The 144,179-nt window shown below is 39.5% G+C and overlaps 3 protein-coding genes, 1 long non-coding RNA gene and 1 pseudogene across 12 annotated transcripts; 4 read left to right on the forward strand and 1 right to left on the reverse strand.

The window, feature by feature from the left end:
* The first annotated feature begins 408 nt into the window (after positions 1 to 408).
* On the forward strand, positions 409 to 11,435 carry LOC122080867. Of its 2 annotated transcripts, XR_006140935.1 has the most exons (5): positions 409 to 752; positions 854 to 982; positions 4,130 to 4,281; positions 6,213 to 6,284; positions 11,198 to 11,435. It is a non-coding gene; the product is annotated as an uncharacterized LOC122080867 (long non-coding RNA). The 2 variants fall into 2 exon arrangements; XR_006140934.1 differs by having other exon boundaries at positions 412 to 982.
* A 4,604-nt stretch (positions 11,436 to 16,039) lies between these two features.
* On the forward strand, positions 16,040 to 72,909 carry LOC122082492 (cell division cycle 20.2, cofactor of APC complex-like). Of its 6 annotated transcripts, XM_042650098.1 has the most exons (12): positions 16,040 to 16,706; positions 16,910 to 17,173; positions 17,330 to 17,599; positions 17,706 to 18,290; positions 18,413 to 18,591; positions 19,022 to 19,055; positions 20,614 to 20,712; positions 20,811 to 20,850; positions 23,213 to 23,387; positions 23,761 to 23,794; positions 25,708 to 25,815; positions 72,401 to 72,502. In XM_042650098.1, the coding sequence occupies exons 1-5, from the start codon at positions 16,635 to 16,637 to the stop codon at positions 18,542 to 18,544; spliced, it is 1,323 nt and encodes a 440-aa protein (XP_042506032.1). In that variant the 5' UTR covers positions 16,040 to 16,634; the 3' UTR covers positions 18,545 to 18,591; positions 19,022 to 19,055; positions 20,614 to 20,712; positions 20,811 to 20,850; positions 23,213 to 23,387; positions 23,761 to 23,794; positions 25,708 to 25,815; positions 72,401 to 72,502. The 6 variants fall into 6 exon arrangements, with proteins under 6 accessions (XP_042506032.1, XP_042506031.1, XP_042506033.1 ...); XM_042650097.1 differs by lacking the exons at positions 23,761 to 23,794; positions 72,401 to 72,502 and adding an exon at positions 72,660 to 72,909; XM_042650099.1 differs by lacking the exons at positions 23,761 to 23,794; positions 72,401 to 72,502 and adding an exon at positions 72,751 to 72,885.
* LOC122082046 (pectinesterase inhibitor 10-like) lies at positions 33,837 to 34,971 on the reverse strand. The gene is made up of 2 exons (XM_042649546.1): positions 34,761 to 34,971; positions 33,837 to 34,306 (listed from the first exon to the last, which is right to left on the reverse strand). Exons 1-2 carry the CDS (start codon positions 34,969 to 34,971, stop codon positions 33,837 to 33,839), a joined length of 681 nt encoding a protein of 226 aa, XP_042505480.1.
* LOC122082494 lies at positions 70,870 to 72,880 on the forward strand (annotated as a pseudogene).
* Positions 72,910 to 103,467: 30,558 nt separating the features above from the next.
* LOC122082318 (ADP-ribosylation factor-related protein 1) lies at positions 103,468 to 129,397 on the forward strand. 3 transcript variants are annotated; one of them, XM_042649804.1, is made up of 8 exons: positions 103,468 to 103,751; positions 103,845 to 103,914; positions 114,143 to 114,329; positions 119,363 to 119,503; positions 128,156 to 128,264; positions 128,386 to 128,447; positions 128,707 to 128,810; positions 128,999 to 129,397. In XM_042649804.1, exons 3-8 carry the CDS (start codon positions 114,237 to 114,239, stop codon positions 129,045 to 129,047), a joined length of 558 nt encoding a protein of 185 aa, XP_042505738.1. In that variant the 5' UTR covers positions 103,468 to 103,751; positions 103,845 to 103,914; positions 114,143 to 114,236; the 3' UTR covers positions 129,048 to 129,397. The 3 variants fall into 3 exon arrangements, with proteins under 3 accessions (XP_042505738.1, XP_042505736.1, XP_042505737.1); XM_042649802.1 differs by having other exon boundaries at positions 103,493 to 103,751; positions 128,994 to 129,397; XM_042649803.1 differs by lacking the exons at positions 103,468 to 103,751; positions 103,845 to 103,914 and adding an exon at positions 106,943 to 106,964 and having other exon boundaries at positions 128,994 to 129,397.
* The last annotated feature ends 14,782 nt before the right edge of the window (positions 129,398 to 144,179 follow it).

Genomic DNA, 144,179 nt, shown 5'->3' on the forward strand with positions numbered 1-144,179 from the left:
TAGATCCCAAAAATCGACAAGATCTATAGATTAATGGTTCCAAATCATTCCTTTTTTATTTATTAATTTTTTTGATAAAATCTAAACCATCCCCGAGCTATAGAATTTTGCTTTATTTTTTTATAACAGGTCTATAGGGAAATTGTACGTTGCTACAAATGTGAAGTCCAAAATGGTCATTCCCTCTCTTTTGTCCCCAGCTAAATATGAAACACTTTTTCAGCGGGAAGTGAAAATATTGCGGGAAGGCTATTTTTCAGCTCCCAGTTCTCTCTCTCTCTCTCTCTCTCTCTCTCTCTCTCTCTGTATAGATATATATATTCCCTCAACTCTCTTCACGACCTCTCTCTCTCTCTCTATATATATATTCCCTCAACTCTCTTCACTACCGACCCTGTACCCTTGGTCTCAAGAGTGTTACAGGAATTAGGTAGTTGGGCACAGTACAATCTCTTTGAAGGATCTCATCTTTTCAGCTTGTGTGCCCAACTACTTGATTCCTAAAATACTCTCAGACCATATGAGATTGTCCTAGCGATGACACTGTCTGTTGTTGGAATCTTATTGCGGAGATGAAGGTTTCAATTATTTGGTGGAGATCCCTGAGATGAATTTTAGTTAAGTAGCTGTCCACTGTCAACAATGATAAGGTGGAGTATGTTGGATTTCAACACGGATTGGGACTGTTCCTCGAGATGAGAGATGAGGGTTTAGCGTTTCCTTGTGATCTGGAGATCTTCTTCCCCTATAAGGTTTCGTTATTCTTCTCTGCTAAGGCTCTTCTTTGCGATGGATGCTAACCTCGCGTGAGGGGTAAAAGGCAATCTTTTTTGTGTTTCATCTGTTTGTGCAGCGACGTTTCTTGCTTCTACATCCGGATCAGGCAAGGTTGCTTTGACCATTTCGATCTCTGGTCCTGGGGTTAGCTTTGTCTGTTCATCGGTGAAGCTCCAGTAGGCGTTGATCCTCACTTCCTTTGTTGGTGCGCATTGGTTTTCTTTTCTTGTTGCTTTCTGTTGTTTGATCTTCGTTTTGATTTGTATTTCTGGTTATCTCGGGGATGGAGTTTGGGTTTCCCTTAGGGTTTGGGTGTGATCTTCTTGCGTCCTCACCATTGCTAGGATTTCTTTTAGTTTCTTCGGCTAGGTTGATTTAGGATTATTTTAGTCTTGTGTTCTGATCTTTTGTTTCTTGCAGTGCTTCGACCGATTCAGGATCTTCTCCTGGAAGAAGTTGTGTTTATGTTTCTTATTGTTTCTTATGATCTAGATTTTGTTCCTGTGCAGGTCAAAATGGCTGGGGATCAAGGGGAATTTTGTGTTCCAAGACTCTTCTGGTCAATCCCAGTTATATAGGGGTTGGGTGGCTACCCTAAACCAACTATCCCAGTAATCATGAGTCTACTTTTCTGGGTTGGGTAGCCTTTGTGCTACAGTTCTACCAGACTGTTTTTAATCGATTTATCTAGAACTCATCAGTTGGTTAGCATCTTGTTGAGTCCAGCACAATTGGAATCCCTAATGGGGGCATCCTTAACTTGTATGTTGATCAATTCATTCTGGGAAAAAGGTTAGCTCCAACTGCCTCTTAAGGAAGTTATTACGGAAATTTACGGCGCCACTCCCTGGAGAATGTCAATATTATAGGAACATCCCTTCTCTTTCATCAAATTAGACTTAGACCCTTTACTTTTAGGCACTTTTAAGTGAAGAGGTAAAATGACCGTTATACCCTATTCATTAAAACTCATTTTGACTCAATCCCTCTTCACCCCTACCTATACTCACCTTCACCTGAGATGATAATGGGATTCTCTGATTAACCTCCGAATTCTTTCCGCCGGAGAATTTGAAGACCCCAATACCAATCGGTTGGGTATATAAAGTGGTGTCTCTGTACCTTGAAGGTGTGTGGACTGGATGATGAGAGGGGAAGCGGTTCCCTTGCTGCGTCGAATCAACACTGGGCACAAATGACGCAATCGAAACAAATTCCGCTGCCTTCCAATAGACTTACGAAGCAGAGCTGAGTTTAGAAACTTACTCGAATTTTGGTGGAGGGGAAGGATCAGAAGATTGCCATCAGAATGATCAGGGCTTCTTGTTTCTGAAGCCTGAAATAACTTCCTTATGTGAACCTTCAAGCCCTGAACATCGACCGACGCCCAGGAGATTCATCGACGCGTGGTCGACCCCAGCAAGAAATAGCACCAGAAATGAAGGGAATAAGTTTTCAATTTGTTCAGACGGGAAGCTGCCACCGTCTGCCCTTACATTGTTCCGACGAATTATTCTCCATCCCTTTTTTCTTTTGGTGCTTTGATCATTTTATTCGTTGTATTTACTGGTTTGTGATTGCTAGGTCAATATTTGAGGGAATTGGAACTTGGAAGGGATTTTGATATTGGGTTCAATGCGTTTCTAATTTTCAATCGGTGGACACTTGACCCAATTAGAGTTTTTGTTGCAAGGTTTTACTTAAGAATTTTAGGGAAAAGGGTTTTCATTGATTTGGGTGTTACTGGATTTCATCATTTTGGTGGCAATTGATGGAGGTTCCTCCCCCTCCCCCTTTTCTCTTCAAGGTTGTTGTCTGAAAATTGAAGCTCCTTTGATTCACAGACGCAACGGCAGCAAGGATGATGAGGAGGATGAGAGGTATTGCAGGGGAAATATAGTGGAGCGCTCCCTCTCTAAGTCTTGGCAAGAGCTGCGGAGGGATGCCAATGGAGATGCTAGAGGGGCCTTCAACAAGGTCTTCCGCAGCAATAGCAGTGTCAGCTCCAGGAGTTCCTTTAGCACCGGTGGTGATGGCAGAGGCGGCTTACTTGGTAGGCTCATCCGCAGTCTAGAGGATGAGCCACTGCCGATGGGGTGGCCTCTGGTCCATTCCATGGTGGATTGAAGGAAGCTTGGAATTGGAATTGGAATTGGAGGAAACAGAGGAACGAAGAAATAAAGTGGGTTTGGGTATTTTAGGTACTTCATATTTAGTAAGGACATTTTGGTATTTAAAATAAAATATAGTAGCGGACATCAGCATATATGGTATATTCTTTAACGGTGACTGACGGTAGGGGGTCTAAGTATAATTTGGTGAAACAAAGGGGGTGTCCTTATAATAGTGACATTTTCAGGGGGTGGCGCTATAAATTACCCAAATTATTATTGTTAGTAATCTGCTTACCCTGCTTCCTTTTTGGTATTTGCCATTTTAATGCTGAATCCTCAGATTGATGTCTCTATTAGAAGCACTGACTGAGATCCAATACTAACATGATCTTTAGCACTCAATGGGGAGCAGTCATTGCCCAATGGTTATCCGTTGGTCTAAGGGAGAGGGAGAGACTTCTTCTTACACATGCCTACCTTTGATACCCTTCTGGGGTTCCTCAATTGATTGACAGAATTCTGTTTACCATCCACCCTCCCCTTCTTTTGATGTGTGAAAGACACTTAAGTTCTTTGCTAGAAAGTGAAAAATATAAAATATGACATTCAATCGGGCTAGTCTTGTTTTGAAATGTTTTTTGAACTCTAAAAGACTTACTCAATTTATGACTGAAGAGTGAAGACATGCTCCATGATTCGTAAAGCTTTGATGAGGAACATCCATATAGAAGCATGCATCCAAACAAGGATTTTGTTGATGCTCTCTAATGCTTTATGCAATCTACTCCACATCCATTGGAGCAGACATTTGGCAAGGGAATATGCATTTGGTTATTTGTTATTGACGGACCTGTTTAAGAATAGAGTTGCATGGTTGCCTTGCAGTTTTCTTCTTAATTCTTTGGAGGCTTTAGTATACGATCTAGTTTTTTGCATTATTGTGATTTTGCAGTTAACCCATTGTTTTCCCTTTCCTACTCTTATAATTCAAATGATTCCTTTGAGGCTATATTCTCCTAGAGCTAGAAGTTCTCTATGAATGTGTATAGCCATACTTCTGATTATATATACCATTTTGATGGTGAAAGAGCACAATTTTTCACTGCACTTCAACTTTATACCTGTTTTAAATTTAATGGTTTGCTTTTGCTTGCTCCAAGGAGTATGCTTGAAGGTTCTATATATTATACCTAATAGAGACAATTGCTACTCAATTTTTTGTTGCTGCTGCTTTTCAGGCAATAGAATAAGCTCAAATGCTGGTCCAATTGGTATACCAGCTTTATCCTTGCCTGGAAGTAGATCTTGTAATCCAAAATCTTTTCAGGTTTACAGTTTATTTGGTGGAAAGAAGGATAATAATGAGAAGGGTGATGATGGCCAATCAAAGGTAAATTTTGCTACACTTCTGCTCCAATTGATAGATGCATTTAGTTCGTAGCTGCATTCATCTTCTAATGTTACTATGGCATTTCAAACATTTTCATGTAACTTAAATCAGTACTTGCAACAACAAACTCAACATTGTCTCAACTTAATGGGGTTGGCTATATGGATCTGTGCAAAAGCAAAATAGGAGAAATGAGAGTAATTATACTCACATGCATAAGTAATTAGTTACGGTTTGGTCTTTTAAGTTTCTTGTCATTTTCCTTGTATGCTTTCTGCCATAACTGTTATGGTATCTTGGCGATCCTAGGTTGGAGGAAAAAAAATCAAGGTGATACTAACAAGGTGTCAAGGTATCGCCTTAGTCACCTAAGGCGCCTTCCAGCAAAGGGTGCCTGGATGCCTAGCTGATGCCTTTACAACGATGCTTTCCACTTCATAATTTTTTTTTTGAATCCAATTTTGCCTATACTGCGGTATTTTGCATGAGTAAGTTTTCCAACCACAAATAGTCTTTGAGATAATTTTTTTGGGCATCACAATATTCATTTTGATGACTAGTCCCACACAGGAGGAAGCAGAAAAGCAGAAAAAAATAAAAGAGAAAAAAATAAAAAATATTATATTTAGATATATTTGATGCCGTATTTGTGAACGATGTTTCAATTTTACAACAGTAAGAGTCAAAGAGTCTAAAATCAACAGGTGGAGAACCTATCCAGTAAAGGCTCAATCATGAAAACTGTAGGGTTGGGGTGTTGAAAGTGTAAAGTAGAGGATTAGGATTTAGTAGGCATATGAGTAGGACACTTGTGGGGAATTGAGATAAGCCAGCTGAATGATATAAGAATGGTTTAAAGAATTGAGTAAGCCAGCTGATTTATATAAGAGTGGTTTAAGTGTTGTTCTATGGTTGATCATTGGGTGCATTAAAGAGTTATATGTATGGGTGGAGGTTGGATGTAAATTAGGATTTGAATGGTGGTTACATGGATGGTATGACTGCATCAGTTAAACTGCAGAAATAAAGAGGAATAGATTAGGGAAAGGTATAGCCAATTTTGATGGTTGAATCAATTTTTATTGGGCGAAATAGTGGATATCTCGATTGGAGGAGAGTAATTATCTTGAAATATAGATGGAGACCTGGGAATCATTCCAAGAGTGCAATGGGAGCTAATGCCTAGCAGGTAAGCATGGGAACAAACATCACTTATTTGAGAGAAAATCAATTTCTAGGCTCTCATATAGTTTTCCACCTTTGGACCCTCACCCAGTTCTAATTTCTGTTGAAACTTTGATTATTTGATTCCTTATCAAATAAATCCAGGGCAACTGATAACAGTTCTTAAACAACAGTGGATAACCATAGTTGTATTAAATTTGATGAGATCCAAAATCCAATTGATGCAGTTTGATATCCAACTCTTGGATTTCACACTGCTCACAGGCCCCAAGGATTGGTGGAAAGCAGATCTGAACTAATATAGAATGTCGGACTGATAACCATGGTTCTTAGTTTTGGTGAAAACTGAAAATTTTGACTGAGACAACTTGGTTTTGACCTTGTCCGAGATGCAACCAATGGTCAAAAGACTTGAAACTGGTTTGAACCAGGTTTCGACCTTGTTTGACAGGTTTTGCAATTTTTGCAAGTTTTGAAAGTTTCGATCGATAGCTCTGGGGGTTTCTTAAGTTTCGACACTTCTAAGGGGGGTTTGCCAAAAATTCCAAGTTCTTGGCCAAATCACTTGATTTCTTCCTAGTTTTTGGTATTCTTCTATTCATTCAACCCTTCTATAGTTTGGATTTGCATGATTGGAGCATGAAGGTGATGGTTTTTTCTTAAATATAATTTTTGGAAGAATTAGTACATGGACATAGTGCTGGGTAGAAAATATCTAATGAGATACATATGTGTTGCATTCAAAGGAACGTCAATGACATCTTCAATGGTACGAAGCTCGTGGATTAGATCCACCAAGAAACTCCATGAATTGAGTGGTGAGTGTTGTATATTTGTATTTCCTTGTAACGTATGTTTTCATTGCTTTAATTGCATGTTTACTTTTGGGAGTGTCTGAATGGCACCTCTATAGGTGTATTTAGAACTTGACACATTCTCTTAATTGCCCCCTTGTCTTATTCCCAAAAGGTTTGTAAGATAGGGGTATAAAGGGGTTTTAAAAAATAAGTTGAAAGTGACATATCAATGTCATTGTTATGCAGGTACACATGTAAAATGACATTATTACCTTATTGGAAAAAATTGTCACACCAAAAGGGAAAAAAAGTGTGGTTATAAAAATTTGACATCTTAAGGGTTGTCAATAAGAAAATCCCTTTACATTTCTAGTAGTTAAATTATCTGTAGTCGGTGTTTATTAGAGTGCTAGTGTACAACAACATTCAACGTACACTGGCAAACTCGAGTCTAAACTAAAAGTACCATTCTGATTTTTTTTTGTTTGTTTGTTTGTAAAAATAATTCGTAGAACAGCTGTAAAATGCTTTAAAAGAAAAATCTAGGCCTCGAAACCTAGGTTTTGAATTTAGTTCAGCAAGTCCCAGATTTCGGTCAAAGCCTGGGAAGTTTCGGTTTTGGCCAGGGTCGGAACTGAAACCTTGATCCTTGCTGATAACAGATTTCATTTTCAGATCTGAAGTCAGAAAAGAAGTAATAATAGAATAGAACAGTAGAATTCCAGATCCAGGAAAACATAATAGAATATAAAAAGTCTATTTTTAGATCTAAATAATGTAGAACTAGAAATTGACAAGTCAACCTAGTCCCAAAATTGCAGGATACTATCAAAGAACAACCTCAATCAAAGTAGGACAATAGCACAAATAGATCAGACTAAAGAGAAATCAGATCTGGACAGTTGAAGCTATTGATTCCAATACTAAGATTTCTCTGATCAGATCAGTAGTACTGATAATAGGGACTGACAATACTTCAAATAGGTCCAAATCAACTTAATACCATGAACCACAGTCCAAGAGAATAATAGGAACTGAAACAGATCTACCGATTTCAGTTCTAGATAGCACAGGCCACTAAAAGACAAAAAAATAGAGATTTTGAATATCTCAACAACCAGGGATCAGAAGAGGCTCAAGTATGGATCATGTTCCTCCCTAGGAGAGTGGAACCTTTGATTAAAATTCCAGCCCAAACTGAATACTGGACTGGTCTGGACAGAACCAGAAAATAAGCTCACTGAATCTCTTTCTCTGGACAGTACTGAGAAAAGAAATTACTGAATACCTGTAACAGTGGATCAGCTCTGTAACACCTTGAGTTCTATGGAATAGAAGAGAGAAATAACTTGAAGGGAACCTCTTGAGCTTCACACCGCAAAGAGTCAATTGGATCAAACACCAATTCCATCAGTCTTGATCAAACACAAGACAACTCTTCATGGAGAAGACAATAGCAGCAGATATTAATTTTTTTTTATCAAAATCATTCTTGCTTTAGGAGTCTCCTCTTCTTTATTTATAATGTTGGAGGAGGGAATTATAAAATAGAAGATTCCTTAAAAGGAAACCTTAATTTACTCTCCTAGTACAATACTTACTAAAACCTGAAATTAGAAACTAGTTGAGAAAGGAAACTAACTACTAATGACTTGACTTAATTAATAACTTGACTCCTAAGAAAATAAATATAACTTAAATTAAATCCAACTAAAAAAGGAAACAAACTAGTAATCCCGTATGCAACCTTAAAGCCTCTCTTTTAGGCCCATAAAAGTTGCCTATTACACTCAAAACACATGGGATCAAAGGCCCAACATGTTTGAAACCCAACCCTAGGTTTATTCCTAATAAGACAAGCCTAGTTTGGTGAAGAATCTGTATCACTAAAACTTACTGATGTAGCAGAGAGCCAGAGATAACCAATCAATGGAGTCTGACTTGCTGGTTCTGTAGGAGACTGATAGGAGTAGAAACATAGAAGAAAGAAGAGAAAGAAGAAGAGAAAGAAGAGAAGAAACAGAAGAGATACTGGCTGTTCTGAACATTACCTTAGAAGAAAAAGAAAAGAGAGAAGAGAGGGGTAAGGGAAAGAACTCACAGCCTGCACATATTTTTACAAATAAATTCTATTCAGCTGTGTAATTTGATAGGATTAGATCCTTATTTAATAACACAAAAGTAGAAACCTAGTAAACTTCAGACACTTCAAAGTTCAAACAAATTCTAACAGAATTGAATGACCAATGAGTAACCTGATGGACTTAAAGACTAATATTGATTAGATTGGCATTAATGAGACTAATAAGTGGGCTCCACATATTAGAATACTAATTAAAAGACTAAATTCGTATACTCCCCATGGACCTAAAATTTGGGTCTTATAATTGGGCCTCTTACAGATAAAAACACAAAAACAAAAACCCATAAACTAAGTACTCTCAAAACAAGCCCTAATGTTGCACCGTAATTGCATTACCAACACGAAATAGAATTTATAGAACAAGATATAGGATATACGTTGAACTTTGGATCTGGAGATTTCTGTGTATTTCAATCTTTTAAAAAGGGCCATTACCCATTACTGGTTCTCCACTTATGTGGGTCTTAGGAGGGGTGAGTTTGAAGGTGGTCCTAACTTTGGCATTTTTTGTGCAAAGTGGCCGCTTTCAAGACTTGAACCCGGGCATTTACCCTGGCAGCCCGAACGTTTTACCATTGCTCCAAGCAATGGGCCCTATGTGTTTCAATCTTTTCTCTTACAGTAAATTGTTAACCACCCAAAAAAAAAAGCCCCTTGGATAAGGAGATCTAGAAAAACTTCACCAATCATTAGCGTGTTTCATTAGAGATAGAGAAAAACCAACAAAGTGGCAACTTTAACCTTTCTTCATTTCTCTGCATTTGTAGATCATAGGCGGATTTTCTAATTGGGAATTCTAATCATCTAAGGGTTTTGGGTTAAATCCCAAAAGTGTCAAGAATTGCAGGAAAATGGGAAACCAGATTTAGGTGCAAAATTGTTAATGCAGTTAAAATTGATCATATAGGCCAGGTTTTAAGGTTGATTGATCTACCGAATTCAGGAGAAAACTTGTTAATGCAGTTAAAACAGATCAGATAGGCCAGATATCTTGGCCAATTGATCTATTAAGTAGAATAACTCATCAAAGTTTTACAGAAATCCGATGGTTGGATATCTTCCCAATCATGCAGCCGAGAAGAAGCTTGAGAGGAGGTATCATGATCTCTAAGATTCAACAACAAATGGAACGGAGAACATAAATTTAACTGCTTCACCAACACCATAGAGAACATAAATTTACGCCCCTGTCCCGCTGTAACTTTGCTATCAATAATTCTTTCATCAGCATATGTAAGCATTTCTTTCTCTCAACCTTTACCAAAGTAATAATTGTTCTGCCTTTGCTGTGGTTTCGGTTTCTTATATGCATTACTAAAAAATAGCCTCTTTTATTTTTGGGTTATGAGCAATTAGACTAAAATATTATTATTCTGCCTCTGCTGTGTTTTTTTTCCCCATGACACCCCATTGGATTATTTTAACTCTATAAGCAATTATACTCTGCAAATCCATGGTGTAATCCACTGAGAAAAATACCATATCCTACCCTTCCATGTATGAAATGATGACAAGTAATTTGAAAGGTAGGGTGACACAAGTTTGAAAAGCTGCAAATTACCGGCCTTTTCACATCTTGTCTGCTTTGTGTTCTTTTTAGACTCGATGGATTCATCTTCCTGTGGGACTCATGCATGTACAACTGTACAACTTAATACACTTATTTGCTGCTTGATCGTGTGCTTAGTTCATATTTTGAGTGAGGATTTAATTATTCAATGGGGCTTAAAAATGGTTTGATACTATGGATTCTTCATCGTTCCCTTTGTTCACAATGGAGAGACTAATGGAATAACCCTAGATGACATAGATTCGGCTTAGGCCATTTGTTTAATTTTGATGTTAGGACTCATTCATGAGATTGTGTTAGTTTGGGTGCATGAAAATTCATCTGAATTTCTGGAATAATGAACTAATGTACAATGTAAATTAATTGTTTTCTAGTGCTTATGAAGATGGATGGTTATAATGATCTGAACTAAAGGTTGACATTATGTTATGATACTCGTACAGACATAAGAGTGTAGATCACAGAACATGGAGCTTGGGTATTAAGGTCTTTTCTATCCATGAAATTGCATTTTTGATTGATATTATTTGTGTCTTTAACTAATCTAAAGTATGAAGTAGTGAGAGGGAAAAGAAATATACATAACAACTATCCAGAAAACTATGGGCGGATCTTTTTGTTAGTGTAAGCAGAATAACGATTTCTGTCAGATTTCAGGCAATGTTTCAAAATCTGGTGAATATTTTTTGGAAACTCCACCAATTAAAGTTCTCAAATGTCTATCCATTTAACACCTGTGATGCAGTCCACAGTTCCCTCATCCTTCTAAGCTCTAATTTCATGCTTTTATTCTCAGCTGATTACCATTACCTCAGCACTATCGTGTATGTGCTCCAAGTTAGGCTCATACCTCTTGAAATTTGGTAACTGGATGGTCAGCTAGTTTAAGATCTGACATTCTTTTGTACGTATCTGGATGCATGCCAACGAAAAGCTCATTCCTGGTGATTAAAGTCACGTCGTTAATTTTGCCTAAATCTGTACTTTTCTTTGTATGAATTGATTTAAACTGTACCTGTTTCCTAGTTACTCTTCTTAAAGCTGTATTTGGGATCAAACAATTTTGATCCAAGGGTAACATGCATTATTTTGTTTATGCAAAAGCTTTCACTATTAGTTACCGATGCATACAAGGACGCACACCAGAAAAGTGTTCAGTTGAGGAACCATCTGCTCATGATGATCTCTCTACCTGACTAATATGGGCCTTGTTTATTTTAGTCTATGAAGGAGAGGATGAGTAACCTCACAGAGAGTTGAAGGATGTCTCCAGGCCTTAGTGAGGGATTGAAGTGACACTACTATTCCATGGTGCTGATGATATGCAAGCTTCAATTTTGTATAGTACTTGAGCAGAGGTGGTCATTTACAATGTTATACCATGCCAGCAGAATCTGATCAAATGTACTCATGGTTTATGAGATGGTAGAAGATTCAGATCTCTTTGTTACTAAAATAAGCAGGTTAATCTATTTGCTGAGCAGCCTATCAATAATACCCAACTTACGTGATTGACTTCAGCCAAACCCAAAATGTTAAAAGTTCTGAAGCAGATAAGCCAGATATGCACCATAAAATCCAGCTAATCATGGGAGGACCACCATAGGACTAAGATTTGCATCAGGTAAGCTTCAGGAAAGAAAGAAAGAATGACTGGTAATCATATTATGGCGAAAAGATTGGACATTTTTCAGACCCCCGATTGATGGTAGCATACAGATTCCTTCCCACACCAGCAATGTGGAAAATCCGCTCCTTCATCTTATATACTGTTGGTTTGATCCAGTGTTTGGTTGATTTGATCCGTAGGACCCACTCCTGAAAACGGTTCTCTGCCATTTCAATATCTTTTATCGATAAAGCTGGATCAAGAGCAGAGGCCATGCACCTCCGTGAATGGTAGCTCTAACTAATCAGGATCTGGATCGGACCCGACAGATTCCATTTCTAAATTATCAAGATCTGGATCGGACCCGAACAGATTCTATTTCAGATCGGATCTGAATCAGCTAAAATATACCCCAACTCTTTATTTTGGAAGGGGATTGACAAGAAATGTGACCAGGCTGGGCCGATTCTGATCCGAACAGCTAATTTGGCTGATCCGATCCAGGTTCTTTAATTCAAGCCCCCACCATTTTTGGTGAAATTTTTTTGGGAGTGGGGTTTAGCCATTCAAACCCCTCCAATCATGGTGAAATTTTTTTGGGAGTGGGGTTTAGCCATTCAAACCCCTCCAATCATGCACTTAATAATTACCACGGGACAAGTTTGCTCAACATGATCTATTAATTGTTAAATGTTAGAACTATCCTTGCACAGTTTAAAAAAAATTGAGAAGTCAAGAAACTGATTTCAATCAAGGGAGCATGCACAAACATGGTGAATCATACAATAGAAATAGGTCACCATAACTTATGGGAACATTTCTGTGAACTTCTAATGATTTTGATTATTGAATTTCATTATACACTTTCAACAAAAGAAATAGAGATGAAGAATGTGGGGAAGAACATAAATTGAATTGAATGTAAGCTTCCCCCCACCCTAAAAAAAAAAAATGCCCAACCAACTAGGAATAATAAGGTTAGGAGTGTCAATCATAGGCCCTGCCCGATTAATTGTAGCTTGACACATTTATTAATAGGCAGTTCACAATGCAAGGGTGCTACCTGATGGGTGCTAAACCGAGATCAACCAATTAATAGCCCTACAATTTAACGCCCATTTATAACCCACTTAGAGTTCATTTAGAGCTCGACAAGTTTAAAGATTGATTATAGTCTGTTTAGAGCTTGATTATAACCTGTTTAGAGCTTGATTATAACCTGTTTAGATATAAATGTGTCATTACTTTGTTTAAAGCCTGACACATGTCCATTTAGCCAGAATATTGGTAGCCCGATTAAAGACCGCTACCCAACCGGCTATTTATAAATGGGACCATGCCTATGAGGACCGATTACTTAAATGAGACGATCATGGTGCAAGGTCCTCAAGTGGCGAAGCCCGATTAGGTTTGATCGAAACTGGCCTGACTCGACTGATTGACACCCCTAATTAAGGTGATACGACTAATATTCATTATTAGTTTTGCACTAAGGCTATGTTTGTTTTGTTATAAAATATTTTTTGGAAATATAATTATAATTTCTGTCATTTGGTTGTCTATTTTTATTTTTATTGAAACTAATAATGCTATATCTGGACTAGAGTTGCATATTGTAACACCCCAACAGTACAACGATAGAGTTGTGAATAGGATATTTAGGCCCCGTTTGGTATCATTTCTGTTCTAGAAACGTCGTTTCGTGTCAAAAACGAAAATTTTAGTTTCTATGTCAAAACGCAGTTTTTAAACGAAAAAATGGTGTTTCAAAATTTCAGATTTTTATCGGGATTTTTTTTTTTTTTTTTTTTGTAAAATGGAACGAAACTGGGAAGACGGAACTCCATTTTGGAGTTCCGTCCAATCTCGTTTTTTAAGTTTTTTTTTTTTTTCACTTTTTGTTCCAAAAAAACAGAAACGGACCATAAGTGCACCAAACAGAAGATTCCGTTTTTTCGTTTCAATAGAACGAAAAAACTCCAGAAACGTTTTTTTAGAATGATACCAAACGGGCTCTTAGTGTTGCAGAGATGAGGATGTTGAGATGGATGTGCAGCAAAACTAAGAGAGACTGGGTGAAAAATGATCAGGTTAGAGCTAATTTGGGAGCCGCTCTGATTCAAGATTAGCTTAGAGAATGTCACTTAAGGTAGTTTGGACATGTTCAATATAAGCCTTTAAATGATCCTGTAAGGAGGTGTAATCAGATCTAGATGGAAGGAGCTAAAAAAACTAAGGGCAAGCCAACCATTGAAGTGTTGGTAAGGAAAGACCTGTAGAAGTTAGGTCTAGTGCATAATATGACATCAACAGAATTGTTTGAAGGGTAAAGATTCATGTTGCCTATCACATTTAGGTGGGATGTTCCAGAGGTGTTGCCTTGTTAAGTTCTTTTCTTTTTCTTTTCCCCCTTCTCCTTTCTTTTGCTTTTTATCTTGCAATATTGTATTTCCATGTAGCCGACCCCATTTAGTTGGGAAAAAGGCTTTGTTGTTGTTGTTGTTGCATGACGATATCACTAAACGGTAACTGACAAACGGACATGGAATGGAGTTGGGTACTCTACAGGGAATCAGAGTTCGGTATCGAGGTCCTCCTATCACACATTTACTATTTGCCGATGACTGCCTTCTATTTTCACAGGTAAGGCTGGATGAGATTACTACTCTCAAACAGTGTTTTGGAGTTATATTGTAAAACAACCAGCCAATTTGTAAATCTGCAAAAATCTAGCCTCACTTTTAGTCAGCCAATATGTAAATCTGCAACACTACACTCCCATTGAGCATCTCTAATTAAATCCATATTTCCCAACTACTGATTTTCTTGGTGCAAGGTTGGGCAATAAGCCATTTTGGGGATGACGAAGCTTACTATAAGGAAGGAACGTCCTAAAAGTGGAGTTGTTAAAGCAAATAATATTTGGCTAGATGGTTGGCTGCCATCCCTTTCCTATTATAAATTACAGCAACCAAGGCCACCGAATTGCAATCTTGAATATGTCTAGGATCTCATAGACCCAATATCCAGATGTTGGCGGTAGGATTTGTTGCAGAAATACTTTCAACGGCCAATGCGGGGAGCAATTTTGAAAATCTCTGAGTCTTTTCCCTGGTGAAGAGAAGCAAGTTTGGGGCCCTTCCAAAAACGGTATGTTTACTGTGAAATCAACATATACTATGTTATTTAATACCCAAAATGATGAGCTTGCTGTTAGTGCTTTTTCATCACATGTGCATAAATGGAACCAAATTCCCGATTCCATGTGGAAGAGGATTTGGTCTTTACATACTCTCCCAAAAATTAAATCAGTCATGTGGAGAGTTTATGCTGAAAGGATTGCATCAGGTGTGGGATTACAATTGAGAAGGGTGCCAATAGATCCAACTTGTAGCCATTGTGGATTGGGAATTGAAACAAGAAGTCATATACTGCCGGAATGTGACTTTGCAAGGTTAGTGTGGTTCGAAAGCTGCCTATCCTACACCCCCACCTAGTGATCAATCTCCTAAATTTTCAGACTGGTTGGATAGTTGGGATAATCTTTTTAAATCTGATAAGAGATTAGCTCGTGAATCCATCTCGAAAGCATCCTTCTTGTCCTGGTATCTGTGGAGGGCGAGGAATAATAGAATCTTCAATATTAAAGTTAAGACCCCATAAGAAGTTATAATGGTTGCTGAAAATGCTTTCCAAGAATATGCTATTGCTAACCAAGTTTTTCTCAACATCAGTAGGTGTTAGGATCAGCACATGCTGCTACTCAAAATCGTTGGAAGGCACCTACTACAGGCTACATTGAAGTTAACTGTGATGCAACTTTGTCACATGGATCATCTAAGGGAGGTTTGGGATTGGTTTTTCGTGATCATAGGGCCTGCCAATTAAAAGCTATTTCTATTCCACATCACTTCTCTACAGCTATTCATGGGGAGATTCTTGCTATTCGCACAGCTCTGTCGTATGCATGGTCTTCAGATTACACCAAATTGCAAAATGAATCAAATAGTATAAGGAAGCTATAAATTGTAATCATGCTCAAAAGGAAAATCACCCTTTAGAGGTAGCATTAATAGTTGGCAATATTAAAAGCACATGAGTATATCCTTTGATTATGTATCTTTCTCGTTTTTACAAAAAAAAAATTATATATTTTTCTCTTATATTTCACGGGATCTGAACTATGTAGCAGATGCCCTGGTTAAGAAGGCTTTGTCTAGCATGTGTATGACAGATTGGCTATGTTCCATTGGCTGGATGATCTTTGTATGTCTAATGCCACTACTTATATGCATGAATCTAATAAGTAAACTCTTTCTTCATAAAAAAAAAAAAAAAAAAAAAAAAAGAAGAGGTAAGAGTTTCTAAAGTAAATTTAAGCAATTAGGCCATAGGGGGTTTCAAGTAATTAACTTTTTTTTTTTTAATAAATCCGATGGCGCGTTTTAAAACTTCCGTCGAAACTACTCGAAAGTCACTCCTTCCCGGAAATTGAAAAAGCTTCTAAAACCTTCTCAAGTCTCAACGGTCGTTTAATCTGAAATTTGAAAGCGAAAGGATTTCTCACAGCAAAAGAAAAGAAAAAAGGATTATTTGTGTTCAATTCTGATTGAGATTTTTCTGCTGGCTTGAAAATCTCTGCGTTCTCCCTGTCTTGAGAATCTGAAACCAATCTGCGTTTCTCTGCGATCGCGAAAGGATTTCTCACAGCAAAAGAAAAAAAAGAAAATGATTATTCGTGTTCAATTCTGATTGAGATTTTTCTGCTGGCTTGAAAATCTCTGCGTTCTCTCTGTCTTGAGAATCTGAAACCAATCTGTGTTTCTCTGCGATCGCGAAAGGATTTCTCACAGCAAAAGAAAAAAAAAAAAAAGGATTATTCGTGTTCAATTCTGATTGAGATTTTTCTGCTGGCTTGAAAATCTCCGCGTTCTCTCTGTCTTGAGAATCTGAAACCCATCTGCGTTTCTCTGCGATCGTTAGCCATTATCATTCTAAAGTTTCTGCTGTTGTTTATTCTGTTTTGTTTTACTTATTTTTTCATTCACCATGGATGCAGGTGATCGGTATCGGTGCCTTATTAAAAAGATTATGGTTCGGAGGAAAAATTACGGGGAAAATGTAAGTCGGTCTTCCCGGTAGCTGAAGAAGTTGCTTTCCTGTAATTAGGGTTTAGTAGAAATTGTTGCTTTCCCGTAATTAGGGTTTACTAGAAATTGTTGCTTTCCTGTAATTAGGGTTTACTAGAAATTGTTGCTTTCCTGTAATTAGGGTTTCGATTCTTCCTATTTGATGATTTTTGGATTTTCCTTTGTGTCACACAGTTGGATAGATTCATCCCCAATAGAGCAGCGATGGATTTCGACTATGCTCGATATATGTTGACAGAAGGGAGGAAGGTGAAGGAAAACCCTGCAGTGAGTTCTACATCTGTTTACCAGAGGGAACTCGCAGAACTTTTCAACATGAACGGGAGGCGAATTTTAGCTTTCAAAGACAAGCCTCCCACCCCTGTAGAGCTGTTTCCTACTGAATTCTTCTCTGCTCGACAATTGAAAGCTGTGAAGCGTCAAAGACACATTCCTCAGGTGGATGTCTTCCCTTTGTTGATTATTTACACTTGACAATGGTGTCATTTTATTCTGAAACTCTGTTTGGTGGTTTTGATTTATGAAATTCTGATGGTATTTGATCCTGAAATTCTGTTCTTAATGTTAATTGTATTGGTTTGTTATTCCATACAGAGTTCTGAGAGAACATTAGATTGTCCTGATATATTGGATGACTATTGCTTGAATCTACTGGACTGGGGAAGCAGCAATATCCTGTCAATTGCCCTTGGAAGCACTGTACATCTATGGAATGCTTCGGATGGTTCTTCTGATGAACTAGTGACAATTGAGGATGATTATGGTCCCGTTACAAGTGTCCGTTGGGATCCTGATGGTCAACACATCGCTATCGGCTTACACAATTCTGACATCCAGCTTTGGGATGCCACTGCAAAAATAAAGGTCAGTGATTTTTTTGAATGTAGTGCTTCTTTCAGGTATTTATGATAAGTATTTTGTTGTGATTTTATTTATTTATTAATTTATTTACTTTGATTTGTTCTTACAGTTGAGAACTCTTCATGGAGGCCACCAAGCTCGAGTGGGTGCCCTGGACTGGTGGAACAGTCACATCCTGACAACAGGAGCAAAGGATACTCGCATCATAAACAATGATGTGAGGATGAGGTCTCACATTGTTGAAACCTATAGAGGGCACACCCAAGAGGTGTGCGGGCTAAAATGGTCAACCTCAGGCAAGCAACTAGCAAGCGGGGGAGATGATAACCGTATACATATATGGGATCGGGCAATGGCTTCTTCGAATTCTCCAACCCAGTGGCTGCATAGATTTGAAGATCACACAGATACTGTGAAAGCTCTTGCTTGGTGTCCCTTCCAGAGTAATTTGCTTGCTTCTGGTGGGGGTGTAGAAGACCACTGTATAAAGTTCTGGAATACACGCACAGGTGCTTGCTTGAATTCAGTGGACACTAGGTCACAAGTTTTCTCTCTGCTCTGGAGCAAGAATGAGCGGGAGCTTTTGAGCTCTCATGGGTTGACAGAGAATCAACTAACTCTCTGGAAATACCCATCTATGGTAAAGATGGCGGAGCTTACTGGACATAAGTCAAGAGTTTTATTCATGGCTCAGGTATTTATCTAAAGAATCTGGAATATATATATCTATATCTATATCTATATATATATATATATTTTGGTTCTGATAGTTTGGACTATGGTTGGTTTCCTCATTCATTTCTTAATTCCTTTCAGAGCCCAGATGGTTCCACTGTGGCATCTGCAGCAGCAGATGAAAAATTAAAATTTTGGAAAGTTTTTGGGAGTCCACCGCCTGCCCCAAAAACGAATCCAGAGCCATATACAAATGTAAGGCAGATCAGATAGAGCTTCTCGGAAGATGTTTCAATTTGCAAGAAATCAGCTTCAAAGAGGTATTTTGTTTGCCTTCCATTTCATCATTTTCTTAATAGGGAACCATAAAGCCTGTTGACAGCCAAAAGACTCATATAATATTAAGTTTCACATTACAATAATACCCTGAAGTATGGACTAATAGCCAGATTATCCCGTACCAAATCAATGAATTTCTTGAGCCTACAATATGGACCAAGCAACCCTGTATTTTGAAGCACCATGTTTGGGCTTAGGCCACCAAAGCCTAACCTTTTAACGGAGCCAACCTATGGCAACTCCATCAGTGGACTTGTGAGGAAATTCAGTTGCTTTATACTGTTTGCTTTTATGTTTCCATGTCCATGATTACAAATGTAATATCGAAATCACAAAAATAAACCATATTTTGTTAGCAGCTTATATCTCACGAATTCTGTAACTAACTATGACTACTTAATGTTCTTGCAGAAGTGGGACTTGCACTAATTGTAATATTATGCTGGTACTACTACTCTCACATCCTTATTATATATGATGATATGATTCAATGCATAACTTTGCAAGATTTGTTATCAACTTCTACTTTTTGTTTGGATCCACTGATTAAGATTGTCATTTTGTAGAAGTTGAGATCTCATATGCCAATTTGTTGTTTCTTGCAATTATAAGAAGACAGGAAATTATATGGTGTCTGCATGTTTGAGTATTGTTGTCTCCAATGCACTTCTGTTGTGGAAAATATGGGTAATAATTATAATAAATACCACCACCATCTCTTCAAGAAAGGTGTGTAACCATTTTTGTCTCCCTTTTGGGGAAGAGATTTATGATGATGCTTTTTAATCTTGCATTTACTGTATTTGGTAATGGATTTGCATGGACCTCCATTATTCAGTTTTTGTGTTTATTTTTATTTCTTACATTTCAATTGTCATGGCTAACCAGTTATTTACAAAAAGCATGAGGCAAAAAACAGAAATAAATCTCTTATTACAGGTTCCAACTTCCACCTGCTAATGTAGGAGCACCCTAATGTCCGAATCAAGTGTTCTGGATATGCGCCATAGAATGTTAGATTGGTTCTTTTGTGATTTGGTGTGTTGCATTATAGGAAAATAAGTTGCTTCTATGACATTCTTAGAGCTTATATTTGAAAGGTAAAATACATTGGTATTGTTTGAAACATTATTGGGGCATTGAACTATGTCCGGTTTCTAGTTTGGGAAATCCATTTAGATTATGACTTCTTTTCAAGTCATTTTCTTTAATTAGTAGTTTATTTTAAGGGATTGAGCTCTTGTTGGAGTTGCCATAATGAAGCCCTGCTCAGACTTGGTTGTTTGTAGCCGGAAACCATGTAATTCTACTAAGATCAGAGTTAGAAGCCTTCCCTCCTAGATTTATTTTTTGGGGGGGGGGGGGGGTTTGGTGGGGTGGGGTGGTAATGCATGGGGACAACATAGAAATAGAACATCTTTTTGTATATAGAATATGAGGTTGTTTTATATATGTAAAATGGGCTCACCCAGAAGCTGTGATTGGAATTGAAAATGTCTATTATATTATCTAAGCCATTGAGGGCAACTTCAGACTAGATCTGTCATGAAGTGAGTTGCCTCAGATAATGTTGTTCATGCAGGTGGATAAAGAACTCTGATTGGGTGAAAAGGGTGTGACGTTGTGAAGCTCTCACCTTTTCCATGTGTTGAATTATATGGAAAGATAGATAGTTGGGTTCTTGGAAATTAATTATTATTCCAACAGGTGGAGCTTAAGATTAAGTTGGTATTAATGCATTAGTCCTTTGTGTTAAGTAAATTTCAAGATGTAAATCTGTGGAAACTATTTCTTTTGATTGGGGGCTTTGTTTTTTCCTTTCCCTAATATATGTGGGTTTTGATGTGCTACTTTTAGGTCAAAAATTCTTTTTTCTATAAAAATATTGGTAATACCCCTTGATATCTTTACTTATCAATCTGTGCTTATGTATTACAAAATTTTCAAAACTCTTCACTGATTGTTGAGAAATCTAACCTTTCCATCATTTTACTTGTATATAGGCAGGGATATTAGGAAATGTGCAAAATCTATATGAAACTGTTAAGAAGCCACAGATGGTTGTTTAAATTGAAGCAGCGCGTGTACAGAGAAATTGCCGTGTGAGTACTGTTTACAACCCCCTTTTTCAACGTAATCCTTTTGTTGTTGGTTTTGAAAATTTTAGTCTGGTTTTTTCTTTCTTCCTTTTGTTTTGTAGAGCTGAGTTTGATGGTTACTATGAAGGTGAACTAATAAAGGTATGCAATATTATATCATGATTTTAAAATTGGTTCAAACAAATTTAGATTTAATTAGCCCATGATTCAAAGCCAATTGAGAAGAGTTGGTCTTGATCTTATTTTGCCCTATATTATCTCAGATTTGCAAAATATTCTCGCAAGAAGGGAGAAGAATATTATCATGATTTTCACTATGTTTTATTTGTCTCCAAATTCCAAGCTTTTCATTTGTGCTGAACAAATTTAATGCCCATATAGATTTTTTTTTGACGGGGGGTGCTTGATGGTTGGGGAATGATGGTATAGGAAAGCGTGACAACTGTCTATAGGTCTTTGAAAGTTGACTAGTTTGGATACCTTGGGTGGCAAAAAGCACATTCACTGATAAAAGCCCTGTCTCCTCTGATGTAGATAGGGCTGCCAAGAGGAGAGCTCGAGCTGACCAGATCATGGTCCATCTCTGCCCTGTATCTGGCCTTGGTTCAGCCCATGAAATCAGGCGAGATGGCATGCTGATCTGGCCCTCCTATGGCCCCATCTAACCAGCCCAAATGCTGGAAAATACTGTTCATGAGCTACTGTTCACGTAACTCCTGCAATTCTGCCCTCAAAAGAATCTTCTAGAAGACCCCTCTAGCTGTCCCTTAATGTTGAAAAATTGAAGCTTCAAAGGAGGAGTCGAGCAGCCATCAAATTGCCCAAGTAGAGTAGGATTAGGATTTGTTTTAAATTGTTTTAATTAGGTCCTACTTCAATTAGGATTTGTTTTTATTGCTTTATTTGAGTCCTACTCTATGTTGAAGTCTTAGATTTACTTTTGGAAAGTCTTAGTTAGAGTTAGACTATGCTTTTAAGTTGTTTTTTGTTGGACAAAGTAATTAATTAGTTAGTAGCTTCAGTACTAAGTTAAGTAGGTTTCCTCTTTTAAGTTGGAGTCATAAACCTCTATAAAAGAGGCATTGCTGTTACTTTGAGATAGAAGTTGAATAGATGAAAAGAGATGTTATTTGAGAGGGTGAGATGTGTACAGTTTAGAGAGGGTGAGATACCCAACCCAACCACTTCTTCCCCCCTTCTAACCCTCCATTCGATCTTCTTTCTTCTTTTTTGTTTTTCTCTTTTTCTGATTTGTGAGAGTAGTGTTTGAAGATCATCTTGAAGACCAGCAACCACATATCTTTCCAACTTGAAGGGACCTTGAGCCATTGTTTGGAGATTTTCTTAAGCATCATCAACCCTGCACTCGACCTGAATTTGAGCTCCATGAGAGCTCCCTACAACCAACCGCAGGAAGCCCTAATTTTGCCCTGGTTTGAGACTTAGATTTGAATCTGATTTCCAGATTTCTCCCTTATTTGTGCTTTGTTTTATTGGAACTTTGGGGAACATTGGGGGTTATTGATTTGTCAATTACCCTTACATTATCCTCTGTTTTCCCTCCCTCAAAGGTCCCCTCAAAATTGATCTGATTTGATGGAAAATTGAGGAGTTGGGTAACAGTAAAAATTCCCAGCCTTCCATCTTCTCTCTCTCTCTCTCTCTGCCCTTCACCGGGTCTGAAACCCAGTTCCTCTGCAACTGTCTTGCCAATGGAGACAAATAGGGGAACAAATTGGATGTTGACATCAGTCATCTGAACATCAAGATCCCCCTTCGATCAGCAACTCTCTCCCACCACCTCAGATTTGCAACACTCTCTTTCCCCACCCAATCTGCAGAACTCTATCTCCACTGGTATGCAACTCTCTCTCCCATCCGATACTGGTGTTCTCTAAGTAAGCAGTGATCAATTTTTCTTGAAACCACCTGTGTTTGCATTTTTTTTTTTTTAAATGATCGTAGTGTCTGCTGTAAAATTAGGCTTTAACGGTTGTCTCTGGGGTTTCCTTTTGTAGACGGGCATTCAGCATTTGCACTGAGTTCAATTGGGCGGCCTAAACGAACTCCTGTCCATCATCTACGATCAACGCACTCCATTTTTCTTTCTTTGGGCAGTCACAGGCTCTGTGAGGTCCTCCACAGATGAAAGAACCCCAATTCTCCTTGTTAGGTTTACTAGGCTTGTTCCTTGTTTTCCAAAGGCCTGAGCACTATTGGGTATGATTTCAACAATGTTTGTATCATGTATACATTAGGGCATGGAAATCAAAGATGTTTGTATCACGAACACTCCACGACATATAGGGCCCATCTTTCTTACCAACCGGTCGGAGCCTTAATGAAATCAGATTAAAGCATTTTATGGTGATGTTGTATTTGAACGTTAAGGAAAGCATTTTTTGTAAAACTGACATGAGACATAGTTGGCAATCTTTTTTTTTGGGTTCCGATAATCTGGACTATGGTTGATTTCCTTGTTCAATTCCTCAATTCCTTTCAGAGCCCAGATGGTTCCACTGTGGCATCTGCAGCAGCTGATGAAACATTAAAATTTTGGAAAGTTTTTGGAAGTTCACCGCCTGCACCAAAACAAATCCAGAGCCATTTGCAAATGTAAGCCACATCAGATAGAGCTTCTGGGAAGATGTTTCAATTTGCAACAAATCTTCGAAAAGGTATTTTGTTTGCCTTCCATTTCATCATTTTCTTAATAGGGAACCATAAAGCCTGTCGACAGCTAAAAGACTCTTATAATATTAAGTTTCAGATTACAATAATACTCTGAAATATAGACTAATAGCCGAACTATCCCACACCAAATCAATGAATTTCTTGGGCCTACAATATGGACCGGCAACCCTGTATTTTGAAACACCATGTTTGGGCTTAGGCCACCAAAGCCTAATCTTTTTATGGAGCCAACCTACAGCCAACTTGGCAACTCCATCAGTGGACTAGTGAGGAAATTCAGTTGCTTTATACTGTTTGTTAGTAGCTTATATCTCACGAATTCTGTAACTAACCATAGACTACTTAATTTTCTTACAGAAGTAGGACTTGCACTTGTTGTAATATTGTGCAGGTACTACTGCTCTCATATACTTATTATATATGATTATTTGCTTCAATGCATAACTTTGTAAGATATGTTATCAACTTCTACTTTTTGTTTGGATCCATTGATTAAGATTGTCATTTTGTTGAAGTTGAGATCTCATATGCCAATTTATTGTTTCTTGCAATTATAAGAAGACATATATTATATTGTGTCTGGGTGTTAGAGTATTATTGTGTCTTCCCATGCACTTCTGTTGAGAAAAACCTGGGTAATAATTATATGAAATACACACCCTCCTCAAGAAAGGCGTGTAACCTTTTTTGTCTCCTTTTTGGGGAAGAGATTTATGTTGATGCTTTTTAATCTTGCATTTACTGTATTTTGTAATGGACTTGCATGGACCTCCATTATTTAGTTTTTGTATTTATTTTTACATTTTACATTTTAATTGTCATGACTAAACAGTTATTCACAAAAAGCATGAGGCAAAAAACAAAAATATATCTCTTATTACAGATTCCACCTGCTAATGCAGGAGCACCCTAATGGCCGAACCAAATGTTCTGGATATGCTTTTATTAGTTGTTTTTTGATTGGGAGTTTTGCGTTACCGGCAAATAAGTTGTTCATGTGACATTTCTTGGGGCTTATATTTGGAAGGTAAAAAGTAGTGGTATTGTTTGAAACATTATTGAGTTTCCTGTCCAACAAAACTAAGATCTTGCTATCTCGAGCTATATTGGGAAATTCATGACCAATTTATTGGGTGTTGAACCATGTCTGGTTTCTTGTTTAGGAAATCTATTTAGATTAGGACTTCTCTTGAAGTCATTTTCTTTAATTGGTAGTTTGTTTAAGGGACTGGGCCCTTGTTGGAGTTGCCATAATGAATCTTTGCTCAAACTTGATTGTTTGTAGCCGTAAAACCATTAATGGATTGAGCCCTTGTTGGAGTTACCATAATGAAGCTTTGCTCAAACTTTGGTTGTTTGTAGCGGTAAAACCATCTTAATTCTACTTAGATCAGAGTTAGAGGCCTTCCCTCTGGATTTTTTTTTTGGGGGGGGAGTGGGGCTGGGGGTTGGGTAGTGGTGCATGGGGCCAACGTAGAAATAGAACATCGTTTTGTATATAGAATATGAGGTTGTTCTATATATGTAAAATGGGCTCACCCAGGAGCTGTGATTGGAAATGAAAATGTCTATTATATTATCTAAGTCATTGATGGAAACTTCAGAAGACATCTGTGATGAAGTGAGTTGCCTCGGATAATATTGGTCATGCAGGTGGATAAAGAACACTGATTGGGTGAAAAGGATGTGACATTGTGAAGCTTTCAGCTTTTCCGTGTGTTGAATTATATGGAAAGATAAATACTTGGGTTCTTGGAAATTAATTATTATTCCGAAAGGTGGAGCTTAAGATTAAGTTGGTATTAATGCATTAGTCCTTTGTGTTAAGTAATTTCAATATGTAAATCTGTGCAAACTATTTCTTGTGATGGTTGGTTGTAATTTGGGGTATTTTTTTTTCTTTCCCTAATATAATTGACATTGTACATTTCTTTGGGTCATAATTCAGTTTAAATGCAGATTTTTTTTTTGGGGGGGGGGGGGGCGTAATAAATAGTCTAATTATCTATTTTTTGTTCACAATAAGATACTTTTAATCTTGAAGAAATGAATGTTTTACATTGAACAAGAATAAGTCCATGGGCCCTCCCAACTCAGATGCATGTCGTTATTTTTATGTCCTCTTTTCTGTTTCCATGTTCTGGCGTCAATTATTTTATTCTAGTTATTTGTTTTTGGCATTATGGTAATTATTATTTAGATCTGTTTTCAGGCCTTCCTTCAGAATTGTAATTTCTCAGCTTGTGGATGGTTTATCTCTGATAAAGCTTTTTGATGAAATACTTTTTGGCTACATTTATGCAGCCTCTACGGAAAAACATTGCCATGATTGTGACAAATGTGTTCTTCAGTTTGGTCATCACCGCGGTTGGCTTAGGACATGTATAGGCCAGGGTACAATTGCCGGTTTTGGTGAGTTTTGTGCAATCTCACTCTTCAGCATTGTATATTATATTATGATGACTGCACAAAATTAAGGTTTGGGTGTGGGTGGGGGTGGGGGTGGGGGTGGGGGGAGGGGAATCAAATACTTAATATAAAAGTAAACTGCTAGGAAGCCAAACCTAAACCCCTTAGTGATTGATGCAGATAAGCCATTTAATGGGCTTATTTTATTGGATATAGCTTTGGGTGGGTTATGTATGTGTTGGGCGTTTGATCCATAGGTTTTCTTTGTAATAAGATATTTTAATGGGCCTAAAATATGGGTAGAAAGTAGGAAAACGAGATTTAATTCATTAGTTTAGTTAGAGTCATGTTTTGAATCTATTTTCTTTGTTATTTTAGTTTCCTAGTCAATTTAGGTTTCCCAATTAGTTAAGGATTGAGTTAGGCCTTTACTTTTTAGTGTTTGAGTATGTTTTGAGTCTTCTATATGAGTTTGTGAGGGGCTACAGAATTATACACGAATTTATTAATGAAGTTACAGTTTTGTGCTCTCAAAATTCTGGGAAAGAATTCTTCAACAGCTGAGATGGCTATGGGTGAGAGGCCTAGGCTGAGATAGCCATTCCACCATCCCACCCACATCTATCCCATGTCAATGCTTGTTCTTTACTTTATTATTGTTTCATCATCTTCTTCGTCCAACAAGAAGTACGTATTGTTCTTCAAGTCTTCTTGGATGTCACACGTTTTTTCGGATTAAGCAGTTCAGCCATCTAATCAAACTCAAATTTTGACTAGACATTCAAGAATCCTAATTTGGAGATCGATTCAAATCTGAGCTCTTTCTGATGGCTTAATCTTGAGATTTTTTTTTTTAAAATACCAATTCTACCCTTCCCTTCTCAAGATTTAGAAAAGTTACTGTTTTGCTTCCATTTGTTGATTCAAGTTAACTATTGAAATAAGATATTATTTGTGCTTTATTACCCTAATTTCTAAACTCTAGTTTTGGGCTGAAAATTACTGTTTTGCCCCTCACGGTTATTGTTTTGTTTTTCCTCCATAGTTGTTGTCTTATTTCACTCATAGTCTTCATTGTTTGCATCTGGACCATCCTTTGGGTATAGATCCTTGTTAACTAGCTATTATTTTGATTTTCAAATATAGTACTACTACATTAGAGATTTGTTGTGAAACTAGCAACAAACCTTGTTTAAGTCAAGTTCTAATTGACAAATTTTTGTTCATCCAGTATCCCGCTTGAAGTAAACGTTACTTAAAAATAGCCATCGGAGTACTAGCTTGGTCATTTGGAGGCATACCGATCGACCCCCACTTCGGTCGGTTTCATCCGGTTGACTGCTTGGCGAACCGGATGATGGCAGCCTCTAGAAATGAAAATTGATTTCCTATTGTGAAGTTAGTTCTGTGAAGAACCGGTTGGCTGCTTCACCTTTCCGGTCGGTTTGGTAAAGAAGCTGGATTCGGCTGACCAGTTCAAGCACCCAGATGGTTGAAATTATCTGATATTTAGCTTCATATTTTTTGGGACTTTTACCAACAAAATTCCAACATTATTTGGGTCTATTTGAGAGGTCATTGGGCATCTCCTAAGGTCCATCTAAGTTAGGAGAGACTTGAGAATGCCATGATATGCAAATTACAAGTATGACATGATATGCATGCGTACTATCCTAAGTGAGTACAATTCTTCGATCTTCCTTGAACCTCCCTGGTATGGCGTTCCTTTCCACAATAATCACATTTCACAGGTTATTTTCAGTTGTTCCACAGGGATTTGTTTGAGCGCCATCCCTGGATCGAGTCCCTGATCCAGAGTAAATGGTAGAGTGATCCAATATGATAGGAGAAAGTATAACAGTGCAACGGTATCCTCAGATTGAACTAGGGCATAAGCCTTTTCTAGAGATGGGAAGGGAAACCTACTTAAAATATGGGCTCGAGTCTGATCGAACTCAGTATTTAGTCCAGTAAAAAACACATGCACACGAATTTTATCCTTTGTTTCAATGATAATCGTATCAGTTTCACATGTAAATGCAGTTTCTTCATAAAAATCTAACACTTTCCACATACCTCGTAAAGTAGAGTAGTACTAGGACAGAGAGAGTTCCTTCTGTTTATTGTCATGAATCCTCTTTCTCAACTTTTAGCATTGGGCATTATTGCCAACTTGAGAGTAGGTATCATGGCAGCTTTCCAGATCTTTGTAGAAGTATCCAGTAAGAGGTACCCTCGAGTAATATTAGGATCCATGGAATTGATAAGATAGGACATAGCTAGATAGTTGTTTGCCTCCCATTTCGTTTGAGTTTGATTGATAACAGTAGGATTTGGTATCGCCACAGTGATGTATCCAGAACAGCCACGGGCACCAATAGCCAAGAAAGAAAAATGAGACCACTTCAGGTAGTTACTCCTATCAAGTTTAAGGATATAGGAGGGATTGAAGGAAAATGGAGATGAGAATTCCCTTCATATCTAGTAAATGCAATAGTTACTTCAGACATAGTTGCTAATCAAGAGATGAGTCTTAGACAATGTCCCTAGGAAATCATTGTAATAATCAACAACAAAGGTACAGATTCCTAGTACAGATCATCTAAAAAAGGAAACAGCAAGGCATCAATCCTCGGTGGGAAAGATCACATTCAACAACAGAGGAGAAGGTGAGATGCGGAAGTGACGACATGAGGTGGAGAGGCACTAGAGGTGCTAGAGGAGGTGAGATGAGCGGCATGAGAGGCACAATTGATGCTAGCAGTGGTGAGAGGTGCCGGGATGTTAGCAACACAGAGAGGTGGCAACATGAGAGGCGCGGTGGGCTGGACATTGTGTAGGATTGAGTAGAGAAGAAGTGAGAGTAAGTGCGGCGGTAGTTAGGGTTTTTCTCTTCCTTAATCAAGGCATTAGTTTTAGGATCTCAATAGTGATCCTAGCTCTGATACCATATTGATTTGGGGATTTAAGCTTGTGTCTCATAAAGACCAGCCCTTCTTTATTTATAATGATGGAGAGAATATCCTAGAATATTACAAGGACCAACAAAACCCTAAAGGACTTGAGGACCCGTTTGGACTCTAAAGCATCCCATAAAACCATTATTGCAACAGCCCGATTGGTGGCCGAGGGTTATGATGAAGTATATAGCATTGATTATTTAGAGATGTTCTCCCCAGAGGCTAGATTGGTCTTTGTTCGCAACTTGATATCCTTTATAGCCTCCTATCACTGGCCTCTCTATCAACTGGATATCAAGAATGCTTTCCTTCATGGTGACTTACATAAGGAAGTGTATATGGAGCACCCTTTTGGGTTCATTGCTCACGGGAGTCTGGTCTAGTGTGCAAACTCAAAAAGTTGTTATATGGACAAAAAAATCTCTTAGGACATCGTTTGGCTTGTTCACTGAGGTAGTTCTAGAGTTTGGAATGTCACGGTGTAAAAGTGATCATTCAATTATTGGAGATGATTGGAGATTCAAGAGTTTGGAATGTCACGGTGCAATAGTGATCATTCAATTATTGGAGATGATTGGAGATTCAATATCCGATTCGGTATCTAGTGTCACTAGGGCTGCTTGACACAATATGGTCTCTCACTATGACTCTTCAATCTTAATGATGCAGAAACATTTTTATTTAATTAAGCCTTTTCTTTTGCACGAAAAAAATCCTTAGTGAATAATCCATTATTACTAGATTTCTGAAGAAAACTATTTAAATTTTGGGTTTGGATTTAGTTTCCAAATAAATGCCAAAGCATTTGTCTCTGATGAGAATCTTCTATATGATACGTTTTATCGCGATAGAAAGCGCCTCCGTTTTCATGATCAAATCCCCGCTGGGTTTAAGAAAAAAGGCAGAATATGACTATGGAATCTCTCATGTGTTCAGGGACACCTCCAGATTTCTCTACCCCATTTGTTGGTCTTCTGTTTGCCTTCCCAAATCTAAAAGAGGGCTTAGGTTGAGGAAAATATGAGATGTTTTTTCTTTTGGATGAATAAATAATTCATTTAAAAGACAAGAAGAATATACAAGGGAAGGGGGGGGGGAGGGAAGGCTTAAGCCAACAAGGAGAAGCCAACCCAGGGGAAGCAAAATTAGAATCAAAACAAGACATTAAAGCCTAAAGGGGAAACAACAAACCGGAGGGGGGGGACTAAAGAGCCATTAAGAGGTGGTGGGGATGAGATCGACTTATGAGTTCCAAGAAGCTACAATGTGGGTGTTCTTAAGGGAATTAGGGACAGGACGAGCATGGAGGCCCTAGGCTTTGGAAGTTACATCAAAGTAGATAGCTTTCCAAATCTTATTCGGAGACCGAGATTTGGAGGTCCATCTACGAATGTTACATTCCATCCAGAGGTAGTTAATGGTAGCACAAAAATCTAATTTACCAACGGTGTCACAGATTATAGTACCAGAGAAGGTCATATCTATCCAATTCCATTCTCTATGGAATGGGAGGATGGATCTCCTATCTGACCAGCACTTGGCAAGGGCAGATTTCCAAACAATGGAGGAGAAGGGACATGAGAAGAAAAGGTAGGGGATGTCCTCCCTACTCTAGGGATAGAGGCAGCATGAAGGGGTGGCGGGGATATGGCGGTGGATAAGGAATGATTAGGTAGGGAGATAATTGGACAGACAACGCCATAAAGTGAAGCTTTGGCGGGGAATATGGTCTTTGAATCAGACTAGGTTATACCACGGAACCACTTGGGAAGAGGGACGAATGAAGGACCAAGCAGAGGCTGAGGAGAAGATCCCATTTGAGGAGGGGAGCTAGATGCATTTATCTTTCCTTCCTCGATAGCCAAGAGGAATAGGAGGGAGGGTGGACCAGAGATCAAGGAGAGGGGGGATAGAAGGGAGGGGACCAACCATTTGGAGAGAGGATAGAGGAAACATAAGCGTTGGTAGGGAGCCCGGAAGAATATATGGTTTTGTGAGAGATCAGTTGGGATAAGATGCCCGAAGGGTGCGAGGAGTCCTTCTAAAGAGAAGTGGTCCTACCATTGCCAATGGAGAAGGAGATGGCCAGGAGAGCAATAGGCCTGTGGCTGAGGATCTTCCTCCGAATCCATGAGGCATCGGAAGTGAGAGGGGGCAGTCCAAAGAGAGTTATGCTTAGGCAACCCAGAGTAGACCTAGTCTTCCCAAATGGTTTTGTGCTTGGAAACGATTTTCCAAATGAGCTTGAGGATACCCACAGAATTGGCCTCTTTGATTCTCCGGATTCCCAGACCTCCTTGGGATTTGGGGGGACCGACCTAATTAAGGTAAGATGGCTAGAAAAAGAGAGGAGTTTTCCTTTCTAAAGTTGGAGCTTTTTCCAAAGAAGATCAAGCAAGGGGTTACAATTATGGGAGGAAAGCCTGGAGGGAAGGAGATGGAGACCCAGGTATTTGGCAGGCAAGGATCCTAGTGGAAAACTTGAGATTCCAAAAAAGATGTTTTGGATATCAGGCGGGATACTAAAGAGGAAGATGTTGGATTTGAGGAGGTTAATGTTGAGGCCTGGGAGAGATTCAAAGGTGCAAAGAGTGGACATGATGTTGGTGATCGAGAGGGGGCTAACCATATAAAAAATCATGATATTATCAGCAAAAGCTAAATGGGAGAGGAGGGATTTGCATTTGGGGATGGGGGAATTGAGATGAAGATCAGTGGCAGATTGAATGGAGCGGGAGAGGATTTCCAAGGATAGGGAGAAGAGAAGAGGAGAAAGGGGGATCCTTAACAAATACTTGGACCCGAGGGGAAGTACCCAGCTGGGCTACCATTCACTAAGACGGAGAGTCGGGAGGATGAGATACAAGAGTGAAACTAATGGACAAAAGATCCGGGAAGGATATTTGGAGAACATTGGTAATGAAGTCCCAACTAATCGTGTCGAAAGCTTTATGGATGTCAATCTTGAGGAGGGCAGCCGGAGTATGGGACTTGCCGTTAAACCCATGAATAATCTCGTGACAGAGGATAATATTATCCGAAATGGATTTTCCCGCAATAAAGGCAGATTGGTTGGGGCTAAGGGAATCAATGACTTTCTGAATCCGATTAGCAAGGATTTTGGCAATGAACTTGTAAAGAAGATTCCAAAGAGAAATGGGACGGAAGTCATTCATAGAAACAACACCTTCCTTTTTGGGGATGAGACGAAGGAAAGTGTGGTTGATCCCTCCAGTTTGATTGGGGTTGAAGAAGAAACTGCGGACCACAAGAATAAGATCATTGCAGATGATGTTCCAATAGGCAGAGAAGAAATCCATGCTAAAGTCATCAGGCCTAGGGGCTTTGTTGGTTTTGTGGGAAAGGATGGCTGAGAGGATTTCCTCACTGGGAATGGATTGAAGGAAAAGGAGCTCATCAGGCACAAACTTATTGAGGATATTGGGGGGGATAGGGGGAGGAGGGAGAGGAGAAGGGAGGGCAAAAGAGCCCTTGGAAGTGAGAAACAACTTCTGACTTGATGAGGTCAGGAGAGTAAAGCTTGGTAACTGTGGAGGAGATAAGCTTAGCGATGGTGTTAGCATTGTTCTTGCTTTAAGGGAGTGATGGAAATAGGCTGAGTTAGTGTCTCCCAAATCGAGCCATTTAATGCGAGCTTCCTAGTCCAGAAGCAAGGAGAGATTTAGAGTGGTAGCTCTCTGTTCCTCAGCCAAAACAGGGTTAAGGAGATCAAGCTGGAGTTTGTATTGGATGGTGTGTAGTTTGTCCCTGCATGAGGAAACTCGGGAGGATATGTTCTCGAAGGTGGAAGAATTCTGAAGCTTTAATGATGCTTTGACATTCTTGATTAGCGAAGGCAAGAAGAGGAGAGAGGGAGTGAGAAATCGAAGTGCTCCTGGCATTTTGGACTAAAGGAAGGAAATCAAGATGGGAGATCCACATGTCAAAAAATTGAAAAGGTTAGGACCAAAGGAGCGGAATGGGAGGACATGGATTGAGGGCTATGGTGTGAAATCCTAGGAAGGCTAAAGCACGCGTGGGAGGAAGGGTAAGCATCAAGCCAAGCTTCATTTACCATGGCCCTATCAAGCTTGCAAGCTACGCGAAGGTTGTCGTGTCTTCTATTATGCCAAGTTTGACTCCCGACCATCTTAGATCAGTGAGATTGAGGTCATCAATGCAATTATTGAATGAATCAACAGTCTAGGAGTCAGTGGGGTTGGCCCCATACTTCTCATGGCTAAAGCGGATCACATTGAAATCTCCCACAATCCCCTCAGGGCTGGACCCAGCGTAGGGGGTAAAGGAGAGGAGATCGGACCAAAGGGGGAGCCTAAGAGGCCCGATTATGGGCATAAATGATTGAGAGAGCATATGAAAGGACTAGAAGGGTGGGAAATAGAGATGTGGATGGCTTATGCAGATGAGGATTGAACAGAAATGGCTGGGAAAGGGGGTCCCAAAGGATCTATATTCTACCATTAGAGCTGTGGAGGTAGTTAGAAGCAAAGGACCAAGAGGTGGCTATCGAGGAGACAATCCGGGAGGCATTAGCCTTTAGAACACAGGTTTCCAGGAGACAGCAGAGATTGGACTGAGAGGAGCGAGTATGGGATCTGATGTTAGCTTGTTTGGCCGAGGAATTGAGACCTCGAACATTCAAAATAGTCCAAGGGATCATTAAGTACCAGGGGTGGAGGGCGTCGACCGTTTGGACAAGCTAGGAGGTCTTGTCATCGGCTTTATCCAATGACTGGGGGAATAATGGGGATGGGGGTGGATGTGGATCGAGTGTTGGTAACAGATGGGTTGGTGGAGGATTTTTTTTCCTGTGGATGGATATGAGAGCAGTGCTGGTGATGGGGATAGAGGTAGTATTAGAGATGATATTATTGGAGGGGGTGGGAGTAGGAAGGTTTACAATGATCTTATTAAAGGAACCAGTAAGGGGAGCTTGCAAAGCGTCATGCAGAGCTAGGGGCTAGAGCATATAGAGTTTCCCTAAATGATTTGAGGATTGCTTCTGTTCTGATGAAGAAGAACCAATATATCATTGTAGATATCCTAGGAAGGCTCAGAGCCAGCAAAGGGTGCTCTGGAGGGCCCTGAGGGATAGGGCAAAGGAACCTCTGAATTATGTGCAGGACTAGTGAGGGGAATTGTCATGATTGGTGGTGTGGAAGTAGCAATAGACGACGACGGAGTGGTAGCAGCAGCGGACGGTGGGATATAAGCAGTAGCAGAAGACGGTGGATTGGTAATGCACATGACTGGCAAGGTGGAAGCAGCGGCAGCGGCAGCAGGCGATAAGGTGGAAGTAGTGGGAGCAAGCGATGGTGAGGTAGTAGCAGACGACGGCGTGGTAAATGTAGAAGTAGACGGCGGAGCAGATAATGACGTGGAAGTAGCAAAAGCAGACGACAGAAAGGTAGCAGTAGCAGATGTCATCTTCAGGGTCAACGTCGAAGGAACAGCCGAAGGGGAGGCAATGGATGGGGGCGCGACCAGAGCAGAAGTTGACGGTGGGTGATCATCTGTGTTCAAGCAGTGAAGGCAGTTGATAACTGGAGCAATAGCGTCGGGCAAAGAAGAAGGATGGCGATGGTTAGGATTTGATGGGTCGGGTTGGCCAATGGAAAGGTTAGTAATGGATGGGTCGGGTCAAGTGATGGGTGGGTTTGGTTATTCAAATGGGTCGGTCGGGTTATAGAGGTTGCCAGTGTAAAGCGGGTGGTCTGATGGCTGTTTGGAGAATTTATTTAAAAGATGGACTAATAGGAATTGGTTCAGAGGAATAAAAGGTGGTTTAGGGTTGGACCGGTTTGGCTGGTTGGGATAAGTGTCATTTAGGGTTGAGGAAAATTGGTTAAGGAACGAGGAAGGAGTATTAGTTGTAGAGGCGACTAGAACAGGGAGGAAGAAGAGGGGGAAGACAGGGATTGGAGCTATTGGGCATGGGATCCGAGGGATCAGAGGAACTAGCCTGACAGTCTAGAGGGAGGGAGTCCTCAAATGGAAGAACAGAGGTAGCAGAAGTCGCGTGCGACTGGAGACGAGTGAGGTCTTCATCTTCAACAGCATCAGACGTCGCTAAGACCGAGAAAGGGTTTGGACCAACAGGTAAAGACTTTGGAGGAAGACCAGTGGTCTCAGAGGCTGAAGCTTCAGTCGGTTGGTGACCAGAGGCGGATTCCGGCATCAATACTTTAGTCGTTTGAGCCTTCCGATTCTTTTTTTCTTATTTCTTTTTGAAATATGATCCTGGAAGCTAGGATTCTACAGTTGATCATCGGATGGAGCTTGTTCTTCGATTGGAGCTTAATCTTCGTTGGCAGCTTGTTTAATAGATGGCATTTTTAGACAGAGAGAAGTATTATGACTGAAACACTTGCAGAATGAACACGAGGGGGGCAACCAATCATATTTGACTTCTTGAATGAAGGAGTGTTCTCCTTCTAAGATTGCAATCGAAGATGGGAGTTAACGGTCAGCCTGAACTTCGATGCAGATTCTTGCGAAAGAAAGTCTGTCTATGATCTTAGTACGCTTATCAGAATAGAGGGGCTTGCCGATGAGGGATCCGACGAGGTTGAGGCCCTTTACACACCAGAAATGAAAGGGGAGGTTGGGGAAGACAACCTAAAGAGGGATGGATGAGGGCTCAGTTCGGTTGAACGAAGTGTGGACGTCTCATTGCCTGAGGAAAATGGGTTTTTTCCTAGCATACCAAGCTCCCCCCTCAATCGCACAGGCTTTGTTGGAGTTGGAGTCAAAGCTGAATATGAATGTCCTCTTATCAAGCATGTTAGTGGACAGGGAGCAAGAAGTTTTCTATTGTTTTATAAGGGAAGCTTTGACAATGGAGAAAGGGGGGCAAAAAGGAATCAACTACATAATTCTTCCATTTGAGAATCTCAGAGTCAAGAAGGCAGGTAGACAGGCCAGTGGGGAGGGGAAATATGGGAAGTTGGAGGGTAGAAGAAGAGGGTATGACCTGCAGAAGAGGGGACGAGTGAGGGGACAGTGGAGGGAGATGAGGAAACAACTGAGCTCTAGGGGAGGAGAGGGGGAGGAGGCTGGGGGGGAAGGGGAGAGGTGGGAGGGAGTTCAGAGGCCAGGGAACAGTCAGAAGTGTGCAGTTGGTGGTCGGGGGACGAAAGGCTGACGGCAAAGGCCACCATAGGGGAGGTTGGCATAGGGGTCACGGCATAGGTGTAGAAGGGAGTTTTGTCGCTAAGTTCCTAAAAATGTGCTCAGCTTCCGCACTTTCAATCAGAGATGTTAATTTAGTTGGTATTCTCCAAATCATTTGGAAACTTTCCTCCAGGCACAACTCCATCTAGGTCTCTTCGTTCTGCTCCCATCTTTTTAGAAAAGATTCCCTTTGGACTCTCTCCTTCCTCTAATGCTTCTTGGGTTTGTGAAAAATTCTTGATTCTTGTCCTCTGGCTCTCCAAGCCATCTATTCTTCCATCTTTGATGGTTCCTCTACCTCTCTTTGGCTAAACATTTGGCACCACTCTGAAGTTTGCTTCCATGCTATTGGAGTTAGATCAGTGTATTCTTCAAGGCTTTCCAAAGATTCCTTAATTCCTTCCATCATTTTCCATAGTGTTTGGTCTCCTCCTCTTTCCCTCCCCCCCTTTCGGACCTCTGGTTTGCACTTTCCCTCTCCCTCCTGGCCATCATTGAATTTGGAAACAAATTCATATGGTCCCCCTCCCCTTCTGGTGTCTTTTCCTCTTCCTCGGTTTGGGATTTCATCCGAATTCGATCCTCCTTGGAATATCCCGTCCCAAAATTTATCAATAAAATATATTTTGTGATGAACCTTATAGGATCGACCCCAAAATTTCTCTCTTTCAATGGTACTGCGGGATTTGTGAGGTATGGACAACATAGGTAATTGAGAATTATCCTTATATATTTAATTTGTGTACATGTGTTATATATAACTGTTGTAGGATTTTATTCACCAAGTTATTAAATGGCCCAATGGTTGCATGGTTACTTATTAAGCCTTTGGCTTTGGTTGTGGGATCAAGTCTCCTTGGGTGCAGATCTAATGTTTTTCACCTATTTTTACTTTACAAATTTGTGGTGGGCTCCGCATGTAAATTCCAAGTTAAGCTAAGGGCAAAGCAGTAAGTCCACATGATGGGTGACCACTTGATGGGATGACAAGTGTCACCCATGTAATTGTCCAAAGAGTCATATGATGGGATGACAAGTTTCATCCATGCATTTGGCTTAAGAAGGTGGCAACCATGCATGGGCCTTATAAGAGAGGTGGTCAGGGGGTTGGGAATGGGATTTCACAATTGCCAATCCTTTTTTGTGTAAATAGAAGAACTAGTAGGGGTAAAGATGGAAAAGCACATAGTAGGTGAGGTTTAATACCTTTATTTATTTTAAAAATCAAAAGCTATTATAATAAAGGGGGGAGAAGCCAACGAATTCATCCCTTCCCCAATTTCATTTGTGGCTTTGAGAGAAAGAAAAAAAGAAGGAGAAAGTAGGAAGAAGAAAAGAGAAAGAAGGTTCCCTCTTGTAAACCCTCCATTTCCTAGCTAAGATTCCTAGATTTTTCATATCCCCATTTAAGTTGTGTACAACTAAGTTACTGTTTTTGTGTTCTATGTGAGGGGGTTAAGAGCTAAAGTAGAAGTGTCGGAAGTCAAGAATTAAAGGACAAGAAGGTAAAGGAGTAGGGTAATATTTAGATCATCCATGTAAGGTAGGCTTTACAATCTTTTGTTTTGTGAAGTTTAATTAACCTTGTTTTCTATTTGGGAGTAGGTTATGTGAGGTGTTGTGACCAGAGATCCGTTAGCAATGGGATGTCCACCCTGCACAGTGAACAAGCGGTAAGAGGCCGAGACCGGAGTCCGGGATTAACCCTTTAACGCCAAAGTCAGGGAACTGTGCAACAACAATAAGGTAAGGTGAGTAATAATGTGAGGGATGGTGAACTTACCTTTACCTTGGCTCCCCCTTCTCTTTTATAGCACCAGATTAGGTAGATTCCTATTAGGAGATGTCCTCTTATTTCGATTAGGTGTGCTTGGCCTTGGCCTGAGCCCTAACTAAGGGTGCAAAGTAACTTCTCGATCAGGTTTGCTCGGCTTTGGCTAGAGCCCCTAACCGAGATTGTAAGGTGATCTTTCTGTCAGTAAAGTGACCTTTCAGTCAAGACTGCTCGGCCATGGCTTGAGATCCCAACTGATGGTGCAAGGTGATCTTTCAAGGACTGCTCGCTTTAGCATGAGCCCCCACCAAGGGTGCAAAGTGACCTTTGGCTGAGCAAACTAGGCCGAGAGTCCATCGTGCCTTGCAATTGATCAAGGTTGTTTGTGCGTGTGATTTTACCTCGGGATTTGTGTGAGGTTACCTCAAGAACTCCCGTAACCACCTGACGTGGCAAGTCTTAAATGCAAAGGGAAGTCGGATTGTCCCTGCTTCCTTTATATGTAGGGTTTTCTCCTTCTTTTGCAATATTCCTCCATCCCTTGGGTCTCGTAGAGCTTCCTTACTTTCCTTCGATTGTCTTTTCTCCAGTCGACTTTCGGTTTTCTTAAAAGTAAGTTTCTCCGTCGTTGATTTCCTTATGTCTATTTATTCAAGTGGTGAGTCGTTCATAAATGGACTTACTCTGATATAAGGGGCACAACCCCTAAAGTGTTCAAGGCATGTCCTCGGGTTCATACCCGAAGCTCTTGTCGTCTCGTGACTTTTCTTCCTCGTTGTCTCGGTGTGGGGAAGAGGCCATGCCCATCCCTTGCTCATTCGAGAGGGGTGTGGATGGCAGGATTTTAAGGGAAGGTATTTTCGACGCCAAGGTTCATAATGACAATGCCCTCGAAGTTGATGCCTGGGAAATAGTATCTGTTATGACTAAGTTTGAGTTAGAAAACCTAACCATTTTTTATGAGGTTCCAGAATCTTTTACTTTGAGGGACACCGCACCTATTGATTGGGCCAGCTATAGGAATCATGAGAGCAGTTCCTTTACAAGGAGGTTTTCAAAGCGGGGCTTCGGCTTCCTTTTTATAAGTTTTTCACCTAGGTGTTTCGGCACTATGGTATCTACCTAACCCAGCTTACGCCTAACGAGTACCGGTAGAGATTAAGTTTTATTCTCTTTTTTACATTGCATCTAAGGCCTTTTACTTTGCCTCTTTTTGCCAACTGCTTCACCCTTCATGTCAACCAAGGGGACTCAGGCTGGTATTATTTTTCCCTCGTATGGACATTAAGTTGTTGAACTGATACCCCTCCTTGATCCATGGTTGGAAGTTTTTTTAAATTCTTCTTCGTGAGATCGGCAGAGGGGTTCCCTTTCAGTACTGTCTGGGACTTTCCTAACCTAAAGAGAGAGTAAACTCCACCCCTACGCTCCTCGGGACAAACACATGATGGAGATGGCCAAGCGTAAGCTGTTGTATCCCCTGGTTGAGTCGAAACGTCTTCAGTCCAAGATTGTTCTTTTCATATTCGGGCTTAGCCCGGGTGAGTCCTAGTTGCCCCCAAGATCCCCTTGTCCTACTTTTTTTTCTTTAACATTGACTTACATTTTCTCCTTTTGCTCGCAGTGGAACTCTTCAGGGACGAGTACAAGGCTGCCGCGCCTTGTCGTGAAGAGTTGATAAACGAACAATAGCTACAAAAGCAATAGAAGAAGCAGAGAGAGAATAAGTGTTCTAACACCAACTCCCTGAAGGAGAAAAAGCGAAGGCTACAAATCCTTCTTCGACGGCTGTTCAGGCACTCACTATTCTTGGCTGGGATTGGTCTTATCCTTTAGAGGTCCCCCTTGATATTAAGACTCAATTTTGTAGCCCTTTGGTGGTCAGAGGTAGAGCTAAGGTGGGCTTCTACTCTGGATGGTCCATCAAGGCATACGAGACCTACGCCGTCGGATGGGTGGCTCGTGAACTCGTCCAGAAGGGGCCTTTTGAAAGACGTGGCTTGTATTCAGGGCGAAGCTACTTCATCCATGGTTACCAACACTTGCATCATATTGGTAGGGTTAAGGCTAAGTATGGTTGTGCTTCACAGACCAATAATTGTGTTGCCCAACTCACACGTCGGGCCGAGGAGCTGGCCAAGGACCTTGAGAGGTCCAAACGCGAGTGGTCCATACTTGAGAACGAGCGTATCGTCTTTCTGGAGAAGGTGGAGCACTTGGAGTCTAACCTGGATCGGACTCGTAAGGAACACAACCACAAGCTTGGGGTGTTGAAGATCAAGATTGCGGAGAAACTTAGGACTATGGAGGTTGACACCATAGAGAAGTTTAAATAGTCCAAAGAGTTGAAGACTATTGTGGCTGACAAAGCGGCCCCCAGGTAAGTGGCTGGGGCCACGAAACTGCGAGACTAGCTCCGAGAGCATTATCCAGAGGGTTCCTTTTGAGGGAATCGACCTTGTCATTGATGATAACAAACAGATGAACCATGCTCAGACAATGACTGAGGTGGCTGAGGACCCAGCTGATGATGATGCCGAGCAATCTCGGGATCTGCCAATCACCCTTGACCATAATGGTTCTGATTATCAAGGTCTTGCGAACCCCAAAGAGGCCACTTTACCAAGGCAGGGGATGGGAATTGACGTTGGCCATAGTAGAAATTTCCCTTTTCCTTTTCTTTTTGTAGTTTGGCTTTAGCCGATCCCCTCTGTAACTTCGCCCACTGGGATTTTTCATGAAAATATTTTATGTTGGCCTTCGTTCTCTCTTTATGCTTTGTGTCTAAATATTATTAACATCTCCTACTTTGGCTTTGCCCTAAGTCTATAATGACTTCTTGACTAGGTTTGCTCGGCCATAGCGCAAGACCTCATCGAAGCATGCAGTGAGCTCTTGGTAAGGTCTGCTCTGCTTTAACTTGAGCCCCTACCGAGGGTTTATTGTCGAAGCACAAAATGACCTCTCGGTGAGGTCTGCTCGGCCTTAGTTTGAGCCCCTATCAAGGGTCTATCATGACCATTCGGTCAGGTCTGCTCGTCCTTGGCCTGAACTCCCACCGAAGGTCCATCGTGACCATTCAGTTGGGTCTACTTGGCCTTGGCTTGAGCTCCCACCGAAGGTCATGTATTCTTTTTGTGCCACCATCTCCGTGCTCATATTTTATCGAAAAAACAAACTTCATTAAAACTACTCAGAGTTCGAAAGGGACAACTATTGCGTATGGGAATGTAAAAAGAACTACAAAACAACTTAAAATGGGAATGTAAAAAATCATAAAATAACTATTGGTAGTACTTTCAAATCTTAGAGTTCCATAATCGGGGTATCCTCTCGCCTCCATACTCTCCAGGTTGTAGGAGCCTGGTCAAACTACCCTGGTGACTCTATATGGTCCTTCCCAATTTGGCATGAGCTTTCCTTGGTGCTTTGGTTTGATATCTTTGTCCTTTGAAAAGGTAGGTCCCTTGGCCGAAGATCTTTGTTTTTTTCCTTGGATTTATAGTACCTCGCCGTCATCTGCTGCTAGGCTTCCATCCTCTCTTGTGAGCTTTCCCTCACCTCATATAACAGGTCGAGGTTGGCTCATAGGCCCTCGTTGTTGGTCGTCTCGTTATATTTTTTGTACCCTATGGTTCATGGCCCTGATTTCAACTGGTTATACAACTTTAGTGCAATATACCAAGTTGAAAGGTATTTTTCCCATTGCAGATTTGTCCTTCGTTCATCTGCCTATCGTCCCTTTGCCTTGTTGAGCCTCTTCTTTACTCCTTGGAGGAGGGTGCGGTTGGTGACTTCGGTTAAACCATTAGTTGGGGCATTGTCCAACTGAGGTTTTCCTATGCTCGATGTAGAGGGAGTCACAAAATGCTTTGAAGGTAAGGTTAGCAAATTGCGTCCCGTTATCAGTGATCACTATCCTTGGTATGCCAATCCTATAAATTACTGCTCGCTAGAAGAAGTCTCGGACATTCTTCTCGGTTATAGTTGCCAATGTTTCAGCTTCTACCTATCTTGTGAAGTAATCTACCGCGACTACCACAAACTTCCTTTGCCTACTAGCCAACAGGAATGGTCCCAATATGTCCATTCTCCACATGGAGAAGGGCAACGGGTGGAGAGAGACGACAGTTTGACCGGTGGTTGTTGTGGCACTGGTGCAAAGATTTGGCGTTTCACACATTTCTTCACGAAGTCCTCAGCGTCTCATTGCATCTTCGGCCAAAACAAACCTTGTCGTAATATTTTATGGGCTAATGCTCTGGCGCTTAAATGTTACCCACGGATTCGACATCTGTAGGCCCGAGTCTTTTGAGAAAAGGTGTTGTGAAGCCTATCTTGTATTGTGTTTCGCCATCTAGGATGAAATGGGCTGACCTGAACTGCACCTTCTTTGCTTCGTCACTATTTTCGGGTAATGTTCCTTCTTTTAGATACCCAATTATAGGGTCCATCCAGTATGGTTCCTCCCTCTCTATTGGAAACACTTAAGTTTTCTCTTCAGTACTCAAGTGGGAAAACACTTCTATGTAAACCATTTGCCCGAGGTCTGCAAAATCTGTAGTGGCTAGTTGTGACAGATCATTTGCACAAGCATTTTCTACGCATGGTATCTACCACACCTCGAATTCCTCAAAATACCCAGCTCTTTCCTGCACCTTTTTCAAGTACTCCATCATTCTTGGCTCTTTGGCTTCATATTCATCATTCACCTGATGTCCGACCAGTTGGGAATCGCTATAGACTGCTAACTTCTGCGCCAACACTACTTTTCCAAGGTTTATCCCAGCTATCGAATTCCCCATATTTCGCCTTGTTATTCCAACTTTAAAATCGGATTACTGAGCATATTCTACTATCAAGTCAGCTAAGGGTAGGCCTTTATCGTCGTCCTTGGCTTGTACTGAATATCAAACTCCACCAGTTCTATAGTCCAATCAACTAGTCACCCGAACGTGTCTAGCTTTTGCAGTACTTTCTTCAGGGGTTGATCTTTAACACAGATTGTGTATGACTGGAAGTAGAGCTTAATCTTCCTAGTAGTTATCACCAGTGTTTATGCAACCTTTTTCGTTTTTCTATATCTCGTCTCCGAGTCAAGCATTGTCTAACTAATGTAATATATTGGCCTTTGCTGCTTATGTTTTTTGGCAAGACGACACTTATGGTTATAGTTGACATTGCTAGATATAGCCGTAGTATGTCCCCTGTGTTTGATTTTGTCAGTAGAGGCGACGAATCCAACTACCTTTTCAGCTGTACGAAAGCCTTTACGCGCTCCTTGATTCACTCGAACCTTTTCTACCCTCTGAGGGTTTTGAAGAAGGGGAGGCATTTATCGGCCAAACGAGGCATTTATCGGCCAAACGGGACATAAGGCGGCCCAATGCTGCCAACCTTCCTGTTAGTTTCTAAACCTCTTTGATAGTGTGCGGGGAGGACATTTCTTGGAAGGCTCGGATCTTCGCAGGATTTTCCTCGATTCCCCTTTTTGACAACGTGGCTTCGAGAAACTTCCTGGATGTCACCAAATATGCAGTTCGTAGGGTTCAGCTTCATGCAATACCCCTAAGCACCTAAAAGGCTTGATTCAGTCGGAGATGTGGCGCTTGGCTTCTAGGCTTTTGACTATCATATCGTCAACGTACACTTCCATGCTTTTACCAATCATATCCTTGAAGATTTTGTGGACTAGTCTTTGGTAGGTCACTTCAACATTCTTCAGCCCAAAGACATTACCTTGTAGCAGTATAGACCTTTATCCATGCTGAAGGCCATCTTTGGGATGTCGGTTTTGCACATATTTATTTGATTATATCTCGAGTAGGTGTCCATAAAACTCAGCATTTCATGCCCTGACGTTGCATTCCGTGAGCACGCCCTTGTTCATGTCTGTGAAATCTATATATATTTTCCATTTCCCATTTGCTTTCGAGACCATTACCATATTCACAATCTACTCGGGGTACTGAATTTCCTGAATGAACTTCGCCTTAAGCAGCTTGTCGACCTCTTTGTCCATCTTCTCTTGCCTTTCAAGGCAAAGGTACTTTTCTTTTACTGGATATGTTTTTTCGTGGGATCAACGCTCATCTTGTGCTCTATCACCTCCCTTACTATTCCTAACATGTTTGTGGCTGACCAGGAAAGGACATCCAAGTTATTCCGGAGGAATTTGACCAGCTCATCGCATTGTGCTTCTTGTATTAGTGCCCTAATTTGAATCTGTCTGCTATCGTCTCCTTCCTCGACATCGATGAGGCTGAGGTCTTCCGTAGGCTCTCCTCTCCTTTGGCTTAAGTCGTTGCTTAGGTCCTAATGGACAGTGCCTCGCCTGCCTTTTCCTTTCCTCAGAGGGCAGTTGCATAACACTTTCAGGAAAGCTCTTAGTTGACTCCCTTCTTTGTTAGGAACTTCATTTTGAGGTGTGGAGTGGATACAATGGCTTTGGGTATGTTCAGGCCAACTCTCTCGAGTATGGCATTATAGGCTGAAGTGATGTTGACTACTAAGAATTGATCATGACTGTGACTTGGCTGCCCCCCATTCCAACTTTTACAGGTGACTCGATCGATCCTTCGACCTTTACTGGTACTCCGGGAAAACCCTTGTAAAGGGTGACCGACCTTCTTTAGTTTCTCTTTGCTCAGTTCCATTTTCTAGTAGGCTTTGAGGAGTAGGTTGTCAGTTGAACTATCGTCATCTACTAAGATCCTCTCTACCTTGTAGGCGGCCATAGACATTGTTATCACTAAGGCATCATAATGCGGAGCTTTGACGCCTTCTAGATCTTCATCCGAGAATGAAATCGCATATCTTGTATTGGGTCTTTTACTATACCACTCCATCACATGGATGCTTCGGCCTTGTGGGCCGAGAACGTACTTTCTTTTTCGGCTAATCCCCCTCTAATGCTTGCTATTACGAGGGTCGGTGTGCCTTGGTCGTCTGGGTGGTGAAGCTTGGCACGATCGGGTGTCTGGCTTTTTGCTCTATGTTTGTCCTCCTGGTCATCTCTACGTCCTGGCCCTCCATCTTCACGACGACGCCTTCTGCTGCTACGCTTATTGCTTCTGCGATCCCTATGGTCATTATTTTGACTAGCCTGTACCTCCTTTTTTCGATCGATGAAGTGGCCCAGGTATCCCCTTCAGATCATACTTTCAAGTTCACCTTTCAGGTGCTAGCAGTCCTTGGTATCATAGCCGTGATCACGATAGAAGTGGCAGTATTTGTTCATGTTATGCCTTTTGGGACGTCGTTCCATTTTCTTTGGCCATTTGAGGGCTTTTCCATATGAGGAATCCTTGATCTAGAACAACACTTCGGTCCTTTTGTGGTTTAGTGGGGTGAACTTCTCGAACTTCTTGGGAGGACTTGGGGCGTGGTCTCTTTCCGAGCATTGCCTTTTCCCATTAGAGGTTTTATTGTCCTCCCTCGTCGTTCTCTTTTTACCGGACTTTCCTTTGGCTTCCTCATCTTCCGCCTCGAGGGTTTCCTCTATGCTGATGTATTTCTCGCGCCGAGCTTCAATCCTTCTAGATTCTTTGGCCCCCGTTTCCCCAAAGATCTCTTAAGCTCCTTGTCCTTAACCCTCCAAGGAGGGCCACAAACTCTACTTTTGAATCCAAGCCCTTGACATTGAGTTTTTCCTTGTTACAGTGTTTCACGTAGGCTCGGTGGGAGTCTCCCCTTCGCTGCTTCACATTCAACAAGTTAACCATGGTTTTTGGAGGGGTTGGCTGCTCAAGAAGACCTCCACGAAAACGTGACTCAACTCCTGGAAGTTGTGACTGGTCTTCAGTCACAAACGGTTATACCAATATCTTGCTGCCGATATGAATGTTAGGGGAAGGGCCCTGCACATGATGTTCTCTGAAACCCAGTGAAATTTATGGCGATTTTGAAGCCCTCCAAGTGGTCGACTATCTCTGGTGCCATCATAGGTGTTGTATTTTGGCATCCGAAACCCTGCTGGGTGGTGATCCCTCATGACTACACCAGCTAATGCCATGTAATTGGTGAAATGTAGCTCTTGCGTTCCGGCTTGGTTTTCAGCAACTTTACAGACCTCCTCTTTAAGTTCTAAGATCATCTGCTTTAGAGAGGGATCAACCTCCTCAAGCTGGGTTCTTCCAACCTGGCCACTTCAGTAGGTGGCGCTCCATCTTTGCGTGCAGGCCTTTCTTTTGAGACTTCATTGTGGGGATTACAACCTCATCGGATAGACCTGAAATTGTTACGGTCATTGACGTGACCCTGCTCTGACTAGATGCTCATGCTTAGTGCCGTTCTGTTACTTGGGTCACGACCCTGGAGACCTCACACATCGTGTCTACCAATTGATCATACTTCCACTGAAGCACGTCAAACTGTGCCCTCGTTAGAGGTGCTTGATCATCGACTTGGACAAGTGGTGTATCCGATAGTCTACGGTCTTGGTTGCCTGCAGGCTGCTAACGGGTATGCCGGCTTTGCGGTTGCCGTATTACTCCTCCTCGGCCATCATTCTACTGCTCCGCGACCTCAATGGCCAGCATCAGCGGAGGGGGAAGTGCCTCGCCTAGATTCATATCACGAGCTTGCATAGTCCTTTCTTCTTTTGTGTATGTTTGCTTCACCAGGTCAAAGCACCTAGTACTCTCGTATTCCCACGGACGGCGCCAATCTGTTGTGACTAGAGATCTGTTAGCAATGGGACATCCATCTTGCACAGTGAAACAACGCATAAGTGGTCCAGAGCGGACTATAGGATCAACCCTTCGACGCCCAAGTTAGGGACCCATGCAACAGTAGTAAGGTGAAGAGAGTATTAGTGCGCGGGATAGTGAACTTACCTTTACCCTAGCTCCCGCTTCTCTTTTATAGCATTGGAATCAGGTAGAGTCCTGTTAGGAGACATTCTCCTTATTTGGTAAGTTGAGGGCTGGTGAAGGATTATGCCCCCACGACTTTCCTTCTTTAGCATAGAGTATCCCTCTTCCTAGGGAAATCACATTGGCTCTTTCCCCTTTGGAGAGATTGAGTCCATCTATGATTCTGTTGACGAGGGAATGTTGGATCTTCCTCGGATCTCGGGATCCGAGTGTGATTGCTTCCCATAGGTATCTTTAGTTTCTATCTAGGTGGGATGATAAGTTGTTGGTTGCCACGTGTCAACCGCTTGTTGAGCAATGAGTTTTATGCGTATCAGAAGGAGAGTTGAAGAAATGGATACTTGTCCTTTCTTCAATCTTCAAAATAATAACTTTTGGTTTAAGGATAGAATGAAAATAATGGATTTGAATACAAGAAATGATGGCTTTTACTTCATCTAAAATGCGAACATAGGAAAGAATAAATGTGCAAAAAAAAAAAAAAAAATTGAAGAGAAGAGCTATTCTGTGAAAGAATGAAGAAAAACTCATGATGTTAAAGATGGGTGAAGAGATACCCTCTTCATCCAGTCGAATGTAGGGTTGGGTTAGTCTTGACCCAATTTAACTAGGAACTGCTTGGTTTCACTGTGTAATCTCCACTAAAATGAACTAACATAAGACAGTGACAGTTACCCAAACGGATCCTTAGGTCTCATTTTAAGTTAAGGGCCTAAGACCTGTTTGGAAAGGAAAAAAGAATACAGAACAAGAAACTGGAAACTAACTTGCAAGCCAAACGGTGCCTACAGTTTAGAACCTTTGAATACAAAATTCTAGAATTGACACCTTATACGAAGATGAAGTTATCTCACTCTACCGAACTCCAAATGAGGTGGTTCCAGTTGAATTTAGAAATAGACTTATGTATCTACAATATTGATAGAAATGCATATTATCTAATTTGGGTTAAAAAAATGGCCAAATAGTCAGTTCAAACCGGCTTAATGTCATGAACCCAAGTGCCCAAAATGTTGTGATTGATTCTGACCCCTGTAATGACCCAATTCTTTTTGCTATGATTAAAAAATTGAAAAACCTATGTTTTTCATGAAGGCACGTTCAACCCAAGTATTTTGGAAGGTATCCAAAAATGGCCTTAAAATAGAGGGTATTACAAGAACCACTAAACATAATACAATTTTTGATTGGATTAGTGAGGTTTGGTCAAGTAATCTTGGACAATGGGAAAGACTTATTAATTATGATGCCACCCCTATTTAGGGCATCTTCATTGTACAGGTATTGTTGGACTTTTGGAACTTGCATTCAAGGTGAGTGAGACTGATTTAGTTATCTTCTCCGGTTGTGTGATGGTTGATTGAATGTATTGCTAGCTATATTGAACTGATTTGTATAACATGATGATAACCTTTGAGATTATTTGCCCATGTATTGTGAAATGCGTGTATTTGATTGTGGAATTGTTGCCATTGTAAAATGCGTGTTGTGAATGAGATTACTATTATGAGGTGATGAATGGTGATATATGGGGTATATAAAACAAGAAATGGAATTGTAATTATCTTATGAGACGATGTGTATAACTGTGAGTTATGGTTTTGTGTGGCTAGGTGACCTATGTGGTCATGTGACCAGTGTGACTGAGTAACCTTTGTGGCTACGTGATCTGTGCAAGTTATTGTAAATGCGGGATTGGGGTGTACCTCACCTAGCTGGGGTTGAAGGGGTGAGTGTACGATGTAATGTGATGGGGTGTATTTCACCTAGTGAGGGAAGAAGGGTTGAGAAGGGGTGTGGGTAGGATATGATGTAACACTAAGATAATTGTTGGCATTATATAGTTGATTATTGTAGGACCATTGTTTCAAGGAAATGATATGCATTGGTTGATATATACATGTATTATTATATTATTGTTGTGTGTCGGTGTGAGTATACCTAGGGAGTTTCCTCCCACTGAGTTGTCGAGCTTACCCCAATATTATATATATCTTTTTCCATGGATAAAGATCAAGGCCTTGGGACTGGGAAGGAACCAGCCATGTGGATGAATATTACAAGTGTTAGATAATAATTATTGATTTTCTTGTAATTAATGGATTTTTTGTATTTCTTAAAGAAAATGCACAGTTTTAAGGGAGTTAAATTGTAAGTATTGCCACCAAGGGAATATCTCGACACTCTGGTGTAGTGAAACTCTATGTAATAAGAAAACATTTAATCTTTAATGGAAGATATTATGGATTAAATTTTCGATGAGTTGTCTAATTTCTTGATCATTTGATCATCGCCCGTGACAGTGTGACCATACCCTTATCCCAGTTTGGGGGGAAATTAAAGATATTAGGGTTAGAGATAAGGGAGAAGAAGAGAAGAGATGAACGAGAGGAGTTGAGAGGATAAAGAGAATGAAGAGTGCAAATTGTGGGAAAGAAAATTTCTCTTCCCACCTAGGTTCAAACTAATAACTTAGGGAAATTATATAGTCCTCCCTAGGGAGGTAAAAGAGAAAAAAGGAAAATACAACTTAGGACAGCTTAATATAAAGAACCATGACCGAACCCCTTCCGACGGACTCCAGCGGGGCTTCTCCTGCCGGCGACGTCCCCCTTCCCCTCTCCTCCCCCTGCCGATGACTTCCCCCTCCTGACTCCTTCGACTGCTCTCTCCAACCTCCAGAACCTCCACCCCTAAGCCCTGGAACATTGTCGCCTCTGCTCCCTCCCTCTCCACTTGTCCTTCTCCTTCCTTTTCCCCTCAGGTGGGCGATACTCTTCACTACATTCCTCCCTCTATCATCAACGATCTTCCTGTTGGTTTACGTCCCTAGGGTGCTCTCGATTCTGAAGTCTCAAAATGGGCAAACTGCCTCATTGGTCATTTTTAGGGCAGTCGGCCTCCTTTCCACATCGTGAAATCATCTCTGACTAAACAATGGCAGATCCAAGCGTGGCTCTCCACATTCATGCTGGACAATGGACTGTTTGTATTTGATTTCTTGGATAGCTCGGATAAGAGAAATGCTTTAGAGGCTGCGCCTTGGCAGGTTGGAAGAAAGCCAATCTTTCTTCGGCAATGGGACAAATTCACCTCCCTCAGCAAGATCAATCTCAAAACAATACCAATCTGGATTACTCTTCCTTCGTTGCTTCTTCACTTTTGGTGCGTTAAAGGGCTCAACACTCTAGATAACATCCTTCAATCTCTTGGGCAAAACAGATTTTCTCCTCTCTTGTGCTCCGCCTCTAAGACTGGCACAGAGGACTGTGATGAAGATGATCCTGGCTGCTTTGCCCTTGGGTCTTCTAATTTGAGAGCTCTTACCTCCACCTTTTTCCCTGTCAGATATTACGTGTCCCTGACCCTCCTTCCGTCTTTTCTCTGTCGCCACCTTGCCCCAAACCTTCTCTTCCTCCTCTTCTGCTGCTCTGTAGCCTCCGTCCTCGACTCGCTCTAATCCTCTGTCTCCCCTCTTATTGCCCCTCCCTCTTCCTTTTGGAGGCCCTACGATGACTTTAATCTTCAATGCCCTTACCTCAGCCCATCATCCCACCCCTCTTACTGGCCCGCTTGCCTTACCCAACTCCAACCTTTCTTTTGGCCCACCTCCTCCTTTTGACCCTGAGGCCCAAGCCCACTACACTCTTCTTTACCAACGCAGCCCAGCCCCTTTACCTTCTGCTATTGCCTTAGCCCACTCCACTGACCAACCCATTGGCCCATCCCCTCATTCTTTTGTCCTGAATCTGGACTTGAAACTGAACCCAGCTACATCCACTCTCCCTCCTTCTTCCTTGCCTGACTCGTATTCGGATGTCTGCTCCTTGGGTGCCAACCAGGGACTTCTCCGAGTGCCTCCGACTGTTGATCTCTACATTGCTATCTCCGCACCGGTGTTCGCTTCTCATTGTCTGCTGCCACATCTGCAACCGCCTCAGAAGGCATCATCACCAGCTTATCTTCCTTTTCTGTTTTCGCCTCTGAAGGCGTCATCATCAGCTCGTCTACCTCTACAGCCACGGGCCCCTTGGGAGCTCCTCCTTATGCTCCTGAGGCCTTACCCAGCTCTGCCTCTGAAGGTGATATCTCCGGCTACCCTCTGATGCCCAACCAGATGCCGTAATTGAACCACCCCATGACTCTAACCTCCACCTTGGAAGGCGTCAGCATCCACTCGCCCTCGAATACTACTCAATGCCCTTCTAAGGCCTGCAGCCATGTGCTAGCCTCTATGATGGATGATGACCCCATTATCAACGAATCGGCTGAGATTAGTGCTTCCATTAGTACTCGGGTCCCTGATGCTAGATGGTTAGATGTTGCTTCTGTTGTGAGCTCCCTTATAGTTACGGTAACACAACTGCCTTGTGCTCATATTTTATTTGAACCCCCCCCCCCCACTTCCCCCCTTCAATTGTGACTGATCACCCCACCCCGACTCATACTGATACCATTGGCCCCAACCCTCCCATCCTCTATCTCCCTCCCGCCCCTCCACCACTCCTTGCTGTCTGTGCCCAATCCCACCCCCTTTTCCTGTCGTGACTTCATACTCCTCCATTAGGAACTCCAAGCATACATGCTCCTGCACTTTGGCCAAATCGGCTGGATTGCACCATGCCACCATCCATCCCTCCCCTCTCAAGGAATACCACTGCAAACCCAGATTCAAGGCCAAGTCCAAGACCTATTCTTCCTCTAAATCTAGCCCCAACTCATCTGAGTTCTTAATGGCCCTCCCCCTCATTTTAAATGAACCCCTAGATTATTTGGAATGTCAAGGGTCTCAATTCCCCTGTTAAACAATCTGCCATCCGTTCCCGCCTCAAATCCTCCAAAGCCTCCTTCGGCTGTCTCCTAGAAACCAGGGTCCTGGTCCTGGTCTTTCTCCTCCAACTACAACCACTCTCCCATTGGGCGTATCTGGATCCTATGGAACCCTCGCCTTCTCCTTGTCTGCCCCATCTCCTCCACTTCCCAATCAATCCACTTTTCCTTCTTCTTGGCTTCCTGCTCCCCTCTCTCATTTTCCATCATCTATGCCCTCAATCGCTCCATTGACAGGCTCTCCTTTTGGACTGATATTCGTGCTTTCTCCCCTGTAGCCAGCCTCACGCCTTGGGCTTTAGGGGGAGATTTTATTGTGGCTCGCGTTGACCATTAGAAAATGGGTGGCTCCCCTATTGACCTTTCCTCTGTTGGTCCCGTTAATGATTGTATTGATGACATCAACATGAATGACCTTCGTTGGTCTGGCCCAAAATTTACTTGGCAAAATTGGCACTCGGGCCCCAATCGGATAGCCTACAAATTAGATAGGGTTTTGGCCAATGAGCCTTGGCTCAATTCCTTTCCTTCCTCCTATGCCTCCTTTGACCATCCTGGTATCTCTGACCACTCCCCTGTTTCCCTCTTTGTCCAGCCCGTCATCTCCTTTGGGCCTAAGCCATTCAAGTTCTTTGACATGTCGACCCAACATGATAGTTTCCTCCCCATTTCGAGAGACTCTTGGGCTTCCCCAATCCCTATCTCCTCTTCCCCTCTCATTGCCTTTGCCAAAAAGCTAAGAAATGTCAAAATTGCCCTGAAAGCCTGGAACCTCTCCAAGTTTGGAAACATTTCTGAGAGGGTCACAGATTGCTAAGTGAAGCTTGACTCCATCCAAGCTCATCTTCAGCTCGACCTCTCCAATGTCTCCTTTGCTGAGGAGGAAAAAGCTATCTCCTCTGAGATTTCCTCTCTTCTTGCTCAAGAAGAAAGTTTCCTTTGTCAGAAATCTAGAATCAAGTGGCTTGAGCTTGGGTACTCTAACTCAGCATATTTCCACAAATCTCTCGAAGCTCGGAACAACTCCAATTCCATTCCCAATCTCACCTCCTCCTTTGGAATTGACTTAACCTCCCCCTCTGAGATCAAATATGAAGTTGTTTCCTACTTTGAGAGACTCTTTCATCCCTCTTCCTCCCCTCTCCCCCTCTTCCTCCAAATCTTTTGAATAAATTTTCTCATCTAATCCCTTCCCTCCTTGCCATCCCTCTGATGATGAGATTCTGTTGGCCATTCTCTCCCACAAATCCAATAAAGCCCCGGGCCCTGATGGGTTTAGTATGAGATTCTTCTCCTCATGCTAGCAAATTGTTCGGGATGACCTAATCTTTGCCTTTAGAAGCTTCTTCCTCAACCCCTCCTAAATCATTGGCATCAACCACACATTTCTTTGCCTCATCCCAAAGAAAGATGGTGCCAACACTATAGCAGACGTCAAACCCATCTCTATCTGCAACCTCCTTCATAAATTCATAGCCAAAATTTTGGCTAATCGGATCTAGGTTGTTATTGATTCTTTGGTCAGCCCCGACCAATCTGCCTTCATTGCAGGTCGTAGCATTGCGGTTAATATCATCCTCTGTCAGGAGATTGTTCGAGGCTTTGAACATAAATCACACTTAAAGCCTTTGATTCCATCCACTGGGATTTCATTTCCAAAGTCCTCCTTCAGATGTCCTTTCCCCCCTCCTTCGTTCATTGGATCCACTGTTGTATCTCCACTCCCCGCTTTTCCGTCCTCATCAATGGTAGCCCTGCTGGATACTTCTCTTCCACTGTTGGAATTAGACAAGGATGTCCCCTCTCCTCTTTCCTCTTCTCTCTCCCTTAAAATTCTCTCCTGCTCCATCCAATCTTCCACTGACCTCCACCTCATCTCCCCTATTCCCAAATGTAAAGGTCTCTTGCTTACCCACCTTGCTTTTACTAATGACCTCATGATTTTCTCCAAGGCTGGCTCCCGCTCCATCTCCTCCATTATATCCTCCCTCTGGCTCTTTGAATCCCTCTCGGGGCTTTGCATCAACCTTCTAAAATCTAACATCTTCCTCTCTGGAGTGTTTGATGTACATCGAGACTATCTCCTTGCTATCTTGGGTTTCTCCTTGTCAAATACTTAGGCCTCCCCTTATCTCCTTTAGGTTCATTGTCCATCACTGCTTCCCCCATCCTTGATTCCATAAGGAGAAAGCTTCTACTTTGGAAAGGCAAGCTCCTCTCCTATACTGGTTGGCTGGTCCTCATCAAATCTATCCTTGAATCCCTCTATCTCTTCTGGTCTGGAATCTTCTCCATCCCAGCTTCAACCTCCAAAGTCATTGACTCCCTTCTGCGCTCCTTCCTTTGGAAAGGAGCTGATTCCTCCAAATTCCTCCACCCCATCAACTGGTTCAAAGTCTGCTCCCCCAAATCCCAAGGGGGTCTTGGCCTCCGATCCATCAAGGATACCAACTCTATAGGCATCTTAAAGCTTATTTAGAAAATAGCCTCCAAGCATCATAGTATCTGGGTCTCATGGATCTATTCCCACCCCTTAAAAAATGATTCCCTTTGGTCGGTGCCGCCCCGGATGCCTCCTCAATCTGGAAATCCATCCTCAAATCCAGGTGCATTGCTCTTAGAGGTTTCTCCCACTCGATTGGTAACGGCTCCTCCACCTCCCTTTGGCTTGACCCTTAGCACCCTGCTGGCATCCTTATCAATCTCATCTCTCCTAGACTCATCTACTCTTCTGACTTTCCAGATCCGCCTTGGTCTCTTCCATTTTTCCCCCTCTGGCTGGGTCCCCTCCCCGCTCCCCCTCCTCTTGATGATATTTGGTCAGCCCTTCCTCCCACCCCCTAGGCATCGTAGTAGAGATGATAAGGTCCTTTGGAAGTCCACATCGACGGGCTCCTTCACTTCGGCCTCTGCTTGAGAATTTATTCGTACCAAATCTCCTATTGTCCCTTGGCACAAAACTGTTTGGTTCAAAGGACACATCCCTTACCACATCTTCACTGTTTGGCGTGCCCTCACCGATTGCCTCCCCACCCAATCTTTCCTTATCCACAGACACATCCAGGTCTCCCCATCCTGCTGCCTCTGTTGTAATAGTTTTGAAGATGCCAATCACCTCTTCTTTTCTTGCCCCTTCTCCACCTCAATCTGGAAGAAGGCCCTCAAATTCATTTAACCATCTGCTAGACCCACCCTACCCTTGTCTAGAAAATGGATATGGATTGATATGACTTTTGACGGCTCTACCTTGTGTGACACTATAGAGAAACTCACTTTTGCAGCAACTATCAACCACATTTGGTTTGAGCGAAACCTCTGTGATGGACTTCCAACTCCCATTCCTTTGAAAGGATTTGGAATGCCATCTACTTTGAGGTCAGTTCCAAAATTGGCACTATCAGGCACAACTCTATTAGGGACTCCCCAAGGAACAAGCTCATTGTTGTCTCCTAGAGTCTACCCTCCTCTATCATCTCCCCCACTGTTCCCCCCCATTGATTTGTCCCCTTGTAGTTGGGTCTTCAACCTTTTTACCCATTTTTAAGCCCCTTTGGGCGTTAGTATTTTCATCCCCCTTTTTTCGATTTTTTTATGATTCCTTTGTATATTCTTTTTCTTGGTACTGAATTATTTATTTGTCCAAAAAAAAAAAAAAAAAAGAGTTCCTAAAGTGCACGTATTATATAAACTCCAACACTCCCCCTCAAGCTGGAGAATAAATGTCATACATTCCCAGCTTTACATAAGAGGGTTCTGAACTGGTGAGAGATGAGTCCTTTGGTGAAGATGTTTGCCAATTGATCGCCTATCGTCACAAAAGGTATGCAATTGTTGCTAGAGTCAATATTTTCTTTAATTAATTTTTGGTCCACTCAATGTGCTTTGTTCTATCATGTTGCACTGGATTATGAGCAATGCTTACAAGTTGTTTCTTGGTCCTCCATGTAATCAAGTTTCCACCAACAAATGAACAATAACCAGATGTAGATCATCTATCAGAGATGGATCCAGCCCAATCAGCATCAGAGTAACCTTCTATCCTCAATTGATTGTTCTTGGCATACAAAAGTTCTTTTCCTAGAGAGGACTTGAAGTATCTGACGATGCGGTACACAACATCCAAGTGCCCACTGTTGGGCGTATGCATAAACTTGCTCACTACTCCCACTGCATAAGTAATGTTTGGGTGAGTCAGAGACAAATAGATCAGCTTCCCCACTAGCCTATGGTATTTGCATGCATTAATAAGGGAAGAACCACAATCTTGTCCAAGCTTATGATTATGCTCAATAGGGGGAACTTGCCGGTTTATAACCCAGCATCCTTGTTTCTTTCAACAGGTCTAGCACAAATTTTCTTTGGCATATGTTGATTCCCTTTTTAGACCTCGACACTTCAATTCCCAATAAACACTTAAGTATCCGAGATCTTTGATCTCAAAATTGTTTGGCCAAATAGGCTTTCAGCCTAACTATTTCATCATGGTCTTCTCTGGTCACTATGATATCATTGACATAAACAATCACTGTTGTGATGGCACCATTACCTTGCCGGGTAAATAATGTGTGGTCTGCTTGACTCTGGGAATATCCATTCTTCAGAATGGCCTGCGTAAACCTTTCAAACCAAGCCTTTGGTGATTGCTTGAGACCATGTAGTGCTTTCTTTAGGAAACACACCTTACCATCAACTGTCAGAACTTGAAGCCAGGAAGGGGCTGCATATACACTTCCTCCTATATGTCTCCATGGAGGAAGGGCATTCTTCACACCAACTGATATAAGGGCCAATCTTTGTTTTCCGCCACAAATAAAAGAACCATTGTTGAGTTATGTTTGGCCACAGGAGCAAGGTCTGATAATCAATTCCATACATATGACTGTACCCTTTTGCCGCCAATCTTGCCTTGTACCTCTCGATAGCACCATTTGATTGGTACTTGATTGTATAAACCCACCTACATCCAACAGGAATTCTCCCCTTGGGAAGGTCAACCAGTTTCCAAGTACAACTCTTCTCAAGTGCCATCCTCAGGCATGACATGTTTCCACTTTGGGATTTGACATAGCCTCAGTAACAATTTTGGGGATGGAAGTTGAAGAAAGGGCAATTCTGAAAGGAACACCTATAGGAAAGAGAGCATCATAGGAAACAGACTGGGCTATAGGAATAGTACAAGCTCTCTTACCCTTACGAACAGCAATAGAGAGGTCTAACTTTGAATGAGAAGAGGAGATGTTACCTGACTTAGGAAGGGGAAGCTCAGGATACGGATCCAAAGAGGACCCTTGATAGGTCTTTTTTGTCCTTCTTGTGTACACAATATCAGGTGCCTTCTCTATACAATGTCTACCAGTATCAATAATACAGTGTCAACATCATCCACCTCTTTATACCCAATATCAAGAGAAAAAGAGGAATAAGAGGCAAGGGACTAAGAAACGGATTGGCATCTATAGCCTTTTCACTTTCACTTCCATTCCCTAAAGAGGATGTTGAGGAGAAGCAAAGAGAGGAACAGACTCAAGAAATGTGACATCTTTAGAAAGAAGATGCCTTCGAGAAGAAGGGTGGTAACACTTGAAGCCCTTGGTAGTGGAAGAATTCCTAAGGAAGAGGCATTTGAAAGATTTAGGATCAAGTTTAGTGCGAGAGGATTTGTTAACAATCAAATATCAAATGCAACCAAACACCGTAGGAGGAAGAGAAAAAGCTAAAGACTGAATAGACAATCTAAATAGTTGGTACTATCCAACTTCACTAGAGAAATCTGAGTATTTGGATTATAAAAAAACAATCGAATTGGGGTTGGTACTACTCTATGCACCCAATGTAGCTTCCATTGGTTCAATGAGATCAATCATGATGTAAGGATACACTTAAAATAACACAAATCGAGATCCAAATCAAAGGGGAAACACAAGTCCCAAATATCTCCTTCTCAGAACCTAAAAAAATTCCGGCAAGCTAGCTAATAAACCATGAAAACTTGATAGAAAACCAATAAAAACCACTTCTATCAGTGGAAATTCATTCCAATAGCGTATTCAAGCATCATATGATGTAACACATTCATCAAAGACAACTAATAAGCACACTACCAGTCATTCTAGACCAAACAACCAACAAACAGAGAAACTGGCGATACTTGCCAGCAAATGAGGAATGGAGTTATATTCCAATAATACAACAAATAAACAACTGTGGCATAGTGGTATCAAGGACCCTTTAATGCAGGAGTAGATTACATGTAACTAACTCCGCAATTTATAACCCCAAACAATACAAATAGGAGCAAGAAACAAAGAAATAATACCATCAAATAAATCCCCAAGGATACAATACCCATATAGGAGCAAAACCAGCCCAAAACCTAACCCGATAGGAGAGAGAAAGACTTGTTATAGATCTGGAGAGAGAGAGGTGCGGCCAGGGCTGTAGGAGTCCGATTGAGTTGCACTCTTGGGCGTAGCTAGTCCCTAGGGAGGGTACAAAAAACCCCAAAGTTGAGAGGATTCTGATGACTGGTTGTGAAGTTACAAGCTTTCTTGATTTTCTGACCTAGGAGAGAAAACTGAGAAGAACTTCATGAACAACAGTTGAATGCTTCCAATAGTGACTAGGTAAGGATCCTGGGACCTTTATGAGGCCTGGAATACCCTGATTGAAGACCTGGCTGAACAGAGTACAGAAGAGAGAAAGATAGGAGATCGATCTCTCTCCTATTCCCACTAGGATTGCTGATCGGTTCTGATTTCTGCAGACTTTTATCAGAATCTGAATTATATCTCTTGAATGTTACAGCAAATAAAATAAAAAAAGAAGGATAAAATAGATGGGGGGTTGAGAAGGGTGAAAGAGAATAAAGGAAGTGGCTATCTCAGCGTGGGCTTCTCACCCACATCTATCTTAGCTGCTCTAAGCATTTAGTTGCAAACTTTCTTTCATAAATGTAAACTTTCTTTCATTCAAATCTGTCCAATAATGGTACATATGACTCTATTTATAGAGGGGAAGTTTACAATCATACTAATACTAGGAGCTAGTTTCCCAATAGGACTAGACACTCCTACTATAACTAGGAATTCAAAATAGCACTAGGACGGGACTTTATGACTCCAACATGGAGTAGGACTAACTAACTAATAGTCCATATAGGACTTTACAACCAATTAATGGCCTAATGGGCATTTATTGAATTAAATAGCAACTAATTAAACTAATGAATAAAATCCCGTTTTCCTACCTTATACCCATATTTTAGGCCTATTAAAGTGGCCCATTTCAAAGAAAACTCATGGGATCAAAGGCCCAACACATACATAACACACCCTAAGGCTTATTTACAATAAAATAAGCCCAATTGATTTATCTACATCACCCTTGGGTGATTCTTTCAAGCCTAGCCACATCTCCAACCAATGTCGGAGGAGAGAGAAAGGAGAGATCTAATCTAGAGAGCTCGGTAATGCTGAGAAGAGCTTTTCTTCTCTGTTTGAGCTCCAATCGTCCTTGTGGACCTCAAATCTCCCTCAAAGTGTCTTCAACTTGCTTTTAAAACTTCATTAGGTCTTTTTGTTGAATATTTTTACTTGGTATAACCTCTATTGAACCCCTTTGCTTTTCTAGGGTTCTAAGAGAGACTCGAAGAATGGGAAGGAGATGATTAATCAATTCTCAAACCCCTTTGTGGCTCTGATACCAAGTTGAAAATCAAGGAGATTAGGGTTAGAGATGAGGGAGAAGAAGAGAAGAGATGAAGGGAGAAGAAGAGAAGAGATGAAGGAAGAAGAAGGAGAGGAGTTGAGAGGAGAAAGAGAATGAAGAGTGCACATCGTGGGAGAGCATTTTGTTCTTCCCATATATATTAGGTTCAAGTTAATAACCTTCGGAGATTACATAGTCCTCCTTAGGGAGGTGAAAGAGAAAAAAAGAAAATGCAACTTAGGACAGCTAAATATAACGACACTTCCTAAAGTAACCCTATTACATAAACTCGAACAGCCCTACCCTTTGGTTCGAAACCATCTGGTTCAAAGGCCACTCCCCTCGCCATAGCTTCACTTCATAGTGGCCCCTCTCCAATTGCCTTCCCACCCAAGCCTTTCTCATCCACCGCCACATATAAATCACCCCTGCTTGCATTCTATGCTAGAATGGAGTCGAAGATGCAAATCACCTCTTCTTCAATTGTTCTTTATCTTATATATAGAGAAAAGTTCTTAGTAGTTGCTGTCAGATGCCAGCTTCTGCTTAACAGAGAATGGATTTGCATCAACTTAATTTTTTCTAGGAACTCTATCTGTGACACCATAGGCAAGCTCTCCTTTTGTGCAACTATCAACCATGTCTGAATAATTAGAAATAAGGAGGACTAGGGTTAGAGATGAGGGAAGAAGAGAGAAGAGAGGAAGGAAGGAGGAGAGAAGATGAGAGAAGGAGAAGGGGAAATGAGAGAAAAACGTGAGTGAGTCCTTTGCTCATCTCACCTATATTAGATTCAACTAATACTTCAGGAAATTACATATTCCTCCCTAAGGGAGGTGAAAAAGAAATAAAAGAAAATATATATAAGGACAACTTAACATAAGGCAGTTCTTAAAATACCCTTATTACATACATTGTAACATTCCCCCTAAAGCTGGAGAATAAATGTCATACATTCCCACTTGCATAAGAGGGTACTGGACTGGTGAGGAATAATTCCTTTGGTGAAGATGTCTGTTAATTGATCACCTATCCTCATAAAGGGTGTGCAGATATTACCTGAATCAATCTTCTCTTTGATGAAATGTCAGTCTACTTTAATGTGCTTTATTCTATCATGTTGCACTGGGTTGTGAGCAATGCTTATAGCTGCTTCGTTGTCACAGTAGTCTCATAGGTCCTTCAGTATCATACCCTAACTCGAGAACCAACTGATCCAGCCAAGTGAGTTCGCAAACTGTATGAACCATTGCTCTGTACTCAGCCTCTGCACTGGATCTAGCTACAGCAAGTTGTCTCTTGCTTCTCCATGTGACCAAGTTACCACCCACGTAGGTGCAATAACCAAATGTAGATCTCCTATCAGAGATGGATCCAGCCCAATCAGCATCAGAATAGTCTTCTATCCTCAAGTGATTGTTCTTGGCATATAAAAATCCTTTCCTAGAGAGGACTTCAAATATCTGTGGATACAATACACAACATCCAAGTGCCCACTCTTGGGTGCATGCATAAACTGGCTCATTACTCTCACTGCATAAGAAATGTCTGGGTGAGTCAAAGACAGATAAATCAGCTTCACCACTAGCCTCTAATATTTACCTACATCAACAAGGGAAGGGCCACAATCTTCTCTTAACTTATGATTCTGCTATATAAGAGAACTTGTCGGTTTACAACCCAGCATTCCTGTTTCTTTTAACAAATCTAAAACAAATTTTCTTTGGTATGCGGTGATTCCCTTCTTAGACCTTGACACTTCAATACCCAAGAAATATTTCAAGTGTCCTAGATCCTTGATCTCAAATTGTTTGGCCAAATAAGCTTTCAGCCTAGTTATCTCCTCTTTGTCATCTCCAGTTACCACAATATCATCAACATACACAATCAACGTTGTGATGGTGCCATTACATCTCAGGGTAAATAATGTGTGGTCTTTTTTACTCTGAGAGTGTCTATTTTTTAGAATGAACTGTCTGAACCTCTCAAACTAAGCCTTTGGTGACTACTTCAGACCATAAAGTGCCTTCTTTAGGAAACACACCTTACCATCAGCTGCCGGAAACTTGAAGCCAAGAGGAGCCTGCTATACACTTCCTCCTCTAAACCTCCATAGCGAAAGCATTCTTCGCATCTAGCTAATATAAGGGCCAATCTCGTTTTGCTGCCACAAATAAAAGAACTCTTATAAAGTTATTTTTTGCCGCAGGAGCAATGATCTCCCGATAATCAATTCCATACATCTGACTGTACCCTTGGGCCACCAATCTTGCCTTGTACCTCCTAATAGCACCATCTGATCGGTACTTGATTGTATAGATCCATCTGCATCCAACTGGGATTCTTCCCTTAGGAAGGTCAACCAGTTTCCAGGTACAGTTCTTCTCAAGAGCTATCATTTCCTCTGACATGACTTGTTTCCACTTAGGGTCTGACATAACCTTAGTAACAGTTTTGGGAATGTAAGTAGAAGAAAGAGCAGCTGTAAAAGCAACACCTGTTGGAGAGAGAGCATCATAGGAAACAAACTGGGCTATAGGATTAGTACATGCTTTCTTACCCTTACGAACAACAATAAGGAGGTCCAACTCCAAATAAGGAGAGGAGATGTTATCTGACTGAGGAGGGGGAAGCTCAAGATGTGAATCCAAAGAGGACTCTTGGGAGGTCGTCTTTGTCCTTCTTGTGTACACATTAACAGGTGCCTTCTCTACACAAGGTTCATCCACCGTATCAACATCATCCACCTCTTTATGTTTACCAATATCAAAAGAAAACAAAGTAAGAGGCAATGGGGTAAGAAATGGAATGGCATCAACAACCTTTTCACTTTCATTTCTATTCTCCCCCAGAAGAGGATGCTGATAAGGGGCAAAGTAAGGCATAGACTCGAGGAAGGTGACATCTTTGGAAAAAAATCTCCAGCGAGATGAAGGGTGGTAACACTTGTAGCCTTTGGTGGTGGTAGAATACCCAAGGAAGAGGCATTTGAGAGTCTTGGGATCAAGTTTGGTGCAGGAGGATTTGTTAACATGCACATAACAAACACAACCAAACACCCTGGGAGGAAGAGTAAAAGCAGAAGTCTGAGACGAGGGCATTAGATTTTGAGACCCAAGAATTTTGGTAGGCATGCAATTGATGAGGAAAGCCGCAAGAACAGCTTCAGACCAAAAAGTTTTAGGAACATGCATACCAAATAAAAGACTTCGACCGATTTTTAGCAAATGACGATTTTTGCTCTCAGCTATCCCATTTTGTTTGGGTGTATCAATACAAGAAAGCTTATGGATAATATTATTATCAGTAAAAAAGTCTTGTAGACCACCATACATGTACTCCCCCCTTTATCAGATCGGACTATTTTGATCCTGGTTTCAAACTGGGTATGGACCAATTATGGAAGTGTTTGAAGCCATCATAAACATCACTCTTATGCTTCATAAGAATAGTCCAAGTACAAAGAGAAAAATCATCCGCAAAAGAAACAAAATAATGATGGCCAAACAGGGAGGTAGTGGGACAAGGTCCCCAAACATCAATATGCACAATATGAAAAGGAACAACAGATTGATTACCATGATATAGATAAGGTGAATGACAATGTTTAGCAAAAGTACATGATTCACAATGAAATACATGAGAAGAAAAAAAAGATGTAAACAAATGAGGTAAATTTTCCTCATAACAACAAAAGATGAATGTCCCAAACGTAGATGCCAAAGCATCACAGTCTATGGAACTAGCATCACTACGGCCACATGCATAAGACTGTGTTGTAGTAAAAAAAGGTAACTACTACTCAAGACGGTATAGGCCACCCTCCCCCCGTCCACTGCCAATAATCCTCTTTGTCTTCAAATTCTGAAAGAGGCAATGAGAAGGAAAATATGTGATACAACAATTTAAGATTTTAGTTAAAGTGCTCACAAACAATAGATTCAAGGTAAGTTTAGGGATATGAAGATCGGAATCAAGTGAAATGGAAGAGGTAATGGGGATACTGCCTTTACCAGAAATAGAGAAGGTACCATCAGGTACCCAGATCTTATCCTTACCAGAATAAATGGAGTAGGAGTCATAGTAATGGGACGTACCAGCCATGTGGTCAGTGACACCAGAGTCAATGACCCATGACGGAGTTGTGGAAAGTGTAGAGGTGGTGACATGCGTAGCAAAAGCTGAGGCATCCTGTGAAGTAGATGGGCTAGCTGAGATATGAACCCGATGAAGCACTGCAATGTCATCCCTAGAGAAGGAGCTAGTATCTGCTTGTGAGGATCCTCTAGTATCAGTCTCTGTCATAGTAGCATAGGTTGTAGCCTCGTCTCTGTGGCCACCACGTGTACTAGGACGGCCATGAAGGACCCAACACCTCTCTCTAGTATGTCCAGGTTTCCCACAATGATCACACTGTCGTCAATCTATGTCGTCTCCACAAGAAGGCCCTTAACCTCGGCCGCCTCCACGCCAATCTCTGTGGGTAGTGGAAGAAAGAGCAGAGTGCTCGAGTGAAGGTGTAGAATCCATGGCACCTCTCCTGGTCTCCTCACTCAGGAGGTAGCTACACACCTCATCAAGGGATGGAAGAGGTGACCTGCCTAAAATCTATATCCAGATCTGCTCATAGTCTGAATTCAGCCCACCTAAAAGAATCAAAACACGCTCTTTTTCAAGAGATCTATAGACCTTGGCTTCATCATTAGGATTGGTTAATTGAAGATCTCCGTAATGATCATATTCCTCTCAAAGTTCTATAACAATATTATAGTAGTCAGAAATGGACTTGGTCCCCTGCCTCATGGAGAGGGCCTGCTGAAGAAACTGGTAGACCTTCAAAGAGTCACATACCCTGTTATAGGTCTTAGAGACAGTATATCCCAAATATCCTTGGTAGTTTCCTTTCTTATAACTCTCTTACTTATCTCAGGTTTCATAGAGAAGAGTAGCCAAGTCATAACAGTGGAGTTTGCAGTATCCCATTTCTGGTACCCTTGGTCTATGACAGCGGGAGCCTTGATAGCACTAGTAATATACCCTAGCTTTCCTCTACTCTGCAGGGACAGCTTCACAGAGTGTGACCAATCCAATTAGTTGGTACTATCCAACTTCACAAGAGAAATCTGGGTGTTAGGATTGTCAAAGACAATTAAACTGGGGTTGGTACTACTCGACCCACCTGATATAGCTTCCATAGGTTCCGTGAGATCAAACATCATGTAAGGATACTCCTCAAACAACACCTATGGAGATCCAAACCAAAGGGGATACACAAGTCCCAACTATTGTCTTCTCATAACCAAAAAAAAAAAAAAAAATTCCAGCAAGCTATTGAACCATGAAACCTTGAGAGAAAGCCACTAACAAACACTTCTAACTGTAGGGCTTCATCCCAATAGCATATACAAGCATCATATGAGGTAGCACATTCATAAAAAACAACTAATGACACCACTACTAGCCATTTTTAGACCAAACAACCAAAAAACAGAGAATCTGTCAATACCTGGCAACAAGTAGAGATTTGGATTGTGTTCCAACACCACACCAAATCGCAAGCCAGCACTTGGAGGGCTCATAGGGGACCCTTGGGCGATTCTTTCAAGCCCAGCCACATCCCTAACCTAGCTTTGAGGAGAGAGAACCAAGAAGGAGACTCCAAAGCTGGCAGTAATCCAAGGGAGCTCCTCCTTTCTCGGTTTGGGCTTCAAATGGTCCTCTTGGATTTCGAACCCCTTCCAAGTGTCTTCAAATATAATCTAGAACTCCATTAGGTCTTTTTGTATACTTTTCTTACATAGTATAGTCTCCCTTGGAACCCTAGAACCTCTAATAGACCACTTTGCTTCTAGGGTTCCAAGAGAGTCTTAAATAATGAAATAAGGAGGAATAGGGTTAGAGATGAGAGAAGAAGTGAGGAAGGAAGAAGGAAAGAAGATTAAAGAAGGAGAAGGGGAAATGAGAGCAAAACGTGAGTGAGTCCTTTGCTCATCTCGCCTATATTAGATTCAACTAATACTTTAGGGAATTACATATTCCTCCCTAAGGGAGGAGAAAGAGAAATGAAAGAAAATACATACAAGGACAACTTAACGTAAGGCAGTTCCTAAAGTACCGTTATTACATACATTCCAACATGAATGGAGTGCAATCTCCAAAGATGGACTTCCAACTCCAGGTCCTTTAACATGATTTTGAAAGATATCATCTTTGATGTTAGTTCCAAAATCAATGTTTTCCCCCATAAGCCTGTTAGGGACTCCTAAAGGAACAAGCTCATTCTTGTCTCCTGAGGTCTCCCTAGGTCTAGTATTCTCTCTCCTGATTTCCCCATAGTGCTTGTAGCATTTCTTTCTTCTTGCTGCCCTCTTGGCTCTTATATATTTTTTTTCTTTGCTCGTAAAAATGCATTACAAAAGAGAGAAAAAAAGAGGGAATATACAAAGCCCAAAGGGTAAAAGAAAATAAAAAGGAGCCACAGAATGGGCCGCAAAACCCTAGGGGAAAAAGAGAGGAAGGGGGAGACCGGGCAACAATAATGATCTGTTCCTTGGGGTGTTACAAATCGGCCAATGATGGAGGGAGCAGAGGTTGGATCCAACCTCGAAGAAGTTGGCTTTCCAAATCTTGTTGAAAGAGCAGGAATTGGAATTCCATCTACGAAGGTTTCTCTCCATCCAAAGGTCGTTAATGGTGGCAGTGAAAGCAAGCTTCCCAGCTGTATAGTAGGTAATAGAACCTGCAAAGGTCATATCAATCCAAATCCATTCTCGACACAAAGGCAGCGGGCATCTCCTGCCACGTTAGCAAAAACTGACTTTTTTTTAGATGGAGGAAGAGGAAAGGCAGCTGAAGAAGAGGTTGTTAGAATCTTCAATGCCATTTCAACAAAAGAAGTTAAAGGGGGGATAGAGATCTGGCAGTAATAAAGGAAAGATTGGGTAGGAAGACATTTGGAAGGAGCTCTCTAGACAGTGAAACTGTGCCGAGGAATTGTCCCTTTGAACCAGAAAACTTTGTGCCAAAGCATAAGGGGGGAGGGGGAGCGGTGAAAATTCTAGGCAAAGGAGGAAGTGAAGAGCTAGAAGGAGAGGGGGACCAAATAATTTGATGAGAGGGATGGGGGAAGAGGGGGGTGGGAAGGTCAGACATCAAGGGGAGAAAAGGATATAGGGGACCGTAAGCCATTAGAGATGATGGAGGTGACAGAGGAATCTCTAACAAGGTCGGAGACTCGAAGGAGTAGACAGATCTAGCACCTACAACAGCGAGGAGAACACCCAAGGGATGCCAATTGTCGATCCAGAGGGATGTGGAAAGACTGAAAGACCATTTGAGATGGAGTGGAGGAATCTAGCAAAGTCGACCCCTTTCCAAAGGAAGGTGCACATAAGGAAATCAATAGCCTTGATGGGGGATGGGGCAACTTGAAAACACCAGACCAATAGATGCAACAAGGATTGGTGGATGGATCTGATGAGATTAAGACAGCTCGCATAGGAGAGGAGCTTACCTTTCCAGAGTTAGAGCCTCTAGTGGATGAGATAAAGCATAGGGGTGCAGTGGTGGGGGAATGTTGGACATGTATGTCCATCAAACCCGGTTTATTAATAAGATTGTTATTTTCATTTATGCGTGACATTTATTTATTGGGCTTGTAAGTTGTTCCATGGGTTTTCACCCAAAATTATTCTTGGCTAAGGATAGGACCGGACATCCTGTTCACATGGTCATTACATTATATGTCACCAGGGATGTGATCCCGATACATTAATGTAAGTACACATATTGTGTGTATAGGAAAGAATCAGGTAAGAATTTCGCATGTATCACTGTCAATTGTGTGAGGACGAGATTCGTACCCATCACTTGGCCATTGACCTGAGAGATCCTATTTGTTGCAATGTTGTATCACGTGTTTTGGTAAACCAATGGTTAACGTCCAACGGACTATATATCGGTACGCTGGACACGTGGTCCTACATTGTTAATGAAAAAGATCGTCAACATAGATCTACTGCCCTTAATTGGGGAATATCGAGAAGAGAGAATGTCTGTACTTGATCGGACAAAAATCTGGTACCAGTGTCATTTTTGTAAATTGTTTATGAAATTATTTTTTGATATGAAATATAATATTTTATTTAAAATATTTTTTGGTGTCCGATAACAATCATGGAATCTCTCAAATAGACATGTACAATGAGTTGGGGTTAGGCAGCATTATATTACATGCCCTATAGGCTATAGTTCATTATGTGATATTCGAAAAGTGCAGGGTCTTATATGCCAATTAAAGGGTTTAATTATTTATGACAAAATTTGGGACTATTAAATGGTTAATTATCTTTTTTTATGGAAGTGGATAAGATATAATTAGATTATATTGTCACCTATAATAGTAAAGATAGAATCCCTTTATGATTCTACCTTTTCACTATTTAGTAGCAATCGTGGAATTTGATATCTAGTACACAGACACAAGGAAAGTTGAATCCTAGTCAAACAAGGGAATCAATCCCTAACTTGGGGATTACTTTATTAAAGCAAGCAAAAAGGGGGATAGAGACACATTTTGGCTCTCCCTCCCTAATTGCTTACCTTCTCTCTCCCTCTCCTTGTGTACTTGAGAAAGGGTTTGTGAAACCCTAACCCTAAAAAGAGAGAAAGTGTGTGTTAAAGTATTGGAGATTCCGATTCATTTAAGGAGTTGAAGGGATCGATTCCTTGCATTGCTCGATTGTTGAAAAGCTATTATCAGGAGGAGGAACTTCACTTGTTGTTCTAAGGTAAACCGTTTCATTCCCAACTAATTAATTTTTGTTTGGACAATGATTTCGAATGCAAGAGATCCCAATCCGATCCTTTACGCTATGCGATTGGGTTCACGCCAATAAGGAGAACCTAGAAGAAATGAGAGGGAGACCCAGGTATTTGACGGGAAGGGAGCCTAGGGAGAAGCCCGTAGAAAGGAGGGAGCCTTTAAGAGTATCAGAGACAAGAAAGAGAAGGAATTTGGGGTGATTGATGGGGAAGGCCAAAGAGGGATTCGAATAAGCAAAGGGTGGAGGGAATGAATTGGATGGAGAGAGGGTCAGCCTTAGAGAAAATCATCAAATCATTGATAAAAGCAAGATGGGTGTGGTTAAGGGATTTGCATTTAGGGAGAGGGGAATTGAGGTGAAGATCAATGGAGGATTGAACATATCTGAAGAGGACTTCATGGTAAAGGGAAAAGAGGAAAGGGGAGAGACGGAAACCTTAGTGAATGCCAACAGAGGAGAGGAAGAAACTGGTTGGGGAACCATTAACGAGGATAAATAAGTGAGGAGAAGAAATACAAGAGATGACCCAGTTGATGAAGTTGGGAGGGAAGGACATAACATGGAGAACTTTTGAGATGAAATCCCAGCAAATAGAGTCAAAATATTTATGAATATCAATCTTGAGAAGAGCAGCCGAGGAATAGGATTTCCTATCAAAACCTCTGACAATTTCTTGACAAAGGATGATGCTATCAGTGGCACTCTTGCTAGTAATGAAAGCGGATTGATTGAGACTGACAAGAGAATCAACATCCTTTTGGATCCTGTTGGCCAGGATCGTGGCAGTAGACTTATAAAGAAGGTTGCATAGGGAAATGGGTCTAAAGTCAGCTATGGATGAGGCTCCCTCCTTTTTAGGAATGAGACAGAGGAGGGTTTGATTATTGCCTGAATTTGAGGGGTTTTGAAAAAGAAGCTATGGATGGCTAAGATGAGATCAGACTTAATAATGTCCCAACAATGGGAGAAGAATCCCATACTTAAGCCATCAGAGCCCGGGACTCTACAGGCTTTGTGGAATAAGATAGTAGCCGATATTTCATCATCAAAGGGAATTTCTTGGAGGTAAGGATGATAAATTTATTTATAAGGCCTTGAGGAATGGGCGGGCTCATCTAGAGGGAGGAGGCATGAAAGAGATCGGAGAAGTAACTAGAAGCGTTGGATTTGATGCTATCGGAGTGAGAAGAGTGGATCCGTCTCTTGCTAGAAGACGAAGGATGGAGTTGTGACTGGTTCTAGCTTTGAGCGAATGATGGAAGTAGGCAGTGTTGGAGTTCACCAGCCCAAGCCATTTAATCATGGGTTTCTATATAAGAAAGGACGGAGGAAAGTTCCATGGAGGCAGCCTGCTCCGCAGATTCAAGGGAAGGGTTATAAAGGTTAATCTGGAGATTAGCTTGAATGTATGAAAGCTTATCTCTACAGCTAGAGATTTGAGAGGAAATGTTGCCAAAGGAGGAGGAGCTTTATTGATGCGGGGCTGGTGCGCCCCAAGAGATCAAACTAAGATGGCTGTGGGCCCACTTAAATGCTTAGGGCCAAATATTAGAAGCAGTGGCAATTCGGTTATTAAGTGACCTATCGAAGGGGTAAATACTCAAGTACCAAGAGGTAATGGCACTATTGTAATAAACCGTGATTTTAAAGAGCCACAAGGTTATGAAGGGGTTTAGAATTATTTGCTAGGGGCAAACTAGGAATGGACAGAACTTGATGGCAGGTTGTAAATAAGGGATTAAAGGAGGTGTCATTAATATGGGATAAGAGAAACTAAAGGGTTATTGATAACCCACGATTTTTAGAGATCATCTTCAACCTTTGGACACCCAACACAGGGCGGTAGAACCAGGAAATGAGAAAGGAGAAAACTCCTTTAATGCTTCTTGGGTGGGTCTGAATTTTCATATGGGGAATCGATTCTTCTATTCCAATGGATTCCAGCAAGAATTTGTTGCAAAAGTCACTCAACAAAGAGTATTTAACCCTGAGATCAGATCTGGGCAGTAGTTTCAGACAACCTTAGTTGCAGATCCAGTTTCTCACAACAGGGATGTTATTAATATTAAGGCAAGAAGTTTTAAGGGTTTGGTCGCCCGGGGAAGGGCCATATTTGACTCAAAGCTCGGAACCAATTGGTAACGTTCACAGGTTCGGCAAGCTTTTCTTTTGAGACTGATGCTACTGTCCAGGAACAGAGGATGGGAGAATAAACCAGAAACGAAGAAAGAGAAGAAGGAAAGAAAAGATAGCGAGAGAGAAAGTTGCATGGGGGGGGGGGAGGAGGTCTCAAAGAAGAAAGAAGAAGGGGAAGAAAGGCAGCCACGCAGGGGAGGGGAGAAGAGAGATCGCAGGGAAGAAGAGGGGGTGTTCTCACAGAGAAGGGAGGGGAGGAGAGAGAGAGTAGCCACGCAGGCCTTTCAGAACTTAATTCATTCTTCATTAATCAACTAATCCCATGACTTGGGTTACATGCTTTATTTATAATAATCTAAAATTAAAGCTTCCTAATTAAAATAAAATCTCCTAATTCTAGACCAACAGGATTAGAAACAAATAAGGACTTAAATTGGAAACTACCTAAAATAAAAGATTACAAATAAATTAAAATCCTAGAATATTCTAATATCTTGAACCCAAATCAGTAACTTTTGTCCCAAATTGGATTTGGTTTTGGGTCTAGGTTCTGGACTGGGTTTGGGTTGATTCATCGGAGCACTGCTACATCATAATGCATGCTCCAAAAGAGATGGTATGAAGAATGGTTTGCGACATTGGATTAACTTAAGACTGTTTTTTCGTGATGATTGTCCCTAGCATTTCTTCATGTTCAAAGATGTTGTGCAAAGAAGACTAGACCTGCTGGTTGGGCTGCTTTTTATCTCAAGTAGAAGCAGAAACAAGGTCTCAAACTAGACTGATGTGACCCCTATGTGCCAAATAGGACAAGCATTGTGACTCCCTCTGGAAACTTAGTACTTAGAAATGTTCCACCAGTGAAGGCTGTTTCATCAGTGCTTTAACCTGAAATGGACTTTCCGATTGTCATTGATGACAATGATTCATTCAAGTGAAAAAGGCATTCTTGCAGTTTTATGAAATTGTACTCACTTAAAGAAGTGGGGAAGTTCTATAGAAGTAAGAAATGGCATTCTTGTTGTCTTATTGAATCCTTACTTGATGACTATACTTTATGGGTCTTTAGCTCAATTGGTAGAGCTCTTGGAACATGAGCATGTCTCAAGCGTGTTCCAAGGGGATGGTGGTTCGAATCCGCCTAGACTCTTATGATTCAACTATTCATAGTAAAGTTAGCTAAGGCAATCATGTAGAAGTTGGTGTAGTGACAGTAAAGAATTTTCAAAGAATACTTGCGAGGAGCAGCTAGAGGCTCGAATATCATACAAAGACATTGAGAAATGTGTTGATGCTGTTAGCAAGCTTGACTTGAACAGAGGTGGAGATTAATACCACCTCCTGAAGTTTCAATCTCTAAATTCTTGTTACTGAAGTTTAGAACTAGCCAGTTGGATTGTGTAATAATTTTAATAGTAAATCAATACAAATGCCTATATTTTCCCAAATTACATATATGTAATGACATTTTCATAATTAATTTAGGAATTGGGAATTTCAATGGCGACTTTTGTAATTTTTTTGTTATGGTGTCTTGGATGGTAATGGCATTCCGAATTTATCTGGTTAATTATGATGGTAATAACATTTTTGTAAATATTGCGTGATAAGATGTTGTCCGAGACCAGCTTTACCAAGCATCATTGCTGTTCTTTTTCTCTTCTGGAACCTGTTGTGGAATAGGTTTATCACATGCTAATCTAGAGCCAAAAAAGACAGTTCTAGAACAAAAACGGAAAAAGTTCTGCCAAAGAACAGCATTCCCAGAACAGAAACATTACCAAATGCAGCCTTGGTGTTTAACCAGTCTTCAGACCCGAACTCCTCTTGAAAAGCAGTTTGAGACTTGGATTGACAAGCTTAAGCCCGGTTTCACCCCTGCCAACGTCGACAATGCCCTCCATTATCAATCAGACCCTGATCTTGCCCTTGAAATTTCTGATGGCCTGTGCGTGGCTGTCAACACAACCATGTCACTTACCACACCATGATCAATAGCGCCATGATTGGGAAGCACTTTCGGGCCTGCTGAAACCCCAGTGGAGGAGATCCTTGCTGGTGCATGCTCTGGCAGTGTCATTCTCTACAATTCAATGATCCGGCTCTGTTGTAGCCATAAGCAACTATTTAACCGTGCATTTGATGTTTACCAGAATATGGAGAGATTTCAGTCTGTTGTCCTCTCAAGAAACCTACACGTTGTGCTTGAATGCTATCCTTAGGAAATTCAGTAAGTTAAATGCATGTTACACTTACTTGCACATGGTCTGATCTTTACTGAAACAGATGAAAGGGTTCTGGTGTTCTTCAGCCATGTATTTGTTGATTGTGATCATAAAATCTTATTCGAAGTGCCAAGAAATGGATAAGCCATTAGATTTTTTCGTGGAATGGGTTTATATGGTTGTAAACAAAATGCATACACATATAGTTATATTGTGAAGGGTTTCTGCTACAAGGGGAAGATGGGCCAGGTTTTTAGAAGGTGATGAGTAAAGGTTTTGATTCCTGAAACTAGCAGTACTTGCATGACTCTCATTTGCAGCCTTGCGATGTAACGAATGTTTGAAGATGCTAGTGACAATCTGTTTGATATGTTGGATAATTAAGTGTCTCCTGATGTCTTAACACATCAGACTGTTAGGGGAATTGTGTATGGAAGGGAGGGGAAATGAAGCTCTTTAGCTTCTTGAAGAATCAAGGAAGAAGGATGTCTTGATGGGGGCGAAAACTTACAACACCTTGTTGAAGGAAGTGCATTTTTGAACCCAGGAGTAGAAGACCATTTTGCCATCTGGTATTTATTATTCTTTTTATAATTATTTTTCATATTATAGAACATTCATATGTACTTTTTATTTCAGAGCTTTGAGCATAGAACAGAACTTGGGAAGCATATCACAATTTTTTACATGTAATAATGCAATAAAAAAGAATCTATCTAGATGATGGCCATTTGTGTTTCCACAGGTTTTTATTTAAGAGGGAGTGAGAATTGATATGCCTTTTGGATTCCAGCCAAGTCAGTCTCCTTTTAAGTGTTTGCCTATATTCCTTGTTCTGCTTCAACTATAGAATGAATCTGAGATGAGAAAAAAGGATCCTTAACAGAATATGTTACCCTTCCCAATCTTATGGTTGTTCTGCATAATAACATTAGATATAATTTTTTACATAATGGAAATAATCTCTAATTTTTTTTTCCTGCTACACAATAGAGAAGAGCATTTTGTTTGGTTCATTGCATCCATTTTTAGCAGGTAAATTTGGGGCCAGTTTGCCATACTTGTTTAACAGGAAAAAAACGAGACAAAACAGATGTTCCTCTGTTTGTGGGTGTCAAACTGATCGGTCTGGTCAATTTCGGTTGGGCCTTAATGGGTCCTGCAGCATTGAGGGCCAGGATTGAAACTGACTGATTCATGACCATGAAAGATTGAATGGTCCCAATAAGGAACACTTGGTTGATGACACTTGGAGGTGAAGTTTTTGTCCACCTAGAGAGTGTTTCAGGCTAAGGGTTGTGTTTGTCAATGATACAGGGATCTGTCACTTACAACCATACCTGAAGATAGAGAAATTCTATGAATTGGATAAGGTTAGATATTGTGAAGCGTTCAGTGTTGGTGATCACAAATGGTACCAATATCTGCTTCCACCATTTTTACTCTAAAGGCTTTAGTCTGAACTGCAAAGTTGGTGATTTCTGGAAAATAGGCCTCTGGCCGACACGTCATGCAGAAGAAATGGGCAAAATCCTTTCTTTGTTCTTGAAGTTGGATGAATCAAAAACAATCTCAGGAGAGGAGTGTATGTGGAGTACAAATTTCAATTGGTGAACCAACTCTATGGCAAGTACAAGGAAGAAAAATGTGACTTAACAAATTTCTTTTAGCTCAATTATATTTTAAAATAAACCCATCCATTGCAAAAGCCACAATTCCTTCTTACATTTTCTACAGTACATTGGTTGAAACACACACACACAAATTATAGATATCAAGAAATAAAACATCATAAATGTTCCAAGTGCAAGAGGATTTAGAGTTGTCTCAATTCATGTTGACAATATTTGCATCGGTGAAAATCTGAAGTGATTCAAATTCAAACTCCTAGGATGCCAGTAGTGTATCCCTAATAACCACTTCTTTAGAGCTCCTCTCATAGCTTCATGTGTAATGAAGAGGCTGCTCCCAAAGCAAATGTGGAACCGTTACATATAGAACAAGTGTATTTTTATCATAATTCATGAGCACTACTTTTTTCTGCAGATGAAGGGAGATTTAATTAGTCAAGTAACTGTTGAGGTTGGAGAAATTTCCTCCCTCAGTAGCCTTAGAGACCAAAAAGAGCGCTGGTTGCTGAGTTGTTGAATGATGTTTCAACATTGAAGCACATCTTCTAATCAATATTAGAACAATGGACTAACTATCCTGAAAATTGGAAAAAACCATGGGATTACTTTCTCTTTCATATCCTAGTTATTACGGTGCCCGATTTTTTTGGTATGGTAGTGGAAAGCTGTTGCTGATTCAGCTCTTTATGCTCTTCTAAATTTGAGCTGAACCTAGAACAGTTTCAAGTACTAACTACTCATTATTATGCTCCTGCTTCTTAGTCTACAAAGCTGGAAATAGAAGTAGCATTAGATGTATGTGTAACCAAGAAGTGGATGATTTGAGTCAATGTGGGACTCTTCATTATTCACTTCCCTTGCTGAGGCATTCTCACATGACATCTGACTAATGCAAAACAGTTCTCTTACTATTGCCTGTAAGCCCTTTGGTGTAGGGAGTAGCCCCATAGTGTCTCCTGGACACTGATGGTCTCTTGGCTGCTCTGCTCAATTCTAAGTTGTTTCAGACCCAGGTCTTCTTTATAGATGTGCAATCTTTTCCTGAACTTCTGGGTTGCACCTTATGAGCCGTCTCCCAGACATCATCTGGCATCATCCGTATTCTCATTTTAGGCTTTCCATTTTCTATTTTGGTGGATCTGATCTTCCTACACCCTATGGGTAGGAACTATGACATTTCGTTCAATCTAATCAAGGTTTAGACACATTAAGTGGCTTGGTTGATGGTACAAAAAGAGCTGTTACAAGGGCTGCCTGGAGGAAAAATGGAAGAGATTTTTCCAGGTTTCAATCAGAATACTTGAAGGAGGTTGTTTTGTGTTTTGCAGCCGATTTTAATGAAGGGGATGATAGTGTTGAGGTTCCAAGTCTTCGTCCATGGTGGTTCTAAGGCAGTATCCTTGTAATAGGAAACATATATATATATATATATATATATAAAACAACAACAAAAAATAAAACCACGGCTAGGTTCTTTGAATGGGTTGTGGAATAAGCCGAAGTAACCCTTTGCTTGAAAAGCAAACTTTAGTGATAGTCCATCCCCTTCGGCCAGCTGTGTTTAGACCTTCAATAATGCAAATTGCCTCCGACTCCATTTGTTGTTTGCCCCTCATGACTCCAGTAACAATGTCAAAAATATGTCCTTGAAACAAAATTCCAAACCCCAGCTTGAATCTGTTTTCAATATGTTAGTAGCAGCAGCACAAATCAAAATGGGATATGTCAAGAAAGGAGTTACTTGTCTTCCTACATATTAATTTGGTTCATCTATGTGAGAGAGAAATACTATGCAAGTTAGCACAAGGAGCAATATTCAAATCTTTAATCCAATGATTCACTTTTTTTAAGAAGACTAATAAAGATAATTTTAAGATTTGGCAACGAACTGGGGAAGTTGAAGATAAAGAGACTTATAAAGCTGCTAGAAACCAGGTAAGAAAGATTGTGGGGAAAGCAAGGGCGAGAAAATATGATGACTTCTACAACAATTTAAATACCAAGGAAGGAGAAAAGTCTATTTAAAAGATAGCTAAAATTCGGGAAAGGAAGCGTAGGGATTTCGATCATGTTCGATGTATTAAGAATGAGGAGGGTAGAGTACTTGTGAATGATGAGGACATAAAGAAGAGATGGGATGTGTATTTTTTGTAACCTATTTAACAGAGACAGCCCTAATAGGAGTGGCTCAAGTATCCAACTTGACAACAGGAATTATAGATATGTATGCAAGATAGTGACCGAGGTTAATAAAGCCCTAAGGAAGATGAAAGTAGAAAGACATCAGATCCGGATGAGGTCACAATTGAAGTGTGGAAGAGCTTGGGACCACGTGGAGTTGTTTGGTTAACCAAGCTATTTAACAAGATCATAAACACGAAAAATATGCCTAATGAGTGGAGAAGAAGTGTTAGTGTTCCAATCTACAAAAATAAAGGCGATATCCAGAGCTGCAACAACTATAGAGGCATAAAACTTATGAGCCATGATTGAGAAATAAAGTAATACAGCAAGCACACGGGTCGTGTGTAGCTACGGGTCAATCACAAGGAGGTGAGCTCTATGAAAAATTCAGTTCTAACCTAGACAGAATATACTAACTAATGGGGTTGTCACAAATTAAAATGAACTAAACTAACAATGGTGAAAAAAACAATAACTAACTATGGAATTAAATTAAACATGCAATAATAAAGTGAACCTAAGATTAAAATTAGAATGAATTAATGAACCTAAAATTATGTAAATACTAGAGAGATGTGAAATTATGATGTGGGGAAGCACTTAGGAATTAGAATCCACTATGAGATTGAAGAACAATCTAGCCCTATATCGCATGCTTGAATAGGTCAATAGGAAATATGGATTTTTAAATTTAACATGTCCCATGAGTTGTTCAACACATACATAGCATTAGATTATAAGCAAGACTGTATTGGAAGTTGGCAATTACGAATACGAAAGATAATCAATGCCATACATAATTTTGACTTTGCAATAAGGTTTTAGTTACATGAAATTAAGAAAATAGGCATCAATTGCTTACAAGTTACTCTTCATCTCATGGTTTCATCCAATCCCTAAGTTGTAGGATTAATTAACCATGAAGATGAAGAAAGATGAAGAACAACTTGAAGATGGACAAGACATTATATGAAATTAAAAATAAAATAAAAAGTACTTTACTGAATATGTACTGTAAAATCCAAACTTAAGAACTTCAAACTTCAATTTCAATATTTGTTAACAACTCAAAAGAAAAGAAAAAGCTAATAAGAAAAAGTTCTCTAAAATTTTTTGTTTTTCAAGTTGTGAATTAGGTCCCTATATATAGGTTAAGGAGAGTGTCTTAGAAGTAGTTTAGGAATGGGAGAGAATACTTGTCAGATAAGGAATAGGAGAGTTAGAAACTAAGTTGGAAAAAGAAAGATACCTGTAAAAGAAAGAGGAAAATGAAGAAAGAAACCCGAAGGCAATAGGATTTGAAAATAGAGAGTTACCGTATATGAGAGAGGAGAGAGATGATATAGTTAATTTTTTAAAATTCTAAAATTCAACTTAAATTCTAACTTAGCCCAAGACGGTTTTTGGGCTATATCTCTCCATCCTGATCCCGGATTGACTCGAACTGAGAACTAAAGATGCATCATTTTAAATTATAAACGCAATGGACTTAATATCCAATATATTCCGGTGAACTCCTCATCTTTCAAATTTACGATTATGCCCCTACATTTATACAAGTCCTCCCGTGTCCGATTCTTCCTTGTTACTTAATCTCTTAGTTGATCTTCTAAATTGAGGTGAAATTCCTCATTTGCCCTTGATTGCTTTAGTGAAACTTCTTCCCATCTTGCTCTTGATCACATGTGAATTGATCTATGGATAAACTGGTGTCTAGATTGCATTGGATCCTCCCATTTAGCATTTTTTATGTGCATGATCCTATAGCCTGCAAATGTGAGAAAATCACATTATGTAGTCACTTTATCATCATTCTAGAATCAAAATGCTCAATTAAAACAGTCATTGGTGTATAAAATACGATCTAATCAAGCCATGCTATGAAACTATAGGAGAAGATAATTGAGGCTCGCATAAGAAGAGAAACCAATATCTCAAGGAACCAATTCGGTTTCATGTGTGGGAGATCCGCCATAGAAGCAATTTATCTTCTTAGGAGGGTTATAGAAAAATCCAGAATCTACAAGAGGGATCTTCATATGGTCTTTGTCGACCTAGAAAATGCCTATGACAAGGTCCCCCGAGATTTAATCTGACAGGTTTTAGAGAAGTAAAGGGTGTCAAGTAAATATGTGAAAATAATTAAAGACATGTATGGAGATGTGGTGACTAGTGTGAGAACAGTAAGAGGCTAAGGTGCTAAGTTCCCAATTACTATCGGGTTACATAAAGGATCCACATTGAGCCCCTACTTATTTACACTTATCATGGATGATTTAACTAGGAATATTTAAGGAGAGATCCCCTGGTGTATGCTTTTTGCAGATAATATTATTTCGATTGGTAAAACTGTGGTAGAGATTAACGATAAGTTAAAATTATGGAGATATACTTTGGAATCGAGAGGTCTTAAGATAAGTAGAATGAAAATAGAACATATGATATGTAATTTTAGTCGTTTGACGATTGATAGCGAGGGAATGAAAATTGAGGGTAAGAGATCCCGCAAAGTGACTGCTTCAGATATTTGAGCTCTACCTTAAACAAGGAAGGTAAGATTGATGATGATGTTTCCTATAGAATTAAAGTACGATAGATGAAATGGAGAGGGTGTCTGGAGTGTTATGCGATCAATGAATTCCTCTAAAGCTTAAGGAAAAATTATACAAGACAGTCATAAGATCAGCTATATGTATAGTGCAGAATGTTGGGCAGTCAAGAAGCGTAACGTAGATCAGTTGAATGTGGCTGAGATGAGAATGTTGAGATAGATGTGCGATAAAACCCTGAGAGATAGAATAAGAAATGACCAGGTTATAACAGATTTGGAAATTGTCCCAATTTAGGATTGCTAAGAGAATGTCAATTACGTTGATTTGAACATGTCCAAAGGAGGCCTTTGGATGCCCCAATACGGAGGAGTGACTAGATGCAGATGGATGGAGCTAAAAGGGCTAGGGGCAAGCCAAAAATGACCATTGATGAGTTAATAAGAACAAACATGCAAAATTTAAGTCTTCACCCAAATATGACATCTAATAGAGCTACTTCGAAGGCTAAGATCCGAGTTGTCGATTGTTCGTGAGTGAGATGTCCCAAAGTCTTTTTTTTTTTTTTTTTATATATAATATATATATATATATATATTCATGGATCCATGTAGCCACCCCATTTAGTTGGGATAATGTTGAGTTTGTGTTGTTGTTGTTGTTGTTGTTGTTGTTGTTGTTGTTGTACAGGTAAAATTTACTAATTTCTATGGAACTAAATAAAGTAAATAGATATAACAAAAACACTAAAACTCCAACCTAGATCTTCTTTGTTGAGTGAGGGGGACTTGTAAAAATGAGTCACAACTAATGTGAAGGAATAATCATGTGTTGTGGGTTAAGGCCTAGAGGGTCTGCCCTCCAAATATGGGTAGCAATATCAAAAGAAATGAAGAAATGATAAGTAGTTTCAGATTGTTTTCTACATAAAACTCAAGATTTTTCAACATTGATCCATGCTCCCAGAAGATCTCTTAGCTATATTTTGTTATGAAGGATTCTCCAAAATAATACCACCAACATAGGGTGGATTCGGAGTTTTCATAGAAACATCCACCAAGGGGGAAGTGATTATTAGTGTACGAATTCTTGTATTCCGTCGCAGTTTAATCCAGGGAATATTGGTGTAGGCTCCTCGACAGAACAGAATGGCAATCCCGCTAGCTATAAGTGGGTCATGGGGGTTGCAAGGAGGGCAGGAGGCCCCTTTGAATAGTGCACCCCCCACTCGAATTTTTTATTTGAGGCAATTTTGTACTTTCAGGATTTGGATTTTTTGCTATATAACTGTAGCGAGGTTTTCTGTCTCTTTAATGCAAGAAATACTGAGAGATGTGAGTACGAGCGCTATAACCCTATTCTGCATTGATAGTGAAGCAGAATCTCATCTCACCAAGGATGTAGACAATCTTGCCGAACCTCGTAAATCTATGTGCGTTATTTGTTCTTGTTTTCCATTACCTTCTGCATCATTTTTAGGGTTATGTTTATATAGTGATAATAAATGATTCCTTCTGGTATTCAACTGCATGGAAAATGGTTTAGAATCAAAGAAGAACTTTGCACCCAAACAGGTAGAGAAAGCACCCTGTTGGGATAAGGTATATCACCAGTACAATGGATGAAAATCCAGATGCACCCGAAGAAACAAATAGGTAAAGAGAAGTCGTCACCTAAATCAGGGTCTACGACCCGTAAATCCCTATTCACAGGAAGGAAATGGCTCTAATGGATAATGTGTAAGTCTACCCCAAATCTTTGGGTAAGTGCCAGGTTATGCTGGAGAAAGTGTTAGGCACCCCCAGAATGCTTGGCCAAAACCAGTCTTCCTAGACCAAACTCTTATTAAATACTTGTTGTTTATATACATGTTATGCACCTAATTGATCTAATTTGAAAGATTTAGCTTATCTTGGTAAAGACTTATGGAATTAATTAAAATAATTCAAATGAATGTATTAATCCAAATTAGTAATGCTTGGTTAGGTATTTAAGTACATTATGAACCCTAATTGATCTAATTGATGCATTTTACCTAAATTAAAATCCTAATTTTAAAGTCAAATCCTATGTTCACCTCATAAAAAGGAAAGGGAACACATGAAATAGATTTAACATAATGGAAAAAAAGTGATAACATCTAAACTAAACATAAAACCTAAGAGGCCAAAAAAAAAAAAAAAAAAAAAATGCATTATACTACATTTGAATGAAAAATATACCTAATACACGCTTTGCATATATTAAAACATGAAATAAACATAACAAAAATATTTACAAATTCGGGTAGAAAATATCCATTAATTTACCGAAAATGCCCCTAATGCCTAAAAAGTGTAAAAATGCTTGAAAATGATTTGAAATTTGCAGAACTGAATGCAAATGCATTTAAAAGCATGACAATTTTAAGTTATCATTGATATGTCAGGGAACAACAAGTAACATAGCTACTTAGTTCCTAAAGGATCTAGTATTGTGTAAAGGACCAAATTGCCCCAAAGTGGCAAAAAGTATCATTCATACAAAATAGATCTTAACTTCACATACATGCACATGGAAACTTTTTAAAACATGAAAATAATGATTATATATACTAAACATAATTAAAACGATTTTTTCAACTATATTTTTAGGAAATCAAATTATAAAATTACCAAAATGCCCGTAAGAGGTAAAAGAGGAGAAGAACACATCTACCGTAATCAAATAATGTAACCTAACATGAATAAATGCAGTGAAAAATAAAAATTTTATTTTAAATATTTTTACAGCATTTTTTTATTTAAAATGGTAAAATGACCAAAATGCCCCTAGAGGGCCAAACTATTAAAATAATAAAAAAAATATATGAATGAAAAATAGGTGGAGTGCATCCAGATAATTTATAATCATGGAAATATACCTCATAAAATTTATCCAGAATTTTACTAATATTTTTTATTTAAAAAATAAATGACTAAAATACCCTTTTCAGGGAAAAATGGTAAAATCACCAAATCAGGTTCCCTGAATCAATTAAATTCAAAGCACAGCCCAGATATTATAAAACAATACAATATATTTAGTATTAGCAAAAAACCAGAGTTCAAATCGAGCTCAAAAACCTCTTATTTCCGTAAATGACTATAATGCCCCTAGGGACAAAATCATCATTAAAAGAACAGCCTCTGAAATATTTAGAATACATCAAATATTCTTTGAGACATAATATATAAAATTCAAATAATTATTTAAGTTCTCTATTTATTTCTTATAAAGCCTTTGAAATTGAAAATCTATTTAAATACTTATTTAAAAAAAATAATAAATAAATAAATAAATTCAAAAAGTTTTAAAACTTTCCCTTGATGAGTGGGAGCCCCTCAGCTAGTTTTCGTACTTCCGTTTGGCTGGAATCCGCTAAAATCCACTTTGACCAGGGATGCTCTAAATGGCAAAATGACCAAGTAGGGGTATTTTGGAAATTTAAATCCTTGCATGAAGATGATATGGGAGAGGCAAAGATATCATGTGAAATAGGGGAGAAACAGCTACGTTCATTTCAGAACATTTCACCTCCCCTAATTCCTCCAAATGAGGGGGTTTATATAGCCTCGAAAGCCATCATTATCCCAGATTTTAAGGTACGTCACAAAAAGACTGAAGAGGGGCTAGGCTTGGGGCTGGGCTTGGTCCAGGGGACTGGCCCGTGTCTTCTAGGTTGATATTAAATGCAATGGAACTATTAGGATCGGCTTAGCCGATATTGGGTTGGGTCTTGGCCTAGCCTTAATGGGCTTGGCTTGGCCAGGTTGGGCTGGATCGGTCCAGATAGAGTCGGGATGAACTGGGTTAGACCAAGTCAACCCGAGTTTACTCAGGTTGGGCAGATTAATTTATCAGTTTTTTATTAGATTCTATTTTAATGGCCAAAACTAAAACATTGATATCTTCCAATCCATGAGGTCGTTTTTAGCGCACCACATATTGCTGCGACGCATTCACTGAGAATTTTCCATTATTAAAGTGATGAAGTTCAGATTCTATACAAAAATGACACGGAAATAAAGGAATTCATAAAATGCTTCACGCCGATCAAGGCCCAAATAATATCGAATTTGAACAACATTTATGCACATGTTTAAAACATCTAAAACATCCAAATAAGGTCATCCCAAAGGTTTTGGAGAAAATCAGGGGGTTTGAATACTGAAAAATGTGCCAAGGGTAAAATGGTCATTTTACATTAAAAGGTGACCAAATTTCATGGGATTTGAACAAAATTTTGTGTGAAGGCCTTAAATGGTTAAATAGGGCTATCCGATGGGTTTTTTAACTATTAGGGAAGGTTTGGGTGTGAAATTTAGACTTCGGATAAGTTGGTTATCTTCGGCATTCAATCACATTGTGAATCAGTTAGGTCTTGTTCATCATTCCCAAGACGTTCCCCTAATGTGCCAAAATTCAGCATCTACAACCACCAATCTCTTTCCAAAGAAATTGAGACCTTAATCACATGTCTAACAATATTAAGGAGAAAATAGTGAACAAGAAAATCATGATTCCAAGCATTATTTGAAATAAAAATAGAAACTTTGAGAGCAGGATCAAAAAAAGGTTAAGTGATAGGTATGCAATGTGAAGGAGGAAGGGTGTGGATGCAGTGCATAGCACACTGGTTGCAGTCTCTGCTTGAAGAGCAGATGCCATGAGTGTGGATGGTCTAAGGATCGACTCCTGTCACTTGTGTTCCCTCCTCCCTTCCCCTCTAATGTGCCTGAGTAAAGTTCCCTTGGGCAGTTTTTTAAAATGTAAGAGCAAAAAAATAAATAAATAAGAGAAAGAGGAGGGTATCCAAGGTTCATGCCAAAAGAATACATTATTTCTGCCTCCCACTTTATAAATCATAACTTTATTAAATAGAGGTAAAATTGAAGAGATAATATTCCAAATGCAAGAACCATTTTTTTTTCTGAACTTTTCTTTTAATAAAAAATTGTGTATCTAACAAAATACTTGACATTGAGAACTTGAGTCCAAATGGCTTCGGGTGAAGATGTCAATCTCCAACCAAGTTTGAGAAGCAGGGATTTGTTATGGGTGGAAGCATCATGTAAACCAAGCCCTCCCTTAGCAACAGGGGAGTGCACTTTTCTCTAAGCAATGAGATTATTTTTTTTTTTAAGAGAATTAAGTCATGTTTAATTCCAAAACCACAATTTGATGACATAATTCTGGGGTAAAAGCAAAACAAAACATGAGGTATGAGGGGATAGAGCAAAGGACGGATTGAGTCAAAACTCTGCGGCCGCATAGGAAAGCATGTGTGATTTCTAGCCAGCCAATCTCTTGTACCTTCTGTCAACATGTGATTTAGAATTTTATCTCGAGATCAAGGATGTGACATTGAGGCCTGCCTGTACTTCATCCCATTGTCTTGGTTGTAAGTAGGGGTGTCCATTCGCCGGGTTGGGCCGATCTTGGTCAGGCCTAGCCAGGCATGTAGGCTTGTACCTTTGCACCGTGACCGGACTACTTAGGGAATGAGTTGCTGTTAGTTGGGCTCCAATGGGCTTAGTCGGGTTCTAGACTTCTAATAATTGGGCTAATTGGACCATAATCAAGACTTAAATGGGCTAATGCACCATTAAAATCTTAAATGGACTGATGCACCATTAAAACTTTTATCCCAGTTATTCCCAGGACATTTCCCAGCATTGGAAACATCTAAATCTTTTCTTTTATATTATTCGTCAAGCAGGACTTGTTGTTTCTGCAAGGAAAATAAGTTTATTTCAAACAAAAGTTCGCTTCTTGGGACATTACATTTCTTTTGGATCAATTATTCCCATAGAACGAGCTATTCAGTTTGTAGATAAATTTCCTGATAAAATAACAGATAAGACTCAACTTCAAAGGTTTCTTAGTAGCCTCAACTATATTACTGAGTTCTATAAGGATTTAGCAAAAGACGCTAAACTTTTGTTTAATAGGCTTAAACAGCAGCCTGAACCATGGACAACTGTACATACTGATTATGTCCGTAAAATCAAGGTTAAAGCTAAAGAGCCTCCGTGCTTAAGCCTAGCACAACTAGATTGTTTTAAAATTATTGAGACTGATGCATCCGAATTCAGATACGGTGGTATCTTGAAGAAAAAATGTCCTAACCTTCCCAAAGAAGTTTTAGTACGTTTTACTTCTGGAACTTGAAATTCCATTAAACAAAAGTATTCTATAATAAAAAAGGAGATTATTTTACTTGTTTTATGTATAACTAAATTTGAAAGTGATCATCTTAATCAATATTTTTTTAGTTAGTGTGGACTGTAAAGCGGCTAAAGATGTCTTTGAGAAAGATATCAAGAATTTAGCTTCAAAACAGATCTTTGCTCGATGGCAGTCGCTACTCTCTATTTTTTATTTTAGTATTGAATTCATTAAAGGTGATACTAACAGTCTACTTGACTTTTTAACTCAAGAGTTTTTGTAGGGATCCTAAGCAAAAGGCTGTCGTCCTTACCTCTCCAAACAAAGATGTTGCCTCAACATCCGCTAGGCAACTTGAAGAATATCCCACTCCTATTTCATCACATTCTCCATCACCTGCCTCAACCTTAAAGGTTGTCAATAACTCTCATTTCATAGAAACAAATTTTATCCTGTTATTCCCATTGAATCCATCCATCTTCGCCACACTCCTTTCGAAATTTCCACATTTACCTCTGTGATCACCTTCATCCATCCACTGGCGATAAAACTCGTTTTTTCTATGAAAGAATCCTTGAGGAAACTCAAAGTGCTCAAATTCAGCACTGTTATAGATCCACTCATGTTCGGGCTTCTTCCAAGCTCAATATATTATACATCATTAGGGATCGTGAATGGGGATCTTCGCCCTCATTCCAATTTGAATTTCATGATATCACCGACCTTAAACTCAGGTCATATGATTATGCAGATTATGTTAAAGCTTGGGACATGATATTCTTATATTAGAACGATCATAAAACCCACTCCTGGTTCGTGAAGTTCTAACTTCAATGCACTTTATCAGGTGTGTCAAACTGGTTTCTCCAATGGTTTTACACTTGGGGACCACCTCCATCAGAGTTCCTCCCAACGGCTCTTCAGCAGTCAGTTATCAAATCCAAAGAATTCAATCAACCACTGGATTCTTGGGCTCTCTTCATTCAATTCTTTATATTATACGAAGTACCCTAGATTCTTCAATGAAAATATCAAATGACTATTGATGAATTTGAAGAATGGAACTATGTTCTCCATTTAGAACGTGACCTCTCTGTTAAATGGTGGGATAAATTTGATATTTCACTATTAACTGGTTTAAGATTTGTGCCTAAACAAGGCATAGGTGCGAATATGACCCTTGCACATCCTCTGGTAGCCCAAATGTCCTTCTTTAATATGTTTCAAGTAGCTCAACGTCGTCTACCGTATCTCTCTGATGAGCAGATCCAAAAGCGTATTCTTACGGCTATCAGGTTCAATCTTCAATCCGAAAATCCTATCCCATCATCCTCATCCTCCTCAACTCTTCCTCCATCTGATGACGGTAGCCAATGCGCTCAACTGCTTGATTACTAATGGCCTATCAAAAAATAAAGAGAAAATTGCATTGCCACCCCCTGAACTTTGGTCCTTATTCAATGCCAACCCCTAGACTTTTTGAAACACCAAAGGCACCCTCTGAAAATTCAAACAATTCCAAATCAGTCCCTGCCGTTAGCCTTCTCTGTCAAGTGATGATAGAACTGTTAGTTTTTTTTTAAATGACCATAATACCCCCACTTAATGTGACATTACTAGTTTGCCCTTGACATTGATTGACGATATGAGACCCCGAAGTGTTTCCCCGTGAGTTGCAGAACCACTTACGATAAGAAGGCATATTGTAACGCACAACACAAGCCGGATTCTGAACCCCACAGTACTTACAAGCATGCTCCGTAAAATCTCCCTTGCCATATTCATAATTCTCGTCCTCACCTGTCTCCTCAAAGTTCAGAACACTCATTCCCGCCGCTAGGGCATCCACGGCAGCCTGGTTACTACTTTCGCCGTTGCTGCTACCACTACCACCCCTACCCTTGGAAGTACTACAAGGAGTAGCAGAGATAGGACCGCCACTCTCGGTCTGGAGATCGACACCATGGTTAGAAATGTCAGAGACAGAATCAGACACAGAAGGCTATACCATAGACCTGATCGACTGCGAAAGCTCTCAAAAATCTGGATAATCATACTCATCGCCCTGTGTATTAAACTCAAGAAAGATGTAAGCATCGCCGCCCATATTAGGCTGTGAAGCCGTCTCATAGAGATTGTTTACAACCGTTTGTGCGGCCATGGATCTTTGCTTGTAATTGAATCAAGGTTCTTGTGAGTCCAGATTAGGGTAATCAAGAGACCATATGTAAGAGAACGTTTAGGTATTGGGGTTAGGGTTTGGTAGGAAGGAAGATGAAGCTAATGAGGAAGAAGATGAAGAAAGAAGAAGCAAGAGAAAGAAGATGAAAGAGCAGGGGAGGGGGAGAATTCTCTTCATCTTCGAAAGTCCCCTTCATTGCCTTTAGTTGTTCCTGCAGCTTTCCAAAGAGAGTAGAAGTCTCCTCTGTTGTAGAATAAAATGCTCGTAGCTGTGTTTCCCGGAGAATAATCCTTTCCTTGGCACCTTGATACCTCTGTTTCTCAATGGAGAGGTCATGAAATGCAGCAGCCATTTCAAGTTGAAGGGCAGAAACCTTAGCCCACGCTTCTTCTCTAGCTAGTTGGTCAACAACCACATTACTTGGAGCACAAACCAAGACCTGGGCTTCACCTTGTTTTTCCATATGATAAACAATGGATTTTTTCTTCCCTTTCTATGATTCAATTTGAGCTTTTTATTCTACTCTAGGGCAGGAGAGTAAAAAAAATGAGTGATGATGAAGGGGCAGTCCAGTGATTTTCCTAGTTGATGATTTTTAAGTCACAGAGGCAGAGCTTCTTCCCTATAACAACCAGAGAGGCAGAGCTTCGTCGGAGGGGAGGGGTGCCCACGAACCTAAGCCAGAGGCGGGAGAACTGTGTGAGTTTAGAAGGAAAAGGAAAATGGAGGGTAATATTGTCTTCTCACAATAACCGGGGGTGTTTTGGGCATTTTATAAAAAAATTAACAGAGGTTCTATCACTTAACACAATCGACTAATGGTAGGGACTGATTTGAAATTGTTTGAATTTTCAGGGGGTGTCTTTGGTGTTTCAAAAAGTCCAGGGGGTGGCATTGAATAAGAACCAAAGTTCAGGGGGTGGCAATGCAATTTTCTCAAAAATAAAAATAAAAACCCAGAAGGGAAAAGGAGGTCTCAGCGCACCTTGATCCAGTATTGTACTAATCAAACACGCAATTTTGATTCTTGCCAGGTGTCAAGCATCCACACCTAGTATCACTCTAGTCAGACTGACATCTTGGCATTCGTCACGCAACACTATAAGCGCATTATAGTGAGTGTCATGGGTGGACACTTTAATAATTCATCTCACTAAGACTTTTTTTAAAAATAGTGGGTCCTCCCACGTGGAATGCCAGAGAATCTTTTTGTGGCTTATTTTTAGTCACACACTTAGACTACGGACAGTATTACTTTCAGATGAAGCTTATCAGTTTCTGACAAAGACCCCACACTTTATTAAGTGTACCTTCTTTGTGATAAGAACACCTTATCCTTAGGCTGTTCAGATGTCACATTCGGTTGGTTGGATGCCCATTTGACGCCATCTCCATCAAGGCCCATCAGCATCCCTCACCCATAATTTGTTAAATTGTGGTGTCTGCCATCTATAAAAAAAGAGCTCATCATTCTTGGAAGGCACCATGGAAAATACCACGACTATTAACTATAGAAATTTGTTTAAGTTTTAGCAGTTTTCTTCTGTAAGATATTTTGTGAGAGTTTTCTTAAGTTTTCCTAATAGTGTTTTGTAATTCTGAGTGCTCTCTTCAAGAGTTCTGGTCTAAATCTGTAATTCATCCGACCATATGTAAGTTTGCTTCTCTTATAATTTCATGTCTCATGTATTATGTTTGCAAAAAGTTAAAAGAACAAATTGCTTTGTTAGATAACTTGTTAGATATTTCTTCTTCATATATTGAATTTTATTTGTTTTATTATCCTCAAGATCCAATTTACTTTTCTCAGCTTCTGAACGAAGAAACCATTAATCTTGCTGAGCTCCAATCTAAGAAAAGGAAAATCTCTTGCCTAATAGCTTCCCTCGCTGTCTAAGTCCGACCTCCCTCGATCCCTTGTTCCAAATGGTATCAGAGCCAAGTTGAAAAGGTGCCAAACTCGTAAAGACTTCAGTTGGTTATGTTTCACCCTTGTCATCTAGACCTACACCCAAGTCGTGTCGACCTACAACCAAGTCATACTCAGCCGTGTTGCCGTGGATAGGCATTTAAAGATAAAATAGTATTGATAGTGAACGGGATTGACAGTAGGATATATTGACCGAAACCTTTATTGACTCGAACCTTTCAATAATGGCTTCATACTTTAGGTCTAGCTCGAGAGATCATCATCTTCTTCTGAGGTTAGCACATCCAGAAGGACAAATGATTCAGTCCACAATTCTGAAGAATTGGTTTTTTAAAATTTAGAAGCTACAATTAACAATTATACTATTTTCTGCATACCTGAATCTGAGGTATACCATAAAGGAACTTTCGCTTTTCACAGTGATTATGTCATTAAGACTAGTGAAAGTACTCATACTCTTACATCTGATCAAGAACAAATTCAACTCTTGACCAGTTCCCAACTTCAGATGCATAGAGAACGTGGATTTAAGTTTATCCACATTGGTTTGGTGCAAGTTGTATTGAAACCCTTAACATTGCTAGGGTTAAATAGCGCGGTTTTGGCTGTTGTAAGAGATGCTTGAATGTTAAATTTTAATGAATCTATAATGGGTTTAGTCGAAACTAGTCTTTGTGAAGGACCTATCTACTTTCAAAGCAAACCAAATCTTACCATGTCCTTAACAGATCCTAATATTCTTGATGGCACTATCATCTTTCTAAAGACTTCTGGATACAATATTCCTTCGAAAACGTAAAATCTCGCAGTAATTTTTCGTATCTATTAGAAGGTAATGACTACCATCACCCCCAATGCTAAGGTTATAAATCCTCGAGATCAAAACATCTATTTCTAGGCTAATTCCAATTGGTCTCAAGTATTTGTGCCCCGGTGTATTAGATGGTTAGAAATTAACCTTCATGACTCTTGGGCTATAACCTCTGTGGCTCAACCTCAGCCACCCATCAGAACTACTCCATCTTGTATCACCCAGCTCCCTTCTGGTGATGTTGAAATTACTTTTGATCGTAGACTCGATAATTCTTGTAGATTTACCTCTTCAGTAATTTCTTCTTCCTCTAAATATCCTACATTTCAAGCACCATCTCGTGCTTCAACGTCTAGAGCTCAGAGGGGGAATCTTGATGGCATAATAAATCTGTTGGGTACAAATCGTACTCCTTCTCAGGTTAATCAACATGTCTATGGTCCTCTTTAACGAGAACCTTTCCAAGCTAATAATTAGCCTCCTCTCTCTCCTATTGATACGGAAAATGGGTCTTCGTCTCCAACCCCCTCTGATATGCAAGCCCCAATAGGAATCATGATACTTCATATCACTGAAGAATCTAAATTCCAGATCAATAAGCGATTCCTTATTCAAGAATATAAGTTCGTTAAGAATGCTGGAAAAAGAAAAATTTTTGACGAATACTATTCTAACCCTCAGCGGCAAGAGCTCTATGAAAAATTGGTTTCTCACATAGAAATTCATCAAATAAACCTCCCATTCTTCCAGTGGTTAAAGATATATCTTCTTGAGAAATCATTTAACCCTCCATAGGTTAATGAGATCAAGAAGGTAACAACCACTTATATTTCTAAAAATAGAACAGAAATTGAGTCTGTTCACCCTCCTTTTCAAGCCTTAAAAGTAGGTACAAATCAGATGGGTGTTCCTCTTAAAACATCAAGTAATACTTCATCTCTATTGACTGAATTTCATCGTAGTCAAGTTGTTGAATAAAATAACTTTACTTACTTATGTCTTCAGTCTTTAGGAAGCCAAAATGATTGAATAGAGATGATTGTAGACTCCTTAAAGGCCTCTACTCCGTCCACTTCCCATGCTAAAATTGAACATACTAATAAAGCCATTTGGCCAGCCTTTGCTTCTTAACCCAGAAGTAACCAAAAGCCAGCCCTTGCTTCCCAACCTCAAAGCAACTAGTCTGTCCTTTTTAAACCTCCTCCAGTTTTGGATATTCCAAAAAAAAAGACTGAGTCTACTATGTTAGATGAACTTGTAAGTTGTCTTGGTTAACTGCAAGTTTCAAAGGACAAAGAAAAACAGGTTATGACCCTTTCTCTAGCAGAACCTTCTGATTCTGAAATAGAACTTACTGGAAAAGAATTCCAGTACATGCTACCTCAACAGGCAGCAGTTTCAAGCATATTCCTTAACTAAATCAAGTCATGAGGAAAGCTCGCAAAGTTATGCCTACCGCTCCAACAAATTACTATTACCCTCGACCTTCTCTTGTCGATCTTTAATTTGAAGTTGAAGGAGAACCTATAAATTTCTCAATTTATGGTAAAGCAATTATAGAGTGGAATATTGATGGTTTATCTGAATACCAAATCATCAGCAGATGCATGTGTATGCCACAATGGATAAACCTCTGTCTGAAGAGGTTAGACAATAAATCATCAATGATGTGACCAATGTTCCGCAACAATAGACTAAACAACTCGTTGATGGTAATTTTTCCTAGCGTACTATTTATATTAATCAAGAAGATGTGGTTAATACTTTGGTTTATACTATAACTCTTCATTTTGTTGGACTAGCTAAAATTTTAGTTGATCGAATAAGAGAACAATTAATGAATCTTCGTTGTTCTACACTATCTCATTATAGATGGTATAGAGACGTCTTTTTTGCTAAAGTCTTTACTTGGGATAACTGCAACAATTCCATATGGAAAGAGAAGTTCATCTCTGGTCTACCTCATTTATTTGCTCAAAAGGTAAAGTATAGACTTAAGGCAAAGCATAACGACACTATTCCCTTTGAGCAGTATACCTACGGGGAATTAGCTGTTGAAATATGCAATGAAGGTCTTCAACTCTGCACAGATCTAAAACTCAAGAAACAAATGTCTAAAGAGAGACAAGTTGGATTCTGAGAACTTGACGATTTCTGTGAGCAGTTTGGATTCGAGAAGATTCATCTTCCAGGACCTAAGAAGACTCATAAAAACTCTCTAAGTTTTCTAAGCCTAAATACCAGGCTAAACCATATAAATCTAAGCCTCAGTAATTCGTTAAGAAACGCTTTTCAAAATTCCGTCCTCAAAACACTTTTCCCTTTACCAAACCTCCTGTTTACTATAAATGTGGAAAAGTAGGACACTTTAAGAATAATTGTCGAACTAAAGCCCGAATCAATGCCTTAGAAATTGATGATCCTCAAAAGTAAAATCTTGAAAAGGTCTTGCTATATAGCTCGTTCGACCCTAAGTCTAACACTGAGTCTAAGTCAGACCAAGAAATTGCTCAACTTGAGTTCGACAGTGATTCTTCCGAGTCTAAATCTCAGACTCCCCATTGTAGTTGTGATCCTTATCCGGCTATGCTTAAGAAAAATGGTTTGATGGTTCTTTCAACCGAAGAGTCATTTCTCCTAAAGACTATTAACCAAGTCACTGATCCTATAACTAAGGCTCAATTCTTACTTGAGTATATCACCTTAGTAAAGGATAGTACTAGGCCTAGCCCTATTCCTGCCAATAAACCTACAGTTCAAGATTACAGTTTCAAAACTATAATCAATCGGGTTAAGGCTACCTCCCAAACCCGTGAACCTACTATCCAGGAACTCCATAAGGATCTCAATGAAGTTAAAACTGAAGTAAAGAGTCTTCAACAGAGAATTTAGACTCTTGAACTTTATAATGAACAATTAACTGAGCTTGATCTTGAAGAAGAAGCTTCTTTCAAGGATCTACTAGCAACTCAAAATATAGTAGCTAGTACTTCTGCAACTCTTACTACAGTTTCTTCTGAAGACGCTCAAGTCCTTACTATTCAACAGGTTAAAACTCAGCGATGGCATGTTCTGATTAACATTGTTGTAAATCAAGAGTTTAGCCTAAAAACCATCGTCTTAATTGATTCAGGCGTTGACATTAATTGTATTAACGAAGGACTTATACATTCGTAATACTTTGAGAAGACCAATCAGAAATTGGTTACAGTTGACGGATATAGAATGCAGGTCAAGTATAAGCTCCCATCTGCTTTCATCTGTAACAATGGACACTGCCTGAAGACTCCTTTTATTATGGTAAAAGGACTCTCTCAATTCGTACTTCTAGGCACTCCATTTCTCTCCTTGATGTACCCATTACAGATTGATACAGTCGGTCTTCACTCGGTGGTTAATAATCACCCTATTACTTTTCATTTCATCGAACCTCCAAAAGTTCATATGGTGAATGAAATCCGGACTCAAATATAGTCCAAAGAAAAATTCATATGCTCTTTATCAACTGAAATCCAACAGAAAAGCATACAACAAAAAATTAATGACCCCACCTTTCAAGTCAGAGTTAAAAACTTTCAAACTCGACTTGAAAAGGAAGTTTGTTTTGAAATCCCCACTGCATTTTGGTATAGGAAAACACATACTGTTACTCTTCCATATGAAGATAACTTTTTTAAAAACCAAATTCCCACGAAAGCTTGGGCAGCTCAAATGCCTGACCATTTAAGGGAAACATGTTAAAAGGAGAATTCTGAACTCCTTGATAAAGGTCTTATCAGACCAAGTAAATCTCCCTAGAGCTGCAATGCATTTTATGGGAACAATAATGCTGAAATTGAAAGAGGTGCACCCAGACTTGTCATCAACTACAAACCCTTAAACAAGGTTCTTAAATGGATCAGGTATCCTATCTCTAATAAGAGGGATCTTCTCAACAGATTATACTCCTCCAGCGTATTTTCAAAATTTGATATGAAATTCGGATACTGACAGATTCAGATAGCAGAAAACAATAGGTATAAGATAGCTTTTGTTGTCCCATTCGGCCAATACGAATGGAATGTTATGCCTTTTGGTCTAAAGAATATTCCCTCTAAATTTCAAAATATTATGAATCAGATCTTCAATCAACATTCAAAGTTTATAATTGTGTATATTGATGATATCCTTATATATTCCTAGGACATTTCCCAGCATTGGAAACATCTAAATCTTTTCTTCGCTGTTATTCGTCAATCAGGACTTCTTGTTTCTGCAAGGAAAATAAGTTTATTTCAAACAAAAGTTCGCTTCTTGGGACATTACATTTCTTTTGGATCAATCATTCCCCTAGAACGAGCTATTCAGTTTGTGGATAAATTTCCTGATGAAATAACAGATAAGACTCAACTCCAAAGGTTTCTTGGTAGCCTCAACTATATTGCTGAGTTCTATAAGGATTCAGTAAAAGATGCCAAACCTTTGTTTAATAGGCTTAAACAACAGCCTGAACCATGGACAACTGTACATACTGATTCTGTCCGTAAAATCAAGCTTAAAGCAAAAGTGCTTTCGTGCTTAAGCCTAGCACGACCATATTGTTTTAAAATTGTTGAGATTGATGCATCCGAATTCGGATACGATGGTATCTTGAATAAGATCTATCCAAAGAGTTTTGGTCAATTGCAAGAAGGTTTGGGTACAAAAGATCCTACCAAAAAAAAAAGGTACAAAAGAGGCACAAAAGGCAAAATGGTAATTTTATTCGACAAAGTCCTGATTCTTCCGGCACTGCCAGTGATTAAGATTTCCAATGAGGCTTCAAGGGACTCCTTTTGTCATTGCCGCCACACTTTTCTTGGTGAAAATAAATTGTCTACATATCCTCTCATGATTCATATCGAGGCCTACCTCTATACCATTCTTGTCCATCATCCCATTTCATTGGTTGTGGGAGTAGAAATTAACATTTTTTTTTAAAATTTTATAAGTGTTATTCCATCGACTATTGAAATTAAAATTCAGAATATCTATAATGTAATCTAATCTATTGTTCCAACAAGTCCAAACTTATCAACACTTAATTTTTGGGAAAACTTGTTTTGAGCCACTGGTGCTAGCACCTCAATGTTTATTTCTTTTATCGTTGTCATATGCCTTGCTGCCCTCCAATGTAAAATAGATTTCATTTTATTGCACGTCCCTGGTGCACTCCTCTACAGCTTGCTTAGAGAATCCAACCCCTTTATTTTTTTATTGTTCTAACATCATAGTTGGATTTCTGCCTCGAATGTGATAGACCCTTCTTACATGGTCACCCTAATTACCAAGAGATCATTGTAATTTGTTACATCTTGTATCCTATATTTACAAACGACTGTAGGACTCTTCAAAATTCTGGATATATTTGTGTAGCAGCTATTACAAACTTACAAGAATTCATAACCCTTAAGAAAGAGTAATAGTTTATACTTTTGATATGAAAGTGAACCGAGAGCTCCACTGAAAGATATATATATATATATATATATATATAAAACATCTCCAGACCGAGAACGGGATACATTGGAAAGCAATCTCTGACAGACAAAAGAAAGAAAATAGAAGATTAAGGGAAAGGAGACAGTGCTTCTGTTGGAGATGAAGGGGGAGCTGGGACTTGGTATGGCTCCAAGTTGATGAGTTTGAAGCCTTTACAATGATGCTGTGCAAGTCAAAAGCAGATGAGACTTGAGACGATTTCAGAGATTTAAATAACTTAAGAGATGAAACTGGAAAGTTGGTTACCACAAATATTGATTCTTGCTTGGACTAAAAAAATACCAGAAATCACTCCTAGCTAAATTAATAGAGAGATGAGAGAGATTCGCCTCATGATACTCTACATGTTGGTAGAAACTTGAAACTTAATTAAGATTTGAATCTTAAAACTTAGAAGGCACACAAGTCATTAGATGTATTTAAAGAGCTTTCTTATTACATTAGTTCTTAACTAGGTCGGGTACTAACTAACTGTATTGAGGTTATTGGATGGTGTAACAAAATCATCTTTTGGACTTGGCATTCCCCTCTTGACTTTGAATATAAGTTAACTATTCACTAATGAAACTATGACCATTCGCTGCTGAGAACGTAGCTCGTTTCTTTCTTTCAAATTCCCTCCGAGTTTACTTGGAATTGATAACTTAAATCGCCACATACTTAGGGGAGTTTCCAACTGGTGTGTCCAAGTTGGGACTTGGACATGATTTGTTTAATAAATATCAAGACAAAAAATGGGTCCTCCCCAAAGGAAATTGACTGAGAGACCAAAAGGACATCCACTAGGGTTTGTGGAGAGAGAGATTCTCCATTGCCAAGCCTTGTATTGATCTGAAACAGTTGATCCATGGATTGGGTCCTTTATAGCACAAATCCGAGGGCTGGGAGCCCTTAGACACGCAGCCCAAGGTGCTCCCAACCCTTGGATCTACACTACAGGGCATGGGGCGCTACAGAGAATCCAATTATGTTGATCCACAATCAGAACTAAGATTTAATGACCATAGGATTCTGTACTTTTCAAGCATCCATGGAGCCAGAAACTTTCTCCTTAAGTTTTGGAAAAGACTGGGTATGACACTATATCTATTTCTCTCCTACTCCCATTGGAAAAGTCATCTTTTCTCCTCTTATTGATTGGGGTTCTAAGAAAGCTGCCGGCATAGGTATCTAACCTCCATCTTAAGTTAAAATAACTTTTTTTTTTCTTCTAAAAAGATTTGCATTACATGGCATTGACCTCATAAGGAGACACTTAAGACATCTGGATTGTATTCTACTCAAATAAAAAAAAAAAAAAAGGAAACATGTAAAACGACAAATTTTTTTAACTAAAATAACTTTTGACTTGGTTTCCATCTCACGTACTAACCGAATGTGTCTCCTAATTATTTTAAGCCATTTAATGCTTGGAAATAAATAGAGTATGAAAAATATTTACTTTGACCTTTTTTTTTTGTTTATTTATATACAGGTTTTACACAATCCCTCATGATTCACATGAGGCTTGCCCCATGCCATCCTTTACATCATTCCATTGCCTTAGTTCTTGATAATTGAACTTGACATTTTTGCTTACTTTTGTAAGAGTCCGATCATCTATTCAACTCAACTCAACCTTGTCCTAACAAAATGGGTTCGGCTTGATCCAATTCGTTCATCTATTAAAATTCAAATTCAGAATATATGTTATGTCATCTAATCTGTTGTTCCAACAAGTCCAAACTTATTAGTACTTCTATATTTTTTTTAGACAGTTTTCTTGCACTGATGATTGAATGAGGAGAGGGCCCTGATATGATCCCCTCCCTTCCCCCTTTCTGCCCCTTTTTCTTGGGGTCACGAGGCCACACAACAAATAGATTCCCTTTCACCATGGTCTTAGGAAAACTCAATATTTTTATTTGGGAAAAGGTTGGGTATGCCGCCGATATCAAGTATGCTAGCACCTATTCTCTCTTCCCTTTTTCTGAAATGACCCTCATATCCTTCCTGAATGATACTCCATCATGTGTTCCTATTGGTGCTATCCGTTAGCATACTTGATATCGGCGGTCTACCTATCCCTCTCCCTATTTATTTTTAGGAAGGAAAAGGTTCTTTGAACCACTGGTGTATGGTGTAGGATATGCTAGCACCTTTGTGTCCTCTCTCTCTCTCTCATATGCATAAGAAATGACCTCGCTGCCGTCCAATGTGTGATACCATTTTGTTGCACCTCATAGGTGCGCTCCAAAGATCGATCCTCTCTTTTTATCACTTCTCATAAATAGACAAAATCTCTTTTCAAGCACAGAAATGAGATCATACCCCTACATAGAATCATTATTATACCTTCCTTGGTGACCAAGGAGCCTCCCAACTATAAATATATGACTCCTCCAACATTTTGGGTATCCTACATAATCCCAATCACATATGTATTTTACGTTCCTAATAAGAGTTCAACTAGCCGAGATTTCATGCATTGGAATCCTAAGGAACTAATGTTGTACTTCGCACCAGTTTGAACTTACACCGTCCACACTTGAGCATATACTCTTTCAATCAAAGAACACCCTTCACAAAATTTATAGAGGGGGAAGTTATCTTCCACTCATTTTTTTTTTTCATTTTGAGTTTTATGCCTTTGTTTATCGCACATCTACTTGGCACAACTCACTGTTGTCCCCAATAGGGCAGTAGTAAAGTGCAATCAGTTACATTAATTTCTATAGGAATTTTTATAAAACTTACTTCTTCAATGTTGTAGATTATGATGTAATCTAGTTACTTTACAATTTTCATAAGTTTTCAATTTTAGTTACTATTTCTTTCATATTTTCTCACTTGTTGACCAAAACAAAAACTAAGATTTTTCTTCAATGGAATTTCGGATTGTAGGCTTGCTAAAGGTACTACGATCCCAAGATTTTTTTTGCAAGACTTTCCTCTTTAAAATTGTATATATCAATGTCTTCTATCTCATCCGACTTTATCAAATTTTCGTGATTTTATTTCGATTTTCTACCAATAGATTTCCTGTTGTTTTCACTTCTTCTTTCAATATACTTTTATGTTACATCTTATTTTCGTTCAATTGTCCAATAGGTTGCATGTGTTATTAGTCATGTTTGTATACAATGAACCCCAACCCCATGTTCAATTTTACATTTGCCTTGCTCTGTGAGATGAATTCTAGGGCTAGTTTCATCGTTATGTTACATTATCAACATGTTTGCTTTACTTTCCGTTTACTAACTATGCAGAGCAGCTGGATGCAGATATGTGAATTTGAACCTACTTCTCTACCTTTTTGGCCATGTTTTCTTTTCAATACATATGTGATTATGATGCTTGTACATGTTCAAAACTCAGACAGCCCATTCAATAATTTGTGCATATACCTTAAAGTAGGAGTCTGATTTTCATTGGGTGGATCGAGATGCCTGACCCCTTCCTTGGACTGCAAACTGACATGAACCCTAACCCTTGGTTAGACAGTTCGGATTGAATAATTTTCAATTTCAATTTCAATTAGCAATGAGTCTTAAACCCTAATCTATGTGGTAACTCCCAGTTAATAGAGCCCTTTGGATCCACAACTCTCTTTTCACAAGGAGAGGTCTGTGAAACCCCATTGGTCCTCACACGCATGCTCTATTTCCTGTATGATGAGACACCTTTGGTAGAGAGATTAGAATGGACAATTGAGTAGTTACACCCTATGTTGGTGAGTAAGAGATGTTAATTGAAATCGAGTCATGGACCCGGTTCATGTGGAGCCCATATGGGGCAGACTGACACCCTAGTTGGCCAGATATTTATAAATATAGAGGTCTAGCCACATTAAGAATGAATTATGACCTAATCTCTCTCTCTCTCTCTCTCTCTCTCTCTCTCTCTCTTTCTTGTCTCTTCCAATTGCTAGAGTGTGTGTCTCTAAGGGTCTCCACTACTATTTTTTGGATTTGGAGGGTGGAACATAAGCCTAGCGAGATTGTCGCCGCCAAACTACATCTATTCATGGGAAGAAATGCATAGGGCAACCAAATCCATTCCGCTACAAGCGAAGCGTCATTGAAATAACCCTATATCTCTGTTGTTTAATTATTCTATATGGAATTCTCTATTCCTTATGTTAAAGGCTAGAAGTTTCACTAAAAACAAAGACTAATTTTATATTATTGAATACATGCATAAGATATAATAAAAGGTGGACCATATAATTGATTAACAACCTTACATGAATATCACAAATATTTTTATATATATGATAGATTTTTTTATACATCCAACAGCTGGGATTGACCACATCAGTTTATATATAGTGAAAAATAAAGCCTAATAAAGGAAAGTGACAAGAGGATTTAAAAATCCAACAATTGTCCATAACTATGGAACATATGGAACTCTTGCATATTACCCAAAATTCATTGATTTTTTTAGAGAAACATTATTGTAACCTGGCAGTCACTAAGAGGGGGTAAATCAGTCATTCTAACTAGTTTCTCCAGAACAGACGTGTACACTGACTTGGCAATCTCTGCAAACATTGTACCTACTAGCACCATATGCACACTCAACCTCTCATAGGCCCTTCCAAATGCGCATACCCATTCCATATTTCCTATACTTCTAAGTAGTACAATACAAAAGAAAATCCACATGCACAACACAGATTTTTACAAAGTTCGACAAGATGTCTATATCCCTGGAGTAGTGCATGTAAAGGCTTTATACCTACTCAATACACTACTTTAACTACACCTATAGTTGGGAGCACCCACACCCAATTTTTTCAACATACAACTGAGAAGATATGCACAATGCCAATACAATTTGTAGCACCACTGCAAGAGAGCACCCACTTAACACCTTGTATAGAGATAAAACAATAGAGATGGATTTATACAGATTGCTCTACAATCAAACTTAGGCTAGCATTCATTCTCAACATCAACACTTATAGCTAGCATACAAACATCATCACAGATAAAATTTGTAATGTAAATCTAGGGTTAGAGAATCTCACAACCCTTGTTTGGTGTTCTTAGAGCTGTCTCAGAGCAAGTCTCTGCATACTAGAATCTTGAACTCCCCTTTTTTGAAGAAAACTTGAATCTTCAAGTATGCACTACAAGCATGACACCTCACACCTTCTCTCCCTTGTCTTCTTAAGCTTTAATGCATAAGGAAAACCCTCACTTTCTCTTTTCTCTTCTTTTATCTCTTCTCTTGGCTTTGGAATCAATAGATCATCAAAGCAGTCCAACCACCTTCTCAAACCACTCTTAATAGAGTGAATGCAAACTCCATTAACCACCAAACCCATTCAATAGCATGCACTCAACGAGGAAGCTTCCTTTAGAAAAACCATGGGTTTCTCTCTTCCAAAATGCTGTTTTCAACCTTTCAATTGATAAAGCACGAAACACTAAAGAAGTAACAACTTGGATGGACCATTTTGGCATATAGATCAAAAGATATGACATTTTGAAGTTGGGCTAGTGAAAACACTCCAGTTAAAATCTTCTAAGGCGGCGCAAGGCACATCGATAGCATGTGGCGTGGGGTACGACGACACGACTCACAACCCTTGAATCATTCTTCAAAAAGCACTTGAGATCTCAGGCATCGGATCTGTCTAATAGGCATTTAATCTGGACCGCAAGATCAACATCTATGCTGACGTAGGCTGACACAACTGTCAGCTAATAGACATATTGCCATTGCTTGATTGGCTGGTGCGGCACAAGACACAGGATGCCATCAGATGCGTCTCATAAAGTGGGAGTTACTAGGGCTGTTAGATTGGTGTCACCACATCTAGATTAACCATATCACTTATAAGAGAATCTTTGGTGCATAGATGGAGAGAATGCGTAGCACACAAGTTAGAGAGGATTCTATGTAGTGCGGAGCAGCAATTGCGATAGACTTGACCATTTAGAGGCTTTGCGATGGAATCTTGAACGTCAAGTGTTAGAGCAAAGGGTGTGCGCCCTCAGATGGGCATCTGGGCCACATGGCTCAACCATAAACTTAGTTCTAGGATCCCACTACTTTTCTTTATTAAAGAAAAGCCCCTTAGTCTTCAAAGTTTTGTGCTAAAAGACCCCATTTGACAGATTCTTTAAAAATTACATAAAGACCCCTCACTTTATAAAAGATATGCTGAAACTCGCCCACCAACACTGAAAGCAATTCCGACTCCATATTTGGAATTTTCGGACCGATTTTTACAGAAATCACCATAACTTCTTCATACAACTTTGTATTGAGTCAAAATGAAAATAGTATGGACCACGACTTGAAGCTCTATAATTTTTCAAAAGAACTGATCATTAGACTTAGCCATGAAAAAAGACCAAAATTCTCCTAAACATTGTGGATGCCGTAACTTCTTCATCTGATATCAAAACGAGATGAGATCGGGTACATTGGAAAGAATTTCTTATGCTCATATTGTTACTTGAGGATCCGTCTTCCGAAAAAAGCATTTTTGATGCCTAAAATTCTTCCAAATGCAAATATATCAAATTGATCAGTTTTAACCCAAAAACGGAAAATCCACACCACCTACTATAGATGACCCAAATCATTTCAAACACTTCATACACCACTGCCATTTCATTAGAGAGACCATATGCTAACACGTCATCATTGTCAGCCACCTCACCCTAATAGGCCACGTCATCACCGCCGTATGGCCAAGGTTGCTAACAAGGGCAACCAGAAAAACAACAAACCTATGCTCCAGGTCCAGCAACTAGAGATGCTCTTTGCAACTAGAATGTCAATGTTGATTCCCTATGTGATCTTAGTGGCGTTCAAGAGATGATTTCACACATTGCATTGGATTGCCCCTTTGCAAGGGTGGTTTTGTTTGGGTGTGACTTGGGTTTTTCAACCCCTACTAGAGATTGTCTTTCAATATCTTCATTGATCCTTAGTTGGAAATCTTTTTCACATCATGGGAAGATCATAAGCAGGCGTCTCATCAGCCAATGTACTTTTATTTGTTGGTGTATCTGGTTGGCAAGGAACAACTTCTACTTTGGAAGACACCATCGGAGTCCATAGGAGTAATACATATGTCTTATAAAGCCTTTCAAGGATATATATCTTTCATCTCAAGTTGTAGCATGCTTCTCAAGATGTGGCTCAATCAATTCCACATATCGGACAGTATGTTGCAAGTGAGATTACCATTATATTAGAATCATTCATAGTAGGTTGTTGGACAACACTACATGCAGGTTAGGTCAAATTGAATTGCAATGTAAGCTCACAACCAAATACATCCATTGGTGGCTTGGGTGCTATTGGTCATGATTCTAATGATCTTCCTCTCCTTGCATTCTCATTTCCGGCGACCTTTGATGAAGCAACGGCAGGTGAGACCTTGGCTATTCGAGCAGCACTTCTTAAATCTATCTTAGAAGGATTTGAAAGAGAGAATATTATTAAATTAAATAATAAATGAGTGATTTTGTATATAAAGAAAAAAATTGCTTCATTCCCTTGGAAGACGTTCAAGTTTTATCTTCTTATTTTGACTCATGTATTTTTAGTTTCATTCCAAGGGAGTTCAACAATTTGGCTTACTCCCTCGTTAGGAGGTCATAGTTGGTGACATGTGCGATTGTTTGGCCTAATTGTGATTTATGATTACAAGAGATGTGTTTCTCCTTCCATGAGTGTTTTATGTTTTTTTTTAGTGAAATTGTTTCACATTAATTTTGAATAAAGAATTCAGTGTCTACAGACAAAAAAAAAGGCAAGAGGATCCAAACGTGCATTAGGCAGCCCCAATTCCAGTTTTGATCAGGGACTTATAATCGTATCAAAACATGGTAAGTTCCACGATTCTCAGCTAATTTGAAGGAGACTTGGGGACATGTAAGGGCATAAACGGATAGTCGAAAATCCATATCTGATCCGTATTCGTATTCATTTAGGAGTATCCGAATTCAAAAAATCCCTACCCGAAAACTATCCAAATCTGTTTGAAAACTAAACGGATATAAATATGATATGTATAATTTCCAACCGATGATTATCTGATTCGATTAAATGGTGTTTGGTTGCGTGATTCCGCAAAATGTATCTCTGTGGAACCATGATCTGCCATCTATTTCGGTGTTTGGCTGCAATTAGTGATGATTCTGTAAAGAGACGATTCCACAATTTGTACTGAAGGATGAGTCATTCATGAGTTAAGCAAGATAGCTTAATTCAAGATTTTTTTTTTTTGGGTAAAATAGTTTAATTCAAGATTGAACCAAGCGATTTTACCCCCCATGTAAATAACCTGATTCCATCCATAATCCAAATTATCGGGCTTAAGTTGTCACGAAACCTGCCAGCGACAACATCGTCTCAAGCTGCACGAAGCAGAAAACCATCGTCCTGTTGCTGCTCGAACCTGCAGGTATGATCTCTCTCTCTCGCTTGCCCTGTCCCTCTCTGCTCTCTCTGGCTCGAACCCAATTTTTCTGTCTAGCCCTAATTTCGTGCGCCGCAGATCTATCGTCGACGGACGTGGAGGTGGAGGAGGATTCTGTTGCGGTTCCGTAACTTGGAGGCAGTTAAAGGTTGAAACTGTTACCTTTATTAGAATTTCTTCACATCTGGTCTGGATTCAATTAGTTTAGCTTTGCATCTGTGATTATGATTTCCGCCTGTTCAGTGTTATTCGCCGGCGTTTTCTTCCCATCGTTCCTTTCACCTATTATTGTTATATTTTCCTAGTGAGGGGGAAGGGGAGAGTTTCTCAGTTCATCTGATTCTGTCCAAGTGATTATATATTGATTGCTTTGTCATTATCAGGCAGGTGTTCTTGTTGTGCACCAGATTTGGATATTAGAACTGTGCTTGTCTTGTCAATTCTGATGCTATTTTCTCTGACTCTTCTTCCTAATGTTTCCTTTTCCCCCTCTTATTTAGGCAGTTATTGTAAGATAATGTAGCTTAGCGGATACTTTAATGGGTGTGTTAGTATCCCCTACCCAAATTTCTTGAGTTCCTACAACGTCTTTCCTTTTATTATTTTAAAAAACAAAACTGAGAGAAAACTATAACTACTGTCATAAGGTGGATCACTACACAATCTGAAGTTCAAGTTAGAACTGCCCACGTCCTGAAGAGATATGTAACCACAGACAAAGGAATGTATGCTCATTGCTTGAATTTGTAGATCTAAGTTTCCCCTTAAATGAGATGCTTAGGAAAATATCTATAGTGCTAACATGTCTATCACCTTCTTCAGTTCTTCCCCATCTCCCACTCTTTCCATTATCTCTCCCTTTCTATCCTTTGTGGCTCTCTCCCTCTCCCCCCCTCTTTTTTCAGAAGGGGAAAAGAATGTCGATATGTGGAATTGGTGGGGTGCTTAAGCTCAAGCTCAGGTTAATAACCGCAGCCTAAAGACGTACTCCTTGTAAGCTCATCCCCCCACACCCCCCAAAAAAAGGGGAAAAAAAAAAGATGAATTTGTTTGTGTTTTCAAGGTGTTGAAAACTTTGCGCTCCCTTTACTACATTTCCTAACATGGGTTTCCCCACTTTTTCTGTTCAAATTTGTACTGGACTTCTTTTGTTTTTTTGGTTTGATTGTACCTTTTAGAATATTTGGTAGAAAGTTGTGGTCGTTAATTTTTGTCTTTGCATTCCATTTTACTTCTGAAATTAGCTGATAACAGGCCATATGCTTTGACATTATTTTTTTTTGATGTTATTAAAAATTTTAGTTCAGATTTCATTCAAAATCTATGCTCTGTTTTTAGAGTCTTAATTTGAGTAGTAGTGTTAAATACACGTCTGATTTTCTATTCCAAGTAGTAGTTTGGGTTCCAAATCAGTTCCTTGGTTGCTTAAATGGAAGAGCACATGGGGTAATTCCCATGAGATGGTGGTTTGAATCCATCGAGACTTTTCATAGAAATAGAGAAGTGTAATGTTGTTCAGGTCTTGCATGTTGGTAGTGGACTATTTTCTATATCTAATTGCAAACCTAATTTCTTGATGATATGTCTCTGTGATGAGGGAGTGACATGTGTGGGTTTAATAATCAGATGAGGAACTTTTTTTAGTTCGTGACACTAAAAGGGTTTTGCTTCTTTCTGCTAGTTTGTTAAAGTGCATGGCTGGTGAAGTTTGTTTATTTTTCATTTATTTGGATAGTGAGTATGGCAAGCAACATTCTTGATGATCCTGTCTCAGTTGGAGCCACATAGATTGCATTATGTGGCTGTAAAAATTTTCAATGGATTTTATCTCCTCTAAGGCTTTAGCATGCTTTTCTTTATATAATGAAAATACAGAGTTTCACTTGGGTATGTTTGAACAAAAAAATATAGAAGACAAACATTCATCTTGGATTTTGAAGAAAGACTATATATTTGAATATATTCGGTTCACAATAGTTTGATTTCCTTGATGTGATATTCATAAAATCTGAAGTCTTAATTTATCAGTAGATAAACTTTTTTCTATTCCCAGTTTATATGGTTCTAGACTACAAGTAAATGGATTGATTTCGTTTTATACTTGGGCTTTTAGTTTGATCATCAATTAGTTAAATTAAAAAAAAAAAAAAAAAAGAATTTGAGGAGAGAGATGAATCCAACTGGCAGCCTCATGGTAACCAAACAGTTTTTCAGGCATGAGGAAGGTGGGCACTTGTCGGTCGTGAGGAAGATGGGCATTTGTATCTATAGTATTGTTCGAGTCAGTATCCGTTTGTTTAACAAATCGAACCAGATAATATCCGATAACCGTTTAGAAATACGAATTCAAATTCCATACCATTCTATGTATCTGGTCGGATAAAAGGATCGAATTTGAATAGTGGATAAATAAATGGATTCGAATAGATACAGGTGCTATCCCAGAAGAAAAAAAAAAAGATGAGGATTTAAATGCACGTTAGGCAGCCCCAATTCCAATTTTGGCCCAGGACTTATAATTGTATCCAAACATGGCCAGTTCCACGAAGCTAATTTGAAGGAGACTCGGGGACGTGTAGGTTCAACTTGAACAATACTATAGATACAGGTGCTATCCCAGAAGGCCATCTGCGCAAAAAGAAAGGTCTATGGTCTCCCTCTGCTGGGGCATCATCCACCTTCTCTGCAGAACTCTCTTCCTCATGACTGGCAAGCGCCCATCACCGTTCCTTCTCAGGTACGTTAGTTGATCTCCTCTTCTCTCTTGTGCTGATTGCGTAGTCTTAACATTAATTTTCTGGATCTATTCTTACTCTTCGAATCGTTATTTTCTTTGCATGTATGTGGTTAGGATTTGAGAAATCTATTATGGATTTATGTGCTATTTCATGTTTTGTTTCTTTTGGGCTGCCCCTCTTCAGTATGTTGGTAAAACAATAACAGCTGCAGAATGTTCATCAATGTTGTTGTTCTTTGATTCTTGTTATTTGGAAGTTGAATAGCGGTCACTAGTCTAGAAATTAGCTAATTATAGATTATAGATCCATGGAAAGCATACCAATATCTGGAGTTGACAGTGCTATGTTTATAGTTGAATATAACAAGATTATGTTCTTAATAAATTTCTCATTGTGATCATATTGGTTGCAGCACTCCTAATAATCCTGCAAGAGACTCGCTTATTCTAGAATGGAAAAGGTGAAATTTGATGTGATATGTTCAAATCATTTTCGGTTGAAGCTTTTCTAGAAAATGAAGAGCAGTCACTCTATGCACATTGAAAAAGAGCCATTAAGTGAGATATCTATGCAACAAGACATCTAAGATCTTGTAGGTGTTAAGTGATAAGTTCTGTATGACGAAGAAAGGGAATCACATCTAGCAGAAGCTTAAGATTTTTTATGGAACTTTGAGGAGCATTGGAAGTCATGAAATATGGAAATTATCCTAGCTGATCATAGATGGGTATAGGATAGGCACTGATTTCAGCTCCTAAAAGAATGGAGTAGTAATTGATGAGTTCTACTAGAGGACAAGTGGGAAATACTCTATGGGATAAATTGAGAGGCAAAAAGGGTAGAGGATGGAACAAAGAGATGCTAACTAATTTTAATTTATTATATGGTTTTCCTTTTGGTGAATAATCTGAGGTTCTCTCATTTGGGATTTTCTTTGTTCTGGTGATCTTGTTTGGCAATTTTGTTGACGAGGGTTACCTTCTGTCTCTGCAAATTTCCAACTTTTGTTTGCAAACCATTTTGTCTTAAAGCCCATCTCATCTTCAACTTTATAGATGTTTCTTCCACTAAGATACCCTAATTCTATGCAAGTTTATAAACTGTGGTCTCGGAATTTATAATAGTTAGCTGCTTCTCTCCTATGTTGCTAAAGTGAAGTTTTCTTCAAGCATATTCTTTGAACTAGAGTGCATTTAATGACATTGCTAGGTTTCCATTGACTACTATCCTTAAGAGGTAAATTTGGAGATAATCTAAGCCTCATAGAGGTTTATAATTTCCTATGCTATTTTGAAGTCCTGTGATGCCATGTACATGTTTCCAGATATGGAGGGAGGCAAGCTGTTAGCATTGGTGGCAAAGAGGGTGTTGGAAATGTTTTTAGGTAGGAAGGGAAGCTGGTGGCATTGGTGGCAAAAAAAAAAAAAGGGGGGGGGGGAGGTTGGAACAAAGTCTGTAATGTCCCTAGACTTCATCTCTTAATAACATGTCATGCATTCTTCATATTTGTCCGGTAAAAAGCCCTTGTTTTTGGGGAAGACTGCTGTAATTGCACCCATTCAGTATTGATGTTACGTTGCATGTTGAGGCCATTATTCAATTTGGAAACATAACCAAGATCTGGAAACACGAATCTTTGGTTTAACTGTGACATGCAATGTTACTGAAATGTGTTGATGATGTGGATCCGGACTTCAAAACTGAAATCGAATTGCTTAGGGGCCCATCCAATCACCAAATAACTCAACCCAAAAATAGAATGGCAGAATTGTAAATATTTTGAATCTTGTGAGAGGGTGGCAGGCTTGTAAATAAAAAGAATCTTAAAAGGGTAGGTGGTGATGCAGATTATTCACCAAACTAAGCTTGTTTTAGTAGGAATAAGCCTAGGGTTGGGTTGTATATGTGTTGGGCCTTCAGTCCATATGGTTTGGACCATAGTTGTCAAGGCATCGCCTAGGCGACAACTAGGTGTCCAGGCGGTTTGCCTAGTGCCTAGGCTACAGTCGCCTTGTTGCACTGCATGCCACCTTGTGTTTTGACACTTATTTATGCCAAATATCATTTATTACTTAAGATATTATTCATAAATAAGCAGATACCCTCTATTTGAATCCAATAAAAATAGTTTAAAAGTCAAATTCTAAAAGGATAAAAAGTCAACCCCCCAGTCCAAGAACAAAAACTAGATTTTGGTTATAGGGGCAATTTTCAACTTTTAAATGCTGGGGTTTTTCTCAATTATGAAAATTTTATAAATTCTATCATGTTAAAACATTGCTAAAAACCAAAAGTTCGGTAAAATAATATTTTGTTTTGATATTCATAAAATTATTTTCATTCAGCAGATTTTAAAAGCATTCACGCACTTAAAAATAAGTTTGACCAGAGTATGACTTTGTCATTACAACTTAGATTTAAGTAATTTTAGACTTGTTTAAAAGCTGGTTTTATATTATAACTAATACAAAAAGTCTCATGTAAAAATAAAATCATTTGACCAGTCAAACTTATTATAGAACGAGAGCATTTATCTAAATGTTGATTTTTTTTTAAACTTGATATGACTTAATGTTAATTTTTTATGATTTAATATGGCTAAATGTTGATTTTTAATGAGTTGATGTTGTTTAATCTTGATTTTTTATGATACAAGGTATATACAACTTACTAAATAATAATAGAAAATAGGAAAAATAAAAAATAACACTTGGTTGCCTAGTTCGCCTAAGCGCTTAGACAACCCTCCACTGCCTTGGTTGCCTTGACGCCATGACAACTATTGTTTGGAGTATATTATGCCACTTTTAGGGGTTTAAAAGAGGGGCTCTAAGATTGAGTACGGGATTACTAGTTAGTTTCCATTTTCATTAGTTTCCTTTTTAGTTGGGTTTGATTTGAGTTATATTTGTTTCTCTAGGAGTCAAGTTATTAATTGAGTCAAGTCATTAATAGTTAGTTTCCTTTTTCAACTAGTTTCTAATTTCAGTTTTTAGTAACTATTGTATTAGGAGAATATTTGGTTTCCTTTTTGAGGTACCTTATATTCTGTAATTCCCTCCCCCATCAACATTATAAATAAAGAGGAAGAGGCTCCTAAAAAAAAGAGATGATTTTTATAAAAAAATAAATGGCTGTTGCTATTGTCTTGTTCATGAAGAGTTGTCTTGTGTTTGATCAAGGCTGATGGAATTGATGTTTGATCCAATTGACTCTTTGCGGTGTGAGACCCAAGAGGTTCTTTTCCTTATCTTATTTTCTTCTTCTCTCAACTACACAAAGTGTTATTGATCTGCTCAAGTTCCTATAGGTATTTATATTCAGTTTTTTTATCAGTTCTGCCCAGAATTCCTTTGGTTTCCTAATCGATTCCTTGCTCCCCTGAAGCACTTCCAACCATCAGTTTTGGATGAAATTCTGGTCAGACCCCCTTCTATTAAGGTGAAACACGACCCAGATTTGGGGCTGTTCTGATCAGCCATTTTTGAGATATTTTAAATCTCTGATTTTTTTAGACTTGTAGTGATTTACAGAACAGAGACCAGAACCAATAGGTCTGATTCTTTCCTCTTCTGTTCTTGTGAATGCTCTCTTGGTTATACCCTGTTCAGAGCCTATTTCTGTACCTGAATTAGTCCTATTTACTGGTTTATGATTTGAGTTTATAGAGGACAGCTTTGGGGTTTGAATTCCGATTACTGAGAATTAATTCTTCCTTATTTTTGGTCTGTGAAATTATCTTCCTATATTGGGTACTGTTGGTTGTTCTTTGATTAAAAGTTTCTGCAGTTGAGACTTGGTTAGTCCACCTACCCTAGTCTACATTAGGTGGAAGTTAAAGTAAATGATTGGATATGAAGGGAATTAAGAATTATTCTGAAGGGACAAATAAGGACGCAAAGTTAAGGAAAATGTTGGGGGTAAAAACGGAGAAAAGTAGGGGTATTTTGGAAACACAAAGGGCAAAGAGGAATAATAGACAAAAGCAAGAGTATCTCTTTGAAATAAGCAAGCCCACTATTCTGATTTTAGGTTGTCTTCAAGCTCAAAGCTTTTCAGTTACATATCCTCTTGTGAATGCAACCATGGTGGTAGCACCACACAGAAGAGAAAAACCCTCTCAGTTCTTCCTGGTTTACCATGAAATTCCAGGCTAGAGTTCGAGACCTGAAGGTGTCTGGATCCCGCTGGTCCGACGCTTCAAACAACACTCAAAGTGGGACTGTGGTCCTTGGAACTCAGATCTGTTAGCAAGCAGAACCAGCAAATCGTCAGAGACTACCAACTATCAAGCAGCAAAACCCTTGGGGGTAGGTCGCTTACAGGTAGGGATTCTATTCCCAAAATCTTAGAACCAAAGGAGCTGGTACGGAGAGTCCATAAGTATTCTCCTCAGACCAGGAATACCTCCCAAAGAAGAACCAGGAAATTAGAGAGCGAGAGAGAGAGAGAGAGAGAGAAGAAGAAGAATAAAGAAGAATTTCGGAGGGGGGAGAAAGAGGGTTTCGGCCATAGCTTCAACCAAAGAAACTACTCAATTCAATTTCAATCTAGTTCTTCAAAATCTGTCAACAATGGACTACACAACCATATATAAAGACTCAAAAACCTACCTTTCCTAGTCTGAAATGGAATTAAACTTGCATCTAAATCGAAAAATAAAATAAAATCTCACTCAAATAACAATACTACCAAACTAAGTTCTAACTCTAAAAAGGAAAGAAAGAAAGGAATCAAATTAAACGATATTCCTAAACCCAACGCCTAACTGTATTAGCTCTCTCGGTCTTAAAATAACCCGACTTTGTCGAGTTAGGTCGTGCTCCCAAGATACCCTTATAAATTGTCCGGCGATGAGATGGCACGTATCTTGAAGCAAATGACAGGGATGTAACTCCGTGAAGAGGGAGGGTAGGTTGATATGTCATTGGAGCAAGAGTCAGTTGTTGACGTAGTATGTCTGATAATGCATGTGGTATCATTAAGTACGTACGACCTCTGTGTTCCGTGCACCATCGTAGTGAATACCAACATGTCATTGCCAGGGTCTCCCTAGAAGAATGTTGCAGTGCGCCAATAGGGTGACTAAGCAAGATGCATTGTATTGTAACGGCTCAAACTGTAGATGTACTTGAACAACTACAGTGGCCTCTTATTGAGCTGTGGGTCCAAAACCTGTCATGTGAATCTTCTTGAAAAATTGCTTCTGTGGAAGGTTGTGTGCTTGAACAAATTCGGCAAAGTTGAAGTTTACTTTTGCCTTGGTATCAACAACTGTATGAATATCAGTAGGATCGAAACCGTGCAGGAGAGTATCCTTTGTCTGAAGAGAGGAGCCTTGTCAACTGGTCTGTTTAAGAAGGATGTAAGACTAGCAGAATTTCGACATCAACATCATCATCATAGTCAATATCATCGGCATCGAGGGGATAAGGATGTAAATCAGGATCGACATCATCATTCTTCTCTATTGGTTGCTTGTTTGCTACATTCACAGAATGAGTCCTATTGGGGCACTTGTTGGATTAGTGATCCTTCTCGCCACAATTATGGTAGTTGATGTTTTTCACCTAGCCACTATCCTTGTTGAATTCTGACCTTTTTTCTTTAACTCTACGAGATTCAGACTTCTTTTCTTCCATACATGGTGGAGGTCTATAAACTTAAGGAGTCTTGAGTTGCTTCTTTTCTTCCAATAAATGGACTTCTCTTCAGCTGTCTTGGCATGAGCTGCTGCTACATCAACGGACCTGAAATCAGTGTTAGCCAATTCAAGTTGGTCTCAGTACTTAGCACACTGATATATCGCATCACCCGTTGTTGGTTTGTTTCCTGAAGTCGGCATCTTTAAGATAATTTGTGGAATTCGAGGGTGTCCACATCCTTGTTGTCTTGTTAAACATTAAGCAATTTATGAAACATCATCTTCTCATAATTAGTCTCATAATTTGGAGGAACGGATTTCTCAGTTAAAATCTGCTTCATGACCTCCCAATTGGTAATGGGTTTAAGTCTTCTGATGAATCTTGCATACAATACATCATTCCACCATGAACATGCATACCTAATAAACTTGGTGAGGATGAGTTCACACTTCTTCTCGTCCGGAAGGGATTTATAAGAAAAAATCCTCTCTACTTTGGTAAGCCAGTCAAGGAATTCTTTAGGTCCCTTTTCATCATCGAACTCTGGAACCTCAACTTTGATGCCATAATCCCTAATCCCCGTCAGAAAATTGTCGTGTAACATCCTGGGGGACAACTGGATTAGGTTGCATGGAACTGGGGAGGTGGTTTAGAGGATCCTTCTTTCGCTCACTTGTTGGACATCTTCATAAGAGCGGTCATATTTTCCATAAATTTGTCAAGCTTGGCTTCATTCCTCTCAAGCTTAGTATCAGTATTTTGTTGATTTTCACGCAGTACCTGTTGACTCTCAGCTAACTCATGATACAACTTTTGTAACTCAGCATTCGTGACATGACCTACCATGGGTAGAAAATTGCAGGAAATTCGCTTTGATACCAATTGATGCGGATCCGGACTCCGAAACTAGAATCGAATCGCTTAGGGGCCCACCTAATCACCAAATAACTCGACCCAAAAATATAATGGCAGAATTGTAAATATTTTGAATCTTGTAAGAGGGTGGCAGGATTGTAAGTAAAACGAATCTTAAAAGGGTAGGTGGAAGTTAAAGTAAATGATTGGATATGAAGGGAATTGAGAATTATTGTGAAGGGACAAATTAGGAACAAAGTTAAGGCAAAGGTTGGGGGCAAAAAGGGAGAAAAGTAGGGGTATTTTGGAAGCACAAAGGACATACAGGAATAATAGACAAAAGCAAGAGTACCTCTTTGAAATAAGCAAGCCCACGATTCTAATTTTAGGTTGTCTTCAACCTCAAAGCTTTTCAGCTACATATCCTCTTGTGCATACAACCATGGCGGTAGGCAGCACCACACAGAAGAGAAAAACCGTCTCAGTTCCTCCTGGTTTACCATGAAATTTCAGGCTAGAGTTTGAGACCTGAAGGCGTCTGGATCCCGCTGGTCCGACGCTTCAAACAACACTCAAAGTGAGACTGTGGTCCTTGGAACTCAGATCTGTTAGCAAGCAGAACCAGCAAATCTTCAGAGACTACCAACTATCAAGCAGCAAAACCCTTGGGGGTAGGTCGCCTACATGTAGGGATCCTATTACCAAAATCTCAGAACCAGAAGAGCTGGTATGGAAAGTCCATAAGTATTCTCCTCAGACCAGGAATACTGCCCAAAGAAGAACAGGGAAATAAGAGGCCATAGCTTCAACCAAAGATACTAAATTCAATTTCAATTCAGTCCTTCCAAATCTGTCAACAATGGACTACTCAACCGTATATAAAGACTTAAAAAACCTACCTTCAACTAAATTCCAACTCTAAAAAGGAAAGAAAGAAAGGAATCAAATCAAAAGATATTCCTAAACCCAACGCCTAACTGCATCAGTTGAAGTAGGTATTGAGCCATTTGCATGTGGACTTGCTTTCACCGGTCACTTTTCCATTTTCTTTTCATTTCTTCTATCTTCCCCCTCTTTAATTTTTTGCCCTCCTAATGGCTGTTGATCTGTTCTATTAACTATTTCTTCTATGGTCCAGGATTTTACTTAGAGAACAGAAGCTGATCAATGTGATTATGAGGTTCTTTCATTGAAGTTTATCTGGAATAGGAGGCGCAAATAAACAGAACAAGATGTTCTCATTGTTTTATGGACTTTGGAAGTATCTCTTTAGTAAGACGGAGTTCCATGTCCTTATTCTTGGAATCGACAAGGCTGGAAAAACTGTAATAAGTTTTTTCATTTTCTTTACAGATTTGGATATTAATTTGTTTGTTACCACCGTCTGCTTTTATGCATCTAATTATATATGGAGTTCGACAGTTCAATCCATGCTATTCTATTTATAAATAACTATTACATAATCTGTCAAAAAAATTAAAAAAAAAAAAGAAAAGAAAAAGAATTACATATACCATTATCTTTTTGGCCTATGATATTAGAAATATTAATTTTATTCTGAATGACGGTTCTTAAATATGCAGCAAGATGGGCTGAAGGTTTTGATTGTGTAGTCTTATTGTGGCTATTATGTCCTTTAGGTGATAAATTAAAACATGGACAGATCGTGGGGGGTTGGCAACCCCACTGAGGGTAGCAGCCCTTGCTTAGTTTTGTCCATAGACAGGTTACTGACACTTGGACAGCTTAGAAAGAGCTACTGTTACCTATATCAAAAGGAGGAAGAATCCCATCACTTGTTTTTGATGTGTGAAGTTTCTAATATCATGCGAAATTATTACTCAAGCTTCTTTGGGTGTTGTTACAGAATATAGGTCAATAACCAGTCGGTAGGAAGGATTGAAGACAAGAGGCTCCTAGTAGGAATTCTACTATGAGGAAAGTACAGTTACAATAGGAAATAAGATAAGACATAAGACTGAACTACTAACCAAGACTAAACACAAGGCTAACTAAACTAACCCACTACAAGAAGGGACAATCCCCCTTATTGTGACACTTACTAACTAATGTACTGCAGGACATTATTACCCTTGCGGTACCTCTCTTAACAGGTGTGAATGGGTAGACTCACCAGTCACCAGAACTGAAGCTGATATTAATGTAGAGTCAAGTTACAAGTGACTTAACCCCAGAACAAGATCTTAATTACAACCAAACTTGATCCTGAGTCCTACCTAGTTGATCATGGGATCATCCATCAGACCAATTGTGTGGTTACCCTGGAGCAGAATGAGGTGGATGAACGTAAGAATTGTCATTTATTTGAAGTTGCTCGCTCCGTAATGTTTGAGATGCAGGTCCTTGCTCCCTATGAGACTGTCCTTACTATTGCTTACCTCATCAATTGGATGCCTTGACATGTGCTTGGTTTTAAGAGCCCCATTGAGTTGTTATCTGAGTCTCGTACTTTTGTTGTTCTTCCCAAGGTGTTTGGTTGTGTATACTTTGTTCGTAATCATCAGGTTCCAGGAAAGCCTTCTGACCATCATGGATTTTGGTGTATTTTTATGGGCTATTCTCCCACTCATAAGGGTTACCAGTGCTATCATCCACCTTCTCGATGGCTCTGTGTCCATGGATGTGATCTTTCGTGAGACTGAGGCGTACTTTCCACCTCTTCAGAGGAGTTATCTGGTTGTGAAGAGGTGATTTAGATTCTTACTTGTGATTGTCCTTTCCTTACCATAGATGATGGTGCTACTCAGAGGAATACTGAAAAAAAGACTACGGATTCAGAGGCTCCCATTGACCCAGCGGTTACTGTTCAGGGGGAGCAGGAGGCTCCCATTTAGAGGGAGCAACAGATTCAGCAGAAAACACAGGATGGTCAGTGATACATGTATTCTCTCGCAAAAAAGGAGAAATGACATTACCACTTGTACTACCACTGCTACTCCATCGCTTCCTGAGCCTGAGTCTTCTCACCCAGGTAAACCTTTCGTCTTACTTTTGATCAATCTCTTAATGTTCCTATTGCTCATAGAAAAGGTAATAGGACTTGCACCCAATATCCAATTTCCAACGTGGTGTCATACAATGCTCTTTCCCCATCATATCGTGAATTTGTATCTTGTTTGTTATTTCTATTCATAAAACTTGGCAGGAGGCAAATGCAGAACCTAAGTGGATGGAGACAATGAATGAGGAGATGAGAGCTCTTTACAAGAATAGCACATGAGATCTGGTTGTTCTTCCCTTGTAAAAGCGACCAATTGGATGCAAATGGGTGTTCATGTTCAAGCATAATGCTGATAGGACTGTGGATAGATACAAGGTAAGATTGGTAGCAAAGGGCTTTACTCAGACTTTGGGAATTGACTTCCAAGAGACTTTTGGCCTTGTGGCAAAAATGAATACTGTTCGAGTTATCATCTCCAGTATAGTGAATCCATGATGGGAGTTACAACAACTAGATGTCAAAAATGCCTTTCTTCTTGGAGAGTTGATTGAAAAAGTGTATATGGACATTCCACCAGGATACTCTAGTCCAGAAACACAAGGCAAGGTGTGTAGACTAAAGAGAGCTCTGTATGGATTAAAGCAATCTCCCAAGGTGTGGTTTGGTCGCTTTCACAAGGCCATGATAGCAGTTGGCTTTAGTCAAAGTAATGATAATCATACTCTATTGATTAAAAGGGTGGGTGATCAAATCACTGTGCTGATAGTACATGTGGATGATATTGTTGTTACTGACAATGATACAGAGGAAATCTCTAAACTCAAAGCCTATCTTGGTAAAGAGTTAGAGATCAGGGACCCAAGAAGGTTGAAATACTTTCTTGGTATAGGTGGCATATTCAACCAAGGGTATTGTTCTCTCTTAGAGAAAGTATACCTTGGACCTCCTCACAGAGACTGGTATGTCGTGTAAACCCTTGGATATTCCTATTGAGCCTAACTCTCATCTCATTAGCAAGGAAGGTGAACTGATTGATAAGGTCGGTATCAAAGGCTGATTGGAAGACTCATATATCTATCCCACGCAAGACTAGACATAGCTCATGCAGTAAGTTTGTTGAGTCAGTAAATGCATGATCCCTATTCCTCACATATGGATTCTGTGAACTGGACCTTGAGGTACTTGAAGACTTCCCTAGGAAACGGTATTTTATTCTCTCCTACAGATCATATGAGGATTGAGGCATACACTGATGTTGAATGGGCAGGTTTCCCAGATGATTGTTGCTCTACTACTGGCTATTGTACATTTGTTGGTGGTAACTTGGTTACATGGCGCAGTAAAAAACAGTCAGTTGTGGCTCGGTCGAGTGCAAAAGTAGAGTTTCGAACTATGGTGCATAGCATTTGTGAGCTACTTTGGTTGCAGAGTCTTCTTCATGACCTGGGTGTGTTTGTCCAGATGCCGATGTTGTTATATTGTGATAATAAGTCAGCCATTAGCATTGTACACAACCCTGTTCAGCATGGTCGTACTAAGCATGTCGAGTGAAGATCAGTTAGTGGATGTTCTCAGAAAGGGGCTTAGGCATTTCATCAAGGAAAAGTTAGAGCAAGGCCTTATATGTATTCCTTTTGTGTGGAGTGAAGATCAGTTAGCGGATGTTCTCACAAAGGGACTTAGTAGTAAAACATTTTATTTTATTTTGTCCAAGTCTGGTATGTGTGATATCCATACATCAACTTGAGGGGGAGTGTTGAATAATGTGTTATTATAATCATGGGTTTTAGGGGTTATATCCAAATGGACCCTTAAGCTCTTAGGGACTACTTATTTTACTATAAATAGAGGAGGACTGTGCTCATTGAGACACAAGTCCATATTCCACAAATCTACATAATCCAAGAGAGAGACACTTTCTTCCCATGTAAATAGCTAATGATAGTGATTTTACAGTTTTAGGCACCGTTTGATAACGTTTCTGCTGTTTCCGTTCAAGAAACGACAGAAACAGAAATTTCCATTTCTGGGAACAGAAATAGAATTTTGGGTGTTTGATAAACCTTGTTTCTTGAAACGTTTCTGTCTCTTCTTCTGCAAATAGGAAACCGACCCCTCTAGACTCCATTTCCAATTGACCCCCTGGTTTGTAAAATCTAGTTTTGATAATGAGTGTGCTAGTGTCCCTGTTGCAGTGGATTGAACAAAAAACTGAAATTTCAGACGTTCTGAGGTTGAGAAAGGGTAGAAATATCCCAAAGGATTTGATTGTTGAGAGGAGTTTCACCAAAATAACAGAGACGATTTCAGTACCTTGACGATCTGAGAGACAAAAGAGATGGGAGAGCAGGGATTTCAACAAAAAGGTTCCAACTGAAGGGATCTCTTCCGATGTTGAGGGGGTTTTGCCAAAAGGGTATGAGGGGAAAGTACCGTTTCTTCACTGCGATGTCAAACAAAAATCGAGTAGACCAGGGTTGAGGGAGAGAAGGGATCAAACGCAGCCAAGGTTTTTTTGAGCCAGGATCTTTGCAGGAGAGAAGGGTTTTTTTTATCCGATTCATTTTTTCAATTGTCGATAGCATCAAATTTCTACAAAAAAAAAAAAAAATGCAACAACAGCAATAATGATTAAAATCGAATTCAAAACCTTTAGACGATCACCAAATGGGGCGTAGAAAGAAATCAAACACACCAGTATCTCACGAGCAAGCAACGAGAGCAACGTGTGGCGGTGGGGCAAAAACAGACGCACACTGAAACTCCCGAGCAATGGAAACGGCGGTACCGTACTCAATCGAAGCCTCGAGCTCAGCCCTAGCGGCCTCTTTGGATGCCAAAACGACAAGTCTCTTGATCACCTCCCTCCTGGCAACCGCAAGCTTCCATTTCCGGATGGATGAAAAAGCCGAGGCCGAAGATTGGAACCACGACGAAGAAGAAGAAGAAGAAGACCAGGATCAGGTCCGTAAACCCTATATTCAGTGGCGGAGACGGTGGTGATGGTAGTGATGCCAAACTCTGTCTTCAATATCGATTTTTTGTGCCCCAACTTTGTTTCGAGAAACGAGCGAAACAAGTAAAACTTGTTTTGTCATTCATGTTTCTTGAAGCATAAATTGTTATAAATTTCAATTTATGTTTCAAGAAACAAGTGAAATAGAACACTTTTACCAAACGGTATTTGTGCCGTTTCTTTGTTTCTGAGAACAAGAAAACACAAAAACACGTTTCTGGTAACGTTATCAAACGGGCCCTTAGTCTTGCTACATTGTTTACTTGCACGCTTCTTTATCATATTTACTTTGTTTTGTATTATGCCATTGGTTATTCTTTACTATGTCGAAAACTTTTTCTGAAAACTTAAGATGCATCTGGTTGTGAATGAATTTGTAGACTCTACTGGAGAAATTAAAAGCATTGTACTCAAACTTGGAAGGTCTCCCCCCTGATCGAATTGTTCCTACTGTTGGGCTTAATATTGGCCGCATTGAAGCATCAAATACCAAACTTGTCTTCTGGGACCTGGGAGGTCAGGTATGTAAATTGACCAAACGAATCATTGTATTTGAGCATTCCACACTTGTTCTAGATGGTTTGATTTGCGAGATGGGATTATCTCTTTCTGACATGGAAATGATATCAATATATGGAAGTATATGGTGAATCTTTTTGCAACTGGGAACCACAATCACGAATCATCTAAAGAAATTGTTTCTATATTTAAAACAAATTGAATTTTTTTTTTTTTTTTTGTTATTGTGGTTGTGCTTTGGGACATTTAAGTAGAACTTAAGAAGTTACATCAGAAGACACAGATTTCTGGTGGGTGCTGAAAGATTCATAAATGGTCAAATGGTTAAAGAATACATAAGGGACATTTGTGCTTGTCCCTAACTTTCAAAAGGTGTTTTAATAAGCAGGAAAATAACTTCACTTTTAAATTAATAATAGCTAAATGGTTAAATATCTTGGTATTCAACTCATCTAAGCCTTAACCCATCAAAAAAATTTTTTTTTTTTGGGGGGGTGGGGTGGGGGAGGGTTGGCTTCTCAAATCCTGTCTTTCCGCTCAACTCTATTAAGAGTCATTCATGTAGTTTCATACAAATCTTAAAAAGAGTAAGGGGAACTTGAAAAAAAAAAATCATGTGAAATTAGAAATGTGTCCTTTTCATGCTAAAGATTATACTTTCACATTAGCATCAAGCGTGTCTTTTATGAAGCTTATCTTCTCATAACAGAAATTGCCAAAAACCAGTCAAGCTGTATGAAGGAAACTTGTTGGTTTCCCACTGATGCAGTTAAAGCTTCCCAATTGGTCTTAGAAAGACCATGAATGGGTTCTATGGGCTTTATGGGGTTCATCTTGTAATGGGCCTAAATTATAAGCCCATAAGGTGAGGGTGAGGTCTGTACAGACAAATTGTGGTAGAAAGTTCTGAACTTTAAGTTACAAGTGTTTTGAGTTAGATTAGGATGCTTGTTAGTAAGTACAGAATTCTGTTGTGCGCCTACTTAACTAGATTAGTTAGAGTGATTAGGAGTCCTTTTATGAGTGTTTAGAAAATTTTAAAGGTTATATATATATATGTATGTATATCCCCATCAATTACACATGATTTTAGTAGTTGAATTGATTTTTTTTCAAGAGCTTTTGTGCTTTGAGCTACGCATGGGCCATAGTTAGCAAATTCGGATTCAGGAATTATTTGAAAGAAGAATAATTCAGTCTAATTTTGTTGATTTAAGAATTCGGTAAAAAATGCCGGCTAGATGTAAAATCCTGATTCAGATTGATTCGGGAATTATTTCAGATGTTCATTTTTAAGTTTTATTGTACTTATTTCATATGTATTATATTCTTATGATTGTCAATTTAGTAGATGATGTGTAGTGGATCCAGCCCATGTTGCATTCATTCCTGTTTGTTTGCTGTTGTGTCTGTTCCAATAGACAATTGGATGATTATAGTACCTGTCTTAATAGCCAGCTTAATGCTCTCGCCAAAGCCTCTGTGATACAGGTACACAACCTTGGACCGATCCAAAACCATTTGGGTATCTAGATGGAGATGAACCAGATCCATATATGAGTTTTGGGTCTAGTAGGATTTTAGTAGTTTATTTCATTTAGGAGAATAGTATCTTTACTTCATTTTTATTCTATTTATTTAGGAAGTTGAGTATGTAGGTGTTGGGTGTAGAGTCGGTTGGCAATTCAAAGCTTGTGAATTTTTATTGTTACCCTTTTACAACACTCGTGGACAAGTTTTTCTCAACGTCATCCAAATCCATTTGGGTATCCATATAGAGATGAACCGGATCCATATTTATGTTTTTGGTCTATTAAGATTTTAGTAATTTATTTTATTTAGGAGAATAATATCTTTACTTTATTTTATTCTGTTTATTTTAGGAAGTTGAGTATGTAGGAGTTAGGAGTAGTTGGTTGGCAAATTGTTTCCTTGCTTAGGGTAGTTTTCTATTTCAGTTGATTTCCTTTTTTATGTCCTTATTTTCCTATACAGTGGTTGTAAGTGATGGAAAAATCAAAGAATATAAGAATGGAATAGAGTTGAGTTGTGTGAAAGCTTGCGGGCTAGTGTGTGTGCAATTCTCTTCCCCCCCCTCTTCTTTGTGCGATTCCTCTCTCTCCCCTACATGATGCAGTTGGGCGTTGGGCTTTGGGCGTTGGGCTCGAGATATCCTCTTCAATTTGATTCCTATTCCTTTCCTTTTTAGAGCTAGAATTAGTTTGATAGTATTTTAATTTAGATTGGATTCTTTTAGTTGCTATGTAGGTTAGTTTCCATTTTTCAAGTAGTTTCCATTAATTATTTGATTTTTTTCTTTATATTAGACATGTAATGGATGGAGGAACTCAGTTTTTTTTAGAATTGAATGAACTTGAAGAACATGTTTTGGTTTGAATCGATGACTGCCATGGGTGGTTTTCTTACCTGATATTCTTCTTTTCTTCCTCTCTATTTTCTGGTTTCCCTTCCCCTGTTTTGGGCGGTAGTTGCAGCCCACAGAAAGTGAGTCGATCTCCTTCATACCCAAGGCTGTTGGCTTGAAACTTGGGAGTAGTAGTAGGAAGCCATAAAGCGATTCAGACATCTGAATCTGAGGTAGAGAGTCCTGCTGATTTGGGAACCATTACTCCTCAACCAGATCTGGAACAATAGGCGCCGCCAGATCTAACTTGCAGGTACAGTTGCTCCTCGTCGATTGCTGGTTTGAGATACCTGTCTGCCGGAATCAAGAGGCCATAGCGTTGGTAGCCTTCGTTTGGAAGATCAGCCCAAACCGAGACTTGTTGAAGGAGCTCCATCGATCTGAAACCTCTCCTTGCCGCTGGTTTTTTTTGCTCCCTAACGTGACCTAAGGTAGAAGATGACTTTTCTTTTATTCTTAAGTAACCTAGTTTGTTCTATTTACAATTAACCCCCTCTCTTCTTAAACTTTTGTTTTAATATTTCCTCATTCCTTTACTAATTCCAGAATACCCCTCCTCTTTTAATTTCTATCTTAGTTTGACCCTATTATCTATTTTCATCTCTTTTAAGTGCTAGAGTTGTGCCTGAAATTACAAGAATACCCTTCAACCGTTAAATTTGAGATTTTTAGTCATTTTTGTGGGCCTTAAGCGATCCAATTTCAGTCTTTGGAATCTGGATCCGCATCATTGCAACTCTACCACTTTGTTGATCGTTGTGGAAAGAACTCAAGATGGAATGATTGAGGTCTGGAAACTATCAAAAGTGTACTCTTTTGCTCCATCGCTTGTGCAGGCCCTCGTCAATTCCTTTGAGTCAGAGGAAAAGAAAGCAAAAGCGATTTCTGTAGTAGCGGCGAGCGAATGGGAGCAGCCTAAATGTCTTAGAGCACAAGTCAAGCTCATGATAGGTGACAAATCACGCACATGGTTTAGCGGTTTGTTGTGCTGTGAGTTCTCTCAGGGATTCTTTCCCTTCCCTTACTGGCCCTCTGCCACTTTGCTTAGTCAAAGAGAGCTAGATGATCTTATAGCCTAAGTAGTTTCATAAAAAGCTCGTTTTGAATTGTTAGCAAAGGGTTGTTCCATGGACTTTGCTGAAAGGTCCCCCCCACACCCAAAAAAAAAAAATAAAAAATATTGGTGTCATGATAGGATGACCAAAACAATGCTATTTAACTAGTCTTTCGTGGGAAATCATCATTAGCGGGGAGGATAAATAATTTGACAACATAGTAGTTTAGTCCCACATCGGATAGAGATGAAACAATAGATGAAGGGGGCAACCATTATAAATAAGAGTGGTCATGGTTGTTTAGTCCTACATTGGATAGACATGAAATAATAGAAGGGAGGCAACATTTATAAATAGGAGTGGTCACCGACTTGCAAGTGAACTTGGGTCTTGGGTGGGGTAGGTAACACCTCTCAAAGTGGAGATTCCCCTTAAGTTATTTATTTATTGGGTAAGAGAACCCTTTCCATTGGCATGGCCACTGTGCCAACGTGCAGGCCAATGGGAGGCCGCACAGAGGCCTCTTTCCAGGGGGCACCAAGGTCTTTTTGCGCCCATCGATATGAGGAACTATTGAACTTTATTACTTGCTGCCATTACTCTTCATTTTTTTGTTGGGGTCTATCCTGTAGAGGTACTCAAATTGGATCAGTGGTAAATGTTTAGGTTTCGTCGTAAACCTAATTGGTTATTTCCAATTACTTAAGGCGTAGAGCCACGCAAGCGGACGGGGTTCATTTCTCCTTATTTATTCTTATTTTTCCCAAGTGGGAGATTCAGCAATCCAGTGCATGAGGCTCCCACTACTTCAGGGTCTGGGAGGGGCAAATATACGCAGCCTCACCCCCTGCTTCAAAGGAGAGGCTGTTTCCAAGTTTTGAACCTGTGACCTAACATGTTGCAATAGTGCAACTTAGCCGTTGCGCCACAGGGTTGCCATCTCCAAGTAGTTAATTATTATTATTATTATTATTATTTTTAAATTTATAATTTCCCTCAATTTATTTATTTTATTATTATTATTATTTTTTTATATCAGTTTATTATTTTTAACTCTTTTTTCCCCCCTTCAAATAAAGCCGAATTATTGGTATAATTTGGATTCATCTAAATAATTTGGCTGACTTTATAAGTCGCGACTTTGGAAAAATTCGAATTATTCAGCATCGAATTAAACAACTATGCATGGGACTGGTGTTCCAGATCTGTTCAGTTACTTTTCTTCTCTGCTTCTCCTTTTATTTCTGTATTCTACTGCAAATCAGGTGCTCTCTCTCCTATCTGCTCTTCCTTTTCTTCTTTCCCTGCTTTCTTATACTCTCTCTTCCTTTTTTTCTTTAACATTGATCTCATATTGCTGGTTGATTCTAAGCTTCTGAAATTCAAATCTATCATTCTAAATTCTGTTTAAACTTATTTCTTCAATTTCTGAAGACTAATTGTTAAATTCTTACTGGTCTAATTTCTCTTATCATACATCTGTTCTGTCCAAATATTTTATCTATTGATCCTACATTGATCTTGGACTGTTGGCAGTTTCTTTGGCTCTAGTTTCTCTGTGGGACCTTGAACTGCATTAATTGGTATTAGAGACAAACATATATTCATCATGGAGTTTCAACAAATCCATGATTTGTTGCTTGTTGCCTTAGTGAGATCTAAAAACATGAAGAGTACATTAAAAGGGATGAGTGCTATTTTTAGAAGGTTTTTTTTTTGGGGTGAATAGGAAATTTATTACCAAGGAGGAGAAAGAATGTTTGGGGGGGGGGGGATATACAGCCTTGAGGGGAAAGAAAAATAAAACCATCAGAAGATGCTACAACCCAGAAGGGTTGGGGGAGGGAGGAATCAAAATAGAAGAGGGTAAACCCCAGGAAGAAACAATGAGATTGTTCCTCAGGGAGCTAACAACAGGGAGGGGGATGAAGGAGAGCTTGGAATAGACCTCAAAGTAGATGGCATTCCAAATCTTGTCAAAAGACCTAGAGTTGGGTCCATCTACAGAGGTTGCGCTCCATCCATATATTGGTTAATAGCCGCTCCAAAAGCGAGTTTCCCAATAGTATCATAGATAGACTTCCCAGCGAATGTTTTATCAATCCAAATCCATTTTCTAGAGAGGGGGAGGGGAGATCTCTTGGATAGCCAGCAACAGGCTAGGACTCTTCTCTAGATGGAGTAGGAAAAGGGGCAATAAAAAAAGGAGATGATTAATATCTTCAGAGCCATTTCAGCAGAGACAAGAAGCAGGGGAAACAAGGATGTGACGATGAATAAGGAAGGATTGAGTGGGCAGACAATTGGAGAGGGCTTTTCAAACAGTGAAACTGTGGCGAGGGATGTGGAATCTGAACCATATAATTTTGTGCCAAGGACATGTGGTGCCATGGGTTCTTAAAAGGTGCCAGACCGAGGAGGAGAAATTCCTAGAGGAGGGGGTCCAGATAACTTTGTCCTCTCTACTAGAGGTAGGAAAGGAGAGAGGGAGGACCAAATAGAAGACAAGGAGGAGGAGATAGTGGGAGGAGACCAAGCTCCATTGGAGACAATGGAGGAGATGGATGTGTCTTTGGCAAGGCCAGTGGAGTAGATAGATCTATGTTGCACTTTTAAGAGAAGAACACTGGGATGCCATTTGTCATGACAAAGGGAGGTGGAGAGACTATTACCAATTTTATAGTGGATGTTCTCCATGGTGAGAGGTCTAGCCTGAAGGATTTTATGCCAGACCAAGAGGCATCGGGAGAGAGAGCGGCAGTCCACAAGGAATCTCTGTGGAGAAGGGAGGAGTAAACCCAAGAGACCTAAATACCGATCTGCTTGGAGGCAAGCTTCTAGACAAGTTTTAGGATGCTAGCAAAATTGACATCCTTAATCCTTCTAAAACCAAGACTTCCCTTGGCTTTTGGGTTGGGGGCAAACAGAAAACTAGCGGATGGGATGGAGGAATCTGGTCACATCCACACATTTCCTAAGGAAGGAGCGGAAGAGGGACTCAATAGCCTTAATGGTGGCTTTGGGGAGGGCAAATATGCTAGACCAATAAATGTAAGAAGATTGGAGGACAAACTTGATTAACTCCAACCGACTGGCATAGGAAAGGTTTCCTAAGTTGGAGATTTTTGCAGATGATGTCCAACATGGGAGTACAATGGTGAGTTGTAAGCCTGGAGGAGATAAGAGGAAGGCCCAAATATTTGACAGGAAGGGGTTCCAATAGAGAAGCTAGTAAGCTCAAGGAGGCGAGCTTTTTTTTCATTAGGGACTCCAAAGAGAAGGTATTGGACTTGAGAAGATTGATATGGAGGCCAGAAAGGGATTCGAAAGAGTGGAGGGAAGAAATAATGGTTTCAATGGAGAGGGGGTCAGCTTTGGAGAAGATCATGAGATCATCAATGAGGCAAGGTGGGTGAGCTTGAGGGATTTGCATTTAGGGAAGGAGGAAATGAGATCATTAGTATTAGATTGAATGGATTTAGAAAGAATTTCAATAGCCAAGGAGAAGAGAAAGGGGGAGAAGAGGCAACCTTACGTAGTTAAAGATATGTATGAGGGCGTGCTTGTTGTACACACAATGTACGTAGTGTTGTCATTATTGTCAACACAGTACAGTCTGAGTCATCAGAGGAGTGCAACTGGCAGGGTGACATGGTAGTGATCTAGTGGAAATGACAGAGTATCAGAGTATCAAAGATGGCCAGATGTGATGACATGGTAGTGTATTATCACTTTGATGGCATGGCCATGATGTATGGAGTGTATGAAGTTGTTTGGGTGCTATGGGTATGGCCATGGTGTGTGTTGCACATTTCTAGGCTCGGTATTGATAATTTTGCCCCATTCATATTCGGGGGCAATTTGATCATTGAAGATGAACGTTATGGGTGTCGTCTTCAGGAAGGTTGCTGAGTAAGTTGTACTCTTTCCAACGCACCCGGATTTGCCTCATTTCTATCTCGGATGAAGTTATGACCAGTGCGAGGTTTAGGGGCATTTTGGTCATTTTACCCATCCCCCAACATTGTGGTGAAACTTTTGGGTGTATGAAACAGTATGTTAATATTGTTTTATGGTGTTTGTAAGTGTTCTTGTGCATCAAGTGTATCAGATATGGGTAGTGCAGTGGAAGCATTGATTTCATAGGTTTCATCGGAATTTTCATAGGCTTTATCGGCTGAGATGGGATTGGGTCTGGAGGAGTATTGTAGTTTGTCAAGTCTTCTTCGAAACACAATTGGAATCGTACAATTCTGAGTTCAGACGACAAAGTTGTAGTAATTCCTGTTTGTTCATCTGAAAATGAAGGGCATTTTAGACAATCCGAATTATTTTTTGCTTCCCTGAGAAAAACAATGGGGATTTTGCTTATGTGGACAATTTATATTGATAGTATACATCTTCACGAACATGTGGCTGCAAACGACACTCAAATCGGAGCTAAAACGAAGAAGTTATGATTGAACCAAGTGGCTTAGGGGAGTTTGAGTAAGTTTTTCAGATGTAGGGGTTGTCTGTAAAAGTTATTCAGATGTAGGGGCTGTCTATAATTACATGAAGTATGGTGGTGCCCGATAAGTTGCTTAGGTTGAGCCATGTGGCAAAAGGGGTTTTTTTGGAAGTGATTTATGGGCCTCAGAGAGTAATGTGCAATTAACCAAAAGTCGGCATGGTATATTAATAAAGTTCATATGAGTAGTGAGGAAAGACATGCATAGTTTAGGTTTTGTTCTAGGTATGACCTCAAATAGAGCTGATTGGAGGGCAAGGATCCATGTAGCCAATGCCATTTATGTGAATTTTTTCTGAGTATTTGTTTGTGTTTCTTTCCTCTTACTATTCTTTTGTCTTTTCACAGATCCATGTATCCAACCCCATTTAGTTGGGACAAGGCTGAGTTGTTGAATTTGGAAACAACAACAGTACTAAAATTTTGAAGTTATGGTCTCAGAAAAGACAAACAAATAAATGAACAGAAGAAAGTGATCTTAGCCATTGGTGCAAATGCTTTGGATCTTTTTTTTTTTTTTTCTTGGCAATATTTAAGCCGTTATCTTTAGGTTTCTGGCACCCAGAAGCACCTCAATACATTGTAAATTGGCTCAGCAGTTGATTCTCATTTTCTTTCTGAAGGTCTGATCCTGTGCATTGTGAATTGTGAATTGTGTTGGCAGATTGGTCTTCGAACAATTTGGGAGAAGTACTATGAAGAGGCACATGCTGTAATATATGTAATTGATGCTGCTTGCCCCTCACGCTTTGAGGATTCGAAATCAGCCCTCGGTTAGTAATGTTCAATTACCTAACAGAGGTCCATTCCTTTAATGATGACTTAATGCTGTTGGTATAAGAAATTCAAATTGATATTATTTGGTTGCTGTGATAACTTGAATTTACTCATCAGAAAAGGTACTACGCCACCCAGATTTACAAGGAGCCCCTCTGTTGATACTAGCAAACAAGCAGGTGATGCTATTATTGCTTCTCCTTTTTATCCCTTTTACGCCTAGTAGAAGTAATATTTTCCTCAACACCCATTGCTAATACTACTATGTGGAAGTAACATAAATGTTTCTATGCTTTATTTTGTTACTAGAGCAAGCTCTAAACTGTGAAGTGCTGATTTTTTTTTCTTCTCCTTCAATTGCTCTCTCTCTCTCTCTCTCTCTCTCTCTCTCTCTCTCTTATGAAACTACCACCTTGGTATGTTGTAATTTGATTGCAGGATCTTGCTGGAGCTGTGTCAGCAGAAGAATTGGGGAGGTATTTGGACCTCAAGGAATTGGACAAAATGCTGTACATGTTTGAAGCTGTTTCAGCATATGATGGGTAAATTAGCCTAAAGAAAATTCATTTGCCTGACAAAGAATGGGAAAATCATTTGAAAATCAGTTATTTAAAGATTATCCTCACCCCTTTCCTTCCCCCCTGCTCCGCGCCCAAAGTGTTCTTACCCTTGCAACTTGAAATTTGTTGGCTTAACATTTAAAGTTTCTGGGATTTCAATTGCAGAACAGGGATCAAAGATGGTATAGAATGGCTAGTGGAGGTTATGGAGAGAAGTAAGAGAACAGAAATGTTAAGAGTACGTGCAGGTATCACAGGCACTGTTCCTGCTTAGGACTTTTTGTTAAAGCAAAAGATCACATTGGTTTGTTTAGCCTTAAGTGCAACCCACGAAGGAAAATCTCATTTGCTGCTGAGAGACCACTGGAAGCTGATGGCACTCACTTCAAGTGTCAATTGATACTATTGCATACATTAAGATTACACATGTAATTTTAAGATGATTAGTTGTATATGTCATTGGAAGTTAAATCTTTTCATGAGAAGATGGGGGGCCTTGGAAGTTTTTTCCATGATAGACTGGTTTAATTTATTATCTTGAAAGGAAATAGAATAAGTAAATTGCATCAGACTCCGACTTGTCTGTTTCAGCAAAATCGCAGTCCACTTTTATAGGGAATTATCATTTTGGCAAAGATGTTTTTTGGGGGAAAAAATCCATCACACATATTATGATTCATTACTCTTAACCTAGATTTGAAGTGCTTCTCATTTATGCAATCTATGGGTAACATGATAAAGAGTGGGGAGCTACATTGGCTCCAAAACTCTAGATGTGATTGGATAAAATAAGAATATTAGGTTCTTTAAGTTCACAATGAGAAGAAAAAGAAGTCATATTCGAAGATATCGTTAGTTCTTTTGGGCATCTGGGTTTTTTTTGGAACCCAAACAGCTAGACTTTCCTTAACCCTTCAGAACTGTTCATCTCTAAGGAAGAGAATTACTAGCTAATAGTTATTCCTTTTGAAGAGGAAATCTTCTTTTTTTTTTTCATGATTAAGTTTATAAATCCATATAAAGCTCCAGGTCTAGATGATTTCTTAACAGGGTATTATAGATATTCTAGGTAATAATAATAAAAAAAAAATAGAAAAGATGAACATATATATATATATATATATATATTTTGACACTGGAGAGTTACGTTAAAAAAGAAACCATAAGGTGGTGGTTCTAGTATGAAAAAAAAGCGCAATTCAATTTCTGTCAACAATTTTAGACCAATCAGCATCTATATGTCACTTGTAAAATCATTTCCAAAATACTAGCTAATAAGCTAAAATCATTTTCCTACTACTAGCTAATAAGTTAAAAACATTTCCCCGCAAAAACATTTCTCCTTATCATGGTGCTTTTGTATAGGGCAAACAAATGACAGACAACACAATCATTGCTCAAGAGATTTTACAACTCTTTAAAAGAGAAAGATTTTGTGCGCGTGTGTGTGTGGGGGGGGGGTTATATATGCATCCGAAGGCCTGCAACTTCATGTAGTGATTGTTTATAGAAAAAGATGTAGATTTTAATAATAAGTGGTGCTTCCTAATTTAAGAGTGCATTAGTTTGGTTTAGTTCTAGATTACAGTGAATTTTGGTCAATGTTTGAGTAATTTAGGGCGCAAAAAGGGTTGAGACAAGATAATTCTTAAGTATAAAGCAAGAAGTGAATGAACATCAATTTTCATACCAATGTATGAATATCCTTCACCTGTTATCTCCTGATCTTCCTATTTATAAGCTACAACTAACTTTAACATGGTACTACCTATTGTCTAGATGTGCGATAGTGAGGAAGTTTTACACTTGGATGTAGAATTCAACTTCCATCTTGTGGAACAATTAATCTAGGAAGCTGATGAGATTAGCTTCAATGAATAATTTCTCAAATCTCTTTACTAAGGGATTAATGAAGGATGTATAAATATTGAGAACATGTGAGACAACTTGATAGCTTTGATATGTAAGTGAGAGTTTGTTGGAAATTTTTTAACATTAAATCTATATTTCTATATGTGACAACCCCAAACTCAGCCTAGGGTATTTGGACATCAACGATCCACAGGATCTGTAAGTTCTAGGCAATAATGAACCGGAGTAGCATCCACACAAACATAAATGCAAGTAAGAGTTAACTAAACTAATATAATATTAAAATTCAAAGTTCAACTATCTATTTCGAATTTCAGGCTTAAAGTAATGTTGAATTAAATTGCATCATCAAACTCTAATCAAATTCTACATCATTTAAGTATAAAAATTATTATCTTCTTCAAATCCATAAACAATGTCCTCCTGCTGATCAACAATGGGATCAACATTCACTTCCTCTCCATAATAGTCCTCACCAACGTCATCTGCAAGTTATGAGGGTAAGTCTCTGGGAAGAAACTTAGTAAGTAGAACTACCACACTAAACATGTTTGAAATCACGATCATGCAATCAATAAAAGACATATATAGTATATTATAAAAGTTTTCAAGAAAATAAAAGAACATGTATATCATATATACTTACATTGCTACATTTATATCACTGCATAAGTACATATAATGATTCAAAAGAAACTAAACAACGAATCCACAATATCATTTGGCAAATGTGTCATAGTACCACATTGCCTCTACTCAACATACAGAAACTCGTAGAAGCTATCTAGTGTTCAACCTCCTAAAGACCAAGTCATACTTCCCGAAGGTCAAGTAACAATTAATAGATCCTACCGAGGGTATGTTACATCATCTAGTAGTCCACAGTTCCACTAAAAAAAAGTCTAATGAACCAATCCTCACATCAACATTACAATGCCAATATTGATAAGACGAGACAACAACAATAAAGTCATCTAAGAATGAAAAACATCTATAAATGCAAACAAGTTCGGAATTCAAGTGTGATCAATACTCTCATTCCACCCTAATTGGTCTCTATGTGAACATGAAATCAGTTTTTGTAAAAGCTATCAAAACAACAACTATAAATAACAAAACAATGATCAAAGAAGTCTCACACCCCTCCTCAATCAAGACCGGTAATATAAAACATTATTACCACAACAAACAATACATCTCATACATTAAAACATTAAATTTATGTAAACTAGTGAGAAGAATCTCTCTCATCTCTCTATTAATTTTGGCAAGAATTATTTCTGGTATCTTTGTAGTCCATGCAAGAATCATTTGAGGTAATCATCTTTCCAATTTCATAGCTGAAATTTACTTTGTTTTATGGGAAAACAATAGAGCTCTAGTTATTCAACCCTCTCAAGTCTCGGGTCTCATCCGCTTTTCCTTACGAAGCATCCATGTAAAGGCTTCAAACGATGGCAAGCGTAGTCCCTGATCCCCCTCCATCTCTAGTTGGAGCAGTGTCTACTTACCCTTAACGGGAAATCTTCAATATTGTATCACATTTTGGATATGTTTTTTATATCTATCGTTCAATGCGACTGCATATACTGGGTATCATGAAGTTGCCAGAACCATAGAAAATAAATTCTTTGAATGTTACACCTGTTATACTTGATCATTATTTATGTGGCACTTATTTGTTGTGAATCCCAGTTTGATGTGTTAGGTGCCCTCCCCCTATATACTTACCTTTAGCCTTTTATTTTTCCGTACTATAGATTTACTTTTATATTGGTGCATAAGTAGGAAGCCGCCACCTTATTATTCTATTATCCCAAACACCTTTCCATAGATCCTAGTGTATATTTTTTTATTTTTTATTACCGGCCCCTTTCTTTATTCTATGTCTAGTTGCCCTTTTCCAGGACATCCCACTTCAGCTATACTAGGCACCGACAAACACTACAGCATGTCTAAGGGATAGTTAAGATTTTTGCCCATAAGCGGAGGATTAGATTTGCTTTTTGGAATATTGGTTCGCTGACAAGTAAGAGTTGCTTCTTGGAATATTGGTTCTCTCACAAGTAAGAATATGGAATTGATAGATGTTATGAGGAGAAGAGAGATTAACATTGCTTGCATTCAAGAGACTAGATGGAAAGGGTAATCAAGCCAAGATGTTGGATGACTTCAAGCTCTGGTACTCGGGAGACCATAGTGGTAGAGGTGGAGTCGGCATAGTGATGAATAAGGATCTAGACAATGATATTATGGATGTGAAAAGAGTGGGAGACAGGATCATAGCCATAAAGCTTGTATTAGAAAAAGAGGTTGTTAAAATTATTAGCATGTATGCCCCCAAAGCAGGTAGGGTGTAAGTTTAGCCTTGAAGATCCGAACCCGCCCTGAGCCTGAACTCTATCTAACCTAACTATGACGGCCAACCCGGCCCAACCCGACCCAAACTTGTGTGGGGTTGGGTTGGGCTGGGCCATGGTTGAGGCATAGAAAACCCAGCCCGACCCTAACCCGCCTTGAGTCTAACTCTGATTATTATTGTGCTTTGTAGAATGCAGGTGTCTCTCATGGCCAAGGGAGTTTCTTGTTATTGTCATTGATTTTCTTGTGTAACAAGAATATGATAGAGAATAATATAGCCAAAAGAAAGAGCACAAAGCCAAAAGAAAAACCTATCTCTAAAGAACAAGTTTTGTTTCTCTCTTACATTGGAATTTACATTCACTTTTGAGTTCTCTATTATCGTAAATGGAATTATTGAAATTTAGAATTGAAAATGTTAAGTTTTTTGTTTTTTGTTTTCGTTTTGTTTTGTTTTGTTTTTTGTTTTTTGTTTTTTGTTTTTTGTTTTTTGATTTTTGTTTTTTTGTTTTTTTGTTTTTTTGTTTTTTTGTTTTTTTGTTTTTTTTGTTTTTACACTGGAACATTGCACTTATTGACAGAAAACAACTCTACCTGCCTGATATTTTGGATTGCACGTGGACTTCCATTGTAGTCAAGATTTAACTTGATGAGCACATTTATGCGTGAAATCTAAGTAGTAAAGCATGCATTTTTACATATTTAGAATAGAGCTACCTTGGGTTTTACTTTCTTTTTATAGGTTTTGTATTTTAAAGGCTTTAAGCATTATTGGGCATCATATATTTCCAACAACAACTACCTACTGTAGTTGGTGAGCTATATTGTGCAAAATTCCTTTGCTCACCAGGAGGTCTCAAGTTCGAATCTCATGGTTGTCTTTTTTTTGGAGAATTTTGTTGAAGATTTCCTACTTTTCACTCACTTAAAGCACTAAGGGCACAGAGAGGATTTCCACATCAAATTAGAAGATTATCTAAATCTTCAAAGTAAGAAAAATCGTGGGAGGGGTTTCTTAAGAGAAAAAAAAAGGAAAGAAAAAAAAAAGGAGAAATAAATCTTATCCAAATCTTCTCTCTCCTCCACATCATCATCGAAAGATTGTTCAAATCACACAAAGCAAGAAGGAAAAACGTCCAAGGGAAAGAAAAAAAAAAGGGCCAACAAGGGTTGTACGCAAGATTTGAAGAGAGAAAAAAAAAAGTGGAAAGAAAATAAGTAAAAAAAATTATAGGAAATTTCTTAAAGTTTATTTCTCTTTTCTCTCTCCTCCACCTTAGCACTTTTGCTCTCAAAAGATCTCACCTACCAATTGTGGGTTTCCCCCTTTTAGGAAAGAGAAATTTGTTATCCTACCTCCCCATTCCCTATAAATACAACTCATGTAGGAGGAGGGGGGAGACTTCATTCTTCTTCAAGGTTTTTTTTTTAGTTGCTCTCTCTCTCTCTTTAGTTTTAGTTCTTCTTTGTTTTTGCTTTAATCACTTTTGTAATAGCTTTTTATTGCAATTAATGCTAGCACTCTTTTATTTTTATTCAGCCTTTTATATTTATGATTTATGCAATTAAGTTGTAATTTTTAAGTTATAGTTTTAGGCTTAGATCTAGGTGACAAGATAACGAGCAGTGGAATATCTATTTTTTTCAAGTTCAGCTTTTTTTCAAGATTTGTTTTCTCCAAGCCTAGAAATTTCAGATTTGGTTCATTCTAGATCTGGTTTTTAGGCTTGACAGTATCTCAAATTACCCAAGCTCTCTATTTCAAGCATTGATTCAGGTAGGTAGGCTTCTTCAATAGTCTTCTCCCCTCTCTCATTCCCTCTTCTGATTGCCCTTTATTTCTTAATTTAGGATTTTAATTTCAGTCGTTACATTATTGCTTTCCCTTTCTCCCAAGGTTCATGGCTAGTGTATGTGTTGGCTTTGCCCCTCCTAGCCATAGAACCATCATATTATTGTTTTTATTTCAATTGCCTCCCTTTCCCTAAAGCCAAGTAGAGTAACCCTTGTAAGAGTGACTCTCTGGTCAAGTAGGGAAGCTCATATTATGATGCATCCCTCGGGCTAAGTAGAAAAATCTACTTGTGAGCCTCTCTCTAGTTTTATCCCCTTTCTTTTACTTTATTTTTATTTAGGTATTTTTTTCCTTCATTTTTTTTAGTTGCATGGGTTGTTTATTTTCAGTTATTTATTTATTTAATTTTAATTGTGTGACTAGCGTATTTAAATCTTAGATGATGAATGGCTAGGACATTATTTTAGATACATATGTTTAGGACGGTAATTAGAATTAGATCACAACCATTAATCAGTTAACTTTCGCATTATTAAAAGAAATAAAAAAATAAAGTGGTTGTTCTCCCTGTGTTCGAGCCGTAGCTACACTGATCTGTATGCTTGCGGTTACATTCTAAATCCTAACATAACTCAGCCTATATTGTCATTGCATCCTATTGTATGAATGAAGAAAGTAACTAAAATAGGACAAGGAACCTTTCTAAATTTTGAAAAACCGATAAGAGAACTTCATTAGTAGAAGGGACCCTTTCTCTTTAGACTCTTAGCACATGCCAGCACTTTGAGAAATTTAGGGGGCGGGGGGTCAGTTATGGTCAATGTTTTTCAGAGTTTGAAGGTGATGGAGTGATTTGAAGAATTGAAATTGGAATTGGAATTGAATCCTACTTATTGGAGTGTGATTCCAATAAAAAGACTAGCTAGGGTCAACCCGACCCAACCCGGCCTAACCTTGAGCCCTATAGGGTTGGGCCTGAGCATGAACTTGACAAGGTTGGTTTAGGGTTGGGTTAGGGTTTTAAGAAACCCGGCCTAACCTGACCCTGTTTCACCCCTACAAGCAGGGATGGATGAAAGCAGTAAGCTTCAGTTTTGGGAACACATGGATGATTTAATGCATGGTTTGGTAGGGATAAAAGAAGCTACGAAGAGGCTTATGGAGTTGGAAAGAGGAATGAGGAGGGCATCTCTATTTTAGACTTTGCTACTGCGTATGACCTTCTGTTTGTAACACCTTCTTCGCCAAGAGAGAAGAGAGAAGAGCACCTGGTCACCTACAAGAGTGGACATCACACCAACCAAATTGACTTCTTCCATGCTAGAAGGTCTGACAGAGTGCAGTGTAAGGATTACAATGTTATACCTGGAGAGTGCTTAACTATACAACATAGACTACTTATCTTGGATATGTTTCTCAGTTGCCGAAACTTAAGTCTAATAGAGCTGCTTGCCCAGTGGTAAAGTCGTGGAGATTGAAAAATGATTTAGCTGGGTCTTTTACAGATAAATTAGTAAAACATGGGAAGTGGGAGGTTGAAGGAGATACCAACATGATGTGGATAGATATGACAGATTACACTAAGAAAGTTGCTAAAGTGGTACTAGGGAGGGCTAAGGGCTCGACAAGCCCCTAGAGAGATTGGTGGTGGAATGAGGAAGTATAGGCAGCCATCAAGACTAAGAAGGATAGCTTTAAAATATGGTAAAGGTCTGGGGTGGTGGAAGATAAAGATAGATATAAGGCTGCTAGAAATTGGGCTAGAAACATTGTGGGGAAAGCTCGAGCAAGGAAATATAATTACTTTTACAACAATCTAGATACCAAGGAAAGGAAAAGTTCTATCTACAAGATAACCAAATTTAGGGAAAGAAAGAGTAGAGATCTCGATCATGTTTGATGTATTAAAAGTGATGACGGTAGAGTGCATGTTAAGGATGAAGATATTAACAGGCGATGGGGTGAGAATTTTTGTGAATTACTAAATGGAGATAGCTCAAGTATGAGTGGGTGAGCATCCAACAGGAGAACAAACTTCATAGATATGTATGGAAGATTGGAGTGTCTGAGGTTAAAGAAACCCTAACAAGGATGAAAGTGTGTAAGACACCAGGCCCGGATGATGTCCCAATTGAAATGTGGAAGAATTTTGGACTATATGGGGTTGCTTGGCTTACCAAGTTGTTTAACAAGATTATGAGTATGAGAAAGATACCTGATGAATGGAGGAGAAGTGTTGTTGTACCATTTTACAAAAATAAAGGCAATATACGGAGTTGCAATAGAGGCATAAAACTCATAAGTCATACTATGAAATTATAGGAGAAGGTTATCGAAATCCACCTAAGAAAAGAAACCAGTATCTCAAGGAACCAATTCAGGGCATGCCTAAGAGATTCACGACGGAGGCAATTACCTTCTTAGGAGACTCACGGAAAGGTTGAGAACCTACAAAAGGATCTCTATATGGTCTTCATTGACATAAGCCTACGATAGAATTCCCAAAGAGCTCATCTGGCATGTATTGGAGAAGAAATGGGTGTCATGTAAATATATAGATATTATCAAAGACATGTATGAGTGTGTGTCGATGAGTGTAAGAACCATGGGAGGTCAAGGTAATGAGTTCCCAATCGCTATTGAGTTACATCAAGGTTCTGCTTTATACTTATTATGGATGATTTAACCAAGAACATTCAAGGGGAGGTTCTATGGTGTATGGTCTTCACCGCCGATGATATTGTGCTAGTGGTAGAGATCAACGAAAGGTTAGAGTTGTGGAGATCTACCTTGGAATCTTGGGGTCTTAAGATAAGTAGAACAAATATGGAGTATATGGTATGTAACCTTAGTCACTCAAGGACGGACAACAATTGGTGAAACTTGAGCAAAGAAAGATCCCTCAAAGCGATTATTTTAGATATTTGGGTTTATTCATAAACAAAGAGGGTGAGACAGATGATGATGTGTCTCACAGAATTAAAGTAGGATGGATGAAATGAAAAAGTGCTTTTGGAGTATTGAGTGATCGACGTATACCCCTAAAGCTTAAAGAAAAATATAATACTGACAATGATATATGAGGCAAAATGTTAGGCTATCAAGAAGCATAACATCGATAAGTTGAGTGTAGCAAAGATGAGGATGTTGAGATGGATGTACAGAAAAGCTAGGAGGGATAGGGTGAGGAATGAATATGTTAGAGTCGATCATGGAGTTGCTTCGATTCAGGACAAACTCAGAAAATGTCACTTAAGGTGGTTTGGACTTGTTCAGCGTAGACCTTTGAATGCTCCTATAAGGAGGAGTGACCAAAACCAGATGGAGGGAGCTAGAAGAGCTAGGGACAAGACGAAAATGACTATTGAAGAGTTGGTAAGGAAGGACATACAAAAGCTCGGTCGAGATCCTACTATGATATCTAAAAGAGCTGTTTGGAGGGCAAAGATCCATGTTGTGGATCGCTTTTGGGTGGGATGTCCCAGAGGTGTTGCTTTGTTTCCTTTCCCTTTCTTTCCTTCATTTTTACTTTGCAAACTTGTCCATCACGAACCCATATAGCCAACCCCATTTAGTTGGGATAAGGCATTGTTGTCGTTGTTGTTATTGTTTTACACAAAACTAGGCTGTTAATTGATGATGGTTGATCTTGCAAATTCTATCCAAATTTCTTAATCCACAGTGGTAACAAAAAATGGTGGGAGTAGCAATAGGTTTCAATGCCTAATTATATGCTATATTTTGTTTGATTTTCGTCCCCCCACCCCCAATAAAAACAAAGATGAATTCGAGTTCTTCCAAAAAATAAAATATAAAAATTTTATGTTTTTCATTTTTCGTTCGATAGTCAATAGTCAAGACTGCAACTATGTCATTGCCCCCAAATAAGTTTAGGGCCTTATGGGTGATGTGTACGATGGTATGGCCCAACATCGATCCATGGCTTCAGGAGATGTATGCAACTCCAACCATGACTGTTTCACATTGGTCTTGAATACATCTTCCATTTAAAAATAAAAAAATAAAAAAAAAATAAAAAAATTCAGGGTTTATGCCTCAATGGTCTACATATTTCTTACTTCTCAAAATCAACCCATTGAAGCTAAGGGTGTTAATTGATTCGGTTTTGGTTTATACAGTATAATTCGATTTGGTTCACATTTATTTGGCTGAAACCAAAACCAAACGTTTTACTAAATGGTTACACTTTCGGAAACCAAAATCTTTTAATAAATGGTTCCAATTTCATGGTTTTTAAACAATGTCGGTTTCATGGTTTTACACGGTTTTGATCGTGGTGTAATCTATACGGTTTCTAAATGATTAGCAACCGGTTTGCTGACTTATACGCATGGCTACTGAAATTTTCCTTTGCTGATAAAAGAAATTCAATCTTGTATCAAATTCAATGAGCAATGACACATTGAAGGGGCAAGGTTTTACCTACATAACTACATAATGGGAGTAAAATGTTGAATAGGTTGTCGGATAACCTCTATAGCCCTTTCTTCTTCCCTAAATTAAATTCATCTTGTTTTGTTTACATGAAACTCATTATTTTAGTAAGTCATATACGGTTTAAACGGATTGATTTTAATAGTGTAAATAGTTCGATTTTGATGGTGTTAATTCGGTTTGAAACCACGGGTTAAACGGTTAAAATCGAACTGAACCGTTTAATTAACCGGTCTGAAAATTGAAACCAGAATCGAATCATTTACTAAACGACTTCACAGGTTCGGTGTAAACAGCTCAATTCGATCTCAATAAACGGTTTCAGTTTCAAATTCACATACTTAATTGAAGCATTTAGAATTTATTAGAGCTGATTTTTCAACAACTCTTTTTTCGCGAGAAATCATTTGTATTAAAATAGAAAAAGAAAGAATAAAGAACTATACAAACTGAGAGAAGTCACAGAATAACCCCAAACAGAAACAAGGGAAATTGAGATGGAAATCCTACTCCACCTTCGGCATTGCCATCAGCAGAGAAAGGAAACCAAGACCCAACACCCACACACAAATAAAATAAAAGAGATTAAGTCATCCGGAATCTAGGATGACCTGAGGCATCCATATCAAGGTCCTTCTTGACCAAAGCCGACCAAGCTGTCACTGGGGATGAGGTCTCAAAACAAGCTGCAGACTTGAAAAGAAAGTCTGCAATTGAATTTGCCTCGCGAAAGCAGTGGCTGATTTTTCACTCCACATGATCCAAGAGTTTCAAGCTGGCAAACCACCATTGACGGAAATCCAAGGGACCCTGTTTTTATGGAACAATGTAACCACTGCAACCGAATCACATTCAATCCACAGTCTTTGCACTCCAATTTTCTTTGCATGCTCAATCCCAGAAATTACAGCTAGAAATTCCGCTTCAAGTTGGTACGAATAGCAAGAAAATCCTTGAAATTAGCCATAACCTCCCCCTTGTCATTTCGGAAGACCCCACCAGCACTAGAAATACATGGGTTGCCAAGAGAGCATCCATCTGTGTTTAACTTCCACCATCCTCTCGGGGGACGACACAAGAAAATTTCAAAGAAATCTCTCCGCCTACATTGCATGCTTGAAGACCCCAAGCTTCTTGCACTTAGCAGATCCGAAATCGAGATTGAAGAACCAGTGTGTACCAGAATCTGAGAGCTAATTTCACTCCTGAGCATGGTAAAGCGGTGCTCCACAAGGTTGGAACTCCATAAGACTTGAATCACCATCATGTCTTCTGGCATTTCTCTCCAACCAAATGCTATAAGGAACCAAATCAAAACCTTTTTCCCAAACACTCTGACATGTGATCACCTTCGCTTTAGATTTCCACCAGGCAATAAGGCTTTCCATTCCTGAAAAACCATTCCATATCACTCCAAAGCAATCACAAAACTTCTGCCACAATAATCTCACAAAAATACAATCATAAAAGAGATGATCTCTTGATTCATCCTCTTGCTTGCAGAGACTGCATTTAGATGGCAGGGGCACCCCACACTTCTTCACATTTGCATATGTTGGGATTTTATTATGAATTAATCTCCAGCCAAACACAGCCTGGTGAGGCTGGATTTTTGACTGCCAAACCAACGAGAACCAACCTACCTTAGGAGATTGAACTCTGATAGATTCCTAGGCAGATTTTAGAGAAAAAAATTCCAGAGGAGGTAGGGCTCCAATGACAAACATCCTGCACATTGGGAATGTAAATAGAACTGTTTTCCTCCAAAATATTGGCAAGCAAACCTGATTCCACACTTGGCAAAACCCAACGACTACCAATTATGAAATTAGAGACTTTAGCACTCAAAGGCGCTAGTGACTCCAAGTCCAATCCCAACCTTTCCACAGTGGGATTGGTCTCCAACCACCGATCCAACTAGAAATTGATATTCTGCCCATCACCCACCTTCCACTGCTCATGAGAGCCAAAAAAATCCCAAACGTTTTTGATGCCTGGCCAGATAGAAGAAGAAATCTGCCCTTTTCTCAGAGAACCATCATCTTTGAGAAACCGAGCACAAAAGAAAATCCCCATCAATGATTTTTCATGCTTGATTTTCCTTGCTAGCTTACATAGGCATGCAAAGTTAACATCTCTCAACCTTCTAATGCCCAAACCTCCCTCACATTTAGGCTTGCAAACATCCACCCATTTGACCATGATTTCTTTTACCAAATCCATATCCCCTGACCAGATGAAGTTACGCATCCACCTTTCTACTATCTTTATAGAAGATTCAGGCCACCAATAAATTCCAAAATTGTGAATTGGAACACTGGAAATGATGGACCTCACTAACTCCACCCTTCTTGCCAATGAGAGTAACCTCCCCTTCCAACCAGCCAATTTGCTCGTTATTTTATCCAGCAAAGGAAAAAGATAGTCTTTTTTCACCTTCCCTTTGAAAAGCTCCACCCCTAAGTACTTTGTAGGTAACCTGGCCGAATGGATACCCAAAAAATGACTAACATACTGCTTCCTATGGGGGACTACTTTTCCACAAAACAAACTGCTCTTTTCTAAGTTGATATTTTGACCAGAGAAAACCTGATATTTAACTAAAAAAGAGTGCAAGTTTTTCACATACTTTGCAGATGCATTCATAAAAAGAAAAATATCATCTGCAAAGAGTGAGTGAGATGGAATAGACACACCTCTAGGGCTAGGCAGCAGCTTCAACCTCCTCTTGTGAATCATGGATCTCAACCCTCTACACAAAACCGCCTCTACTAGGATAAATAAAATGGGAGAAATGGGATCACTTTGACGCAAACCTCTTCCCACTTCTAAGAAGCCCATTGGACCACTGTTAACTAAAACAGATACTCTGGACGATATCAAGAGATAATGAATATAGGAAATCCATTTAGAAGAGAAGCCAAATTTATCTAGAGCGAAAAGAAAATCTCATGAAAGGGAGTCATATGCCTTCTGCACGTCAAGCTTCAGACCCATACCACCACCTCTCACTGTAGAGTGCATCAGATTCGTCAACTCAGACGCCAAACTGAGATTTGTAGAGATTATTTTCCCCTTATGGAAGGCACCCTGTTCCCCTAAAATCAATCTAGGTAATAGAGACATTAGTTTGGATGCCCATAATCTTGGGAATAACTTTACAGAAAAAATTCCCCATGCATATAGGCGAAACTTGTCCAAAGAAGAGGTGCCCTCTACCTTTGGGATCAAAGTTATGAAGCAATTGTTAATCCCTTGTGGAAGCCTACCATCCACAAAAAAAGATACTATTGCCAGACAAAAATCATCCTCCACAACCTCCCTACATTTTCTAAAAACTTTCCCTAGAAAACCATCAGGACCTGCAGAACTTTCTGGATCTAAATCCCAAACAACTCTCTTGATTTCAGCCCTACTTGGAAGAGATTCCAAAGTAGCAACATCCCCATCAACCAACTCCCTAGGGATACATTCCAGCAAATCCTGATGTACAGACACCGCAGATGCTTCATGAAATTTTTGGAAATACATAGATATATGATGCGATCCTGCTAATCTGAAGCCCATGAACCATCCTCTCTTTTTAAAGCGGTTATCTGGTTATGAGCTTTTCTCATCTTGACAAAGAGATGAAAAAATTTCGTACTGCCATCACCTTCTTTCATCCACCTCAACTTGGCTTTTCAGCCCATAGCTTCTCTTGCATACGGGTTGCTGTGACTAAAGCTGTCTTAGCATCGACCTCCTTATTAAACAAATCATCAGACATTCTTGATAGCTCAATCAAGTCTTGAACATTCTTCAAATCCTGCACGGCCTTATCCACTTCTGCATTTAAATTCGGAAAAGATTCTCTCGCCCAGATTTTTAACCTCTTCTTAACCCATTTTAGCTTTTGAGCAAGCCTAAAAATTGGATTACGCCCCACATAATCCTTCCAAGCATCCTCCACCATAGATAGAAAATTATTATGATCCATCCAAAAACCATGAAATGAAAGGGGCAATTTTTTGGTTTAGGAACACACTGTGAAAGATCAGAAGGGGGGAATGATTTGACCCAGAACTAACCAGCATCCGCTGGCCAATGTTCCTAAAAACATCAATCCATTTCTCATTACAAAAAATGCAGTCTAACACCGCAGCCACAAGCCCCCTTTGCCGGTTATTAGACCAAGTGTACTTTTTCCCTTGGGAGGGAACAGGTAACAACCTACATGCATCTACCATTGTCTCAAACTCAGCTGCAAAACTGAGATTAAAGGTCCCAGGACCTCTTTTTTCATGGGACATCAAAGTAGCATTGAAATCCCCTATAACCGCCCAGGGAATTGCTGAAGCGACTTGCAATTCTAAGTCCAGCCAGAGTTGGCACCGTACAACTTTAAAGGAACTAGCATGAATAAAGGACATACTGAACTTTTCCTTAGGCCAATCCATCATCATTGAAATATGTTAGTCTGACATACCAGTCACAGGATGACTCAGACTGAGCTTCCAAACAAACCATAAATTAGGCACTTTGTCTTGCCTATCATTATAAATAAAATCGACATCGTATCCCATCTTACTAAAAAATAGAGCAGGAAACCTACTTACATGAACCATGGGTTCATCCAAATAGAGAATATTTGGAGCAGACTCCTTCATCATTCTTCATAGGGCACTCCTTTCTGCAGCCTTTCTGACACCCCATATGTTCCAACAGAGAACACACATGGATAATTATTTAATGTATTTATTCTTGTCAGACTTTTTAGCTTGACACTTCTTCTTCTGCTTTCCTCCCATATCCAGACTACCTCCTTCTCTCTCCCTAATCACAGTTGCCCTATCCACCATGGTTACCTCATGAACCACCGATGCAAT

The sequence above is a fragment of the Macadamia integrifolia genome, chromosome 6 (assembly GCF_013358625.1).
Source record: "Macadamia integrifolia cultivar HAES 741 chromosome 6, SCU_Mint_v3, whole genome shotgun sequence".
In the NCBI taxonomy this organism is placed as follows: domain Eukaryota; kingdom Viridiplantae; phylum Streptophyta; class Magnoliopsida; order Proteales; family Proteaceae; genus Macadamia; species Macadamia integrifolia.

Coding starts and splice junctions, on each gene's coding strand:
- LOC122082492 (XM_042650097.1), top strand. CDS start 16,635: ATGGATGCAGGTGATCGGTATCGGTGCCTTATTAAAAAGATTATGGTT. Junction 17,174..17,329: donor GTCAAAGACACATTCCTCAG/GTGGATGTCTTC, acceptor TATTCCATACAG/AGTTCTGAGAGAACATTAGA. Junction 18,291..18,412: donor GAGTTTTATTCATGGCTCAG/GTATTTATCTAA, acceptor AATTCCTTTCAG/AGCCCAGATGGTTCCACTGT.
- LOC122082046 (XM_042649546.1), bottom strand. CDS start 34,971: ATGCCGGAATCCGCCTCTGGTCACCAACCGACTGAAGCTTCAGCCTCT. Junction 34,307..34,760: donor GGACTCCCTCCCTCTAGACT/GTCAGGCTAGTT, acceptor GCTTGAACACAG/ATGATCACCCACCGTCAACT.
- LOC122082318 (XM_042649802.1), top strand. CDS start 114,237: ATGTTCTCATTGTTTTATGGACTTTGGAAGTATCTCTTTAGTAAGACG. Junction 114,330..119,362: donor TCGACAAGGCTGGAAAAACT/GTAATAAGTTTT, acceptor ATGAATTTGTAG/ACTCTACTGGAGAAATTAAA. Junction 119,504..128,155: donor TCTGGGACCTGGGAGGTCAG/GTATGTAAATTG, acceptor TTGTGTTGGCAG/ATTGGTCTTCGAACAATTTG.